The sequence below is a fragment of the Anolis sagrei genome, chromosome 2 (assembly GCF_037176765.1).
Source record: "Anolis sagrei isolate rAnoSag1 chromosome 2, rAnoSag1.mat, whole genome shotgun sequence".
In the NCBI taxonomy this organism is placed as follows: Eukaryota; Metazoa; Chordata; class Lepidosauria; order Squamata; family Dactyloidae; genus Anolis; species Anolis sagrei.
In genome coordinates this window covers 7,315,020-7,437,573 of record NC_090022.1, presented here as the reverse complement: position 1 = coordinate 7,437,573, position 122,554 = coordinate 7,315,020, and the positions used below count along the sequence as shown (strand labels likewise).

The 122,554-nt window shown below is 45.6% G+C and overlaps 5 protein-coding genes and 2 pseudogenes across 7 annotated transcripts; all 7 read right to left on the bottom strand.

The window, feature by feature from the left end:
- Positions 1-7,944: 7,944 nt before the first annotated feature.
- LOC132765799 (zinc finger protein 708-like) lies at positions 7,945-15,416 on the bottom strand. Its single transcript, XM_067465187.1, has 4 exons — positions 14,583-15,416; positions 14,126-14,208; positions 11,214-11,334; positions 7,945-10,030 (listed from the first exon to the last, which is right to left on the bottom strand). The coding sequence occupies exons 1-4, from the start codon at positions 15,127-15,129 to the stop codon at positions 8,370-8,372; spliced, it is 2,412 nt and encodes an 803-aa protein (XP_067321288.1). The 5' UTR covers positions 15,130-15,416; the 3' UTR covers positions 7,945-8,369.
- A 6,266-nt stretch (positions 15,417-21,682) lies between these two features.
- Positions 21,683-29,504, bottom strand: LOC132765800 (zinc finger protein 420-like; annotated as a pseudogene).
- Positions 29,505-31,877: 2,373 nt separating this feature from the next.
- On the bottom strand, positions 31,878-32,893 carry LOC137096322 (zinc finger protein 25-like; annotated as a pseudogene).
- Positions 32,894-33,101: 208 nt separating this feature from the next.
- Positions 33,102-117,563, bottom strand: LOC132765801 (zinc finger protein 791-like). 2 transcript variants are annotated; one of them, XM_067465190.1, is made up of 5 exons: positions 117,405-117,563; positions 38,227-38,829; positions 37,534-37,619; positions 35,691-35,811; positions 33,102-34,738 (listed from the first exon to the last, which is right to left on the bottom strand). In XM_067465190.1, exons 2-5 carry the CDS (start codon positions 38,783-38,785, stop codon positions 33,102-33,104), a joined length of 2,403 nt encoding a protein of 800 aa, XP_067321291.1. In that variant the 5' UTR covers positions 38,786-38,829; positions 117,405-117,563. The 2 variants fall into 2 exon arrangements, with proteins under 2 accessions (XP_067321291.1, XP_067321292.1); XM_067465191.1 differs by lacking the exons at positions 33,102-34,738; positions 35,691-35,811; positions 37,534-37,619; positions 38,227-38,829 and adding exons at positions 97,270-101,805; positions 107,517-107,637; positions 109,348-109,430; positions 110,322-110,906 and having other exon boundaries at positions 117,405-117,547.
- Positions 44,933-61,114, bottom strand: LOC132765307 (zinc finger protein 157-like). Its single transcript, XM_060759587.2, has 5 exons — positions 61,013-61,114; positions 50,679-51,243; positions 48,689-48,771; positions 48,408-48,528; positions 44,933-46,831 (listed from the first exon to the last, which is right to left on the bottom strand). Exons 2-5 carry the CDS (start codon positions 51,241-51,243, stop codon positions 45,699-45,701), a joined length of 1,902 nt encoding a protein of 633 aa, XP_060615570.2. The 5' UTR covers positions 61,013-61,114; the 3' UTR covers positions 44,933-45,698.
- LOC132765285 (zinc finger protein 420-like) lies at positions 66,615-79,047 on the bottom strand. Of its 2 annotated transcripts, none has more exons than XM_060759550.2 (5): positions 78,971-79,047; positions 74,854-75,441; positions 74,534-74,607; positions 71,557-71,677; positions 66,615-69,268 (listed from the first exon to the last, which is right to left on the bottom strand). In XM_060759550.2, exons 2-5 carry the CDS (start codon positions 75,416-75,418, stop codon positions 67,068-67,070), a joined length of 2,961 nt encoding a protein of 986 aa, XP_060615533.2. In that variant the 5' UTR covers positions 75,419-75,441; positions 78,971-79,047; the 3' UTR covers positions 66,615-67,067. The 2 variants fall into 2 exon arrangements, with proteins under 2 accessions (XP_060615533.2, XP_060615534.2); XM_060759551.2 differs by having other exon boundaries at positions 78,925-78,996.
- LOC137094757 (zinc finger protein 791-like) lies at positions 83,614-94,132 on the bottom strand. The gene is made up of 5 exons (XM_067465184.1): positions 94,057-94,132; positions 91,040-91,645; positions 90,296-90,378; positions 88,290-88,410; positions 83,614-85,758 (listed from the first exon to the last, which is right to left on the bottom strand). The coding sequence occupies exons 2-5, from the start codon at positions 91,620-91,622 to the stop codon at positions 84,122-84,124; spliced, it is 2,424 nt and encodes an 807-aa protein (XP_067321285.1). The 5' UTR covers positions 91,623-91,645; positions 94,057-94,132; the 3' UTR covers positions 83,614-84,121.
- Positions 117,564-122,554: the final 4,991 nt, after the last annotated feature.

Here is a 122,554-nt window from a genome sequence, read left to right as displayed (position 1 = left end):
TTTGTGAGGGCCAAGCACAGAGCCCACCTCCAGCCCTCTGCCTCTCCTCCTCATGCCCTGATCCTCTTTTGGGGAGTTGTAGTCCGTAGGCCCGCCCCATGTCCCTCCAGGGGCCTTTGTTTACCTCTCTTCCCTTTTCCCCCAGAGGCAGCCTACCCTTCTCTTCCCTCTCCCCTCCACATCTGAGGCTTCCCCAAAATACAGAAGACGGGGTGAAAAGAGGCCTCACCGCCCGGCCCTGAGAAGGAAGAGCGGGGAAAGGAGTTCAGCCTTCTCTCCAGCCTTCTGCCTCTGCCACTCTACTTCCGGGTTGCCTCCTGCTGCTGCTGCTGCTGTTGCTATGGGCGGGGCCTCTCCTCCCTGGCCACGCCCCCTTCCCTCCCGGCCAGGAGGAAGGAGAGAGAGAGAGGAGCCCCTCACAGCACAGCCCTTCCAGGAGAAGGAAGGAGGGGAAGAGAAGGGGGCCCATGTCTTTCTCTCTCCATGAGGCATCCCTCCAGGTCCAGCCTGGTTCAGAGGCCAAGCAGGGCCAGCCCTGGGTGAAGGGGGCCATTGTGCTAAGGAAAGAAGGAGCCACAAAGCCATCTCTGAGGGAACCTCCACAAGGCGCCATTTTGGATGAGGCACAAAAGGGCTGCCAGGAAGAGGAAGGAAGGAGCCACCCCCAGAACAGGCCTTGCATGGTGGGCCCGCCACCTTCAGAGGCCCATCGCAGAAGAGAAGGCATTGGCTGAAGGTGGCTGGGAGGCCATTGTGCAGAGGAAGGAAGGATGGAGCCGCAAAGCCATCTGTGAGGGAACCTCCACAATGTGCCATTTTGGATGAGGCACAAAAGGGCTGCCAGGAGGAGGAAGGAAACACTCCTGCATGAGGCACAAAAGGGCTGCCAGGAAGAGGAAGGAAGCACCCCCAGAACAGGCCTTGCATGGTGGGCCCGCCACCTTCAGAGGCCCATCGCAAAAGAGAAGGCATTGGCTGAAGGTGGCTGGGAGGCCATTGTGTAGAGGAAGGAAGGATGGAACCACAGAGCCATCTCTGAGGGAACCTCCACAATGTGCCATTTTGGATGAGGCACAAAAGGGCTGCCAGGAGGAGGAAGGAAACACTCCTGCATGTGGCACAAAAGATCTGCCAGGAAGAGGAAGGAATCACCCCCAGAACATGCCTTGCCTGGTAGGCCCGCTGCCTTCAGAAGCCCATCGCAGAAGAGAAGGCATTGGCTGAAGGTGGCTGGGAGGCCATTGTGCAGAGGAAGGAAGGATGGAGCCGAAAAGCCATATCTGAGGGAACCTCCACAATGTGCCATTTTGGATGAGGCACCAAAGGGGTGCCAGGAAGAGAAAGGAAACACTCCTGGATGAGGCACAAAAGAGCTGCCAGGAAGAGGAAGGAACCACCCCCAGAACAGGCCTTGCATGGTGGGCCCGCCACCTTCAGAGGCCCATCGCAAAAGAGAAGGCATTGGCTGAAGGTGGCTGGGAGGCCATTGTGCAGAGGAAGGAAGGATGGAACCACAAAGCCATCTCTGAGGGAACCTCCACAATGTGCCATTTTGGATGAGGCACAAAAGGGCTGCCAGGAGGAGGAAGGAAACACTCCTGCATGTGGCACAAAAGATCTGCCAGGAAGAGGAAGGAATCACCCCCAGAACATGCCTTGCCTGGTAGGCCCGCTGCCTTCAGAAGCCCATCGCAGAAGAGAAGGCATTGGCTGAAGGTGGCTGGGAGGCCATTGTGCAGAGGAAGGAAGGATGGAGCCGAAAAGCCATATCTGAGGGAACCTCCACAATGTGCCATTTTGGATGAGGCACCAAAGGGGTGCCAGGAAGAGAAAGGAAACACTCCTGGATGAGGCACAAAAGAGCTGCCAGGAAGAGGAAGGAAGCACCCCCAGAACAGGCCTTGCATGGTGGGCCCGCCACCTTCAGAGGCCCATCGCAAAAGAGAAGGCATTGGCTGAAGGTGGCTGGGAGGCCATTGTGTAGAGGAAGGAAGGATGGAACCACAGAGCCATCTCTGAGGGAACCTCCACAATGTGCCATTTTGGATGAGGCACAAAAGGGCTGCCAGGAGGAGGAAGGAAACACTCCTGCATGTGGCACAAAAGATCTGCCAGGAAGAGGAAGGAATCACCCCCAGAACATGCCTTGCCTGGTAGGCCCGCTGCCTTCAGAAGCCCATCGCAGAAGAGAAGGCATTGGCTGAAGGTGGCTGGGAGGCCATTGTGCAGAGGAAGGAAGGATGGAGCCGAAAAGCCATATCTGAGGGAACCTCCACAATGTGCCATTTTGGATGAGGCACCAAAGGGGTGCCAGGAAGAGAAAGGAAACACTCCTGGATGAGGCACAAAAGAGCTGCCAGGAAGAGGAAGGAACCACCCCCAGAACAGGCCTTGCATGGTGGGCCCGCCACCTTCAGAGGCCCATCGCAAAAGAGAAGGCATTGGCTGAAGGTGGCTGGGAGGCCATTGTGCAGAGGAAGGAAGGATGGAACCACAAAGCCATCTCTGAGGGAACCTCCACAATGTGCCATTTTGGATGAGGCACAAAAGGGCTGCCAGGAGGAGGAAGGAAACACTCCTGCATGTGGCACAAAAGATCTGCCAGGAAGAGGAAGGAATCACCCCCAGAACATGCCTTGCCTGGTAGGCCCGCTGCCTTCAGAAGCCCATCGCAGAAGAGAAGGCATTGGCTGAAGGTGGCTGGGAGGCCATTGTGCAGAGGAAGGAAGGATGGAGCCGAAAAGCCATATCTGAGGGAACCTCCACAATGTGCCATTTTGGATGAGGCACCAAAGGGGTGCCAGGAAGAGAAAGGAAACACTCCTGGATGAGGCACAAAAGAGCTGCCAGGAAGAGGAAGGAACCACCCCCAGAACAGGCCTTGCATGGTGGGCCCGCCACCTTCAGAGGCCCATCGCAAAAGAGAAGGCATTGGCTGAAGGTGGCTGGGAGGCCATTGTGCAGAGGAAGGAAGGATGGAACCACAAAGCCATCTCTGAGGGAACCTCCACAAGGCACCATTTTGGATGAGGCAAAAAAGGGCTGCCAGGAAGAGGAAGGAAGGAGCCACCCCCAGAACAGGCCTTGCATGGTGGCCCCTTCACCTTCAGAGTCCCATCGCAGAAGTGAAGGCATTGGCTGAAGGTGGCTGGGAGGCCATTGTGCAGAGGAAGGAAGGATGGAACCACAAAGCCATCTCTGAGGGAACCTCCACAAGGCGCCATTTTGGATGAGGCACCAAAGGGGTGCCAGGAAGAGAAAGGAAACACTCCTGGATGAGGCACAAAAGAGCTGCCAGGAAGAGGAAGGAACCACCCCCAGAACAGGCCTTGCATGGTGGGCCCGCCACCTTCAGAGGCCCATCGCAAAAGAGAAGGCATTGGCTGAAGGTGGCTGGGAGGCCATTGTGCAGAGGAAGGAAGGATGGAACCACAAAGCCATCTCTGAGGGAACCTCCACAATGTGCCATTTTGGATGAGGCACAAAAGGGCTGCCAGGAGGAGGAAGGAAACACTCCTGCATGTGGCACAAAAGATCTGCCAGGAAGAGGAAGGAATCACCCCCAGAACATGCCTTGCCTGGTAGGCCCGCTGCCTTCAGAAGCCCATCGCAGAAGAGAAGGCATTGGCTGAAGGTGGCTGGGAGGCCATTGTGCAGAGGAAGGAAGGATGGAGCCGAAAAGCCATATCTGAGGGAACCTCCACAATGTGCCATTTTGGATGAGGCACCAAAGGGGTGCCAGGAAGAGAAAGGAAACACTCCTGGATGAGGCACAAAAGAGCTGCCAGGAAGAGGAAGGAACCACCCCCAGAACAGGCCTTGCATGGTGGGCCCGCCACCTTCAGAGGCCCATCGCAAAAGAGAAGGCATTGGCTGAAGGTGGCTGGGAGGCCATTGTGCAGAGGAAGGAAGGATGGAACCACAAAGCCATCTCTGAGGGAACCTCCACAAGGCACCATTTTGGATGAGGCAAAAAAGGGCTGCCAGGAAGAGGAAGGAAGGAGCCACCCCCAGAACAGGCCTTGCATGGTGGCCCCTTCACCTTCAGAGTCCCATCGCAGAAGTGAAGGCATTGGCTGAAGGTGGCTGGAGGCCATTGTGCAGAGGAAGGAAGGATGGAACCACAAAGCCATCTCTGAGGGAACCTCCACAATGTGCCATTTTGGATGAGGCACAAAAGGGCTGCCAGGAAGAGGAAGGAAACACTCCCGCATGAGGCACAAAAGGGCTGCCAGGAGGACAAAGGAAACACTTTTGGATGAGGCACAAAAGAGCTGCCAGGAAGAGGAAGGAATCATCCCCAGAACAGGCCTTCCATGGTGGGCCCGCCGCCTTCAGAGGCCCATCGCAGAAGTGAAGGCATTGGCTGAAGGTGGCTGGGAGGCCATTGTGCAGAGGAAGGAAGAGGCTGCAAAGCCATCTGAGGGAACTTCTACAACTCTTTGTGACCTCATGATGACCATGTATAAGTATGTAAGGGGAAGTCACAGGGAGGAGGGAGCAAGCTTGTTTTCTGCTGCCCTGGAGACTAGGACGCAGTGGAACAATGGCTTCAAACTACAGAAAGGGAGATTCCACCCGAACATTAGGAAGAACTTCTTAACTGTGAGAGCTGTTCAGCAGAGGAACTCTCTCTCTACCCCAATATTGTGGAGCCTCCTTCTTTGGAGGCTTTTCAGCAGAGCCTGGATGGCCATCTGCCAGGGGTGCTTTGAATGCAATTTTCCTACTTCTTGGCACAATGGTGTTGGACTGGATGGCCCATGAGATCTCTTCCCTGGTCCATGAGTGATTCTATCATTCATGGACCAGAACAGAGCTCAATGTCGGCCGTTGACTCCCCCAGCTCTTTCAAGGTCAAGCCAGTCTCTTCAAGGATGACATCCATCCACTTTGCCCCTCTTCCTTTTTCCTTCCGTTTTCCCCAGCATCATTTTCTTCTCTAAGGTTTCCTGTCTTCTCATTATGTGGCCAAAGTACTTTATCTTTGCCTCTAATATCCTTCCCTCCAGTGAGCTGTCGGGCTTTATTTCCTGGAGTGTGGACTGTTTGGATCTTCTCGCAGTCCAAGTCTCTCTCAGAATTTCCTCCAACACCACAGTTCAGCTCAGCTGAACTACAGGGAATACAATTGCTTAATCTGTGCAGATCTTCGTTAACAGTGTGATGTCTCTACCCTTCACTTTTTTATTGAGATTGGCCATTGCTCTCCTCCTAAGAAGGAAATGTCTTCTGATTTCCTGGCTGCGGTCTGTGTCTGGAGTAATCTTAGCACCTAGAAGTACAAAGTCTGTCAGTGCCTCCACATTATCTCAATCTATTTGCCAGTTATCAGTCAGTCTGGTTGCCATAATCTTGGTTTTTTATGTTTAACTACAACCTAGCTTTTGCACTTTTTTCTTTCACCTCTGAGCTCCTCACTTTCAGCCATTAAAGTGGTATCATCTGCATATCTAAAGTTGTTAAAACTGAGCATTGAACCCAGCTGACCATGGATTCTGACCAAACTTGGCACACAGACCCAACACGGCCAACTTTGAATACAAGAGGGGTTTGGGTGTGGTTGACCTTGGAATCTGGAAGTTGTAGTTCACCTGCATAGAGATCACTGAAGCCAACCACGGACAGATCTGCACCAAATTTGGTATACAGACCCAACATGGCTTACTTTGAATACTCGTGGAGTTTGGGAAGGGTTGCCCCGGATTTTGGGAATTGTAGTTCACCCACATCCTTATGAATATTATAAGGAGCATTCTTAAAACACAAAAAACAGACTTGTCTTGTTCTAATATCTGATGTTAGAGTGTGTGTGTGTATGTATGTGTGTGTGTATATATATATATATATATAGAGAGAGAGATTGACTCTCTCTTCTCCAGGCTAAGCATACCTAGCTCCCTAAGCTGATCCTCATAGAATTCATGGCTTTCAGACCTTTGATCATTTTGGTCACCTTTTTCTGGACACATTCCAGTGCTGCGTTTAAACAATAGTAATAGTTCAGCAAGTGCTAGTTATTTGTGCCCATTGGCATCTAGTGTTCCTTCCCTTTTTGGAAAGTCTCCTCAGCTCAGCACTGGTCCTGAATGGCTCCTTGTGATCCATGAGAAGAAAGAAAGGTTTAGCTCAAGAGCCCAAATCCCTCCTGTTTTTAAGGAGTCCCCCCCCCCCTTCAATTGAAAGATCTTTCAATAATAGAAGATAATTTGCAGGCATTCTATTAGATAACATACTCTATTAGCGAACAAAACCTATTACTGAACATTGCCCTTTAGAGCAGAATCTCCTCTTGTGGGACACAATTAATTATAATTATGCTAGGCAGTGGTTTCAGTTGTTAGACTGAATAACCTGCAATCTCCGATCTGTCAGGAAAACAGAGATTTTGCCAGTGCATAAAAACAGCAGAGCTTTAGAAGTGTTTTTTAGGTGCCCAAACAAATACTCTCCCATAAAATAACTTGCTTCATATCTTGCTCTCAAGAGACAAAAATGAAATAGACTTTGATGGAAATAACAAATTTGGTTTAATCACAACTTTCATGTGCTCAGCCTACACAAGTACAAAAACTTATTAGTTCAGTTTCAAATATCTTTAAGATAGTTCTCTGTGCCAGCTGGCCAGGGCATTCCTCTTGTAACAAAACAGCTGTCAATGGGTCACCTAGTCAAAAAGAGAGAAAGAGAAGAAAAAGAGCCTGTGGTCTGCAGTCCTTTTTATAACTTCAGAAACCATAGAGTAAAGGATGCTGCATACAAGAACATACATACAGGAAACAGGAACAAGATCATAGACAAACAGATTGCTAGAGAAAGCTTACTGAAGGTTGTCATTTCCAACACATTCCACCTTTGGAGCCCCAAAGGGATATTTGATGTATTTAAGACGTGCCTTTGCAAAATGGCTGCCAGAAGATCGGAGAAACCCTGCACAAAATGGTTGGAATTCAACCCCATGCTCCTCAAGTCTCTAGTCCTCAATGAGAAGCAGATAGAATCAAGCTAAGAGGACGGAATTCCTTCCTCCTCATTCCTGAATGTCTGTAGTTGTTTTCTCTCACTCTCTGACCTTTTGCCTCCCATCCTAACTGATGACGTAGAATGGAATTCTTCAGGGTGCACGTTTCCTTTGTTTTAAGAGGTCATGATCAATTCTTCTCTTCTTTCACTTCCTTTTCATCCTGATCTCCCTCTACTTTGCATGAAAGGGAAAATTTAGTCTTTAGAGATTTCTCCTTTAGTTTCAATCTAGAAGTAATGGAGACTTGCAGAAAGCAATGTTGTTTTTATATTGTAATAAACCGTTTGAAACTTTAAAGACTGAGCTTTTCATCACACTTCCTTGAACTCGATAATTCTTTACAGCCACACTATTGCTGCCTGCTGTGGGCTGAGAATGCTCTGTGAAGTCTCCCGTTTGGTAATTTGAAACACTCTTTGTTATTTTGGAGAATTTCCTACCCAAAACAAACCTTTCAAGGCATGTGAAACTGGTGGAGTGAAAGACAAGCACATAGTATTTTGGTCCTGAGGAACTTCACCTTTGTCTTCTTTCACTGAGGCTGAGAGAATGTCACTTGCTCCAGACACACCAGTGGGTTTCCAAGGCTGAGTGCAAGCTCTGTCTTACAGAGGGACAATCAAAGGCTCAAAACATGACACCATAAGGTCATAAGCTGCCTTTATTTATCTCTGAGCATTTGCAAAAGAATACAAGAAGAGCACGTTTCAGTGAACTTTCTAAAACAAGCACAAAAGAGCTGAAAAGGAGGAAAGCAGTGTGGAAACCGCATCCTATCAACCAGTGAAGCAGCAACAGAGCCACAAGGCCAGGATTGAGCTGAACCTGCCAGGTTCTCCCTTAAAGTGTGCCAAAAAAAGGGCCAAGATGACTTGAATCAACTATCAATCTAGACACGAGAGAATCAATACAAAGCCTAGAGCAATTTCGGGCATGTGTGTTTCTGTCATTGTGTGAGTATTCTGTTGCCCACTGAGGATTGAATCCTTTTCACCCTCTTGGCATGTGTATGCTTTCTCTCCTGGAGTTTGAGACCTGATTTGAGGACACAACTCTTCCCACCCTGTGAGCATTTAGAGGCTTATCTCCTCTCAAGATTCATTTAATGCTCAAGGGGATTTTTCTTTTGAGTGAAGGCTTGACATACTCCAGGCATTTCCATGGCTTCTTTCCGGTTTCGATTTTTAGGACACCGCAAAGTTTGTTGTGCAACTCAACTCTTTCCAAAATGCAGGGATATGTAGAATTTCTCTTTGTATGAACATTCCAGTAATCTTCAAGGATTGATTTGCAGTTCACTCGGATCAAATTCCAGGCTTTTTGACTTCTCTCCTGTGCGGGTTTTTTAATGGGCCTTGAGACTACTCTCCAGTGGAAGCTCTTCCCTCACTTCAGACATGTCTTTGGTTTTGTTTTCTATAGGACTCTCCTGGAAATTTTTGAGCTCTGATTTGTAGCTAACATTCTTCCCACTCTCTCCTGTATGACTCTTCTGGTGAGCTGTAAGAACACATTTCAGGCTGTAACTTTTCCCGCACTCCAGACATTTGTAGGGTTTCTCTCCTCTATGTTTCATTTCATGTCCAATGAGAGCCCTCTTTTCACAATAACCTTTTCCACACTCCAGGCATTTATATGGCTTCTCTCCTGTGTGGATTATTTCATGTCTCTTGAAGTTACCTTTCTGTAAGAAACCTTTTCCACACTCCAGACATTTATATGGCTTCTCTCCCACGTGGGTTTTTTTATGTGCCTTGAGGACTCCTTTTAGAGGGAAACATTTTCCACACTCCAGGCATTTATGTGGCTTTTCACCTGAGTGAATGTTTTGGTGATACTTAAGGCTATCTCTCAAAGAGAAACCCTTCCCGCATTCCAGGCATTTATAGGGTTTCTCCCCTCTGTGACTCATTTCATGTCCAATAAGAATTCTCTTTTGAGAAAAACCTTTTCCACACTCCAGGCATTTATAGGGCTTCTCTCCTGTGTGGGTTTTTTGGTGCGTCCTTAGGTTACCTTCTTGGGTAAAGCATTTTCCACACTCCAGACATTTATGTGGCTTTTCTCCTGAGTGAGTGTTTTGGTGCTGTTTTAGGCTATCTCTCAAAGAGAAACTCTTCCCGCACTCCAGGCATTTATAGGGTTTCTCCCCTCTGTGACTCATTTCATGTCCAATAAGAATTCTCTTATGAGAAAAACCTTTTCCACATTCCAGGCATTTATAGGGCTTCTCTCCTGTGTGAGTTCTTCTGTGGCTTTTAAGGTGAGCATTTTGAATGAAACATTTTCCACACTCTAGGCATTTATATGGCTTCTCTCCTCTGTGAGCGTTTTGGTGCAGCTTTAGGCTACCTTTTGAAGAGAAACTCTTCTCGCACTCCAGGCATTTATAGGGTTTCTCTCCTCTGTGACTCATTTCATGTCCAATAAGACTTCTCTTAACACAAAAACCTTTTCCACATTCCAGGCATTTATAGGGTTTCTCTCCTCTGTGACTCCTTTCATGTCCAATAAGACTTCTCTTATCACAAAAACCTTTTCCACACTCCAGGCATTTATAGGGTTTCTTTCCTGTGTGGGTTTTTTGGTGTCTCCTTAGGTAACTTTCTTGGGTATAACATTTTCCACACTCCAGGCATTTATATGGCTTCTCTCCTGTGTGGATTATGCGGTGTACACTGAGGTTTCCTTTTTGATGAAAGCATTTTCCACATTCCAGGCATTTATATGACTTGCCTACAATATGGCATTCCTCATTGTGTGCAGAGTGTATACTAGATGCTTCCTGGAAGAACCCGTTCTCATAGACAGGGCTGTTTCCAATCTCCTTGCTTTTGTGTACTGTCTCTTGGATTGTGATTTCTCTGGTGTTGACAAGGCATTGCTTCCTGTTATATCCTCCTGCTTTCATTCTTAGGCTTCTTTCTTCTTCCTTTTTACTTCTCGCTCCTTTCAGCCACATTTTATTTGGAGCTCCCCCATTTTCACTCCGTTGTCCATCACCACCTTGAAAGAAGAAAGACAAAATGTAGGAAATCATGGGAAAATGCAAGATTGAAACCAATCAACTACAGAAATGTTCTGAGTGAGAGAAAGAGGACTCTTCTTATGGAGGAGAGAACTTTGCCTCATCAAAGGAGCACCCCTTTCTGGAAGTTGTGTTGGATGATCACTCCCACCATAATATCGTCTTCAGCGGGAGGGCATGCAACATGCAACTCAGGGTGGCTCACAACCAGCAATCATTAGATGCCAAACAAACAATTATAACAATAGCAATTACAATTAAAACAGTTTAAAACATCAATTATAAACATTGATTTAAAAGCACATTCAAAGTCACAATCTGAAGACTGTCCATTGTCATTCACATAATTATCACTATCTGCTGGAATGCTTGGTTCCACAACCATGATTTAAGTTTTGTCCAAAAGGATAGTGGGGAGGGGGCCAACTTGATTTCATTAGGAAGTTCCACAGATGGGGCCCACCACTGAGAAGGCCCTGTCTCTCATCCCCACCAATCACACTTGAGAGGATGGTGAAATCGGGATCAGGGCCACCCCCAATGATCTTAACCTCTGAGGTGGGTCATAAAGGGAGATACGTTTGGATAGGTAAGCTGGGCTGGAATCGTTTAGGGCTGTATAAGCTAAAGCCAGCACTTTGACTTGTGCTCGGTAGCAGACCGACAACCAGTCAAGTTTACGTAACAGCGAGCTTGCATGCTCCATGTACGACACTCTGATGAGTAATCTAGCTGCCGCCCATTAGCCTAATTGAAGCTTCTGAAAAGTCTTTAGAGGCAACCTCATGTAGAGCGCATTGCAGTACTTATTGACAAATCGGCTTTGTAGGTCTTCTGTTTACAGGGATTGCAAGTGTTTCTACAACTCTAAAAACTTCCAGATGTTATAAATAAATGGTTTAAATAATATGGGTCATTTACAACTGACCTCCAAATCTCTTACCATGAGCCACCCTACTAAACCATGTTCAAGTAAGCATTGAGTAAATGCCCCACTGAAGAGCCACTCCTCAGAAGTAGTGCCCAGAGGAGAATTGTTTCTTACAACCTGGTCAGGAACCAAAGGTGCTGCATGTTCCTGAACTATGCAACAACAATATAGAACAAAAGGACAACTCCCAAAACTGATTTTTGTTATCCAAGAGGCTGAGGGATTCTTACCCAGAGAAGTAACCATCCTATAATTTTCTTCCATGACCTCCCCATGCAGGGCCCGTTGATCCAGATCCAGGAAGGCCCACTCCTCCACACTGAAATGTACAGCCACATCCTCAAATGTCACCTGAAAGAAGAAAATTGGACACACAAATTCTTAGTGCTTCTTCTACTGCTAAGAAGAATCCCGATCCTTTGAAGTGTGAGTACAGATGACTGGGCTGCTGTGAGTTTTCCAAGCTGTAGGGCCATGTTCCAGAAGCATTGTCTCCTCACATTTCAAACACATCTATGGCAGGCATCCTTGGGAGGTGTTAGCTGTCCTGATTACTTCATGTCTGGAATTCCCCATTTTTCTGACTGTTCCTCTTTATTTACTGTCCTAATTTTAGAGTTTTTTAAAATACTGTTAGCCAGGTTTTGTTAATTTTCATGGTTTCCTTCTTTCTGTTGAAACTGTCCCATGCTTGTGGATTTCAATGGCTTCTCTTGTAGTGGTTGTTAGAGAGGTCCAGCATTTCTGCATTCTCAAATAATATGCTGTGTTCAGTCTGGTACATCAGGTGCTCTGCTATGGCTGACTTCTCTGTTTGGATTAGTCTGCAGTGCCTTTCATGTTCCTTCGTGACTGGGCAATGCTGTGTTTGGTAGTCCTTTGACTGTCTACAGATGTCACATGCAACTCCTGGAACAATTCCATCAGCGCTGCTTCCGGAAAATCCTGCAAATCTCTTGGGAAGACAAGCAGACAAACGTCAGCGTGCTGGAAGCAAAGACCACCAGCATTGAAGCGATGGTCCTCCGCCATCAACTCCGCTGGACCGGCTACGTTGTCCGGATGCCTGACCACCATCTTCCAAAGCAGTTGCTCTACTCCGAACTCAAGAATGGAAAACGGAATGTAGGTGGCCAGGAAAAGAGGTTGAAAGATGGGCTCAAAGCCAACCTTAAAAACTCTGGCATAGACACTGAGAACTGGGGAGTTCAAGCTGGAGATCAGCTGTGACCAGCAGTGCTGCAGAATTTGAAGAGGGTGAAAGAGAGAAACGTGCCAAGAGGACGGCGTGTCAAGCCAACCGAGACCGAGACTGCCTTCCACCTGGAATCCAATGTCCTCACTGCGGGAGAAGATGAAGATCAAGTATAGGGCTTCATAGTAACCTATGGACCCACCCTGGAAGATTATCCTACTCGGACAACGAGGGATCGTCTAAGTAAGTAAGTAAGGTAGTCTCTGAGTAGTCCACAGCTGCATAGTATGTGGTAGACTCCTGCAGAGGTGAGAGGATCCCTCTTGTCCTTTGCTGAATGTACCATTTGTTAGATTTTCTTGGTGGGTCTGTAGATAGTTTGTGGGTTTGTTTCTTCGTCCATGAACTGGCTGAACACAAGAGCTCTTAGTAATAGCTCCTCTCCATCCTAGAGAGAAGTGACCAGTTGGTAAGCGAGGTTTCTGTCCTTCTACATCTTTAGCAGTGACTTCCACAATGGAAAAGAAGGCAGGTTGGGAGGGATAGCTAATACCCCAGAGGACAGGATCAGCATCAAAAATAACCTTAGCAGATTACAGATGGGCCAAAACTAAGCAAATGTATTTCAACAGGGAGAAGTGTACAGTATTTCACTTAGGCAGGAAATGCACAGATGTCAGATGGGTGACTCCTGGCTTAAAACAAGTCAGTGTGAGAGGGATCTAGGAGCCTTGGTAGATCACAAGATGTACATGAGTCCACATGGGATGTGGCAGCTTAAAAAGCCAATGTAGTTCTAGGCTGAATCAATCTAGTGTGGAGATAGATGGAAGCCATAGTCACTCTCTGTTCTGCTTTGGTCAGACCTCACCTGGAAAATCCTGTGCTGTGTGTAAGTCACCCCAAGCCTCTGCGGGGAGATACGGCGGGATATAAAACCTTATGGTTATTATCATTGTTATTACTGCTACTAGTAGTAGTAGTAGCCATTATATGAAGCGGTTGGGAACATTGCCACAATTATCTCCAGTTCATTTCTACTTCCGTCTCTTTACCTTATCGTGCTGAATGGATGGTTGTTGTTGTTACTTCTACTACTAGTAGTAGTCATTATATGAAGCGGTTGGGGACATTGCCACAATTATCTCCAGTTCATTTCTACTGCCATCTCTTATCGTGCTGAATGGATGGTTATTATTGTTGTTGTTACTACTACTAGTAGTAGTAGTCATTATATAAAGCGGTTAGGGACTTTGCCACAATTATCTCCAGTTCATTTCTACTGCCATCTCTTTACCTTTTTGTGCTGAATGGATGGTTATTATTGTTGTTGTTGTTTTTGTTATTACTATTACTACTACTATTAGTCATTATATTAAACGGTTGGGGATATTTCCACAATTATCTCCAGTTCATTTCTACTGCCATCTCTTTACCTTATTGTGCTGAATGGATGGTTATTATTGTTGTTATTACTACTACTAGTAGTAGTAGTAGTCATTATATGAAGCGGTTGGGGACATTTCCACAATTATCTCCAGTTCTTTTCTACTGCCATCTCTTTACCTTATTGTGCTGAATGGATGGTTATTATTATTGTTGTTACTACTACTACTACTAGTCATTATAGGAAGCGGTTGGGGACATTGCCACAATTATCTCCAGTTCATTTGTAGTGCCATCTCTTATTGTGCTGAATGGATGGTTATTGTTGTTGTTGTTACTACTACTACTAGTAGTAGTCATTATATGAAGCGATTAGGGACATTGCCATAATTATCTCCAGTTCATTTCTACTGCCATCTCTTTACCTTTTTGTGCTGAATGGATGGTTATTATTATTGTTGTTATTATTATTACTACTACTAGTAGTAGTAGTCATTATATGAAGCGGTTGGGGACATTTCCACAATTATCTCCAGTTCATTTCTACTGCCATCTCTTTACCTTATCGTGCTGAATGGATGCCACTTCTCCGGGATCAGAAAGAATGGATCTGCCAGGTCTTTTCAGCATGCTTGGTTCATCTCCTGTGAAATGGCAAACATGGGAAGATGGATTTCTTTAAGGCCAGAAGGAACTGCAAAGGGTTTTATATGGCACACACATTCATGACATGCAGCCCATTCCATACAGTACCAGCTTGGATGTAAATATTCCTAAAACCGCTCTTAAAACATTCCAACTAAACATCTATTCAAGACAAGCATTTTGGGGGACATAATGGAAGATCATACGTTTGGGAGGTCTTTGACCTAGAGAAAGAAGGGATCTTACCCTGTGAAGCAGCCCCTCTGTCCACCTCTAAGAAAACAGCAACGGAAACATATATTTTGGGGACATAACAGAAGACCTGACATTTGGATGAACCTTGAGAGCAAGGACCAAGCAAAAGACCTCTTACCTGGAGGAGCAGCCCCTGTGTCCTCCTCCTCCAGCTTGATCCACCTGGAAGAGAAGCCCTGGTTGGTATCCAATGGGGCCTCCTGGGCCTCTTTCTCCTGCCGCTCTTCCTGCAGCGCCTTCTCCTCTTGGGCCCGACTCAGGAGGAAACCTTCAGCCAAGGCCACGGCCTGGGAGCTGGTCTCTGCCCCACATTCCCTGACCCAGCGCTCCATCTCGGCAGGAAGGACGGCCAGGAACTGCTCCAGGATCACCAGGTCCAGCATCTCCGCCTTGGAGTGTTGCTCGGTCTTCAGCCACAGGCGGCAGAGAGAGTGGAGGCGGCTGCACACCTCTCGGGGCCCCAAGGCCTCCTCCTCGTGGAAGCGTTGAAAGCTCTGGCCCTGAAGGTCTGGGGTGAAGGCCTTCTCCTCCAGGGCATCCTCCCCAGTTCTCTCCCAGAATCCAACTCTTCTCTTGCCCCACATTTTTTTGGGCTCTCTTCCCCCTTCAGAGCTGGGTGGACTTGGCTCCTCCACCTTTACTCTGTGCTCCAAAACACTTTCCATCTTGGTTGAAGAAACTCTTCCCTTTTCATGCCATGAAACAAAGACTGAGAAGGGCGGGGTACAAATATGGTAAGTAAATAAATAAACACACACACATTCAACAATGCATATCTAAAAGAATAATAAAGTATCACATAATTCATTCTCAGCAGAGGTTTGAAATCCTGCTTGAACAGCATTTCTCTAAAGGAGGAAACGAGGAAGTCTTATTTGTGTAAAGGAAGGATGGAAGGAAAGGAAAGAAGGGAGGACGAGAAAGAAATAATAAAAGGAAGGATGGAAGGAAAGAAAAAAGTAAGGGAGGAAGAGAAGGAAATAAGAAAAGGAAGAATGGAAGGAAGGAAAGAAAAGGGAGGGAGGAAGAGAAGGATATAAGAAAAGGAAGGATGGAAGGAAAGAAAAAAGGGAGGGAGGAAGAGAAGGATATAAGAAAAGGAAGGATGGAAAGAAAGAAAAGAAGGGAGGGAGGGAGGAAGAGAAGGAAATAAGAAAAGGAAGGGTGGAAGGAAAGAAGGGAGGAAAAGAAGGAAATAAGAAAAGGAAAGATGGAAGGAAAGAAAAAGGAGGGAGGAAGAGAAGGAAATAAGAGAAGGAAGGATGGAAGGAAAGAAAAAAGGGAGGGAGGAAGAGAAGGAAATAAGAAAAGGAAGGGTGGAAGAGAAGGAAATAAGAAAAGGAAGGATGGAAGGAAAGAAAAAAGGGAGGGAGGAAGAGAAGGAAATAAGAAAAAGAAGGATGGAAGGAAAGAAAAGAAGGGAGGGAGGAAGCGAAGGAAATAAGAAAAGGAAGGGTGGAAGGAAAGAAAAAATGGAGGGAGGAAGAGAAGGAAATAAGGAAAGGAAGGGTGGAAGAAAAGAAAAGAAGGAAGGAAAGAAGAGAGGAAATAAGAAAAAGGATGGAAGGAAAGAAAAAAGGGAGGGGGAAGAGAAGGAAATAAGGAAAGGAAGGATGGAAGGAAAGAAAAGAAGGGAGGGAGGAAGAGAGGGAAATAAGAAAAGGAATGAGGGAAGGAAGGAAAGAAAAGAAGGGAGGGAGGAAGAGAGGGAAATAAGAAAAGGAAGGATGGAAAGAAAGAAAAGAAGGGAGGAATAGAAGGAAATAAGAAAAGGAAGGGTGGAAGGAAAGAAAAAAGAGAGGGAGGAAGAGAAGGAAATAAGGAAGGTTGGAAGGAAAGAAAGGAAGAGAAGGAAATAAGAAAAGGAAGGATGGAAGGAAAGAAAAGATGGGAGGGAAGAAGAGAAGGAAATAAGGAAAGGAAGAATGGAAGGAAAGAAAAAAGAGAGGGAGGAAGAGAAGGAAATAAGGAAGGTTGGAAGGAAAGAAAGGAAGAGAAGGAAATAAGGAAAGGAAGGATGAAAGGAAAGAAGGAAGAGAAGGAAATAAGAAAAGGATGGAAGGAAAGAAAAGATGGGAGGGAAGAAGAGAAGGAAATAAGGAAAGGAAGAATGGAAGGAAAGAAAGGAAATAAGAGAAGGAAATAAGGAAAGGAAGGATGGAAGGAAAGAAAAGATGGGAGGAAGAGAAGGAAATAAGGAAAGGAAGGATGGAAGGAAAGAAAAGAAGGGAGGGAGGAAGAGAGGGAAATAAGAAAAGGAATGAGGGAAGGAAGGAAAGAAAAGAAGGGAGGGAGGAAGAGAGGGAAATAAGAAAAGGAAGGATGGAAAGAAAGAAAAGAAGGGAGGAATAGAAGGAAATAAGAAAAGGAAGGGTGGAAGGAAAGAAAAAAGAGAGGGAGGAAGAGAAGGAAATAAGGAAGGTTGGAAGGAAAGAAAGGAAGAGAAGGAAATAAGGAAAGGAAGGATGAAAGGAAAGAAGGAAGAGAAGGAAATAAGAAAAGGAAGGATGGAAGGAAAGAAAAGATGGGAGGGAAGAAGAGAAGGAAATAAGGAAAGGAAGAATGGAAGGAAAGAAAGGAAATAAGAGAAGGAAATAAGGAAAGGAAGGATGGAAGGAAAGAAAAGATGGGAGGAAGAGAAGGAAATAAGGAAAGGAAGGATGGAAGGAAAGAAAGGAAATAAGAGAAGGAAATAAGGAAAGGAAGGATGGAAGGAAAGAAAAGAAGGTAGGGAGGAAGAGAGGGAAATAAGGAAAGGAAGGATGGAAGGAAGAATAGAAGGGAGGGAGGAAGAGAGGGAAATAATAAAAGGGAGGATGGAAGGAAGGAAAGAAGGGAGGAAGAGTAGGAAATAAGAAAAGGATGGAAAGAAAGAAAAGAAGTAATGGAGTTGGAAGGACCAGGTTGGGTCTTCCACAGAGGGGTCTCCTTCCTCCCCTCCAAATCTGGATCCCCCAAAACCCACATAAGTGGAAAGAAGACTCACCACGTGGCTTGGAGAGGGAAGAAACGAAAGAAGCCAGAGCAGTGCTTGCTTCCTCGCCCTGCGTGGGTCCTGCTTCTGGGGGCGGAGCCTCTCCCTCTGGCCACGCCCCATTCCCATCTCTGGCCACGCCCCCTCCTCCTTGGCCCTTCCAAAAAAAGGGAAGCTAAAGCTGTGGTTCTCAACCTGTGGGTCCCCAGGAGTTTTGGCCTTCAACTCCCAGAAATCCAAACATCTATTTCTATTTTCTTGGCTATTTTAAAGCCTTTGTGTGGATCATAATAAGTTGTGGCAAGTTCTTGGTGGTCTGGGGATCCCAAGTCACATTGTCTGCCTCTTGAGTTAGACCACACCTGGAATATTGTGTCCAATTCTGGGCACCACAATTCAAGAGAGATATTGACAAGCTGGAATGTGTCCCGAGGAGGGCGGCTCAAATGATCAAGGGTCTGGAGAACAAGCCCTATGAAGAGCGGCTTAAGGAGCTGGGCATGTTTAGCCTGAAGAAGAGAAGGCTGAGAGGAGATATGATAGCCATGTATAAATATGTGAGAGGAAGCCACAGGGAGGAGGGAGCAAGCTTGTTTTCTACTTCCCTGGAGACTAGGACGCAGAACAATGGCTTCAAACTACAAGAAAGGAGATTCCATCTGAACATGAGGAAGAACTTCCTGACGGTGAGAGCCGTTCAGCAGTGGAACTCTCTGCCCCGGAGTGTGGTGGAGGCTCCTCCTTTGGAGGCTTTTAAACAGAGGCTGGATGGCCATCTGTCGGGGGTGCTTTGAATGTAATTTTCCTGCTTCTTGACAGAATGGGGTTGGCCCACCAGGTCTCTTCCAACTCTATGATTCTGTGAATCTGTATGACGACCAAGTAGCAACAGTCAGAACAGACCATGGAACCACAGACTATTTCAGGATTGGGAAAGGCTATGTACTCTCATCCAACCTATTCAACCCGTATGCAGAACACATCATGGGATGTGCGGTGTTTGATGAGTCCAAGGCTGGAGTTAAAATGGCTGCAAGAAACATTGACAACCTGAGATATGCAGATGATACCACTTTGATGGCTGAAAGCGAGGAGGAACTGAGGAGCCTTTTCACCAAGGTGAAAGAAGAAAGGGCAAAAGCTGGGTTGCAACAAAACATTTTAAAAAACCAAGATTCTGGCAACCGGACTGATTGACAACTGTCAAATAGAGGGAGAAAACGTGGAGGCCGTGACAGACTTTGTATTTCTAGGTGCAAAGATTACTGCAGATGCAGAGTGCGGCCAGGAAATCAGAAGAGGTTTCCTTCTTGGGAGGAGAGCAAGGACCAATCTCGATAAAAGAGTGTAGAGTTCTGGTTTCTTGGCAGGGAGTTGGACTGGATGGCCCATGAGGTCTCTTCCAACTCTAGGATTCCATAATTCTATGACATTACACTGGCAACGAAGATCCGCATAGTTAAAGCAACGGTATTCCCCGTAGTAACCTATGGATGCAAGAGCCGAACCATAAGGAAGTCTGAGCGAAGGAAGAGAGATGCTTTTGAACTGTGGTGTTGGAGGAAAGTTCTGAGAGTGCCTTGGACCATGAGAAGATCCAACCAATCCATACTTTAGGAAATAAAGCCCGGCTGCTCATTGGAGGGAAGGACAGGAGACGGAAAGATGAAGTCCTTTGGCCACATCATGAGAAGAAGGGAAAGCTTAGAGAAGAGAATGATGCTGGGGGAAATGGAGGGGAAAAGGAAGAGGGGCTGACCAAGGGCAAGATAGGTGGATAGATGGGATCCTTGAAGTGACTGGCTTGACCTTGAAGGAGCTGGGGCTGACCACGGCCAACAGGGAGCTCTGGTGTGGGCTGGTTCATGAAGTCACAAACGAATTTATGTATTTATCGTGTCAGGAGCAAACCAAACAGTTGTACTGCATTTTTTAACAAACAAAGCACAAAGTTTGCAAGCCTTTGATAGATGGCTTCTAACCATGACCTGAACTCAGTTCTTATATTTGTTGACTATATTTTAAGCTAAGCTATAATGATCCTGTTATAATTGCTCTATTCCTATTCTACTATTCGTTCTATCCACCTATTTTGTCCAACCTGTCCTTTAACTCATTTTGCATATTGATCCCCTCCCCCCAAAAAATCAGATTAGAGGTACCTATGTTGTTGCTTATGATGTTTGTTATTATTGTTGATTATGTTGAGTTGTTGTAGGTTTTTCCGGGCTATATGGCCATGTTCTGGAGGCAATTTTTTTCCTGACGTTTCGCCTGCATCTATGGCAAGCATCCTCAGAGGTAGTGAGGTCTGTTGGAAGTAGGAAAAATGGGTTTATATATCCGTGGAATGACCACAGTGAGACAAAGGACTTTCTGCTGATCACCTTGATTAGCATTCAATGGCTTGGAAGTGCCTGGGGGGAATCTTTTGTTGAGAGTGATTTTATGTGCCTGTTTGCTTCCCCTCTGTTGTTTTGCTGTTGTAATCTTTGAGTTTTTTAATACTGGTAGCCAGACTTTGTTCATTCTCACGGTTTCTTCCTTTCTGTTGAAATTGTCCACATGCTTGTGGATTTCAGTGGCTTCTCTGTGTAGTCTGACATGGTGGTTGTGAGAGTGGTCCAGCACTTCTGTGATCTCAAATAATATGCTGTGTCCAGAACATGGCCATATAGCCCGGAAAAACCTACAACAACCCAGTGATTCCGGCCATGAAAGCCTTTGACAATATGTTGATGATGTTATTTTTATGCTTTTTATATTTTGCTGCTTTATTTTTAACTGTATGTTGTCTGGGCTTACCCCATGTAAGCCGCCCCGATGCTAGAAAGCTGTAGTCGTTCATCTCTTCTTCTGGATGGAGTGGAAATGACTCCTGGGCACCTGAGCCAGGTAAGAAAGCACCTGTCGAGAAGGATGCAGTGCACTGTGGTCTTTGCTTGTTCCCAAAGTATTGTCGCACCTCAAAGTAGAACCACCTTGCTTAGGAGGACATCAAAGAACACACCAGCAGTTGTCTTTGTAGTTTTATTTAAAACTAGCCGTTCCCTGCCACGCGTTGCTGTGGCCCACATGGGGGTTCTGTGTGGGAGGTTTGGCCCAATTCTGTCATTGGTGGGGTTCAGAATGCTCTGTGATTGTAGGTGAACTATAAATCTCAGCAACTACAACTCCCAAATGTCAAGAACCGATTTCCCCCAAACTCCACCATTGTTCACATTTGGGCATATTGAGTATTTGATGGTCCAAATCCATCATTGTTTGAGTTCACAGTGATCTCTGGATGTAGGTGAACTACAACTCCAAAACCAAAGGACACTTCCCACCAAACCCTTCCAGTATTTTCTGTTGGTTGTAAGAGAACTGTGTGTCAAGTTTGGTTCAATTCCATTGTTGGTGGGGTTCAGAATGCTCTTTGATTGTAGGCGAAATATAAATCCCAGTAATTACAACTTCCAAATGACAAAATCAATTTTTTTGAGTGAAGGACATACATTGGGTTGTTAGGTGTCTTGTGTCCAAATTTGGTGTCAATTCGTCCAGTGGTTTTTGAGTTCTATTAATCCCACAAACGAACAGAACATTTTTATTTATATAGATTAGAGGCCAAGGGCTTGCTTGTAAGACAATGTGTTTGTTTAGGATGCTGATGCCTCTGCTTGAGGCCCTGTGCTTGAGGCCAGTTTAAGTAAGTGAATGCATGTATGTGTGTGTGTATGACAATACGCCTTAAGGCACCAGATTCTATCTCATTTTGGAAGCTCAGCCTGGGTTAGTATTTGGGTCCTGGGGGACCCAAATACCTCCGCCTTTCTCTGAGGCTGAGAGAGTGTCTCTAGCTCCCGGCACATCAGTGGGTTTCCAAGGCCAAGTGGGGCTGCAAGCTCCGCCTTATAGATGGACATTACAAGGCCCAAAACATTACACCACGAAGTCATGAGATGCCTTTATTTGTCTCTGAGCATTTGCAAAATACAAGAAACGGAGCACATTTCAGTGAACTTTCTAAAACAAGCACAAAAGAGCTGAAAAGGAGGAAAGCAGTATGGAAACCACATCATCTCAACAGGTGAAGCAGCAACAGGACCACAAGGCCAGGACTGGGCTGAATCTGCCAGGTTCTCTCCCATGCTCTTGGCGTGTGTATGCTTTCTCTCCTGGAGAGTTTTGAGACCTGATTGGAGGACACAACTCTTCCCACCCTTAAAGCATTTAGAGGTTTTTCTCTTCTTGAGATTCATTTCATGCTCAAGTGGATTTTTCTTTTGAGTGAAGGCATTTCCATGGTTTCTTTCCCATTTTGATTTTTTTGTACACCGTGAAGCTTGTTGTGCAACTCAACTCTTTCCAAAATGCAGGGATATGTAGAATTTCTCTTTCTATGAACATTCCGATAATCTTCGAGGCTTGATTTGTAGTTCACTCAGATAAGATTCCAGGCTTTTTGACCTCTCCTGTGTGGGTTTTTTAAATGGACCTTGAGGCTACTCTCCAATGGAAGCTCTTCCCTCATTCTGGACACGTCTTTGGTTTTGTTTTCTATATGACTTTCCTGGACATTTTTGAGGTCTGATTTGTAGCTAAAACTCTTCTCACTCTCTCCTGTATGACTCTTCTGGTGAGCTGCAAGAACAACTTTAAGGCTGTAACTCTTCCCACACTCCAGACATTTGTAGGGTTTCTCTCCTCTGTGATTCATTTCATGTCCAACAAGAGCCCTCTTTTCAGAATAACCTTTTCCACACTCCAGGCATTTATAGGGCTTCTCTTGCAAGTGGATTCTTTCGTGTCGCTTGAGGTTTCCTTTCTGAAGGAAACCTTTTCCACACTCCAGGCATTTATTTGGCTTCTCTCCCGTGTGGGTTTTTTTATGTGTGTTGAGGAATCCTTTTAGGGGGAAGCATTTTCCACATTCCATGCATTTAAATGGCTTCTCTCCTGTGTGGGTGTTTTGGTGCACCTTTAGGCTATTTTTCCAACAGAAGCTCTTCTCGCACTCCAGGCATTTATAGGGTTTCTCTCCTTTGTGGTTCATTTCATGTCTAATAAGACTGCTCTCTTCATAAAAGCCTTTTCCACACTCCAAGCATTTATATAGCTTCTCATGTGTGTGAGTTCTTTTGTGGGTTTTGAGGTGTGCTCTTTGAATGAAACATTTTCCACACTCCAGGCATTTATATGGCTTCTCTCCTATGTGGGTGTTTTTGTGCAGTTTTAGGCCAGTTTTCGAACGGAAATTCTTCCCACACTCCAGGCAATTATAGGGTTTCTCTCCTCTGTGTTTCATTTCATGTCCCATAAGACTTTCCTTATCAGAAAAACCTTTTCCACGTTCCAGGCATTGATATTGCTCCTCTCCTGTGTGGGTTCTTTCGTGTGTCTTGAGGTTTCCTTTCTGAAAGAAACATTTTCCACACTCCATACATTTATATGGCTTCTCTCCTGTGTGGGTTTTTTGATGTGTACTGAGGCTTTCTTTTTGAGAGAAACATTTCCCACACTCCAGGCATTTATATGGCTTCTCTCCTGTGTGGGTTCTTTTGTGTCTCTTGAGGTGTCCTTTCCAAGAGAAACATTTTCCACACTCCAGGCATTTATATTGCGTCTCTCCTGTGTGGGTTCTTTTGTGTCGGTTGAGGTGTTCTTTCCAAGAGAAACATTTTCCACACTTCAGGCATTTATATGGCTTCTCTCCTGTGTGGGTTCTTTTGTGTCTGTTGAGGTGCTCTTTCCAAGAGAAACATTTTCCACAGTCCAGGCATTTATGTGGCTTTTCTCCTGAGTGAGTGTTTTGGTGCTGCTTTAGGCTATCTCTCAAAGAGAAACTCTTCCCGCACTCCAGGCATTTATAGGGTTTCTCCCCTCTGTGACTCATTTCATGTCCAATAAGAATTCTCTTATGAGAAAAACCTTTTCCACACTCCAGGCATTTATAGGGCTTCTCTCCTGTGTGGGTTCTTTTGTGGCTTTTAAGGTGAGCATTTCGAATGAAACATTTCCCACACTCTAGGCATTTATATGGCTTCTCTCCTCTGTGAGTGTTTTGGTGCAGCTTTAGGCCAACTGTCGAAGAGAAACTCTTCTCGCACTCCAGGCATTTATAGGGTTTCTCTCCTCTGTGACTCCTTTCATGTCCAATAAGACTTCTCTTAACACAAAAACCTTTTCCACACTCCAGGCATTTATAGGGTTTCTTTCCTGTGTGGGTTTTTTGGTGTCTCCTTAGGTAACTTTCTTGGGTATAGCATTTTCCACACTCCAGGCATTTATATGGCTTCTCTCCTGTGTGGATTATGCGGTGTACACTGAGGCTTCCTTTTTGATGAAAGCATTTTCCACATTCCAGGCATTTATATGACTTGCCTACAATATGGTATTCCTCATTGTGTGCAGAGTGTATACTAGATGCCTCCTGGAAGAAGCCATTTTCATAGACAGGGCTGTTTCCAATCTCCCTGCTTTCGTCTATTGTCTCTTTGATTGTGATTTCCCTGATGTCGACAGGGCATTGCTTCCTGCTATATTCTTCTGCTTCTGTTTTTAGCCTTTTTTCTTCCTCCTTTTTCCTTTTCGCTCCTTTCAACCACATTTTATTTGGAGCTCCCCCATTTTCACTCCTGTTTCCATCACCACCTTGAAAGAAGGAAAACAAAAAGGAGGAAGGCATGAGAAAAGGGGAGATTGAAATTAATCAACTACAGAATTGTTGTAAGAGGGAGAACGAAGAGGTGAGAATCTTCTTATGGAGGAGAGAAATGTGCCTCATCAAAGGATTGCCCTTTTCTGGAAGTTGTTGGATGATCACTCCCACCATAACATCATCTACAGCAGGAGGAGCAACATCCAACCTGAAAATACCATGAGCCACCCTATTAAACCATGTTTAAGTAAGCACTGAGTAAATGTCCCACTGAAGAGCAGCTCCTCAGAAGTAGTGCCGAGAGGGGAATAGTTTCTTCCAGCCTGGTCAGAAACCAGAACTGCTGGCCAAAAGTCACCCCTGTTCCTGAATTATGCAGCAAAACTATAGAAAAAATGCAGCTGCTCGGCTTCTTGTGGGAATTCCGATAAGATGCCACATAACCCCAATCTTACTACAGCTGCATTGGTTACCAATTGAGCACTGGATCACTTTCAAAGTGATGGTACTCACCTTTAAGGCCTTGCATGGCCTGGGGCCGATGTACCTGAGGGATCGCCTCACCCCCTACCAACCCCAGAGATCCCTCTGTTCTGAGGACCAAGATCTATTGGAAATTCCCAGTGTCAAGACCTTGCGCCTAACAGCAACCAGACACAGAGCCTTTACAGCAGTGGCACCATCACTCTGGAATACTCTGCACCTGGAGTCCATGCCTTGCGGGACCTATCCCAGGGGATTGGCGGCATATAAGTTTGAATAAAATAAATAAATAAATAAATAAATAAATAAAAAATTGGAACTCCCAAAACTGATTTTTCTTAACCAAGAGGCTGAGGGATTCTTACCCAGAGAAGCCACCATCCTATAATTTTCTTCCATGACCTCCCAGTGCAAGGCCCGTTGATCCATATCCAGGAAGGCCCACTCCTCCACACTGAAATGTACAGCCACATCCTCAAATATCACCTGAAAGAATAAAGTTGGATGCACAAATAATTAGTGCTTTTTCTTTTGCTAAGAACAATCCTGATCCATTGAAGTCTGAGTAAAAAATTCAAGGAAATTCAAGCCAACTTTTCTGAGCTGGGTCTTCTACAAAGGTGAGAGGCATCATGATGGTAAGGGAGATCATGCATTCACCTGAAACAGTTCTGATATGTTTGGGTTCTTGCACGAAAACGTGGATATCTATACTTGTAGCAAGTGCTCTTAGAAGGCCACATATCCACATATTAGGGAAGAAGAGCTTGCCTTGGTCCCAGGAGAATCACCCAGGGAATCACTCTGAGGAGGAGGACACTCTGCACACACACGAGGTAGACTGTTGGAGGAATGTTACAAGGGGAAACACCACGATTCATTCTGTAAATTGGTGTGATGCAATGCTCCAGTGGGATTTCTTCCGAGGTGATCATCAGAGCTCAGGATGCTTGTCTATTCTTAAATTGGAATGTACATGCCTGTGTTTTGGATAAATTAGGAATCAGCTGGGGGATGCATGGTTCGAGAGCAGTACGTGTGAAAAAGATCTTGGGATCCTCGTGGACAACAAGTTAAACATGAGCCAACAATGTCATGTGGCGGCACAAAAAGTCAATGGGATTTTGGCCGGCATCAATAGAAGCAGAATGGGGTTGGACTGGATGGCCCATGAGGTCTCTTCCAACTCTATGATTCTATGGTTTTCCCTGTAATACACAGTAAGACCACCTAAAGCTTCAGAGAGCTTCTGTTCAACCATTTCAAAGCTACCTGCTTGGGCGGTGATGGCACAGCCAATCCCTACGAGGAATGGCTGAGGGAGCTGGGGATGTTTAGCTTGAAGAAGAGAAGCTGGAGAGGGGACATGCAAGGTATGTTTTAGTGTTTAAAAGGATGCCACACTGAGGAGGGGGCAGCCTTGTTTTCTGCTGTTCTGAAAACTAGGACACAATGGAGCAATTGATTCAAATTGCAAAAAAGTGACTTAAATCAAGAAATAGTTTTCTAAGATTTACAGAGACACTCTCAGCAAGCGAGAGTCCAAAAGTGGCAGGCTCAAACCCAGAACCTCAATCAATGATTTGATACCAAATGAGAGACTCCTCACTGGGCACACAGAAGACTGGGCGACTTGGAAAGCGCTGAACAGACTGCGCTCTGGCACCACGAGGTGCAGAGCCAACCTTAGGAAATGGGGCTACAAAGTGGAATCCACGACATGCGAGTGTGGCGAAGAGCAAACCACTGACCACCTGCTGCGACGCAACCTGAGCCCACATGCACAATGGAGGACCTTCTTGCAGCAACACCAGAGGCACTCCAAGTGGCCAGATACTGGTCAAAGGACATCTAATAGAATGCCAAGTTTGCCAACTTTGTTTGTTTGTTTGTTTTTAATGCATTACAACTGCTTTGGTTCATGCCTGACATGATAAATAAATAAATAAGTCCATATAAAACAGTTGTGGACATTTCCACTATTGTCTACTATCATCTCCTTACCTTATCTTGCTGAATGGATGCCACATCAGAAAGAGTGGAGCTGCCGTGTCTTCCCAGCCCCCTTGGCTCATCTCCTGTGAAATAGCAAACATAGGAAGAGAAGCGAAGCTGGATTGCTCTATTTGTTTTTCAAAGCTCATTTTGAAGACGCAAAGCTGTTTACAATTTAAACAACACAAAAGGGGAACAATAAGACATCCTCAAAAAAGGCCTGAAGGAACTGGAAAGGGTTCTATAATGGTGCAAGCATTCCTGAGGTGCAGCCCATTCCATACAATAACAGCTTGGATTTAAATATTCTTAAAACCATTCTTGAAACATTCTAACAAAACAGCTGCTCTAGACACACAATTTGAGGGACAGAATAGAAGGCCAGACATTTGGGAGATCTTTGGAACAGCCCCTCTGTCCTCCTCTAACAAAACAGCAATGGAAACACAACAGCAGACCCAACACTTGGGAGTTCCTTGAGAGCAAGAACCAAGCAAATGAAGACATCTTACCTGGTAGAGGCTCTCCTTTGCCTTCCTCCAGCTTGATCCACCCAGAAGGGAAGCCCTGGCTGGTGTTGCCTGGTGGGGCCTCCTGGGTCTCTCTCTCCTGCCGCTCTTCCTGAAGCGCCTTCTCCTCTTGGGCCCAACTCAGGAGGAATCCTTCAGCCAAGGCCACGGCCTGGGAGCTGGTCTCTGCCCCACATTCCCTCACCCAGCGCTCCATCTCTGCAGGAAGGATGGCCAGGAACTGCTTCAGGACCACCAGGTCCAACATCTCCACCTTTGTATGTTCCTCAGGCTTCAGCCACAGGCGGCAGAGAGAGTGGAGGTGGCTGCAGACCTCTCGCGGTCCTAAAGTCTCCTGGAAACAGAAGCGCTGGAAGTATTGGCACTGAAGGACTGCGCTGGACTCCTTCTTCTGGGCATCCTGACCCATTCTGCCTGGGAATCCCACACTTCTCCTGGCCCACATTTCATGGGGCTCTCTTCCTTCAGGGATGGTCTGGTTTGGCTCCTCCGCCTTCACTCTGGGCTCCATCAGGGCTGAAGAAACTCTTCCCTTCTCCATCGGAAATTATCACAAAGCAAAGGCTACGCAAGACAAAGGGAAGATGAAGTCCAGGTTAAGGGTCTACCTCCCTCAAGAGATAAGGGGTCTTAACCACCCATTTTTGTGTTGCCACTGTAAGAAAAACAGAGCCCTGGGAGTTTAGTGCAAACTGCATGAAGAAACACTCTGGGAATCCCCTCACATTGCTTTTCCCTTCCTCTTCTTCCCACCTTCAGCCCCACTTCCCTTGTTTCCCTGTATATTCAGTTCTGAAACTGAGAGGAATCCTGGGAGTTGTGGGGTGATGAAGTCCTTTGCCTTCCCTGCCCAAGAGTGCTGGTGCCTCACCCAACTCCCCCTCCCAGGAGGGCAGACCATTCAGATAATGCAGTCCAAGTGGCCCCAAAGTGCATTCATTCTGTGATGCAGATGCTTCACAGGAGAACATAGCAAGCTCTCATGGCTAACTTCAAATGGGCCCCACGTTTCCCATGTGAGCTTGCCTCCAAATGGTTCTAACTTCAGCCCCTTTCCTCCTTCCCCTCCTGTCTCTCCAGCCCTCCTTGTCCAGTCTCCCAGGTAGACTTGGGAGGTCTGGATGGTCTTCCTGCCTTGGCTCTGCGTGCCTCCCCTCCTCCCTCCCAAGCCAGGCTGAGAGGAAGGAAGGAAGGAAGGAAGGAGAGAGGGAGGAGAGAAGGAAGGAAGGAGGAAGAAAGGAAAGAAAGAGAGAAGAAAAGGAAGGAAGGAGAGAAGGAAGGAAAGAGGAAGAAGTAAAGAGAAGAAAGGAAGGAAAGAGAGAAGGAGAGAGGGAGGAGACAAGGAAGGAAGGAGGAAGGAAGGAAAGAAAGAGAGAAGAAAAGGAAGGAAGGAGAGAAGGAAGGAAAGAGGAAGAAGTAAAGAGAAGAAAGGAAGGAAAGAGAAAAGGAGAGAGGGAGGAGAGAAGGAAGGAAGGAGGAAGAAAGGAAAGAGAGAGAAGAAAAGGAAGGAAGGAGAGAAGGAAGGAAAGAGGAAGGAGTAAAGAGAAGAAAGGAAGGAAAGAGAGAAGGAAAGGCGTAAAGAGAAGGAAGGAAAGAAAAAGAAGGAAAGAGAGAAGGAAGGAAAGAAGGAGAGAAGGAAGAGAGGAAAAGAGAGGAAGAAGGAAGGAAAGGAAGAAGGAAGAAAAGGAAAGAAAAAGAAGCAAGTAAAAAAGAAAGAAAAGGAAGGAAGGAAGGAAAGAGAGAAGGCAGGAAAGAAAGAGAGAAGGAAGGAAGGAAGGAAGGAAGGAGAGAAGGAAGAAAGAGAAGGAAAGAAGGAGAGAAGGAAGGAGGGAAGGAAGGAAAGAAAGAAAAGAAAGAAAGAGAGAAGGAAGAAAAGAATGAAAGAAGAAAAGAAAAGAAGGAAGGAAAGAAGTAAAGAGAATGGAAGGAAAGAAAGAGAAAGAATAAAAGGAAGGAAGGAAGGAAAGAGAGAAGGAATGAAGGGAGGGAGAAAAAAAAAGAAAGAATGAAGAAAAGAGAGAAGAAAGGAGCGGTGGGGCGGGGGGGGGGGGGAAGACGACATAACTTGCCTAGACGGGGGATTAGCTGTGCACGTGCCCTTAGGTTCCCTCTTTCTCCCAGCCAGGGATGCTAGGAATTGTAGTCCCCATGTTTCCCGGTAGAGCTTTGTTTCCTCCCCAGAGGCAGCCTTCCCTCCACGCTGAGTAACGAGGGGAGGGGGGTCTTCTCCCCTCCTCGGTCTGTGGTGCCCCCCCCCCCAACCCAAAGAAGGGGGCAATGAGGACTCACCGCATGTTCCCGGGAGGAAAGAGGCAGGGAAGGAGCCAGATCAACTCCTGCCTCTGAAACTCCCGGGAGAAGTGCTGCTGTGGGCGGGGCCTCTCTTCTCCGGCCACGCCCCTTTCCCTCCCTCCTCTTAGGACTCCGCCCTTTCTGCCCTTCTGGGTGGGTGGGAAGGAAGGAGGGGGTCACTAGGCCATGTTTTGGGGCAGCCCCTCCCTCCCTCCCTCCTCTTGGGACCCTGACCCTGAGTATGAACCCCCTCCCTGCAGAAAGGAAGAAAGACAGAGAGAAAGAGGCGCCTCTTAAGGGATTTCAAATCCTGTAGCACTGCTGGTCACAGCTGACCTCCAGCTGAAGCGCTCAAGGGCCAGGGCTTCCCAGTTCTCAGTGTCTATGCCACAGTTTTTAATGTTGGCTTTGAGCCCATCTTTCAATCTCTTTTCCTGTCCTCCAACATTCAGTTTTCCATTCTTGAGTTTGGAATAGAGCAACTGCTTTGGGAGATGGTGGTCGGGCATCCAGACAATGTGGCCGGTCCAGCAGAGTTGATAGCGGAGGAGTCAAAACAGACAAGCCGAACAGTGCCTTCGGCAGTCTGCAAGAATCCGATAGAAAAAGATAAGGGAATCTCAATTAAACCAAAACCAATTTCTGCGTGCTGGGGATAGCTTAACGAGGGGATAAAAGTCCCAGGTATGGGAAATATAGTCAGCTGAAGGATCGTTTGGGATCAAGTTAAGTTCTCGTCCTTGTTGATTGGAAGGTTCATGCTTAAGTATTTCTTGTTTCATGGTTTTGATTCTTGGGTTTTATGACTACATACTCATGCCTTGGATTAATGTTTTCTGGATTATATTAGAGAAGTGTGGACTTCATTTTCATGGACTTTGTTGAACTTTACCCTGGACGGTTTTGTTCCTGCTTATCTTCTTACCTAATTGGATTTACCTATTTCTTTAAAGTGCTTTTTACTTGCCGTTTTTAAATTATCTTCAATAAAAGGATTGTTTTCCTATTCAACATATGGTGTTTAAAGTCAGAGGGCTTTTCCTGTCCTAGAGTGCAACATTGATCATGAATTCTGAGAGTTATTCACCTGCATCCAGATTGCAGTGAACCCAGCTGACAATAGATCTGGACCAAACTTGGCACAAAAACCCAAAATGGCCATTTTTGAATACTGGTAGGGGTTTGGAGGGAATTGATCATAGCTCTGAACCCAGCCAATGACAGATCTGGACCAAACTTGGCACACAGACCCAAGATGGTCAACTTGGGGAGGACTGAGCCACAATTTTGGAAACTATAGTTCACCCTCATCATTATGCATTTTCTAATGGGAGCATTCATTAAAAAACAAAATCAGAGACTGACTTTTTCTGAGAAATACCATTACAAATTGCCAAACTGATATTACCTGACATCCAAAAAACAAACAATTCCTCTTTCAAATAACCTGGGCATGGCTGGGTACCCAAGCTAGTGTATGGATGTGTGCAGGTACAGCTGTACCAGAAGCTCCAATTTTGTTTGCTTTGCACTGAATGTTTGTTGTAGTCCTACGTTTCAGGGACTCTGCAGATAGGTTGCAATCATAGGGCAAGCCACCTGTCAATTATAGTTAGGCTCCCTGGTCCCGCCCCCTTTTGGGTTTTTGGAGGGAAAAGGAGCCAGTTTGGGTTCAGTCCACACAGAGCAGCTTTCCATGCAGGACATAATACCAAGAGCTCCTGTAGAAAGCTTTGTCTTCTACGGCTTGGCCGGGGAGACATACAGCCTACGGCTTGGCTGGGAGACATACAGCCTTACAGCTCCTCTGCTGAGGGAATCTGGTCTCACAGCACTTCAGCCAGCCATCACTGAAACCTGAACTCCTTTTTTCCTTGGAGGTCTACAAAGCTCTGCTTGGTAAGGGTCACTCACGGAAGCCAGAAGCAGTTGGTACCAGGTGTAGGGGCTCCACGCCAACAGAGGCAAAGACAGACTGCCCAGATTAGAAGTTAAGGATTTCCCCATTAAATAAAGTTTATGAAGATAGTGCCTGTTCCCAGTGAACAAGATTGCAAGAGCCAATAGACTATTAAGAAAGCCTTGAAGTACCTGTTTGTTTTCAATAATAGAGAACTTTGTTGAACCTTTAAGCAATCTAAAGACTTTGTTTTAAGGAAATCCAAAGGCCTTTAATCCTGAGGCAGCCCCGCCGTCCCGTTGGGCACACAGAATTTATGTCCTGTCTACAGTCTTATGTATAGGCCCAGCGTGCGACAGCATAGTATGTATGTGTGTGTGTGTGTGTATAATGATAATATGCCAACGGCATCAGATTCTGATTTTGAAAGCTAAAAAGGGTCAGGCCAGGATAGTATTTGGGTCCTCAGGGACTTCACCTCTGCCTTTCTCTGAGGCTGAGGGAACGTCACTTGCTCCAGGCACACCAGTGGGTTTCCAAGGCCAAGTGGGGCTGCAAGCTCTGCCTTACAGAGGGACAGCACAAGGTTCAAACCATTACACCACGAAGCCATAAGCTGCCTTTATTTATCTCTGAGCATTTGCAAAAGAATACAAGAAACGGAATACATTTCAGTGAAGTTTCTGAAACAAGCACAAAAGAGCTGAAAAGGAGAAAACCATTTATATGGCTTCTCTCTGATGTGGGTATTTTGGTGCTGCTTTAGCTTATTTTTCCAACAGAAACTCTTCCCGCACTCCAGGCATTTATAGGGTTTCTCTCCTCTGTGTTTAATTTCATGTCCAATTAAGACCTCTCTTTTCTGAAAACCCTTTTTCACACTCCGGGCTTTTATATGGCTTCTGTCCTGTGTGGGTTTTTTTAAATGTGCATTGAGGACTTCTTTTTTGAGGGAAGCATTTTCCACACTGCAGGCTTTGCCACACTCCAACCATTTCCATGGCGTTTCCTGTATGGTTTTTTTTTTTTTACTACATCTTTGTATGAACATTCTGGTAATCTTTAAGGATTGATGTACAGTTCAAACTCAGATTCCAGGCTTTTTGACTTCTCTCCCACGTAGGTTTTCTGGTGGGCCTTGAGATTTGCTCTCCAATGGAAGCTCTTCCCGTACTCCAGACATGTCTTTGGTCTTGTCTTCTACATGACTATTCTAGACATTTGTGAGGTCTGATTTGTAGCTAAAACTCTTCCCATATTTTCCTGTATGACTCTACTGGTGAACTCTAAGAACGAATTTAAGGCTATAACTCTTCCCACACTCCAGACATTGATAGGGTTTCTCTCCTCTGTGATTCATTTCATGTCCAATAAGGTTTCTCTTATCAGAACAACTTTTTCCACACTCCTGGCATTGATATAGCTTTTCTCCTGTGTGGGTTCTTTCGTGTGTCTTGAGGTGTCCTTTCTGAAAGAAACATTTCCCACACTTCATGCATTTATATGGCTTCTCTTCTGCGTGGGTTTCTTGGTGTGCATTGAGGGCTCCTTTTAGAGGAAAGCATTTTCCACACTCCAAACACTGATAGGGTTTCTCTCCTCTGTGATTCATTTCATGTCCAATAAGATTTATATTATCAGAATTTTCCCCCACACTCCAGGCATTTATAGGGTTTCTCTTCCCTGTGGGTGTTTTGGTGTCTACTTAGGCTATCTTTTTGGATATGGCATTTTCCACCCTCCAGGCATGTATATGGCTTCTCTCCTTTGTGGGTTCTTTCATGTGTCTTGGGGTTTTCTTTCTGAAAGAAACATTTTCCTTACTTCATGCATTTATTTGGCTCTTGTCCCATGTGGATTTTTTGGTGTGCTTTGAGAGCTCCTTTTAGAGGGAAGAATTTTTCACACTCCAGGCATTTATATGGTTTCTCTCCTCTGTGCTTCATTTCATGTCCAATAAGACTTCTCTTCTCTGAAAAACCTTTTCCACACTCCAGGCATTTATATGGCTTCTCTCCTCTGTGCTTCATTTCATGTATAATAAGACTTCTCTTCTCTGAAAAACCTTTTCCGCACTCCAGGCATTTATATGGCTTCTCTCCTTTGTGATTCATTTCATGTACAATAAGACTTCTCTTCTCCAAAAAATCCTTTCCACACTCCAGGCATTTATATGGCTTCTCTCCTGTGTGAGTTCTTTCATGTCTCTTGAGGTTTCCTTTCTGAAAGAAACATTTTCCACACTTCATGCATTTATATGGCTTCTCTCCTGTGTGAGTTTTTTGGTGGGTGTTGAGGGCTCCTTTCAGAGGGAAGCATTTTCCACACTCCAGGCATTTATATGGCTTCTCTCCCGTGTGGGATTTTCGATGTGTAGTGAGGGCTCCTTTCAGAGGGAAGCATTTTCCACACTCCAGGCATTTATATGGCTTCTCTCCTTTGTGGGAGCATTGGTGCAGCTTTAGGACACTTTCCCAACAGAAACTCTTTCCACATTCCAGACATTTATAGGGTTTCGGTCCTCTGTGATTTGTTTCATGTCTAACAAGATTGCTCTTATCAGAAAAACGTTTTCCACACTCCAGGCACTGATATGGCTTCTCTCCTGTGTGGGTTCTTTTGTGTTTGTTGAGCTGTCCATTGTCAAAGAAACATTTTCCACATTTCAGACATTCATACGGCTTCTCTCCTGTGTGGTTTTTTTGGTGCACCTTTAGGCTAGATTTCAAAGAGAAACTCTTCCCACACTCCAGACATTTATAGGGTTTCTCTCCTCTGTGATTCATTCCATGTGCAACAAGATTGCTCTTACCAGAAAAACTTTTTCCACACTTCAGACATTCATATGGCTTCTCTCCCGTGTGGGTTCTTTTGTGTCTGTTGAGCTGTCCATTGTCAAAGAAACCTTTTCCACACTTCAGACATTCATACGGCTTCTCTCCCGTGTGGTTTTTTTGGTGCACCTTTAGGCTAGATTTCAAAGAGAAACTCTTCCCGCACTCCAGACATTGATAGGGTTTCTCTCCTCTGTGTTTCATTTCATGTCCAATAAAACTTCTCTTATCAGCAAAACATTGTCCACACTCCAGACATTGATATGGCTTCTCTCCTGTGTGGGTTCTTTCGTGTCTCTTGAGGTATGCTTTGTAAAAGAAACATTTTCCACATTCCAGGCATTTATATGACTTGGCTGCAATTTTGTAGTTTTTATTGTGTGCAGAGTGTATACGAGATGTTTCCTGGAAGAAGCCATTTTCATAGACAGGGCCATTTCCCATCTCCCTGCATTTGTCTATTGTCTCTTGGATTGTGATTTTCCTTGTGTCGACAGGGCACTGGTTCCTTTTATATCCTGCTTCAATTCTTAGGCTTCTTTCTTCCTCCTTTTTACTTCTCGCTCCTTTCAGCCACATTTTATTTGGAGCTCCCCCATTTTCACTCCGTTGTCCATCACCACCTTGAAAGAAGAAAGACAAAATGTAGGAAATCATGGGGAAATGAAAGACTGAAATCAATCAACTACAGAAATGTTGTGAGTAAGAGAAAGAAAACGCGAGAATCTTCTTATCAGGGAGAGAACTTTGTCTCATCAAAGAAGAACCTCTTTCTGGGACTTGTTGGATGATCACTCCCACCATTGTATCGTCCACAAAGGGAGGGGATGCATCCTGAAAATACCATGAGCCACCTTACTAAACCATGTTCAAGTAAGCATTGAGTAAATGCCCTGCTGAAGAGCAGCTCTTCAGAAGTTGTGCCCAGAGGGAAATTGTTTCTTCCAGCCTGATCAGGAACCAGAAGTGCTGGCTGGAGGTCACTTGTGTTCTTGAATTATGCAGCAAGACTATAGACTATAGGGCCAGAGGTTTAGCACAGCTGGTAAATCATCAACAACTATAAGATCTATCAACCAAAAGGCTGCAAGTTCAAAGCCCCGGGTTGGCATGAGCAGCCGACCGTCAACCCTGCTCACTATTTACCTAAGCAGTTCAAAAACAGTTTTAGCTGTAATTAGAGAAATTAGGTACTGCTAAAAGCAGGGGAAGTGTTTTACAACAACATAAAGAAAAAGATTAGAGAATACTGGAATGAGGAAGTCCTGACAGCTCTTTGTCATAGAGGATCAAGTGACAGCACCCCCTGTGGACTTGAGCCCAACCGTCCATGGAATTGAAATAAAACCTCCTTCTGTGCTGTCTGTGTACTGTCTATACAAACGGCATTGAATGTTTGCTGTGTATGTGTACTTGTGATCCACTTTGAGTCCCCTTCAGGGTGAAATGGGTGGAATATAAATAAAGTATTATTGTTTATTATTATTATTATTATTATTATTATTATTATTATTATGAAGAAATGACAATTCCCTCAACTGATTTTTATTAACCAAGAGGCTGAGGGATTCTTACCCAGAGAAGCCACCATCCTATAATTTTCTTCCATGACCTCCCCGTGCAGGGCCCGTTGATCCGGATCCAGTAAGGCCCACTCCTCCACACTGAAATGTACAGCCACGTCCTCAAATATCACCTGAAAGAACAACGTTGGACACACAATTCATTCGTACTTCTTCTACTCCCCCTCTTCATTTATTTATTTATTTATTTACAGCTTTTATATTCCGCCCTTCTCACCCCGCAGGGGACTCAGGGCGGATTACAGTGTACACATATATGGCAAACATTCAATGCCAATTTGACATACAACGTATACAGACATACACAGAGGCTATTTAACTTTTTCTGGCTGCCAGGGGAGCTGTGGCTTTCATCGTCCATCTGCGACACTGAAGTACTTCCACATTCCCCGCATGCTTTTGCAGGAGTGCTTTTGATGGAGTCTTTTTTATGGCCTCATAAATTAGTTAATTTAGCCTCCCCACACATAGGTGGATAATGGAGAAAGGCAGGGAATTTCAGAAAAACATCTATTTCTGCTTCATTGACTCTTCTAAAGCCTTTGACTGTGTGGATCATCATAAATTGTGGCAAGTTCTTGGTGGGATGGGCATCCCAAGCCCCCTTCCCTCTCTCCTGAGGAATCTGTACAAGGACCAAGTAGCAACAGTCAGGACTGACCACGGAACAACAGACTGGTTCAAGATTGGGAAAGGCGTACGGCAAGGCTGCATCCTCTCACCCAACCTTTTTAACTTGTATGCAGAACACAACATGCGAGGATGTGCGGGGCTTGAGGAATGCAAAGCTGGGGTGAAAATTGCTGGAAGAAACAACCTCAGATATGCAGATGACACCACTCTGATGGCCGAAAGCGAGGAGGAGCTGAGGAGCCTTCTAATCAAGGTGAAAGAAGAAAGCGCAAAAGCTGGGTTGCAGCTAAACATCAAGACAACCAAGATTATGGCAACAAGAATGATTGACAACTGGAAAATAGAGGGAGAAAATGTGGAGGCCGTGACAGACTTTGTATTTCTAGGTGCAAAGATGACTGCAGATGCAGACTGTGGCCAGGAAATCAGAAGACGCTTCCTTCTTGGGAGGAGAGCAATGTCCAGTCTCGATAAAATAGTAAAGAGTAGAGACATCAGACTGGCAACCAAGATCCATTGCCTAGTCAAAGCCATGGTATTCCCTGTAGTCACCTACGGATGAGAGAGCTGGACCTTAGGGAAGGCTGAGCGAAGGAAGAGAGATGCTTTTGAACTGTGGTGCTGGAGGAAAGTGCTGAGAGTGCCTTGGACTGCGAGAAGATCCAACCAGTCCATCCTCCAGGAAATAAAGCCCGGCTGCTCACTGGAGGGAAGGATACTAGAGATAAAGTTGAAGTACTTTGGCCACATCATGAGGAGACAGCAAAGCCTAGAGAAGACAATTATGCTGGGGAAAGTGGAAGGCAAAAGGAAGAGGGGCCGACCAAGGGCAAGATGGATGGATGGCATCCTTGAAGTGACTGGACTGACCTTGAAGGAGCTGGGGGTGGTGACGGCCGACAGGGAGCTCTGGTGTGGGATGGTCCATGAGGTCAGTCGGAGACAACTGAACGAATGAACAACAACGCACATAGGTGGTACCTAATTTTCCTGCTTGACAGATGCAACTGTCTTTTGGGTTGCAAAGGTAGACCACAGGCTACACAATTGTTTGGAAGCCCACTCCAATCCAGGCTGGCTTCGAACTCATGACCTTTTGGTCAGAGTGATCTTAATGCAGCTGACACTCAGCAGCTGCGCCACAATCCCGGTCGGGGACATTTCCACCATTATCTCATTCATTTCAACTGTCATCTCTTTACCTGGTCTTGCTGAATGGATGCCACTTCTTCTCCTGCATCAGAAAGAGTGGAGCTGCCACGTCTTCCCAGCACCCTTGCCTCATCTCCTGTGAAATGGTAAACATAGGAAGAGAAGGGAAGCTGGATTTCTCTAAGCTCATTTTGAAGACGCAAAGCTATTTACAATTTAAACAACACAAAAGGGGAACAATAGGACGTCCTCCAAAGAAAGGTCAGAAGGGTCTGGAAAGGATTTTATATGGCACACGTATTCCTGAGGTGCAGCCCATTCCATACAATACCAGCTTGGATGCAAATATTCTTTAAACTGTTCTAAGGACATTCTAACAAAACAGTTGTTCAAGATACGCATTCTGGGGGACAGAATAGAAGATCACACGATTGGGAGATCTTTGACCAAGAGAAAGAAGGGATCTCACCAGTGGAGCAGCCCCTTTGTCCTCCTCTAACGAAACAGCCATGGAAACATGTATTTGAGGACACAACAGTAGACCTGACATTTGGGGGAATCCTTGAGAGTGAGGGACCAACCAAATGAAGACATCTTACCTAATGGAGAATCTCTTGTGTTGCCCACTATTTCAATCCAGCCAAAAGAGACTCTCTTGCTGGTATTTAAAGAGATCTCCCAAGTAACAATCCAGTCTTACTGGGGATCTAACTAAAGGCCATATATTTAGGGGAACCTCTCACCTGGTGGAGCAGCTCTTGTGTCCTCCTCCTCCAGTTTGATCCACCTGGAAGGGAAGCCCTGGTTGGTACCTGGTGGGGTCTCCGGGGACTGAAGGACCTTTCTCTCCTGCCACTCTTCCTGCAGCGCCTTCTCCTCTCTGGCCCGACTCAGGAGGAATCCTTCAGCCAAGGCCACGGCCTGGGAGCTGGTCTCTGCCCCACATTCCCTCACCCAGCGCTCCATCTCCGCAGGAAGGACGGCCAGGAACTGCTCCAGGATCACCAGGTCCAGCATCTCCGTCTTGGAGTGTTGCTCAGGCTTCAGCCACAGGCGGCAGAGAGAGTGGAGGCGGCTGCAGGCCTCCCGGGGCCCCAAGGCCTCCTCATAGTGGAAGCTCCAGAAGCGTTGGCTCTGAAGGTATGCACTGAAGGACTTCTCATCTAGAGCATCCAACTGTGTTCTCTCCTCCCAGAATCCAACTCTTCTCCTGCCCCATGTTTTATTGGGCTCTCTTCCTCCTTCAGGGCTAGGTAGACTTGGCTCCTCCATCTTTGCTCTGGGCTCCAAAACAGCTTCCATCTTGGTTGAAGGACCTCTTCCCTTTTTATGCCATGAAGCAAAGGCTACGCATATACACAGACTGGGCCACAGCAATGCATGTCAGGGGACAGCTAGTGGAGAGATAAAATCCAAGTGAACTAACCATACCTGTAAACCAGGCATCCTCAAGCTGCAGCCCTCCAGCTTGTTGGACCTCCCAACTCCCAGAAGCCCTAATGAGCTTGTTCAATTGTCAGGAATTCCAAATGACAAAATCAATCGCCCCGCCCCAACCCCACCAGTATTCAAATTTGGGAATATCGGGCATTTGTACCAAATTTGGCCCAGTGACTGAAAATACACCCTGCATATCAGATATTTATCTTACGATTCATAACAGTAACAAAATTACAGTTATGAAGTATCAACAAAAATAAAGAAAAGAGAAAGAGAAGGAAAGAAAGATGAATGGAAGAGAAGATGAAAGGAAGGAAGGAAGGAAGGAAGGAAGGAAGGAAGGGAGGGAGGGAGGGAGGGAGGGAGGGAGGGAGGGAGGGAGGGAGGGAGGGAGGGAGGGAAGGGAGGAAGGAAGGAAGCTGGAAGGGAGACCTGCAGAGCCCACCTCAGTTCCAGTTCCAGCACCTGGCTCATGTGTTCCTTTCCCATTGGAGACTGACAAGCCCTTCTCCTGGCCAGGCTCAAAGGGGAAGAGGAAGGGGAAGTGAACGGAGGGTCTAGGAGAAGAACAAGGAGGAAGGATGGAAGGAAGAAAGGATGGATGGATGGAAAGAAGAAAAGGAAGGGTAGAAGGAAAGCAAGTAGAAGGAAGGGAGAGAAGGAAGGAAAGAGAAGGAAGGGTGGGATGGAGGGAAGGAAAGGAAGAGAAGGAAAGGTGGATGGAAGGAAGAGAAGGAAAGAAGAATTGGCAGGTAGAACGGAGGGAGGGAAAGATGGAAGGGAAAGGAAGGATGGAAGAAAAGATGAAAGGAAGGAAGGGGGAGAAGGAAGGAAGGAAAGAGAAAAAGAAGGCAAGATGGAAGGAAGAGAAGATGAAATGAAGGAAGGGAAGAGAAGGAGGGGAGGAAAGGGAGAGAGGGAAGAAAGGAAAAGAGGAAAGGAAGAAAGGAAGGAAGCTGGAATGGAGACCTGCAGAGCCCACCTCTGTTCTATTTACAGCATTTGGCCCATGTTTTCCTTTCCCATTCGAGACTTAAAAGGCCTTCTCCTTCTCAGTCTCAAAGGGGAGGAGGAAGAGGAAAGGAATGGAGGGTCTAGGAGAAGAACAAGGAGGAAGGGTGGATGAAAGGAAGGAAGGAAGGAAGGAAGGGATGGATGGAAAGAAGGAAGGGTGGAAGGAAGAGAAGGAAAGACAAATGGCAGATAGAAGGAAGGGAGGGAAGGGAAAAGAAGAAAGGATGGAAGAGAAGGTGAAATGAACTGGAGGGAAGGAAGGAAAAAAATGAAGAGTGGAAGGGATGGAAGGAAGGAAAAGAAAGAGAAGGAAGGAAGAGAAGATGAAAGAATGGGAGGGAATGAGGGGAAGAGAAGAAAGAATGAGAAGGAAGGATGGATGGGAAGAAGAGAAGGCAGGGTGGAAAGGAAGAGAGGGAAGAAAAAAGGGAGGGAGGTGGGAGACCTGCAGAGCCCACCTCTGTTCCAGTTCCAGCACCTGGCCCATGTTGTCCTTTCCCATTGGAGACTGACAAGGCCTTCCCCTGCCCAGGCTCAAAGGGGAAGAGGAAGGGAAAGGGAATGGAGGCTCAAGGAGAAGAACAAGGAGGAAGGATGGAAGGAAGGAAGAGAAGGAAAGGAAGGATGGAAAGAAGAGAAGGAAGGGTGGAAGGAAGGGAAGGGAAGGAAAGAAGAATGGCAGGTAGAAGGGAGGGAAGTATGGAAGGAAGGAAGGAAGGAAAGGAGGGAGGGACTGAAGGAAGGAAGGGAAGAAAGGGAAGGATGGAAGAGAAGAAGGAAGGATGGAAAGAAGGGAGGGAAGGATGGAAGGAAGGAAAGGAGGGAGGGAGGGAAGAGAAGGGAAGAGAGGGAAGAAAGGGAAGGATGGAAAAGAAGATGAGAGGAAGGAAGGATGGAAAGAAGAGAAGGAAGGGTGGAAGAGAAGGAAAGAAGAATGGCACATAGAAGGAAGGGAGGGAAGGGAAGGAAAGGATGGAAGAGAAGATGGAAGGAAGGAAAGAAAGAAAAGAAGGATGGGAGGGATGGAAGGAAAGAGAGGGAAGAAAGGGAAGGATGGAAGAGAAGATGAAAGGAAGGAAAGATGGGAAAAAAGAGAAGGAAGGGTGGAAGGAAGAGAAAGAAAGAAGAATGGCAGGTAGAAGGAAGGGAGGGAAGGAAGGAAGGGAAAGGAGTAAAGGATGGAAGAGAAGATGGAAGGGAAGGGAAGGGAAGGGAAGGGAAGGGAAGGGAAGGGAAGGGAAGGGAAGAAAAGAAGGATAGGAGGGACGGAAGGAGGGGAAGGAAAGAGAGGGAAGAAAGGGAAGGATGGAAGAGAAGATGAAAGGAAGGAAGGATGGAAAGAAGAGAAGGAAGGGTGGAAAGAAGAGAAGGAAAGAAGAATGGCAGGTAGAAGGAAGGGAGGGAAGGAAGGGAAAGGAGTAAAGGATGGAAGAGAAGATGGAAGGGAAGGGAAGAAAAGAAGGATGGGAGGGACGGAAGGAGGGGAAGGAAAGAGAGGGAAGAAAGGGAAGGATGGAAGAGAAGATGAAAGGAAGGAAGGATGGAAAGAAGAGAAGGAAGGGTGGAAGGAAGAGAAGGAAAGAAGAATGGCAGGTAGAAGGAAGGGAAGGGAAAGGATGGAAGAGAAGATGGAAGGGAAGGAAGGAAGGAAGGAAGGAAGGAAGGAAGGAAGGAAGGAAAAGAAGGATGGGAGGGACGGAAGGAAAGAGAGGGAAGAAAACATGGATGGCAGGAAAAGAAGATGAAAGGAAGAAGGGAAGAGAAGGGAGGGAGGAAACAAAGGAATAAAGGGAGGGAGCTGGAAGGGACCCCTGCAGAGCCCACCTCTGTTCCAGTTGCAGCACATGGACCATGTTTTCCTTTCCCACTGGAGGCTTACCAGCCCTTCTCCTGGCCAGGCTCAAAGGGGAGGGGGAGAAGGAAGGAAGGAAGGAAGGAAGGAAGGAAGGAAGGAAGGAAGGAAGGAAAGGAAGCCCACCTCCCTCCTTCCCACGTTGGGTCTTCCAACAGAGGGGTCTCCTCCCCTCGGGAAAACTCACAGAAGGGGGAAGGCGGCCTCACCGCGTGGCTTCGGGGGGGGGGGGGGGGAAGACTCCAGGTGAGCCAGAGCACCCCCTGCTTCTTCTCCCTGCGACTCTGCTACTGCTGCCGGGGGCGGGGCCTCTCCCTCTGGCCACGCCCCTTTCTGGGAGGGAGAGAGGCCCTGGCACGCCTCCTTTGGGCCCTGAAGGGACTGGGCCCCCCATTTCTGCCACTGTCTCCCATGTGAATCCCCCCTCCCTTCCCTTTTTCCTTCCTTCTTCAATCCCTCCAAGGCTATTATTCAGGCTTCTAAGCCTCCTCCTGAGAAAAATGTATAATATCACAAAGGACTCCCACCTCACCCGCCTCATAGGAAACCTGCTACAAAACAGGAGCTTTTTTGTTGAGTTCCAGGGCCAGAGAAGCAGATGGCGGAAACAAGGACGGCCTGCCTCAATGTTCAACATTTACACAAATGGAGGCAAAACAAGCCAATGGGATTTTGGCCTGCATCAATAGGAGCATAGTGTCTAGATCTAGGGAAGTCATGCTCCCCATGCTCTATTCCGCCTTGGTTAGACCACACCTGGAATATTGTGTCCAATTCTGGGCATCACAATTAAAGAGAGATATTGACAAGCTGGAATGTGTCCAGAGAAAGAGGGCGACTAAAAGGATCAAGGGTCTGGAGAACAAGCCCTATGAGGAGTGGCTTAAGGAGCTGGGCATGTTTAACCTGAAGAAGAGAAGGCTGGGAGGAGATATGATAGCCATGTATAAATATGTGAGAGGAAGCCACAGGGAGGAGGGAGCAAGCTTGTTTTCTGCTTCCTTGGAGACTAGGACGCAATGGAACAATGGCTTCAAACTACAAGGAAGGAGATTCCATCTGAACATGAGGAAGAACTCCCTGACTGTGAGAGCCGTTCAGCAGTGGAACTCTCTGCACTGGAGTGTGGTGGAGGCTCCTTCTTTAGAAGCTTTTAAACAGAGGCTGGATAGCCATCTGTCAGGGGCTGATTTGAATGCAATATGGCTGCTCCTTGGCAGGGGGTTGGACTGGATGGCCCATGAGGTCTCTTCCAACTCTATGATTCTATGAAATGACCAGCCACTGCCAGAAGGGACAGAGAGTTTCATCTATGCTGATGATCGTGCCATTACTGCTCAAGCACGGAGCTTTGAGATGGTAGAACAGAAGATCTCCAAAGCTTTAGGTGCTCTTACTGCCTATTACAGGGAAAACCAGCTGATCCCTAATCCATCTGAAATACAGACATGTGCTTTTCACCTTAAGAACAGACAAGCATCCCGAGCTCTGAGGATGACTTGGGAAGGAATCCCACTGGAGCATTGCAACACACCCAAATACCTGGGAGTCACTTTGGACCGTGCTCTGACCTACAAGAGGCACTGCCTGAATATCAAGCAAAAAGTGGGAGCTAGAAACAATATAATACGAAAGCTAACTGTCACAACCTGGGGATTACAACCAGACACAGTGAAGACATCTGCCCTTGCGCTATGCTACTCTGCTGCTGAGTATGCATGCCCAGTGTGGAACACATCTCACCACGCTAAAACCGTGGATGTGGCTCTTAATGAGACATGCCGTATTATCACGGGGTGTCTGCACCCTACACCACTGGAGAAATTACACTGTCTAGCCAGTATTGCACCACCTGACATCTGCCGGGAAGTAGCAGCCAATAGTGAAAGGAAGAAGGCAGAGACATCTCCAGCTCATCCCTTGTTTGGGTATCAGCCAGCATGTCAATGACTTAACTCAAGAAGTAGTTTTCTAAGATCTACAGAGACACTTGCTAGAACACCCCAGCAAGCAAGAGTCCAAAAGTAGCAGGCTCAAACCCAGAACCTCAATCCATGGCTGATATCAAATGAGAGACTCCCCCCTGCGCTGAACAGACTGCACTCTGGCACCACGAGGTGCAGAGCCAACCTTAAAAAATGGGGCCACAAAGTGGAATCCTCAACATGCGAGTGTGGAGAAGAGCAAACCACTGACCACCTGCTGCAATGCAACCTGAGCCCCGCCACATGCATAATGGAGGACCTTCTTGCAGCAACACTTGTCAAAGGACATTTAATCAACTACCAAGCTTGCAAACTTTGTGTTTTGTTTGTTTGTTTGTTAAAAAATGCAATACACCTGTTTGTTTTCTCCTGACACTATAAATAAATAAATATTCCTGCTTTTTGGCAGAATGGGGTTGGACTGGATGGCCCATGAGGTCTCTTCCAACTCTTTGATTCTATGATTCTATGCAGAAAGGTACTTTTTCATGTTTGGTGGACCTGCAAGACAGTACAAAATTTTGGGGAAACAAAATTATCTCTAAACGTTTAAGAAAAAAGCCAGAAATGTGTGTTTAGGATTATTTAGAGAGAGAATCACATAAAGAAGATGAAGAAATCTCCCAATACAGTCTTGCTGCGGCAAGAATAACAATAACAGAACCTTGGAGGTGGAAAAAGCCAAGCTTCTGTACAGAAGTTGATTATAAATTGTATGATTTTAACTGTATTTGTGTTTAGATTGGCTGCACTAATGCTGGAGCGGCCTAACTGAGAGGAGTGCGTTGCCATGGAGACGATGTAGCCTAGAGAGAGAAGTGGGAGGAGCTTAGAGGGGAGAGTTTGAAAAACGACAGTTAATGTTCAGTTAGGGTTTTGGAGTCGGAGTTAGCAGTACAGAGAGAGAGAGAGTGGGAAGTAGAGAAGCAGTGTTTGTGAATAGTCAGAGGTTTCTTCAGTTTAGGAAGGCTGAAGGGGAAACCTAATTAGTTTCATTAGTTAGAGAGGACTAAGAGAAGCTTGTTTAGATCACTAGTTAGAAATGAACTAGAGATCTGGGGTTTGATCACGGAAGGATCAAACAGGAAGGCTATTCACCTCAGGAAACATTGTTTAAGAAAGTGCTTCACCACAGTAAAAGTCAATTACAAGTTGTAACATCCAGAAGTGTGAACTGTATTGCAACCAAGTTACATGTAAAGTTCTCAAAGTATTTCCAAGTTTATCAACAGCCTGCAACCATACGCTTTGTTCAAAATAAACTTATTAACTTTTGTTTGAAGACAGTGTAATCTCTATATATCTGCGTCTGGGAACCAGTTCTCATCGGCATTACCTCCCGTTGGTGGCAGTTACCTGAATTACAGCTATAATTATCTACACCTTTTATAAATTAGCAAACCTTTGGAGATTTAAACAGTATTAGGTGGAATACCTTCGCAGATTGGCCAGTGTTGCTAACCACAGTAAAAGAAATCCAGTGCAGGCAGGAGAGAGTGGGATACTTTTACAAATTGGTGTCAGTGGTGTGGCAATCTATCACAAATTGGTGATATTCGGTAACATTGGAACGTTTCCCTCTTTACAAAATGTGTGTTTAGGATTATTTAGAGAGAGAATCACATAAAGAAGATGAAGAAATCTCCCAATACAGTTTTGCTGCGGCAAGAATAACAATAACAGAACCTTGGAGGTGGAAAAAGCCAAGCTTCATTTCACGTCCAGTAAGATTTCCCTTATCAGAAAATCCTTCTCCACACTCCAGGCATTTATAGGGCTGTTCTCCTGTGTGGGTTCTTCTGTGGTTTTTGAGCTGTCCTTTCTGAAAGAAACGTTTTTCACACTCCAGGCATTCATTTGGGTGTTTTGATGGCTGTTGAGGGCCTCTTTTTTGAGCGAAGCATTTTCCACATTCCAGGCATTTCTATGGCTTCCGTCCCATGTGGGTTTTTTTGTGTTTGTTGAGGGTTCCTTTTAGAGAGAAGCATTTTCCACACTCCAGGCACTGATACGGCTTCTCTCCTGTGTGGATGATTTGGTGCTGCTTTAGTTTATTTTTCCAACAGAAACTCTTCCCACACTCTAGACATTGATAGGGTTTCTCTCCTCTGTGATTCCTTTCATGTCCAATAAGACTTCTCTTCTCAGAAAAATCTTTTCCGCACTCCAGGCATTTATAAGGTTTCTCTCCTTTGTCATTCATTTCATGTCCATGAGTTCTTTCATGGATTTTAAGTTGTCGTCCCCAAAAGAAACCTTTCCCACACTCCAGGCATTTATATGACTTCCCCCTGATGTGAGTTTTCTGGTGTTCATTTCTGACTTCTTTTTGAGGGAAGCATTTTCCACACTCCAGGCATTGATAGGGTTTCTCTCCTCTGTGATTCATTTCATGTCCAATAAGATTTCTTTTATCAGAAAAACCTTTCCCACACTCCAGGCATTTAAAGGGTTTCTCTCCTCTGTGCTTCATTTCATGCACAATAAGACTTCTCTTTTCAGAGAAACCTTTTCCACACTCCAGGCATTGATAGGGTTTCTCTCCTCTGTGATTCATTTCATGCACAATAAAACTTCTCTTTTCAGAAAAATCTTTTCCACACTCCAGGCATTTATATGGCTTTTCTTCCAAGTGGGATTTTTGGTGTCTGCTTAGGCTTGCTTTAAGATGGTAACATTTCCCACACTCCAGGCATTTATATGGCTTATCCACAATTTGTGGATTTTCATAGTTTGTAAGGTGTATACTAGATCCAAAGCTCTCTTCCCATTGATGGCACTGAGGCTGTCCTTTCTCCATTAGGATGGAGATATCACCATTCAGGCATGGTTCCTCATGCAAGAAGCTACTCTCAAAGACAAGACAGTTCCTGATCTCCCTGCTTTCATCTACTGTTTCTTGGATTGTGATTTCCCTTGTATCAGCACAACACTCCTTCCTTCTATAATCTTCTCTTTCCATTTCCAGGATTCCCTCTTCCCCCTCTTTATATCCTGCTGTTTTCCACCACACTTTACACGATGCTGTTCCATTTTCACTCTCTTCTCCAGCACCACCTTGAAGAAAAAAGAAACATTAAGAAGACATGAGAAAATAGAAGCGGAATATAAGTCTATTAATTAGCAGTCCAGACCATCCTCTTATTAGTCCTCCCTTGAAAATTTCACTTTGATTCTTCATTGTTACTCTTTTTCAACATTAAATAATAATTTTAATTTTCCAATTAAACGTTCCTGTTCTAATAAACAACACCCCAGCAACAGGATTATGATCCAACATTATTCTGGGTAAAATTGTCATGCTTTTTTTTCGGAGTTATAAATTGAGAGCTCAAAAACGTATCAGTCTGGAATTACTTATTTATCATGTCAGGGGCAACCAAACAGTTGTATTACATTTTTAACAGAACAAAACAAACAGACAAAACATAAAGTTTGCAAGCTTGGTAGTTGATTAAATGTCCTTTGACCAGTATCTGGCCACTTGGAGTGCTTCTGGTGTTTCTGCAAGAAGGTCCTCCATTGTGCATGTAGCAGGGCTCAGGGTGCATTGCAGCAGGTGGTCAGTGGTTTGCTCTTCTCCACACTCGCATGTTGTGGATTCCACTTTGTGGCTCCATTTCTTAAGGTTGGCTCTGCATCTCATGGTGCCAGAGTGCAGTCTGTTCAGCGCCTTCCAAGTCGCCCAGTTTTCTGTGTGCCCAGGAGGGAGTCTCTCATTTGGTATCAACCATTGATTGAGGTTCTGGGTTTGAGCCTGCCACTTTTGGACTCTCGCTTGCTGAGGTGTTCCTATGAGTGTCCTGTAAATCTTAGAAAACTATTTCTTGATTTAAGTCATTGACGTGCTGGCTGATACCCAAAAAAGGGATGAGCCATAAGTCAGTCTGGATGAATGACTTATGTTTTCTCAAGAAGAGAGTGTTTTAGTTGTATTTCTATGTGCAGGTACATTGAAATGTGATATAATCCAGTCATTTAAAAATAGATTTGGGGATTTTCTTCCTGTTGAAATTAATTTAATTGGTTTTACCCCAGTTTTCTAATATAGTAAGATCATGTGATGTATAATGTATAATTGATTGTTTTAATTGTTTATAATTGTTTTAATTGCTGTTTATGTATGTTTTATTTTTATTGTTTGTGTAGGCATCGAATTGTGCCTTTTGTAAGCCGCCCTGTGTCCCCCCTCGGGGGTTGAGAAGGGTGGGGTAGAAATACGCGAAATAAATAAATAAATTTTGGATCCTGAACCTGTCCTATGGGATATTAGCCCTCTCTCCCAAATTGGTGTCATGGCAAAATTGATGACCACACACCCCACACTCCTCGATTCCTCCCCACCTCAACTGGAGTCCCTGTGTGGAGTTGTAGCATTTAAATCCGAGTTGGAAATTTAGTTGTATTCAGGGAATGATTGATTTCAAAAAATTCTCAACTATTGTTATGATATGACATGGAGGAAGAAGAAGAGAAAGATAGTGTGGCTAAATGGGCTTAAAATATAATTACACAAATTCAGCTAGAACAATGGAAAAATGTTTGGATGAAGAATCATGATCCTAAACTATGCAGAAGCAAGTGACATTTCCAAAACTGATTTCTACACAACAAGACTCAGAGGGATCTTTACCGAAAGAGGCGAACGTCTTAAAATTATCTCCCATGACTTCCCAGTGCAGGGTCCGTTGATCCGGATCCAGCAGGACCCACTCTTCCTCACTGAAATGTACAGACACATCCTCAAAAGTCACCTGAAAGAGGAGGATTAAGACAAAGAGATCGGCAATGCTTCTTGTACTACTAGGCATATTGCTCCCCGGTTGAGGAACTGAAAGAACCGTTCCAGCCACATGCTGTGGCCCTAGGCAATTCCAGAAGTATCTCCAGTCCATTTCTACTTCCATCTTTTACCTGATCCTGTTCCATGGAGGCCATTTCTCCTGCTTCACAAAGAGATGAGCTATGATGACTTCCCAGCATCCTTGGCTCCTCTGCTGTGAAATACCAAAGGAAGAAGAAAATTAAAAACTGACAATGAGGGAACCCAAACAATTACTCTCCAGCCAGCCTGACATCAATACCAGGAAAGATTCTGGAGAAGATCATTAAGGAGGCAGTCTGCAATCACTTAGAAAGGAATGCTGTGATCACTATTAGTCAACATGGATTTATCAAAATTAAGTTATGCCAGACTAATCTTATCTCTTTTTTCAGTAGAGTTACAAGCTTGGTAGATGCAGGGAACACCGTGGATGTAGCATATCTTGATTTCAGTAAGGCCTTCGACTTGCAAGGAGGTCTCCAATGACCTTCTTGCAAGTAAACTAGGCAATGCTACTGTTAGGTGGATCTGTAATTAGTTAAGTGATTCAGCTGGCTGAGTGTCAGCTGCATTAAAGTCACTTCGGACCAAAAGGTCATGAGTTCGAAGCCAGCCCGGGTCAGAGTGAGCTTCTGACCAATTTGTGTAGCTTGTTGTCGACCTTTGCAACCCGAAAGACAGTTGCATCTGTCAAGTAGGAAAATTAGGTGCCACCTATGTGTGGGGAGGCTAATTTAACTAATTTATGAGGCCATAAAAGACTCCAGCAAAGCATGCGGGGAATGCGGAAGTACTCCATCAGTGTCGCAGATGGATGATAAAAGTGACAGCTCCCCTGGCGGCCAGAAAAGTTACATAGCCTCAACTGTCTGTCTATATCTGTTGTGTGTCTTGGCATTGAATGTTTGCCATATATGTGTACATTGTAATCCGCCCTGAGTCCCCTGCGGGGTGAGAAGGGCAAAATATAAATACTGTAAATAAATAAATAAATAAATAAATAAATAAGTGATTGAACCCAAAGGATGCTCAACAATGGTTCCACTTCACCCTGGAAAGAAGTGATGACTGGAGTGCCATCAAGAGGGTTCGAACTTCTAACTGTGAGAGCAGTGGAACTCTCTGCCTTGGAGTGTGGTGGAAGCTCCTTCCTTGGAACCTTTTAAACAGAAGCTGGATTGCCATCTGTCAGGGATACTTTGATTGTGCTTTTCTGCATGGCAGGGGGTTGGACTAGATGGCCCATGTGGTCTTCCAATGCTATGGTTCTATGATTCTATTATGTGATGTGGCGGCAAAAAAAGCCAATGGGATTTTGGCCTGCATCAATAGGAGCATAGTGTCTAAATCTAGGGAAGTAATGCTACCCCTCTATTCTGCTTTGGTTAGACCACATCTGGAATATTGTGTCCAATTCTGGGCACCACAATTCAAGAGAGATATTGACAAGCTGGAATGTGTCCAGAGGAGAGCGACTAAAATGATAAAAGGTCTGGAGAACAAGCCCTATGAGGAGCGGCTTAAGGAGCTGGGCATGTTTAGCCTGACGAAGAGAAGGCTGAGAGGAGATATGATAGCCATGTATAAATATGTGAGAGGAGGCCACAGGGAGGAGGAGGGAGCAAGCTTGTTTTCTGCTTCCATGGAGACTAGGACGCGAAACAATGGCTTCAAACTACAAGAAAGGAGATTCCATCTGAACATGAGGAAGAACTTCCTGACTGTGAGAGCCGTTCAGCAGTGGAACTCTCTGCCCCGGAGTGTGGTGGAGGCTCCATCTTTGGAAGCTTTTAAACAGAGGCTGGATGGCCATCTGTCAGGGGTGATTTGAATGCAATATTCCTGCTTCTTGGCAGAATGGGGTTGGACTGGATGGCCCATGAGGTCTCTTCCAAGTCTTTGATTCTATGATTCTATTATAAGCATTCATTCAATGCAGCCAGTTTCAAACAATATGCATCTAGATATTCTAATGTTCTAACACTCCAGCTATTGAAAACAAGTCTTACTGGAGATGTAACCAAACACCATATATGTGGAGGAACCTTGAGAATGAGGACGGAGCACAAGGCCTCTTACCTGGTAGAGTAGCTCTTTTGTCCTCCAGCTTCATCCACCTGGAAGGGAAGCCTTGGCTGGTATCCAATGGGACCACCTGGGCCTGAAGGGCCTCTCTCCCCTGCTGCTCTTCCTGTAGGGCTTTCTCCTCTTCTTCCCGACTCAGAAGAAAGCCTTCAGCCAAGGCCACGGCCTGGGAGCTAGTCTCTGCCCCACATTCCCTCACCCAGCGCTCCATCTCCGCAGGAATGACGGCCAAGAACTTCTCCAGGATCACCAGGTCCAGCATCTCCGCTTTGGAGTGTTCCTCAGGCTTCAGCCACAGGCGGCAGAGAGAGTGGAGCCGGCTGCAAACCTCTCGGGGCCCCAAGGCCTCCCGGAAGCAGAAGCGCCGGAAGCATTGGCACTGAAGGTCTGCGCTGAAGGCCTTCTCCTCCAGGACATCCTGACCCATTCTGCCTGGGAACCCAAAACTTCTCCTGCCCCACATTTTACAGGGCTTTCTTCCTCCTTCAGTGCAGGTCTGGTTTAGCTCCATCTTCACTCTGGGCTCTATCTGGGCTGAAGAACCTCTTCCCTTCTCCATCTGAAATGTCACAAAGCAAAGGGTACGCAAGACAAAAAGGAGATGAAGTCCAGGTTAATGATCTACTACCATCAAGAGAAAATAGGTACCAAGAGAAAATACCACCAAGAAAATCCAACAAATGCTACGTTCAGCAAGGACAAGAGGGATCCTCTCACTTCTGCAGGAGTCTACCGTATACCATGCAGCTGTGGACAAGTCTACATAGGGACCACCAAACGCAGCCCGGAAAAACCTACAACAACCCAGAAAATAGGTCACCAATGCCTTAAATCAAGAAACAACTTCCGAAGATCTACAGAGATACTCACAGGAACATCTCAGCAAATGGGAGTCCAAAAGTGGCAGGTTAAAACCCGGAACCTCAAACCATGGCTGATACCAGATGAGAAACTTCCTCCTGGGCACACAGAAGACTGGGCAACTTGGAAGGTGCTTAACAGGCACTAAGAGATGCAGAGCCAACCTTAAGAAATGGGGCTACAATGTGGAGTCTGTGACATGCGAGTGCACAGAAGAGCAAACCACAGACCACTGACTACAATGCAGTCTGAGCCCATCTCACAGCAACACCAGAAGCACTCCAAATGGCCAGCTTCTGGTCAAAGGACATTTAGCATAACGCCAAGTTTTTAACTTTGTGGGTTTTTAAAATACACTAGCCGTCCCCTGCCACATGTTGCTGTGGCCTACTCTGGTGGTCATAGGGGTTCTGTGTGGGAGGTTTGGCCCAATTCTACTGTTGGTGGGGTTCAGAATGCTCTATGATTGTAGGTGAACTATAAAATCCCAGCAACTACAATTCCCAAATGTCAAGATTCTATTTTCCCTAAAATCCACCAGTGTTCACATTTGGGTATATTGGGTATTCATGTAGAGTTTGGTCCAAATCCATCACTGTTTGAGTCCATAGTGCTGCCTGGATGTAGGTGAACTACAACTCCGAAACCAAAGGACACTGCCCACCAAAGCCTTGCAGTATTTTCTGTTGGTCGTGGAAGAACTGTGCGCTAAGTTTGGTTCAATTCCATCGTTGGGGTTCATAATGCTCTTTGATTGTAGGTGAACTATAACTCCCAGCAACTACAACTCCCAAATGACAAAATCATTCTTTTTGAGTGAAGGACATACATTGGGTTGTTAGGTGTCTTGTGTCCAAATTTGTGTCAAATCATCCAGTGGTTTTTGAGTTCTGTTCATCCCACAAACAAACATTACATTTTTATTTATATAGATTATAACTGTATTCTCAATTTCCTTTTTTTTTTAAATAAATTTTTATTTGAGAAAAAATACAATTTTATATATACATTTCCCCCTCATAGAATCATAGAATCAAAGAGTTGGAAGAGACCTCATGGGCCATCCAGTCCAACCCCCTGCCAAGAAGCAGGAATATTGCATTCAAACCACCCCTGACAAATGGCCATCCAGCCTCTGCTTAAAAGCTTCCAAAGAAGGAGCCTCCACCACACTCCGGGGCAGAGAGTTCCACTGCTGAACGGCTCTCACAGTCAGGAAGTTCTTCCTAATGTTCAGATGGAATCTCCTCTCTTGTAGTTTGAAGCCATTGTTCCGCATCCTAGTCTCCAAGGAAGCAGAAAACAAGCTTGCTCCCTCCTCCCTGTGGCTTCCTCTCACATATTTATACATGGCTATCATATCCCCTCTCAGCCTTCTCTTCTTCAGGCTAAACATGCCCAGCTCCTTTAGCCGATCCTCATAGGGCTTGCTCTCCAGACCCTTGATCATTCTAGTTGCTCTCCTCTGAACACATTCCAGCTTGTCAATATCTCTCTTGAATTGGGGTGCCCAGAATTGGACACAATATTCCAGGTGTGGTCTAACCAAAGCAGAATAGAGCATGGGGAGCATTACTTCCTTAGATCTAGACACTATGCTCCTATTGATGCAGGCCAAAATCCCATTGGCTTTTTTTGCCGCCACATCACATTGTTGGCTCATGTTTAACTTGTTGTCCACGAGGACTCCAAGATCTTTTTCACACGTACTGCTCTCGAGCCAGGCATCGTCCCCCATTCTGTATCTTTGCATTTCATTTTTTCTGCCCTCTTTTGTTTACATCCACCCCTGTGCTCCCCTTCTCCAGAGCCATCTCTTCTTCTAAAGTCCCACCAAAAGTTCAATTCTTCATTTGGAGGTAAATCCCCATCTTCTTTTTCCAATACATTTTCTAGAAATGTTCTCCAAATACTTTCAAAGTCATTTTTTTTTTACATAATCTCTTCTTTACTTTTAAATTTGATGTTAGCTTTTCGTTCAGTGCCATTTTCCAGGCTTCTTTAAACTATTCATTAATTAAGCAACACAATTTAAAGCATGTCAATTAGAATAAAAGCAAATTATGATAAATACATTTGGAAATGGTATTTAACACCAAGAAGGTTAAACATAAGACAAATGGAAAATGTTGGCGAGGGTGCCAAGAAATTGGAACCTACATGCATATGTGGTGGGATTGCAAATATGGAAAAGATTTTGGGGAATTGGTTATAAGGGAAATAGGAAATATTATGGATATAAAGATTAGAAGGAATCCAGTAGAAATATTACTTTTAATTAAAAAAAAAGAGGATGGGAAAGATAAGATGGAAAAAAATAATAGACACGCTATTAACAGCAGCTAGATTGTTGTTCATTCGTTCAGTTGCTTCCGACTCTTCGTGACCTCATGGACCAGCCCACTCCAGAGCTCCCTGTCGGCCGTCACCACCCCCAGCTCCTTCAAGGTGCAGCCAGTCACTTCAATGATACCATCCATCCATCTTGCCCTTGGTTGGCCCCTCTTCCTTTTTCCTTCCAGCTAGATTATTAATTGCAAAAGGGGAAATGTATTCTCAATTTCCTTCTGATACTATATATTTATTTATTTTGTATCAAAAGCATTGCATACATTAGTATAAAACTGATAAAAATAGAAGGAGTGCAGATGGTTAAATATCTTTTGACCAAAAACAGGCAACAGCAACGGCACTGTCTGTAGCCTCCAACAATTCGGGCGACTGTTTAGTCGCCCGAATTGTTGGAGGCTACATACAATGCCGTTGCTGTTGCCTGTTTTTTGGTCAAAAGATATTGTCTGTAGCCTCCCATGATTCAGGCGACTAAAAGAAACACGTCCTAAGATCTACAGAGATACTCAGAGGAACATCTCAGCAAACTGGAGTCCAAAAGTGGCAGGTTAAAACCTGGAACCTCAATCCATGGGTTCTGGAGAACAAGCCCTATGAGGAACGGCTTAAAGAGCTGGGCATGTTTAGCCTGAAGAAGAGAAGGCTGAGAGAAGATATGATGGCCATGTATAAATATGTGAGAGGAAGTCCAAGGGAGGAGGGAGCAAGCTTGTTTTCTGCTTCCCTGGAGACTAGGACGCAATGGAGCAATGGCTTCAAACTACAAGAGAGGAGATTCCATCTGAATATTAGGAAGAACTTCCTGATTGAGAGAGCTGTTCAGCAGTGGAACTCTCTGTCCTGCCGTGTGGTGGAGGCTCCTTCTTTGGAGGCTTTTAAGCAGAGACTGTTGGGGCTGCTTTGAAGGCAATTTTCCTGCTTCTTGGCAGAATGGGGTTGGACTGGATGGCCCACCAGGTCTCTTCCAACTCTAGGATTCTATGATTCCTCCTCTGTACATGAGGCAGGGCATAGTGGACAAGCATACAGATGCAGAGTTGTCTGTTCTGCTCCACAGTCACACAAGGTGTGGGATTCTTTTAGGTCAGTGTTCCTAATGCTTCCTAATGCTGCGACCCCTTAATACAGTTCCTCATGTTGTGGTGACCCCCAACCATAACATTATTTTTGTTGCTACTTCAAAACTGTAATTTTGCTACTGTTATGAATTGTCATGTAAATATCTGATTTGTAGGATGTATGTTCATTCACTGGACCAAATTTGGCAGACATGCAAGATACACCCAAATTTGAATACTGGTGCAGTGGGGAGGGGGATTGAGTTTGTCATTTGGGAGTTGTAGTTGCTGGGATTTATAGTTCACCTACAATCAAAGAGCATTATGAACTCCACCAATGATGGAATTGAACCAAACTTGGCAAACAGAACACCCATAAACAACAAAAAATACTGGAAGGGTTTGGTTGGTAGTGGCCTTGAGTTTTGGAGTTGTAGTTCACCTATATCCAGAGAGCACTGTGGACTCAAATGATGATGGATCTGGACCAAAGTTGGCATGAATAGTCAATATTTTCAAATGTGAACACTGGTGGAGTTTGGGGAAAATAGACCTTGACATTTGGGAATTATAGTTGCTGGGATTTATAGTTCACCTACAATCAAAGAGTATTCTGAATCCCACCAATGATAGAATTTGGCCAAACTTCCCACAGAGAACCCCCACGACTAACAGAAAATACTGTGTTTTCTGATGGTCTTTGGTGACCCCTCTGACACCCCCTCGTGACCCCCTTAGGGGTCCCGACCCCCAGGTTGAGAAACGCTGTTTTAAGTAGGGTCATTTTGCCAGGTTGTCTTTCGATCTGTCCACTCCACTTCTGAGTCTTACTGCCTATTACAGGGAAAACCAGCTGATCCCTAATCCATCTAAAACACAGACATGCGCCTTTCACCTTAAGAACAGACAAGCATCCCGAGCTCTGAGGATTACCTGGGAAGGAATCCCATTGGAGCATTGCAGCGCACCCAAATACCTGGGAGTCACTCTGGACCGTGCTCTGACCTACAAGAAGCACTGCCTGAACATCAAACAAAAAGTGGGCGCTAGAAACAACATCATACGAAAGCTGACTGGCACAACCTGGGGATCACAACCAGACACAGTGAAGACATCTGCCCTTGCGCTATGCTACTCTGCTGCTGAGTATGCATGCCCAGTGTGGAACACATCTCATCACACTAAAACAGTGGATGTGGCTCTTAATGAGACATGCCGCATTATCACGGGGTGTCTGCGCCCCACACCACTGGAGAAATTACACTGCTTAGCCAGTATTGCACCACCTGACATCCGCCGGGAAGTAGCAGCCAATAGTGAAAGGACCAAGGCAGAGACATCTCCAGCTCATCCCCTGTTTGGGTATCAGCCAGCACGTCAACGACTTAAATCAAGACATAGTTTTCTTAGATGTACAGAGACACTCGCTGGAACACCTCAGCAAGCGAGAGTCCAAAAGTGGCAGGCTCAAACCCAGAACCTCAATCCATGGCTGATACCAAATGAGAGACTCCCCCCTGGGCACTCAGAAGACTGGGCAACTTGGAAGGCGCTGAACAGATTGCGCTCTGGCACCACGAGATGCAGAGCCAATCTTAAGAAATGGGGCTACAGGGTGGAATCCTCGGCATGCGAGTGCGGAGAAGAACAAACCACTGACCACCTGCTGCAATGCAACCTGAGCCCAGCCACATGCACAATGGAGGATCTTCTTGCGGCAACCCCAGAGGCACTCCAAGTGGCCAGATACTGGTCAAAGGACATTTAACCAAATACCAAATTTACAAAATCTGTGTGGTTTTTTCTTTCTTTTTCTTTCTTTTTCTTTTTAATCTCTGTGTTTGTTTTGCTCTGTTAGAATTGTAATACAATGGTTGCTGATGACACGATAAATAAAATAAATAAATACTTCTGAGTCTGTTCAGCTACAGACAATGCCGTTGCTGTTGCCTGTTTTTGGTCAAAAGATATTGTCTGTGGCCTCCAACGATTCAGGCGACTAAAATGACCAAGGGTCTGGAGAACAAGCCCTATGAGGAGCGGCTTAAAGAGCTGGGCAAGCTGCCCATTCTTGGTTTGCCCCTGATACAAGAAACCCATTTTTGTGTTGCCGCTGTATGGCTTCCCTGTAAGAAAAGCAGAGCCCTGGCAGCTTAGAGTAAATATAAAGCAACACTATGGGAATCCAGTTGCAATGCTGCTGGTGCCCCACCAGTTCCCCCTCCCAAGATGGCAGGTGTAATGGATCTATCTCACCTTAGAAAGTTGGTACGTGGCCTACCTTAAAAAGGTTGGCGTGTGAGCAGCCATTTTGTTGCTCTCAAGGAGCAGCAGCACCAGTAGAGAAGCTATTTGCATGAGAGCGACCTTGGCACCTGCTCATTTGCATCCGGCCAATCAGGTCGCTCTCATGCAAATAGCTTCTCTACTGATTGGTCAGTTAAAGTTAGTTGGTCAGGTAAAGTTACCTAGGGAAATAGCTAAGGCAGTTGACTGAAAGCAAGAAGGTAGTGACAGTTTGTTGTTCATTCCTTCAGCTGCTTCCAACTCTTCGTGACCTCATGGGCCAGTCCACACCAGAGCTCCCTGTTGGCCGTCACCACCCCCAGCTCCTTCAAGGTCAGTCCATGGATGCCATCCATCCATCTTGCCCTTGGTCGGCCCCTCTTCCTTTTGCCTTCCACTTTCCCCAGCATCATTGTCTTCTGCAAGCTTTCCTGTCTCCTCATGATGTGGCCAAAGGACTTTAACTTTGTCTCTAGTATCTTTCCCTCCAGTGAGCAGTCGGGCTTTATTTCCTGGAGGATGGACTGGTTGGATCGTCTCGCAGTCCAAGGCACTCTCAGCACTTTCCTCCAACACCACAGCTCAAAAGAGACCTTGAACCGGTGTTTAGCCACTGTATCGGACTGGATGAGAGCTAACAAATTGAAATTGAATCCAGACAAGACAGAGGTCCTACTGGTCAGTCGTAAGGCCGAACAGGGTATAGGGTTACAGCCTGTGTTAGACGGGGTGACACTCCCCTTGAAGACGCAGGTTCGCAGCTTGGGAGTGATCCTGGACTCATCGCTGAGCCTGGAACCCCAGGTCTCAGCGGTGGCCAGGAGAGCTTTCGCACAATTAAAACTTGTGCGCCAGCTGCGCCCGTACCTTGAGAAGCCAGATCTGGCCACGATGGTCCACGCTCTTGTCACATCCCGGCTGGATTACTGCAACGCACTCTACGTGGGGTTGCCTTTGAAGACTGCTCGGAAACTACAATTAGTCCAGCGAGAAGCAGCCAGATTGCTCACCGGAGCAACGTACAGGGAGCACACCACCCCCCTGTTATGTCAACTCCACTGGCTGCCGATCCAATTCCAAGCACAATTCAAAGTGCTGGTTTTGACCTACATAACCCTATACGGTTCCGGCCCAGTGTATTTGTCTTAACGGATCTCCCTCTACGTCCTACCTCGAAGCTTAAGATCTTCTGGGGAGGCCCTGCTCTCGACCCCGCCACTGTCACAAGTGAGGCTGGCGGGGACGAGGAGCAGGGCCTTCTCAGTGGTGGCCCCCCCACCTGTGGAACTCACTCCCCAGGGAGATTAGATCGTCATCTTCCCTTTTGGCATTTAGGAAAAAACTGAAACCTGGATCTGGGATCAAGCCTTTGGTCAGCTAACTGAAGGATCTGATGATAGACAAGGACAAATGGAATGGAATGGATATATGGACTCTGAACCCTGAGCATGAGACTGTTTTTATTATTTTATTATGTACTGATGTTTTTATTTAATTGTTGAATTGTTTGTATTTGTATTGCTTGTGAATTGTTTTGGGCATCTAATTGTGCCCCCACTGTAAGCCGCCCTGAGTCCCCCCCCCCCCCCGGGGTGAGAAGGGCGGGGTATAAATGAAATAAATAAATAATAAATAAATAAAAGCATCGATCTTCCTTCGCTCAGCCTTCCCTAAGGTCCAGCTCTCACATCGTAGGTGACTTTGGGGAAGACCATTGCTTTACCTATTTGGATCTTGGTTGCCAGTGTGATGTCTCTACTCTTCACTATCTTATTGAGATTGGACATGGCTCTCCTCCCAAGAAGGAAGCGTCTCCTGATTTCCTGGGTGCAGTCTGCATAGCATGCTCTCATTGCCAACTCTTTAAAAAGGGCATCAAGAAGTACCATACTTCCTATATAAGCTTGCCCCCAAATTGTTCCAAGTTCAACCCCCCTTATCTCCATGGTCTCTTGTCTCTCCAGTCCTCGTCTGGTCTCCCAGTTAGACTTTGGAGGTCTGGATGTCCTTTCTGCCTCAACTCTGCTTTGCCTGCCTCCTCTCTTCCCTGCCTGCTGTGTGTCCCTGCAGCACTTGCCTCTCTTTCCTTCTCTTTGGAGCAATGTTTCTCACCCTGGGGGTTGGGACCACTGGGGGGTTGTGAGGGGTTCCTCAGACCATATTTCTGATGGTTTGAGGAACCCCTTTGGCATAGAAGGCTGACAATCCCTCTGCCTGTCCTTCTCTTCCTTTCTGGAAACAGATGGCAAATCCTCACACCAAAACCCCTCCTCTGCTGTGATTGGCTGGCCTCTCAGCCAGGGGAGACTCCAATTGGTGATGGGGGAGCAGGCATGCTCAGCACACAGCAGCGTGGTGCGCATGTGTGGGTGAGGGAGAGTGTGCTCCCAAATGTCAAGGTCTATTTCCCTGAAACTCCACCAGTGTTCACATTTGGGCATATTGAGTATTCATGGCAAGTTTGGTCCAGATCCATCATTGTTTGAGTCCAATAGTGAAAGGACCAAGGCAGAGACATCTCCAGCTCATCCCTTGTTTGGGTATCAGCCAGCACGTCAATGACTTAAATCAAGACATAGTTTTCTAAGATCTACAGAGACAATCGCTGGAACACCCCAGCAAGCAAGAGTCCAAAAGTGGCAGGCTCAAACCCAGAACCTCAACCAATGGCTGATACCAAAGGAGAGACTCCCCTCTGGGCACACAGAAGACTGGGTGACTTGGAAAGTGCTGAACAGACGAGATGTAGAGCCAACCTTAAGAAATGGGGCTACAAAGGGGAATCCACGGCATGCGAGTGGGGAGAAGAGCAGACCACAGACCACCTGCTGCAATGTACCCTGAGCCCTGCCACATGCACAGTGGAGGACCTCCTTGCGGCAACACCAGAGGCACTCCAAGTGGCCAGATACTGGTCAGAGGACATTTAATCAACTACCAAACTCACACATTTTGTATTTTCCCTGTTTGTTTGCTTTGTTCTGTTAGAAATGTAATATAATTGACTGGTTGCCCTGACACGACAAATAAATAAATAATTGTTTGAGTCCACAGTGCTCTCTGGATGTAGGTGAACTACAACTCCCAAACTCAAGGTCAATGCCCACCAAACCCTTCCAGTGTGTTCTGTTGTTCATGGCAGTTCTGTGTGCCAAGTTTGGTTCAATCTCATCCTTGGTGGAGTTCAGAATTCTCTTTAATTGTAAGTTAACTATAAATCCAAACAATACAACTCCCAAATTACAAAATTATCCCCCCCCCCCCCCCAAGCTCAATAGTATTGAAATTGGGGTGCATCGGGTATTTGTGCCAAATTCGGTCCAGTGAATTTAAACACATCCTGCATATTGGATAGTTTACATGACGATTCATAACAGTAGCAAAATGATAGTTATGAAGTAGCAACAAAAATAATGTGATGGTTGGGGGCCACCATCACATGAGGAACTGCATTAAGGGGTCGCAGCATGAGGAAGGTGGAGAACCACTGCTTCTCCTGAGAGGGAGGAGGGAGGGGAAAGGGAGGGGGTCTCAAGGAGGAGAGCAGGGAGGGAAGGGCCAACTGCAGAGCCCACCCCATGCCTCTGGCCTTCCAGATGTCCTGAGATTCCTGGGAGTTGCAGTCCGCAGCCCTGGCCCATGTTCCCCGGTGGCGGGGCTTTGTTTCTCTCCCTCCTTCTTCTCCCCAAAGGCACCCTCCCCTCCCCTTCACCTCCAGGTCTGAGGCTTCCTAAGAAAAGCAGAGGATGATGGGGGGAAAGGAGGACTCACCGCTTGGCCCTGAGAGGGGAGAGATGGGCAAGGACCAGCTCCTGCCTCTTTGTCTCTGGCTGCCACTCTTCTCCCGAGCTTCCTTCAGCTGCTGTGGGCGGGGCCTCCCCTCCCTCCCTCCCTCCCTCTCTCTCTCTTGTTGGACCTCAGGAGAGGATCCAGCCAGGAAGTGTGTGTAATGTATGTGTGTGTGGGGTGCACGATTGCGGGGATCAGTGGGGAACAGGCTTCCTTTAAGACTGCAGGCACTCTCAACCCTCCAACATGTTTTCTTTTGGTTTGATTTAATGAGAGGCATAATAATAATGATGATGATGATGACATGATCACATCGTTTGCACCAATCCCTGAGAAATACGAGCACTTTATTGAAATCGTGAAAACCTGCTCATGGGCCTCTATACCGAGAGGCTGCAGAACCCACTACCTTCAGGGCATTACTCCTGAAACAGCTGCCTTGTTGGAAAACTATTACAGGCTCCACAACGAAGACCCATTTAGTGAGCAGACCCTTCAGGCAGCGCAGAGCATTGTGTCCTCCATCTCTGAAGCCAAGAAAGAACAGTGGATCATAGAATCAAAGAGTTGGAAGAGACCTCATGGGCCATCCAGTCCAACCCCATTCTGCCAAGAAGCAGGAATATTGCATTCAAATCACCCCTGACAGATGGCCATCCAGCCTCTGCTTAAAAGCTTCCAAAGAAGGAGCCTCCACCACACTCCGAGGCAGAGAGTTCCACTGCTGAACGGCTCCCACAGTCAGGAAGTTCTTCCTCATGTTCAGGTGGAATTTCCTCTCTTGTAGTTTGAAGCCATTGCTCCATTGCATCCTAGTCTCCAGGGAAGCAGAAAACAAGCTTGCTCCCTCCTCCTCCCTGTGGCCTCCTCTCACATATTTATACATGGCTATCATGTCTCCTCTCAGCCTTCTCTTCTTCAGGCTAAACATGCCCAGCTCCTTAAGCCACTCCTCATAAGGCTTGTTCTCCAGACCCTTGATCATTTTAGTCGCCCTCCTCTGGACACATTCCAGCTTGTCAATATCTCTCTTCAATTGTGGTGCCCAGAATTGAACACAATATTCCAGATGTGGTCTAACCAAGGCAGAATAGAGGGGTAGCATTACTTCCTTAGATCTAGACACTAGGCTCCTATTGATGCAGGCCAAAATCCCATTGGCTTTTTTTGCCGCCACATCACATTGTTGGCTCATGTTTAACTTGTTGTCCACGAGGACTCCAAGATCTTTTTCACACGCACTGCTCTCGAGCCAGGCATCGTCCCCCATTCTGTATCTTTGCATTTCATTTTTTTCTGCCAAAGTGGAGTATCTTGCATTTGTCACTGTTGAACTTCATTTTGTTAGTTTTGGCCCATCTCTCTAATCTGTCAAGATCGTTTTGAATCCTGCTCCTGTCCTCTGGAGTATTGGCTCTCCCTCCCAATTTCGTGTCGTCTGCAAACTTGATGATCCTGCCTTCTAACCCTTCATCTAAGTCATTAATCAAGATCTTGATCAGGACCGGGCCCAGGACGGAACCCTGCGGCACTCCACTTGTCACTTCTTTCCAAGATGAAGAGGAAACATTGGCGAGCACCCTCTGGGTTCGTCCACTTAACCAATTCCAGATCAACCTCACTGTAGTTTTGCCTAGCCCACATTGGACTAGTTTCCTTGCCAGAAGGTCATGGGGGACCTTGTCGAAGGCCTTACTGAAATCCAGGTACGCTACATCCACGGCATTCCCTGCATCTATTCAGCTTGTAACTTTAGCTCCAACTTTATTTTCTTTCTGTTATCTGTTTGCAGTCATAGGGCAGACTTCCTGTCCATCATAATTAAGCTTTGGTTCTGCCCCTTGTTCAGGGCTCTGCCCCTGGTTGCCTTGTTCAGGGCTCTGCGAGGTAAAGGAGCCATTTTTGGGGCGGTCTCACACAAGGAAGCTAAACTATAGGACGTAGACCAGCTCGTCCCGTAGAAAAGCTTCTTTTCTCATGGGGCATCCAGGGAAAAGGAGCATCCAGGGGAACAGACCATCTAGGGAAAAAGAAACAGAAATTCCAGGGAAAAGGTCCCAAGGCTCTGGCTGAGAGCTCTCAGCCTCTCAGCCTCACAGCAAACAGAGGGAAAACAGCCCTGAAGTTTGAAAGAATTCTCTGAGGGAGGACAGCATTACAGATCCACGGAACTCCAGCTGAAATATCTTCACGCCTCGGCTGGTAGGTCTATTCGATACCCAGACGCATTTGGAATCGGTAGTAGGACCCACACCGATGAGGCATAGATAGTAAACAGCCCGGGAGAGGTTAAAAAGGGTTTTTCCTACAGAAAAAGTTCAGTTAATCAAAGTTAGGTACCAGCCCATTGAGGACTAGACTAAGAAGGCCTTGAAGTGTTGTTTGAACCATCAAAGATTTGTTGTTTGTTCCAAGATAAAGACTTTGTTGTATCATTAAAGACTCTAAAGACCATCACTTCAGAATAATCCCTGAGAACCTCTCTTTGAGGCGCCCCTGGCTTCCCGCTAGGTTTAAAGTATATGTCTTACAGAAAAGTACAGCTGTTACAGGCCCAGCGCATGACAGAATAATCTATATATATAAAAATGTAATGTTCGTTTGTGGGATTAACATAACACAAAAACCACTGGAGGAATTGACACCAAATTTGGACACAAGACACCTTTGGACACAAGACACCATCATTTGGGAGTTGTAGTTGCTGGGATTTATAGTTCACTCACAATCAAAGAGCATTCTGAACTCCACCAAGGATGAGATTGAACCAAACGTGGCACACAGGACTCCCATGACCAGTAGAAAACACTAGAAGGATTTGGTGGGCATTGACCTTGAGTTTGGGAGTTGTAGTTCACCTACAACCAGAGAGCACTGTGGACTCAAACAATGATGGATCTGGACCAAACTTGGCACGGATATTCAATATGCCCAAACGACTTAGTTTGCCTCTGGTCAAACAGCCGAGCCCTTCCACGCTCTAAGCATCTACATAATAAAAACTCAATCAAGAGAAAGCTTAGATCCAATCTTTTCTATCAAGAAATGTAGATCTTATGTTTTAATAAACCTTTTGAGATCTTTTAAGGTTGAACCCTGTATCTCCCTTCCTTAAGCTCAAGAATTCTTTGCAGCTACACTATCTCTATCTGGAGGTTTAGCACAGCTGGTAAATCACCAGCAACTTTAAGATCTATCAACTGAAAGGTTGCAAGTTCAAAGCCCTGGGGTCAGCGTGAGCTGCCGACTGTCAGCCATGCGCACTGTTTACCTAAGCAGTTCGAAAACAGCTTTAGCTGTAATTAGAGAAATAGGGTACTGCTAAAAGCAGGGGAGATGTCATAAGGAAAAAAGATCAGAAAATGCTGGGTGACCAAAAGGAAGGAGGAAGTCCTGACGGCTCATAGAGGATGGAGCGACAGCACCTCGTGGCTGGACTCGAGCCCAACTTTCCATGGATTGAAACAACACACCTCCTTTCTGTTCTGTCTGTCTGTGCACTGTCTATAAAAAGCAGCATTAAATGTTTGCCATGTGATCCGCCTTGAGTCCTCTTCGGGGTGAGAGGGATGGAATATATTTAACTAATGTTAATTTTTTTAAATTGTTATATATTCATGGTTTTATATTGTTGTTTATTGATATTGTGGCATTGAATTGTTGCCTATGTTAGCTGCCGTGAGTCCCCCTCCCCCCTGGGGGTTGAAAAGGGCGGGGTAGAAATGCTTTAAATAATAATAATAACAACACTTTATTTATTTATTTATTATTATCTGCTGCTTGCTGCTACCTGAGAATGCTCTATTATGTATCATGTCTTGTATTTTTAAATACAGTTTTCTCTCACTACTTTGCAGTTCGCTTTTAGCAGACTCGCTGTTTCGCAGGTTTTTGAAAATATTAATAAAAAATATTAAATATTTACATCCAGGGGAGGCCAAGCTCGGAAGTGCAGTGGCCTGATGCACAGCGCGGAAGTCCTGCCTGGCCTCCATAGACCCCGGAAGTGCGGTGGCCTGAAGTGCGACGGGGAAGTCCTGCCTCCCTGACCTGTTGCTGTCTGCATGGCTCCAGAGGCTCCGCAAAGGCCAGGGAGGCAGGCCGGTGCCCTTGGGATGGGCCAGGAGGTGGGTACGGAAGCGCGGGTAAGAAAATAATATATGAAATATATTAAATAATGTATAAATATTTAAATTAATATGGCGTCCCTACTTCATGGATTTTCACTTATCACGGGTGGTCCTAGAATGGAACCCCCACGATAAGTGAGGGAACACTGCACTCTGCTACTTTGGGGAATTTCCATAACCAATAAAAAAAACCCTGTCAAGGGATGGAAAACTAGTGATGTGAAAGATAAGTAAGTGGAACCCATTCCTCTCTCCATCTCCCTCTCTCTCTGTGTAAGACATTATTAATTAATTTATTTATCTGACTTGTATACCGCTACTCCCAATTTGGCTTGGAACAATTTACAGTACTAGATTAAAACAATACAATTAACTTAAAAATACAATAAAAACAAGAACAGACATAGTCCCGAGTTATTCACCCATCGAAAGCTTGTCAGAAGAGAAATGTTTTACAGGCTTTCCGAAAAGCAAGTAGGTCTCTGATAGATTGGGTTTCAACGGGCAAGGCCTTCCATAAATAAGGGGCCACAATCAAGAAGGCTCTCTGCCTAGTAGAGGACAGATGATAAGTCTGGATTTTGGGGACTTCAAGCAAATTTTGATCTTCAGACCGAAGTAATCTCTGGGGTTGGTAGGGGGATAAGCGGGCCCTCAGGTACGCCGACCCCAGACCATATAAGGCCTTAAAGGTTAGTACCAGCACCTTGAAAGTGATCTGGTACTCAATCGGTAGCCAGTGCAGCTGTTGTAGAATTGGGGTGATACGACACCTCGCCAGCACCCCGGTGAGAAGACAAGCCGCTGCATTTTGCACCAGCTTCAGTTTCCGGATCACTGACAAAGGAAGGCCAATGTAGAGGGCATTACAGTAGTCAAGCCTCAAGATGACTGTCGCCTGGATCACTGTAGCCAGGTCATTCCTAGATAGGAAGGGAGCCAGTCGCCTAGCCTGACGTAGGTGGAAAAACGCCAAAGGCAGCAGGTTCTGCCTGATTTTGGAAGCTGAACAGGGTCAGCCCAGGTTAGTATTTGGGTCCTGAGGGCTGACCCTGTTGAGAGGATGTCACTTGCTCCGGGCACACACTGGGTTTCCAAGGCCAAGTTGGGCTGCAAGCTCTGTCTTACAGAGGGACAGTACAAGGCTCAAAACATTACACAACGAGGCCATAAGATGAATTTATTTCTCTCTGAGCATTTGCAAAAGAATACAAGAAATACATTTCAGTGAACTTACTAAAGCAAGTAGAAAACAGCTGAAAAGGAGGAAACCAGTGTGGAAACCGCATCATCTCAACCAGTGAAGCGGCGACAGTGCCACAAGGCCAGGACTGGGCTGAACCTGCCAAGTTCTCCCTTAAAGTGTGCCAAGAAAACATCCAAGATGATTTGAATCAACTGTCAGTTTAGATAAGAAAGAATCAATATAAAGGCTACAGCAGTTTTCTGTCCACATGTGTTTCCTTCATTGTGTGACTATTCTGGTGCCTACTGAGGATTGAATTCTTCCCACCCTCTTGGCGGTGTATGCTTTCTCTCATGGAGTTTTGAGACCTGATTTGAGGACACAACTCTTCCCACCCTCTGAGCATTTAGAAGCTTCTCTCCTCTGAGATTCATTTCATGCTCAAGGGGATGTTTCCCCTGAGTGAAGCCTTTACCACACTCCAGCCATTTCCATGGCTCCTTTCCCGTGTGGGTTTTTTTAGTACACCAAGAAGCTTGTGCAACTCAATTATTTGCAAAATGCAGGGATATGTATCATTTCTCTTTGCATGAACATTCCAGTAATCTCTGAGGATTGATGTGCAGTTCAAACTCTTATCAGATTCCAGCCTTTTTGACTCCCACCCCATGTGAGTTTTTCAGTGGGCCTTGAGACTTGCTCTCCAATGGAAGCTCTTCCCTCATTCTGGACATGTCTTTGATGTCTCTTCTATATGACTGTCCTGGACATTTGTGAGGTCTGATTTGTAGCTAAAACTCTTCCCAAACTCTCCTGTATGAGTGAACTGGTGAGCTGTAAGAACAGATTTAAGGCCATAACTCTTCCCACACTCCAGACATTTGTAGGGTTTCTCTCCTCTGTGATTCATTTCATGTCCAATAAGATTTCTCTTATCACAGAAACTTTTCCCACACTCCAGGCATTTATACGGTTTCTCTCCTGTGTGGGTTCTTTCATGTTTCTTGAGGTTTCCTTTCTGAAAGAAACATTTTCCACACTCCAAACATTTATATGGCTTCTCTCGTGTGTGGGTTTTTTGATGTGTATTGAGGACTTCTTTTTGAGAGAAACATTTTCCACACTCCAGGCATTGATACGGCTTCTTTCCTCTGTGGGTGTATTGGTGCAACTTTAGGCTATTTTTCCAACAGAAACTCTTCCCGCACTCCAGGCATTTGTAGGGTTTCTCTCCTCTGTGATTCATTTCATGTCCAAGAAGACTTTTCTTACCAGAAAAACCTTTTCCACACTCCAGGCATTTATATATCTTCTCTTGTGTATGGGTGCTTTCATGTCTGTCGAGGTGTGCTCTCCGAGAGAAACATTTCCCACACTTTGGGCATTTATAGGGTTTCTCTCCTCTGTGGGTGTTTTGGTGCAGCCTTAGGCTACGTCGCAAAGAGAAACTCTTCCCGCACTCCAGACATTTATAGGGTTTCTCTCCTCTGTGATGCATTTCATGTCCAGTAAGGTATCTCTTATCAGAAAAACCTTTTCCACACTCCAGACATTTATATGGCTTCTCTTCCATGTGGGTTTTTTGATGTGTGTACAGGACTCCTTTGTAATTAAAGCATTTTCCACACTCGGTGCATTGATAAGGTTTCTCTCCTCTATGATTCATTTCATGTCCAATAAGATATCTCTTATCAGTAAAACTTTTTCCACACTCCAGGCATGTATATAGTTTTTCTTGTGTGTGGGTTCCTTCATGCCTTTTGAGGTGTCCTTTCGAAAAGAAAGCTTTTCCACACTCTAGACATTTATATGGCTTCTCTCCCAGGTGGATTTTTTGGTGTGTGTTTAGGACTCCTTTGTGATGAAAGCATTTTCCGCACTCAGTGCATTTGTAGGGTTTCTCTCCTTTATGATTCATTTCATGTCCAATAAGACTTCTCTTTTTAGAAAAACCTTTTCCGCACTCCAGACATTTATAGGGCTTCTCTCCTCTGTGCTTCATTTCATGTGCAATGAGAATTCTCTTCTCAGCAAAGCCTTCTCCACACGTCAAGCATGTGTATGGCTTCTCATCCCTGTGGATGTATTGGTGCAGCTTTAGGGATTTTTTCCAACAGAAACTCTTTCCACACTCCAGGCAATTATAGGGTTTTTCACCTCTGTGATTCCTTTCATGTCCAATAAGACTTCTCTTATCAGAAAAACCTTTCCCACACTCCAGGCATTTAAATGGTTTCTCTCCCATGTGGGTTTTTTGGTGTGTGTTTAGGACTGCTTCGTGGTGAAAGCATTTCCCACATTCAATGCATTTATAGGGTTTCTCTCCTTTGTGATTCATTTCATGTCCAACAAGACTTCTCTTATCACAAAACCCTTTTCCACACTCCAGGCATTTATACAACTTCTCTCCTGTGTGGGTTCTTTTGTGTCTCTCGAGGTTTCCTTTCTGAAAGAAACATTTTCCGCATTCCAGGCATTTATACGGCTTCTCTCCTGTGTGGGTTTTTTGGTGCGTGGTTAGGCTTCCTTTATAATGGAAACATTTCCCACACTCCAGGCATTTATACGGCGTATACACAATTTGTGGGTTTTCATAGTTTGTAAGGTGCATACTAGATCCAAAGCTCTCTTCCAATTGATGGCATTGAGGTTGTCCTTTCTCCATTAGGATGGTGATATCATCATTCAGATATGATTCCTCATGCAATAAGCTATTCTCAAAGACAAGACAGTTCTCGATCTCCCTGCTTTCGTCTAGCGTTTCTTGGATTGTTATTTCCCTTATATCAGCAGAACACTCCTTCCTTCTATAAGCTTCTCTTTCCATTTCCAGGTTTCCCTCTTCCCCCTCTTTATATCCGGTTGTTTTCCTCCACGCTTTACATGATGCTGTCCCATTTTCACTCTCTTTTCCAGCACCACCTTGAAGAAAAAAACAAACATTAAGAAGACATGAGAAAATAGAAGCAGGAAATCAGTCAACTAGCTAGCAACTCAAACCATCCTCTTATTCACACTCCCTTGAAAAATTCTTGATTGTCAAAGATTGTTTGTCATCATGAGAAAATAACTTTAATTTTCCAATTAAATGTTCCTGTTCTGTTAAGCAACAGGATTATGATCCAACATTATTCTGGGTAAAATTGTCATGCTTTTTAAAAGAAGTCATAAATTGATGTCTCAAAAGCATATCAGTTCTGGATGAATGACTTACGCTTTCCTAAGAAGGAAGCATTTTTAGTTGTTGTATTTGTAAACATGATATAATCTATTAAATTAAATATTTATGTATGTATTTATTTATTTACGATATTTCTGCCCCACTCTACCTCACCCCAAAGGAGACTCAGGGCGGATTACAGTTTTGGCAAAATTCAATGCCATATTGCAAATATAAATAAACAAATACAACACATTAAGCCAGGGGTCCTCAAACTAAGGCCCGTGGGCCGGATACAGCCCTCCAAGGTCATTTATCTGGCCCTCGCTCAGGGTCAACCGAAGTCTGAAACGACTTGAAAGCACACAACAACAACAACAATCCTATCTCATTAGCCAAAAGCAGGCCCACACTTCCCATTGAAATACTAATAAGCTAATATTTGTTAAAACTGTTCTTCGTTTTAATTATTATATTGTTTTTAAGTGGTTTTTTGAACTACAAATAAGATATGTGCAGTGTGCATAGGAAATCATTCAATTTTTTTTTCAAATTATAATCCAGCCCTCCAACAGTTTGAGGGATTGTGACTTGGCCCTATGTTTAAAAAAGTTTGAAGATCCCTGTATTAAGCAATAAAAACAGATAAAACATATAAATACAATTAAAACAGTTAAAACATAGTGCCTAGTCCTGTAGTAAACACTCATGCTGCTACATTTTGTCAGTATAATGCTTTAACTGGGGTGAAATATAGTTTATAGGTTTTAAAACTCTGTGTGTTACCAGTGCAGAATACCATGCTATGCAAGGGTTAAAGGCACAGATGTGATTCGTGGCCTAGAGCAGTGGTTCTCAACCTGGGGTCCACAGATGTTTTTGGCCTACAACTCCCTGAAATCCCAGGCAGTTTAGCAGCTGTTAGGATTTCTGGGAGTTGAAGGCCAAAAACATCTGGGGACCCCAGGTTGAGAACCACTGGCCTAGAGTGTGAACTGTTAACTGTTCTGGTATACGTCACACATTCCAATGACATGGACTTGAGATAACGCACTGCTGAACATCCTCTTCCAGCCATGGCAGGGAACAAGTAAGACATGTGTGTGATTTCACTTGTACATAGGTATGTTTTGTTGTTTTTGACGCTGTTAGAAAGCAACTGAATAAACGTGCCGCTTCAAGGCTTTGAAGCTGATGGACGACTGTGCACTCTGTTTTATTGCGAGCCTCCTAGCAGTTGCTCTGAGGCTGAATTTTACTGACACATTTATGGCCAGGTCTTGACTTCTTTCCTGAAAGCCAGGCAGGAGCGGGGTAATGTAATGTCACTGAGGAGGGAGTTCCATAGTCAAGGGGCCACCACTGAGAAGGCCCTTTCTCCCATCCCCACCAGTAATACTTGCGAGGGGGGTGGGACTGAGAACAGGGCTTCCCCATCAGATCTCAACACTCTAGCTGGTTCATAGAGGGAGATACGTTCAGACAGGTAATTTGGGCCAGAATTGTTCAGGGCTTTACAGGCTAAAGCCAACACCTTGAATTGTGCCCATTAGCAAATTGGCAGTCAGTGGAGCCGACGTAACAGGAGGTTTTGATTTCAAAAATATCTAAATTGTTGTTGTGATATGACATGTGTTTGGCTGTATGGCCAAATGGGCTCAAAACATAGTTATACAAAGGGTTGTTATAGGTTTTTCGGGCTATATGGCCATGTTCTAGAAGCACTCCCTCCTGACGTTTCGCCAGAATCTATGGAAAGCATCCTCAGAGGTTGTGAGGTCCTCACAACCTCAGAGATCTCACAACCTCTGGGGATGCCTGCCATAGATGCAGGCAAATTCTCAGGGGAGAATGCTTCTAGATCATGGCCATATAGCCTGAAAAATCTACAACAACCAAGTGATTCCAGCCATGAAAGCCTTTGACAATACATAGTTACACAAATTCAGCTGGAACAATGTTTGGATGAAGAATCATGATTCTAAGTGATGCAACAAGGGAGCATTTTCAAAACTGATTTCTACAGACCAAGACACAGAGAGATCCTTACCAAAAGAGGCCAACGTCTCATAATTCTCTCCCATGACCTCCCAGTGCAGGGCCTGTTGATTCGGGTCCAGCAGGACCCACTCTTCCTCACTGAAATGTACAGTCACATCCTCAAAAGTCACCTGAAAGAGGAGGATTAGGGCACACAGATCAATAACAACAACAACAACAACAATACATCACACAGTTCTAGACACCTGAGAAGTGTTCAACTTGTGGTTTTTGGGATACAAAATCCAGCATATAGATCTCATTTGCTGTGACATACTGTGTTTTTGTGTCAGAATAATAATAATAATAATAATAATAATAATAATAATAATAGAATAATAATAATAATAATAATAATAATAGAAGATAAAGAATTGGTGGGATCACAAGTCTGAAAAAGTTACAGAGAATGAACACGTCAAGCTACTCTGGGACTTCCGGATTCGGACAGACAGAGTTTTGGAGCACAACACCCCTGACCTCATGGAAAAAAACCAAGTATAGATTGTCGATGTTACAATCTCAGGTGACAGCAGGATTGAAGCGAAACAACTGGAAAAACTGACATGATATGAGGATTTAAAGATCGAACAGCAAAAATTCTGGCACAAGCCATTCAAGGTGGTCCCAGGGGTGATCGGCACACTGGGTGCAGTGCCTAAAGACCTTGGCCTGCACTTAAAAACAATTGGTGCAGGCAAAATTACCATCTGTCAGCTGCAAAGGGCCACCTTACTGGAATCTGCATGCATTATTTGTCGATACATCACACAGTCCTACACTTGGCAATTGTCCAACGTGTGATCCAATACAGCAGCCAGCAGAGTGATCTTGTTTGCTGTGTACTAATCTTTTTTGTGTTTCTAATAATAATAATAATTTTTAAAAAACTTTATTTGTATACTGTCGTATCTCCCCGAAGGGACTCAGGGAGGTTTCCAACATATAAGGCAAACATTCAACTGCCAAAGAGAAAACCAGACAGACAAATTACATCAAGACAAGCACATTTGACAATATAAAACAACCTAATTTAACTCAATAAACATAATATACAATAAAGCCCTATACACTTTGGGTCGAACCTATCTTTGAGACTGTATCTCCTTCTATAAACCGGTGTTGGCATTAAGATCTGCTGGGGAGGCCCTTCTTTTGGCCCCACCGCTGTCTCAAACACGATTTGGTGGGGACGAGAGAGAGGGCTTTCTCAGTGGTGGCTCCCCAGTTCTAGAACACCCTCCCTAAGGAAATTAGATTAGCCCCCTCTCTTCAGGTCTTCCCTTTGAGTCTAAAAACATGGCTCTTCAGACAGGCCTTTGGTCCTGAGTAATCCATGCCCAATGTGATGAATCATTGATAGTACTAGCCCACACTTTGATTGATTGTTTTACGTTGTAGGAATTTTATAATTTTCAAATTTTTATAATATAATCAATAAGATTTTAGGCGCTGTTGATTATACTTAAGTCATTGTATTTATACTTATGCATTGTTGTCTGCACGTGGCACTTGGGAGTGCTTCTGTGAGTTGCCCCGAGTCCCTTTGGGGAGATGGTGGTGGGATACAAATAAAGATGATGATGATGATGATTATTATTATTATTATTATTATAACAAAAAATAAAAGCATCATAAAATGCAAAATGGGCTGGTCCATGAGGTCACGGAGAGTCGGAGACGACTGAACGAATGAACAACAAAAAATGCAAAAATCCTGCTAAAACATACTAAAAATGAAAAAAAATGCATTGTAGATCCATCAGGCAAGGTTCAACAAACTAATGGGCAGAATTACAAAATGGATGTGGCCAACTATAAAAGGGCTGGGCAAGGGATAGTATTTTATTTTATTTATTTATTGGCAGTATTTATATTCCGCCCTTCTCACCCCACAGGGGACTCAGGGTGGATCCCAATGCACATATACATGGCAAACATTCAATGCCATAGACACACAACATATGTAGACAGGCACACAGAGGCTATTTAACTTTCCAGCTTCATGAGGGTATGCTTTTTGAATTCTGGCCACCAGGGGAGCTGTTGCTTCACCATCCACTTGTGACACTGATGGAGTACTTCCTCATTCTTTTGCACACTGCTGGAGATTTTTATGGCATCGTAAATTAGTTAAATTAGCTTCCCCACATAAGGGGTACCTAAATTTCCTACTTGACAGTTTTTTTTTTTGTCGTGTCAGGAGAGACCTGAGAAACTGCAAGTCGCTTCTGTTGTGAAAGAATTGGCCGTCTGCAATGACGTTGCCCAGGGGACGCCCGGATGATTTTGATGTTTTATCATCCTTGTGGGAGGCTTCTCTCATGTCCCCGCATTAGGAGCTGAAGCTAATAAAGAGAGCTCATCCGCCTCTCCCCGGATTCAAACCTGCGACCTGTCGGTCTTCAGTCCTGCCGGCACAGGGGTTTAACCCACTGCGCCACCGGGGGCAGATGCAACTGTCTTTTGAGCTGCAAAGATCAACAGCAAGCTAGACAAATAATTGGGAGCTTACTCCGACCTGGGTTGGCTTCGAATTCATGACCTTTCAGTCAGTAGTGATTTTAATGCAACTGTCTCCCAACCAGCTGTGTTGCAAGCCAGTCCAATGCTTTCAACCAAACTATCTGGAGAAATAAACCCAGGAGGCAGGTGGATGGATGCACAGCAGTCTCCTCTCTCTGGGAAGGGAGCTCTGCAACCTCTCCCAGAAGTCACCTCCCAGATTGTTGTTCCATAACATACAACTAAGTTGATCTAATGAAGGTTTGAACAGGGGATTCAGTCCAAAGTGGAAAGCACTGTGTGGGCCTTGTGGAAGAAGAAGGCTTCCGAGAACAGCATGCTGAGATCACTTGAAAGGAAACTTGGGCGGAAGCAGAAAACAAACCAATGAAAGAACCTTTCCTGACACATGACGTGGCCATGGACAATTCCAGAATTATCTCCACTTCATTTCTACTTCATTTCTACTTCCATCTTTTTACCTGATCCTGTTTCATGGAGGCCATTTCTCCTGCTTCACAAAGAGATGAGCTTTCCATCATCCTTGGCTCCTCCCCTGTGAAATTCCAAAGAAAGGAAGGAAAGAGAACATTAACAACTGACAATGTTTCATCTGGCATAAGCATTCATTCAATGCAGCCAGTTTCATGCAAGACCATCATGCACTTAGATGTCCTAATAACTATTCTTAGAAACATTCTAACAATCCAGCTGAAGACAAGTCTTACTAGGGATGTAACCAAAGACCATATATCTGGAAGAACCTTGAGGGTGAGGACCAAGCAAAAGAGGGGCCTCTCACCTGGTGGATCACCGCTTCTGTCCTTGTCCTCCATCTTGATCCACCTGGAAGGGAAGCCCTGGCTGGTGCCTGGTGGGGCCTCCTGGGCTTGAAGGACCTCTCTCTCCTGCCGCTCTTCCAGTAGCTCCTTCTCCTCTTGGGCCCAACTCAGGAGGAAGCCTTCAGCCAAGGCCACAGCCTGAGAAGTGGTCTCTGCCCCACATTCTCTCACCCAGCGCTCCATCTCCACAGGAAGGACAGCCAGGAACTGTTCCAGGATCACCAGGTCCAGAATCTCCGCCTTGGAGTGTCGCTCAGGCTTCAGCCACAGGCGGCACAGAGAGTGGAGGCGGCTGCAAACCTTTCGGGGGCCCAAGGTCTCCTCACAGAGGAAGCGTTGACCCTGAAGGTCTGCGCTGAAGCCCTTCTCCTCCAGGGCATCCTGACCCATTCTGCCTGGGAATCCCACACTTCTCCTGCCCCACATTTCATTGGGCTCTCTCCCCACTTCAGGGCTGGCCTGGTTTGGCTCCTCCGTCTTCACTCTGGACTCCATCTGGGCTGAAGAACCTCTTCCCTTCTTCATCTGAAGATGTCAGAAAGCAAAGGCTACACAAGACAAAGAGGAGGTGGAGGTTAGGTTAAGGTTTAAGGGGTCTTTACAACCATTTTTGTGTTACTGCTATCTGACTTCCCTGTAAGAAAAGCTGAGCCCTGCCATATGCACAAAGGAGGACCTTCTCACAGCGACACCAGAAGCACTCCAAGTAGCCAGCTTCTGATCAAAGGACAGAAAAATGCCAAGTTTTTAATTTTTTAAAAAATACATTATAACTGTATTCTCAATTTCCTTCTGACACAATAAACCCATTTTTGTGTTGCCATTGTATGGCTTCCCTGTAAGAAAAGCAGAACCCTGTCAGCTTAGAGCCAATTCCATGAAGAAATACACTGGGAATCCCCTTGCATTGCTTTCCCCTTCTTCCCACCTTCAGCCCCACTTCCCTTCTTTCCCTGTATATACAGTTCTGAAACTGAGAGGAACCCTGGGAGTTGTAGTGTGGCAAAATCCTCAGCCTTCCCTGCCAAAGAGTACTGGTGCCTCACAAACTCCCCCTTCCAGGAGGGCAGACCATTCAGACAATGCAGCTCAAGTAGCAGCCAATAGTGAAAGGACCAAGGCAGTGACACCTCCAGCCCATCCCTTGTGTGGGTATCAGCCAGCACGTCAACGACTTAAATCAAGAAATAGTTTTCTAAGATCTACAGAGACACTCACTGGAACACCTCAGCAAGCGAGAGTCCAAAAGTGGCAGGCTCAAACCCAGAACCTCAACCAATGGCTGATACCCAATGAGAGACTCCCCCCTGGGCACACAGAAGACTGGGCGACTTGGAAGGCACAGAACAGACTGCGCTCTGGCACCACGAGATGCAGAGCCAACCTTAGGAAATGGGGCCACAAAGTGGAATCCATGACATGCGAGTGTGGAGAGGAGCAAACCACTGACCACCTGCTGCAATGCAACCTGAGCCCTGCCACATGCATAATGGAGGACCTTCTTGCGGCAACACCAGAGGCACTCCAAGTGGCCAAACTCTGGTCAAAGGACATTTAACCAACTACCCAGCTTGCAAACTTTGTGGTTTGTTTGTTTGTTAAAAATGCAATACAAATGTTTGGTTTGCTCCTGACATGATAAATAAATAGCTCAAGTGGGCCTGAAGTGCATTCATTCTGTGATGCTGATGCTTCATGGGGGAATGTAGCATGCTCTCACGACCAACTCTAAAATGGTCTCAAAACAGCATCACATCTTCCATATAATGTTATGATGTGTAACATATAGTGCTATAACCATATGAGTTCTAACCAGTCCATTCCTCATCTCCTGTATTGTATGGCACTGAATTGTGCCTTGATGTGTGGCGCTCTGATTCCCTTGGGGTGAGAAGAGCAGTTTATAAATATGGCAAATAAATAAATAAATATCCCCATCTTGCCCCAAAACTGCTTCCGACTTGGACTTGCTTCTGCCTTTGATATTGACAAGCTGGAATGTGTCCAGAGGAGGGCAACTAAAATGATTAAGGGTCTGGAGAACAAGCCCTATGAGGAGCGGCTTAAGGAGCAGGGCATGTTTAGCCTGAAGAAGGCAAAGCTGAGAGGAGATATGATAGCCATGTATAAATATGTGAGAGGAAGTCACAGGGAGGAGAGAGCAAGCTTGTTTTCTGCTGCCCTGGAGACTAGAGCAATGGCTTCCAACTACAAGAGAGGAGATTCCATCTGAACATGAGGAAGAACTTCCTGACTGTGAGAGCCGTTCAGCAGTGGAACTCTCTGCCCCGGAGTGTGGTGGAGGCTCCTTCTTTGGAAGCTTTTAAACAGAGGTTGGATGGCCATCTGTCAGGGGTGATTTGAATGCAATATTCCTGCTTCCTGGCAGGGGGTTGGACTGGATGGCCCATGAGGTCTCTTCCAACTCTTTGATTCTATGATTCTATGAGTGTTGGGATTGAGATGTTCAAACCCCTGGATTTCCAACATGGAGTGGTCATGGAAACCACTCTATGACCTTGGGCAAGTCAAGACAATAGAAATCTCATATGAAAAAATTTGGCCAAGAAAAATTATGCTTGGTGGCCACAGTTCGGAATTGATATACTGCATGCATGCATATATATATATATATGTATGTATGTATGTATGTATGTATATATGTATATGTATATGTATATGTATATGTATATATATATCCATGCATGCCTGTGAGTGGACTGTCTACAGACGTCACATGCAACTCCTAGAATGATTCAATCAGTGCTGCCTCTGGGAAATCCTGCAAATCTCTTTGGCAGACAAGCGAACACATGTCAGTGTGCTGTAAGAAGCAAAGACCACCAGCACTGAAGTGATGCTCCTCCGCCATCAACTCCGCTGGACCAGCCACATTGTCTGACCACCGTCTCCCAAAGCAGTTGCTCTACTCCGAACTCAAGAACAGAAAATGGAATGTTAGAGGACTCCAAAAATCCCATTGGCACCTGCCCCTCTTTCCTTCCCTTTGGAGCCTCCGAGCCCTTCTTCTCCTGGGAGGGAGGCCAGGATGAATCATAGAATGAAAGAGTTGGAAGAGGCCTCCTGGGCCATCCAGTCCAACCCCATTCTGCCAAGAAGCAGGAAAATCCCATTCAGAGCACCCCTGGCAGATGGCCATCCAGCCTCTGTTTAAAAGCCTCCAAAGAAGGAGCCTCCACCACACTCCGGGGCAGAGAGTTCCACTGCTGAACAGCTCTCACAGTCAGGAAGTTCGTCCTAATGTTCAGATGGAATCTCCTCTCTTGTAGTTTGAAGCCATTGTTCCGCATCCTAGTCTCCAGGGAAGCAGAAAACAAGCTTGCTCCCTCCTCCCTGTGGCTTCCTCTCGCATATTTATACATGGCTAGCATATCTCCTCTCAGCCTTCTCTTCTTCAGGCTAAACATGCCCAGTTCCCTAAGCCGCTCCTCATAGGGCTTGTTCTCCAGACCCTTGATCATTTTAGTCGCCCTCCTCTGGACACATTCCAGCTTGTCAATATCTCTTTTGAATTGTGGTGCCCAGAATTGGACACAATATTCCAGATGTGGTCTAACCAAAGCAGAATAGAGGGGTAGCATTACTTCCAGGAGTAGCATGACTCCTCTTGATGCAGGCCAAAATCCCATTGGCACCTGCCCCTCTTTCCTTCCCTTTGGACCCTCCAAGCCCTTCTTCTCCTGGGAGGGTGGCCAGGATGAGAGGGGGAAAGGGAGGAAGGAAGAGAGGGAAGGCTTGAGAGACTGAGGTTAAGGAGGAGGGAGGAATTAAGAAAGAAGAGGGGAGGAGCCCTGGCTGGGAGGCTGAGCCCACCTCTTTCCTTGCCAGATTTCGGGGGTGGGGGGTAGGGGCTTTGGCTCTCCATTCATCCTTAGCATGGGAGGGAAACTTGGAGGGCCAACTGCAGAGCCCATCCCCAGCCCTCTGGCCTAAGCTTCCTGGGAGTGGTGGTCCCCGGGGGGCCTTTGTTTCCCTCCCCGGAGGCAGCCTTCCCTCCCTCCCTCCTTCACCTCCAGAACTGAGGCTTCCCTTGAAGATGGGTAACAGAGGCCTCACCGCGTTGCCTTGAGAAGGAAGAGGAGGAACCGGAGGCAGACCAGCTGCTGACTCTTTGTCGCGGACACTCTGCTGCTCATATGGGCGGGGTCTCTCCTCCCTGGACACGCCCCTTCCCCCTCCCTCCTGGTGGGATTTAACCCTTCCTGGCCTTCTGGGTGGGAGGGAGAGGAGGAGGGGTCATAGAATCATAGAATCAAAGAGTTGGAAGAGACCTCATGGGCCATCCAGTCCAACCCCATTCTGCCAAGAAGCAGGAATATTGCATTCAAAGCACCCCTGACAGATGGCCATCCAGCCTCTGTTTCAAAGCTTCCAAAGAAGGAGCCTCCACCACACTCCAGGGCAGAGAGTTCCACTGCTGAACGGCTCTCACAGTCAGGAAGTTCTTCCTCATGTTCAGATGGAATCTCCTCTCATGTAGTTTGAAGCCATTGTTCCATTGCGTCCTAGTCTCCAAGGATGCCCTTTCTGGGGCCCTGAAGGGACACACAACCCCTCCACTCCTGCCCTGCAGAAAGAAGGCGTGAATCTTCTTCTTCTGTCTTCTATATCAATAAAAATGTCATGTTCGTTTGTGGGATTAACATAACTCACAAACCACTGGAGGAATTGACACCACATTTGGACACAAGACACCTCTCAGGCAAACAAATGACCATCTCTATATATAAACATGTCCAGTCTCGATAAAATAGTGAAGAGTAGAGACATCAGCCTGGCAACCAAGATCCATTGCCTAGTCAAAGCCATGGTCTTCCCTGTAGTCACCTACGGATGTGAGAGCTGGACCTTAGGGAAGGCTGAGCGAAGGAAGAGAGGTGCTTTTGAGCTGTGGTGTTGGAGGAAAGTGCTGAGAGTGCCTTGGACTGCGAGAAGATCCAACCAGTCCATCCTCCAGGAAAGAAAGCCCGGCTGCTCATTGGAGGGAAGGAGACTAGAGGAAAAGCTGAAGTCCTTTGGCCACATCATGAGGAGACAGCAAAGCCTAGAGAAGGGAATGATGCTGGGGAAAGTGGAAGGCAAAAGGAAGAGGGGCCGACCAAGGGCAAGGTGGATGGATGGCATCCTTGAAGTGACTGGACTGGCCTTGAAGGAGCTGGGGGTGGTGACGGCCGACAGGGAGCTCTGGCGTGGGCTGGTCCATGAGGTCACGAAGAGTCGGAGACGACTGAACGAATGAACAACACCATATATAAAAATGCTCTGTGCGTAATGAGTTCCTTAAAAACGAAAAAACCAATGAATGAAATCACACCAAATTTGGCAACAAAACGTCTCACAACACAAGGAGTGTCCATCACTCAAAAAGTTATGATTTTGTCATTTGGGAGTTGTAGTTGCTGGGATTTATACTTCACCTATAATCAAAGAGCATTCTGAGCTCCACCAACGATGGAGTTGAACCAAACTTGGCACACAGAACTCCCCTGACCAACAGAACACACTAGAAAGGTTTGGTGGGCATTGACCTTGAGTTTTGGAGTTGTCGTTCACCTACATCTAGAAAGAACTGTGGACTCAAACAATTATAGATTGGGACCAAACTTGGCACGAATACTCCATATCATAGAATCATAGAATCAAAGAGTTGGAAGAGACCTCCTGGGCCATCCAGTCCAACCCCATTCTGCCAAGAAGCAGGAAAATTGCATTCAAATCACCCCTGACAGATGGCCATCCGGCATCTGTTTAAAAGCTTCCAAAGAAGGAAGAACTTCCACAAAACCTAAATGATGATACAGTGCATGCGTGGAAACAACTCCCCTGACCTCGCCCTCTCCTGCACAAGCTGTCCATACCAGCTTTGAGAGGAAAGAAAGAGAAAGAGAAGGAAGAAAGGAGAGAAAAGAAGGGAAAGAAAAAGTGGGGAAGGAAGGAAAAAAGGGGGGGGGGAAAGAAGGAAGGAGAAAAGGAAAGAAAAAAGAGGGAAGGCATGAAAGCGGGAGAGAAGGAAGGAAGGAAAGAGACATAGGAAAGGATGGAGAGAAGGTGGGAGGGAAAGAGGGAAGGAAGGAGAGAAGAAAAGAAGGAAGGAAAGAAAGAGGTAGAGAAGGAAGCAACCAGACTGAGGCCAAAGCAAAGCGTGGCTGGGGACAGCTAGTATATAGAATCATAAGAGTTGGAAGAGACCTCATGGGCCATCCAGTCCAACCCCATTCTGCCAAGAAGCAGGAATATTGCATTCAAATCACCCCTGACAGATGGCCATCCAGCCTCTGTTTAAAAGCCTATATATCTATATATTTATTATTCTATATATGTATTATTCTCTCTCTCTCTCTATATATATATATATATATATAATTTATTTAAATCTTTTATATCCCAATCTTCTCACCTCTGTAGAGGGACTCACACCGGCTTCCAGCAAGGATTCAATGCTACTAATACAAGTTAAAACATTATACAACTATACAAGATTAAAATACACATAAATAAAATACATATATGCCAAATCACCAAGGTAAAATCATGTTCAACTCAGTCTGCATATGTGGTCACTCACTTTGGTCTGTAACCAGTCTCAGCCATTATTCTGGGAATGCTTCGTTCCATAACCAGGATTTCACTAGCCTCCTGAAGGACAAGAGGGAGGGGGCAGATCTAATCTCATTTGGGAGAGAGTTCTATAGTCGAGGGGCCACCACAGAGAAGGCCCTGTCTCTCGTTCCCACCAAACGCGCAATATAGGACAATACACCTTAAGGTACCCAATACGTCAAAGCACCAGATTCTGTCTGATATTGGATGATAAACAGGATCAGCCTGGGTTAGTATTTGGGTCCTGAGGGACTTCACCTCTGCCTTTCTCTGAGGCTGAGAGAATGTCACTCCAAGTGGGTTTCCAAGCCCAAGTGGTGCTGCAAGCTCTGTCTTACAAAGGGATAGCACAAGACACAAAACATCCACAAGGCCATAAGATGCCTTTATTTCTCTCTGAGTGTTTGCAAAAAGAAGACAAGAAACAGAGCACATTTCAGTGAACTTTCTAAAACAAACACAAAAGAGCTGAAAAGGAGGAAACTAGTGTGGATCCCACATCCTCTCAACCATTGAAGCGGCAACAGGACCACAAGGCCAGGACTGGGCTGAGCCTGCCAGGTTCTTCCTTAAGATGTGCCAACGAAAGGTCCAAGATGACTTGAGTCAGTCTAAACAAGAGAGAATCAATACAAAGGCTAGGCCAGTTTTCTGTCCACTTGTGTTTCCTTCATTGCGTGACTATTCTGGTGCCTACTGAGGATTGAACTCTTCCCACGCTCTTGGCATGTGTATGCTTTCCCTCCTGGAGCATTTGGAGACCTGATTCGAGGACACAACTCTTTCCACCCTCTACACATTTTGAAACCTCTCTCCTCTGAGATTCATTTCGTGCTCAATGGGATGTTTCACCTGAGTGAAGGCTTTACCACACTCCAGGTTTTTCCACAGCTTGTTTCCCACTTGGGTGTTTTTACTGCATTGTGAAAGCTTGTTGTGCAACTCAACTCTTTCCAAAATGCAGGGATATGTAGAATTTCTCTTTGTATGACCATTCCAGTAATCTTCGAGGATTGGTTTGCAGTTCACTCGGATCAGATTCCAGGCTTTCTGACTTCTCTCCTGGGTGGGTTTTTTAGTGGCGTTGAGAGTCTTGTCTTCTATAGGACTATCCTGAACATTTGTGAGGTCTTTTTCGGGCTATACGGCCATGTTCTAAAGGCATTTTCTCCTGACATTTCGCCTGCATCTATGGCAAGCATCCTCAGAGGTAGTGAGGTCTGTTGGAACTAGGAAAAAGGGTTTATATATATGTGGAATGACCAGGGTGGGACAAAGGACTCTCGTCTGCTGGAGCTAGGTGCGAATGTTTCAACTGACCACCTTGATTATCATTTGATTGCCTGGAAGTGCCTAGAGCAATCTTCCACATGCTCCTTTCTGTTGAAATTTTCCACAGCAGAGCACCTGATGAACCAACCTGGACACAGCATATTATTTGAGAACACAGAAATGCTGGACCACTCTCACAACCACCATGTCAGGCTACACAGGGAAGCCATTGAAATCCACAAGAAGCATGTGGACAATTTCAACAGAAAGGAGGAGACCATGAAAATGAACAAAATCTGGCTACCAGTATTAAAAAATATATAAAATTAGAACAGCACAACAACAGAGAGGAAACAAACAAGGACATCTAATTACCACTCAACAAAAGATTGCTCCAGGCACTGCCAGGCAATCAAATGCTAATCAAGGTGATCAGTTGAAACATGCACTCCTAGCTCCAGAAGATAAGAGTCCTTTGTCCCACCCTGGTCATTCCACAGATATATAAACCCTTTTTCCTAGTTCCAACAGACCTCACTACCTCTGAGGATGCTTGCCATAGATGCAGGCAAAACATCAGGAGAAAATGCCTTTAGAACATGGCCATATAGCTCGAAAAAACCTACAAACCAATGATTCCAGCCATGAAAGCCTTCGACAATACTTTGTGAGGTCTGATTTGTAGCTAAAACTCTTCCCAAACTCGCCTGTATGACTCTTCTGGTAAGCTGTGAAAATGGGATTTAAGGCTGTAACTCTTCCCACACTCCAGACATTTATATGGCTTCTCCCCTCTGTGGGTTTTTTGGTGTGTATTGTCAAAGGCTTTCATGGTCGGAATCACTAGGTTGTTGTAGGTTTTTTGGGCTGTTTGCCTGCATCTATTGGAGTCATTCTCAGAGGTTGTGAGGATCTCACAACCTCTGAGGATGCCTGCTATAGATGCAGGTGAAACGTCAGGAGGGAATGCTTCTGGAACATGGCCATACAGTCTGGAAATCCTACAACAACCCTTTTTGGTGTGTGTTTGGGACTCCTTTGTAATGAATGCATTTATAGGGCTTCTCTCTTCTGTGATTCATTTGATTCCTAATGAGATTTCTGTTTTCAATTAGATTTCTGTTCTCATCCCTGTGGGTGTATTGGTGCAATTTAGAGAATTTTTCCAACAGCACTTCAGGCATTTATAGGGTTTCTCACCTCTGTGATTCATTTCATGTCCAATAAGACTTCTCTTAACAGAAAACCCTTTCCCACACTCCAGGCATTAATATGGCTTCTCTCGTGTGTGGGTTTTTTGGTGTGTGTTTAGGTCTCCTACGTTACGAAAGCATTTTACACACTCAATGCATTTATGGGGTTCTCTCCTCTATGTTTCATTTCATGTCCAATAAGACTTCTCTTATCAGAATAACTTTTTCCGCACTCCAGGCATTGATATAGCTTCTCTCCTGTGTGGGTTCTTTCGTGTCTCTTGAGGTGTCCTTTCTGAATGAAACTTTTTCCACACTCCAGGCATCTATAGGGCATCTCTCCTGTGTGGGTTTTTTTGTGGTCTTCGAATTGTCCTTTCTGAAAGAATCCCTTTCCACACTCCAAGCATTTATATGGCTTCTCTCGTGTGTGGTTATTTTGGTGTACAATGAGGACTTTGTTTTGAGAGAAACATTTTCCACATTCCAGGCATTTATATGGCTTCTCTCCTATGTGGGTGTATTGGTGCTGCTTTAGGGCATTTTTCCAACAGAAACCCTTTCCACACTTGAGACATTTATAGGGTTTCTCTCCTCTGTGACTCATTTCATGTCCAATAAGACTTATCTTAACGGAAAACATTTTTCCACATTCTAGGCATTTATATGGCTTCTCCCTTATGTGGGTTTTTGGGTGTGTGTTTAGGACTCCTTCATTATGAAAGCATTTTCCATACTCAGTGCATTTATTGGGTTTCTCTCCTTTGTGATACATTTCATGTCCAATAAGACTTTTCTTATCAGAAAATCCCTTTCCACACTCCAGGCATTTATAGGGTTTCTCTCCTGTGTGGGTTCTTTCATGGTTTTTGAGGTTTCCTTTCTGAAAGAAACCCTTTCCACACTCTAGGCATTTATATGGCTTCTCTCCTGTATGGGTTTTTTGGTGTGTGGTTAGGCTTCCTTTATAAAGGAAACATTTTCCGCACTCCAGGCATTTATACGGCTTCTCTTGTGTGTGGTTTTTTTGGTGTATGTTGAGGACTTCTTTTCGAAAGAAACATTTTCCACAGTCCATGCATTTATAGGGTTTCTCTCCTTTGTGATTCATTTCATGCCCAACAAGACTTCTCTTATCAGAATAACCTTTTCCACACTCCAAGCATTTATGCAGCTTCTCTCCTGTGTGGATTATTTCATGTCGCTTGACGTGTCCTTTCTGAATGAAACCTTTTCCACACTCCAGGCATTTATATGGCTTCTCTCCTGTGTGGGTTCTTTTGTGGATTTTGAGGTATCCTTTCTGAAAGAAACATTTTCCACACTCCAGGCATTTATATGGCTTCTCTCCTGTGTGGGTTTTTTGGTGTGTGTTTAGGCTTCCTTTATAAAGGAAACATTTCCCACACTCCAGGCATTTATATGGCTTATCCACAATTTGTGGTTTTTCATAGTTTGTAAAGTGTATACTAGATCCCAAGCTCTCTTCCAATTGATGGCATTGAGGTGGTCCCTTCTCTATTTGGATGGTGATATCGCCATTCAGGCATGAGTCCTCATGCAAGAAGCTATTCTCAAAGACAAGATATTTCCTGATCGCCCTGCTTTCGTCTACTGTTTCTTGGATTCTGATTTCCCTTGTATCCGCAGAACACTCCTTCTTTCTATAATCTTCTCTTTCCATTTCCAGGATTCCCTCTTCCCCCTCTTTATATCCTGTTGTTTTCCTCCACGCTGTACACGATGCCTTCCCATTTTCACTCTTTTTTCCAGCACCACCTTGTAGAGAAAAGAAACATTAAGAAGACATGAGAAAATAGAAGCAGGAAATCAGTCAGCTATCTAGCAGCCCAGACCATCCTCTTGTTCACACTCCCTTTCACTTTGATTCTTCATTGTTACTCTTTTTCACCATTAAATAATATTTTTAATTTTCCAATTAAATCTTCCTGTTCTGTTAAACAACACCCGAGCAACAGGATTATGATCCAACATTATTCTGGGTAAAATTGTCATGCTTTTTAAAAAGAGTTATAGATCGAGATCTCAAAAACATGTCAGTTCTGGATGAATGACTTATGTTTTCCCAAGAAGGAAGCCTTTTTAGTTGTTGTATTCATATATGCACCGGGATTGTGGCGCAGCTGGCTGAGTGTCAGCTGCATTAAGATCACTCTGACCAAAAGGTCATGAGTTCGAAGCCAGCCCGGGTTGGAGTGGGTTTCCAACCAATTGTGTGCAGCCTGTTGTCGACCTTTGTAACCCGAAAGACAGTTGCATCTGTCAAGTAGGAAAATTAGGTACCACCTTAAAAAGCATGGGGAGGCTAAATTAACTTATTTATGAGGCCATAAAGAAGACTCCAGCAAAGCATTCCAGCAGGGAAGCATGCGGGGAATGCGGAAGTGCTTCATCAGCATTGCAGATGGACGAGGAAAGCGACAGCTCCCCTGGCAGCCAGAAAAAAAGTTAAATAGCCTCTGTGTATGTTTGTATATGTTTGTATGTCAAAATTGGCATTGAATGTTTGCCTTATATGTGTACACTGTAATCCACCCTGAGAAGGGCGGAATATAAAAGCTGTAAATAAATACATACATACATACATACCTTGTAATGGGATATAATCCATTAAATTAAATATTTATTTATTTATTTATTTATTATTGGCTATATTTCTACCCCACCCTATCTCACCCTGAAGGGGACTCAGACGGCTTACAGTAAGACTCAGACGGCTTACAGTTTTGGCAAAATTCAATGCCACATTGCAAATACAAACATATAAACATATAAACACAATCAAAACAGTAAAAAAAAATAGTGCCTAGTCCCGTAGTTCTCATTTGCCGCCCTACATGAGAGCCATGCGTGACTTAGGGCCTTTTACTCTCGCACTTAAGACCTGGCTTTTTACTAGAGCATTCGATCTCTGTTGATTTTTAATTTTTGTATGTATGTATTTTATCTTTTGTAATTTAGCTGTAAATCGCCTGGAGCATACTCAGATGGAGGGCGATTAATAAGTTATTAAATGATGATGATGATGATGATTTGTGCTGCTACATTTATGTCGATATTGTATTGCACTACTCCCCAAATGCCTGGTTCCATAGCCAGGTCTTGAGTTTTTTTCCTGTAAACCAGGAGTCAGTTTAGTGTCACTGGGGAGGGAGTTTCGTAATTGAGGGGCCACCACTGAGAAGGCCCTGTCTTTCGTTTCCACTAATCGCACCTGCAAAGGGTGAGGGACCGAGAGCAGGGCCTCCCCGGCAGATTTTAATGTTCCAGCTTTTCATAGAGGGAAATACGTTCTGACAGGTAAATTGGGCCAGAACTGTTTAGGGCTTTATAGACTAAAGCCAGAACTTTGAATTTTGCTCGGTAGCAGACTGGCAGCCTGTCGAGGTGACATAGCAGGAGGGGTTGTGTGCTCCCTGTACGTTGCTCCAGCGAGCTACCTGGTTGCTGCCCGTTGGACTACTTGGAGCTTTCGAACATTCTTCAAAGGCAGCCCCACGTAGAGTGCATTGCAGTATTCTATTTGGTGACAAGAACGTGGATCACCGTGGCCAAGTCTGGTGTCATTGCAAATTTGGTGAGCACACACCTCACACTCAATTCCTCCACACCTCAACCAAAATCTCTGTGTGGATTGTAGCAGTTAAATCATAGTTGGAAGTTCAGTTGTATTCAGGAAATGATTATTTGATTTCAAAAATGTCTAAAGTGTTGTTATGATATGACATGGAGGAAGAACAAGAGAAAGACAGTGTGCTTAATGGGCTCAAAACATAGTCAGCTGGTGTCAGAGTTTGGCACAGCGGAAGGATTGCTAGATCAGCAGACACTGTGTTGCAAAATAAGGACTCTACAGGCTTTGAGTTACAAAAGAAACTAAGTTTACTAAGCACATTCAATAAACACGTCTTACTACAGCGAGCTACAATTCAGAAAACTAGTCAAAACGAAATTCTCTTCACATCTGCTAATCTCTTCTTGCTGAGACCGGTTACTCCCTTCTGTTCCCAGCAAGAGCAAATCTTATCTTACTTCGCTCAAGGTCACATAATCACAGCCTCATGGAATAAACATTCTGCACAGCATTTCTAATACACAGTGGGATCCATCTTGGAAATACATAGAAGCACATTTAAAACACATACATAACTAAATTAATCCTGACAGCTGGAACAATGGGAAAATGTTTGGATGACGAATCATGATCCTAAGCTATGCAACAACACTTCAGAAACAGGTGGCATTTCCAAAACTGATTTCTACAGACCAATACTCAGAAGGATCCTTACCGAAAGAGGCCAACGTCTCATAATTCTCTCCCATGACCTCAAAGTGCAGGGCCTGTTGATCTGGATCTAGCAGGACCCACTCTTCCTCACTGAAATGTACAGACACGTCCTGAAAAGTCACCTGAAAGAGGAGGATTAGGACACACAGATCAGCAATGCTTCTTGCATTACAAAGCATATTTTCCTCAGTTGGAGAATGAAGACAGTTTACAGCAGATTAAAACAGCTTTAGTTAAACATGCACAAAATCCAGAAGTCTTTTGAGCTATCAAAAATTAAAACCAGAACAAAAGATAAAACCACAATACAGCAAAAAATAGAGGACCCTATATGTTATATGAGCCCTGTTCCAATCAAACTATTGGATCTCCAAGGCATGTAGCAACAGAAAGTCCTTCTTCCATTTGGAGAAAGATGCCCAAGGGGCAGGTGGACACATAGAAGTCTCCTCTCCTTGGGAAGGGAGTTATGGATCCTGAGAGAACCCAGAGAAGTCACCTCCCAGGAGGTTCTTCCATAACATACAACTTATGTTGAACTAATGTGAGTTTGAACAAGAGGATCAAGTCCAAATTGGGAAGCACTGAGTGGGCCTAGTGGAAGATGAAGGCCTTATAGGAAGATGAAGGCCAACTCTAGGAATCATAGAATCCTAGAGTTGGAAGAGACCTGGTGGGCCATCCAGTCCAAACCCATTCTGCCAAGAAGCAGGAAAATCACATACAAAGCACCCCTGACAGATGGCCATCCAGCCTCTGCTTAAAAGCCTCCAAAGAAGGAGCCTCCACCACACTCCGGGGCAGCATCCTAAGATCATTTAAAAGGAAACTTGAGCAGAAACAGAAAACAAACCATAGAATCATAGAATAATAAAGTTGGAAGAGACCTCGTGGGCCATCCAGTCCAACCTCATTCTGCCAAGAAACAGGACAATCGTGTTCAAAGCACCAATCAATCAAACCAATTAAATAACTGGGTTGTTATAGGTTTTTTCAGACTATATGGCCATGTTCTAGAGGCATTCTCTCCTGCCGTTTCGCCTGCATCTATGGCAAGCATCCTCAGAGGTAGTGAGGTCTGTTGGAACTAGGAAAAAAGGGGTTTATATATCTGTGGAATGACCAGGGTGGGACAAAGGACTCTTGTCTGTTGGAGCTAGGTGTGAATGTTTCAACTGACCACCTTGATTAACATTGGATGGCCTGGCAGTTTTTTGGTGTGGCTTGTTAGTGCCTGGGGGAATCTTTTGTTGAGAGGTGATTAGCTGTCCCTGATTGTTTCCTTTCTGTTGTTTTGCTGTTGTAATTTTAGAGGGTTTTTTTTTTAATACTGGTAGCCAGATTTTGTTCATTTTCATGAGGTCAGCCATAGCAGAGCACCTGATGAACCAACCTGGACGCGGCATATTATTTGAGAACACAGAAATGCTGGACCACTCTCACAACCACGATGTCAGTCTATATAGAGAAGCCATTGAAATCCACAAGCATGTGGACAATTTCCACAGAAAGGAGAAAACCATAAAATGAACAAAATTTGGCGACCAGTTTAAAAAAACTCTAAAATTACAACAGCAAAACAACAGAGAGGAAACAATCAGGGACAGCTAACCACCTCTCAACAAAAGATTCCCCCAGGCACTAACAAGCCACACCAAACAACTACCAGGCCAACAAATGTTAATCAAGGTGGTCAGTTGAAACATTCACACCTAGCTCCAACAGACAAGAGTTCTTTGTCCCACCCTGGTCATTCCACAGATATATACACCCCTTTTTTTCCTAGTTCCAACAGACCTCACTACCTCTGAGGATGCTTGCCATAGATGCAGGCGAAACGTCAGGAGAGAATGCCTCTAGAACATGGCCATATAGCCTGAAAAAACCTACAACAACCCAGTCATGGAAGCCTTCGACAATACAATTAAATAACCTTTCCAGGCACATGACGTGGCCCTGGGCAATTCCAGAATTATTTCCAGTTCATTTCTACTTCCATCCTTATACCTGATCCTGTTCCATGGAGGCCATTTCTCCTGCTTCACAAAGAGATGAGCCATTATGGCTTCCCAACAGACTTGGTTCCTCCCCTGTGAAAGTCCAAAGAAAGGAAGAAAAGAGAACATGAATTCCTATATTTTTAAGTCTCATTTTTAGGCTTACAATTTTTAAAAAGACTAAAAAGGGAAGTGAAAGGACTTAAAGTATTTTATCTGGCATATGCATTCATTCAATGCAATGCCATCTAGATATCCTAATAACTGTGGTGTTGGAGGAAAGTGCTGAGAGTGCCTTGGACTGCGAGAAGATCCAACCAGTCCATCCTCCAGGAAATAAAGCCCGGCTGCTCACTGGAGGGAAGGAGACTAGAGACAAAGTTGAAGTCCTTTGGCCACATCATGAGGAGACAGCAAAGCCTAGAGAAGACAATTATGCTGGGGAAAGTGGAAGGGAAAAGGAAGAGGGGCCGACCAAGGGCAAGAGGGATGGATGGCATCCTTGAAGTGACTGGACTGACTTTGAAGGAGCTGGGGGTGGTGACGGCCGACAGGGAGCTCTGGCGTGGGCTGGTCCATGAGGTCATGAAGAGTCGGAGACGACTGAACGAATGAACAACAACATCCTAATAACTATTCTTAGAAATGGTCTAACAATCCAGCTATTGAAGACAAAGTTGTGCTGGGGACATAAACAAAGAGTTTATATTTAGTGGACACATGAGAGTGAGGGAACAAGAAAAAAGCCTCTCACCTGGTGGTGCGGCTCTTGTGTCCTCCTCCTGCCCCTCCAGCTTGATCCACCTGGAAGGGAAGCCCTGGTTGATGATGCCTGGTGGCGCCTCCAGGGCTTGAATGACCTCTCCCTCCAGCTGCTCTTCCTGCAGGGCCTTCTCCTCTTGGGCTCGACTCAGGAGGAAGCCTTCAGCCAAGGCCACGGCCTGGGAGCTGGTCTCTGCCCCACATTCCCTCACCCAGCGCTCCATCTCGGCAGGAAGGACAGCCAGGAACTGCTCCAGGATCACCAGGTCCAGCATCTCCGCCTTTGTATGTTCCTCAGGCTTCAGCCACAGGCGGCAGAGAGAGTGGAGGTGGCTGCAAACCTCTCGGGGCCCCAAGGCCTCCTCATAGCAGAAGCGTCGGAAGTGTTGGGCCTGAAGGTCTGCACTGAAGGCCTTCTCCTCCAAGGCATCCTGACCCATTCTGCCTGGGAACAGAACACTTCTCCTGCCCCACATTTCATTGGGCTCTCTTCCCTCTTCAGGGCTGCTCTGGTTGGGCTCCTCCATCTTTACTATGAGCTTCATCAGGACTGAAGAACCTCTTCCCTTCTCCATCTGGTTATGTCATGAAGCATAGGCTACACAAGACAAAGGGGAGTTGAAAGCCAGGTTAATGATCTACTACCTTCCAGAGAAGAAGAGGTCTTTACAAAGCCACTTTTGGTTTCCCTGAAAGAAAAGCAGAGCCCTGGCAGTTTAGAGCAAACTTCATGAAGTAACACTCTGGGAATCCCCTTGCATTGCTCTTCCTTTCCCCTTCTTCCCACCTTCAACCCCACTTTCCATGTCTCCCTGTATACACAGTTCTGAAGCCTGGGAACCCTGGGAGTTGTGTGGCAAAGTCCTCCACCTTTTCTGCCAAAACGTGCTGATGTCTCACCCATCTCTCCTCCCAGGATGTCAGACAATGCAGTCTAAGTGGCCCCAAAGTGCATTAAATCTGTGATGCAGATGCCTCATAGAATCATAGAGTTGGAAGAGACTGGGTTGTTGTAGGTTTTGTAGGTCGACAATACAGTTGGAAGAGACCTTGTGGCCCATTCAGTCTAACCTTATGCCAAGAAGCAGGACAGCCTCATTCAAAGCCTCATACGAGAACATATCCTCTCATGACCAACTCTAAAATGGCCTCAAAATAGCATCACATTTTCCATGTAGTGTTATGATGTGTACCATACAGTGTTATAAACCATGAGTTCTAATTCTAAAGCTTGAACCAATTCATTCCTCCTATCCCGTATTGTATGGCATCGAATTGTGTCTTGATGTGTACTGCTCAGAGTCCCCGCTCTGAGCAGGATATAAATATGGCAAATAAATATCTGCAGTTTGCCCCCAGACTGCTTCTGACTTGGACTTGCTTCTGCCTTTGCCCCTCTTTTCTCCATCTCTGACTCCTGCCTCACTTCTCTCTGCAGCCCTTGTCCTGTCTCCAAGGTGGGCTGGGGAGAGATTCATTGACCTCCTTGTGTGCATCTCTGTCTTCCTCCCTTGTGTTCCTGTAGCACTTGCCTCTCTTTCCTTCCCTTTGGAGCCTCCATAGCTTTCTTCCCCTGGGAGGAAGGTCAGGCTGAAAGAGAAGGAAGCTGATCTTCAGGAGGAAGGAAGGGACCAGGGCTCAAAGAGGGAGGGAAGGGAAGATGGGAGGAAGGAAGCACTGCCGAGCCCACCTCGCTCCTGGCCAGATTTAGGTGGGAAGTGAGGGCTTTGGCTCTCCATCCTTAGGTGAATCCTGAGCAAGCAAGGGAAACTTGGAGGACCTATTGCAGAGCCTATTCAATTGTGGGAGTTGAAGTCCAAAACACCCGGAGAGTCGAAGTTTGCCTATGGATGGACTAGAGGCTCAAGAAGGGCGCAAGGATGGAAGAGATGGAGGGGAGGGAAGGAAGGGAGGGAGGAGTGAGAGCCAATTGCAGAGCCTATCACCAGCCCTTTGACCCTCCTTGTGTCCTGAGTTTCCTGGGAGTTCTAGTCCACAGGCTTGCCCCATGTTTCCTAGGTGTGCCTGTGTTTCCTCTCCCTCTTCCCTTCTCCCCATAGGCAGACTTCCATTCCCTTCCCTCCTAGTGGCTGTTAAGAATTGTGGGAGTTGAAGTCCAAAACACCCGAAGGGTCAAAGTTTGCCTATGGGTGGACTAGAGGCTCAAGAAGCGTGCAAGGATGGAAGAGATGGAGGGAAGGAAGAGATGGAGGGAAAGAAGGGAGGGAGGGAAGGAAGGGAGGGAGGGAGGAGTGAGAGCTAATTGCAGAGCCTATCACCAGCTCTTTGACCCTCCTTGTGTCCTGAACTTCCTGGGAGTTCTAGTCCGCAGCCTTGCCCCATGTTTCCCAGGTGGGCCTGTGTTTCCTCTTCCTCTTCCCTTCTCCTCAGAGGCAGACCTCCATTCCCTTTCCTCCTAGTGTCTGTTAGGAATTGTGGGAATTGAAGTCCAAAACGCCTGGAGGGTCAAAGTTTGCCTACAGATGGACTAGAGGCTCAAGAAGGGTGCAAGGATGGAAGAGAGGGAGGGAGGGCCAACTGCAGAGCCTATCACCAGCCCTTTGACCCTCCTTGTGTCCTGAGCTTCCTGGGAGTTCTAGTCCACAGACTTGCCCCATGTTTCCCAGGTGGGCCTGTGTTTCCTCTCCCTCTTCCCTTCTCCCCATAGGCAGACTTCCATTCCCTTCCCTCCTAGTGGCTGTTAAGAATTGTGGGAGTTGAAGTCCAAAACACCTGGAGGGTCAAAGTTTGCCTATGGATGGACTAGAGGCTCAAGAAGGGTGCAAGGATGGAAGGGAGGGAGGGAGGAAAGAAGGAAGGGAGAGAGGAAGGAAGGGTCACCTGCAGAGCCTCCTTCCCTCCCTCCTTCCTGGCCAGGTTGGGTCTTCCACAGAGGGGTCTCCTCCCTCCCCTCCCCTCCCCTCCCCTCCCCTCCCCTCCCCTCCCTCCCCTCCCCTCCCCTCCAGATCTGGATCCCTCAAAACCCACAGAAAGGGAGGGAGGCCTCACCACATTGCTTGAAGAAGGAAGAGGCAGAAGGAGCCAGAGCAGCTGCTGCTTCCTCGCCCTTGGACTCTGCTACTGCTTGAGGTGGAGCCTCTCCTCCCACGACCACGCCCCCTCCCACTCCCACGCCCCTTTATCTTCCTCAGCCACGCCCCTCCCCCAGGAATGGGGCCCCCACTTCCCCTTGCGAAATGGGTTGCTCCCCCATCCATCCCTTTGAGCCTTCCAGTGGGCAACAAAAAGCAATGCTCTGTTTAAAGAAGTTGTTCTCAACTTTTGGCTCCCCAGCTGTTTTGGCCTTCCACTCCAAGGAATCCTAACAGCTGGTAAACTGGCTGGGATTTCTGGGAGTTGTAGGTCAAAATACCTGGGGACCCACAAGTTAAGAACCACTGCTTTAAAGAATCTGCAATGTCACAGAGACTGGTCCTTTTATTTGTACCCATCAGCTTCCATTTTCCAATCCCTTCCTCAAAAGCCCAGGGTTCAAGCCCTAGTTTCCAGAGGGGCTGCCCAGTGCTCAAACCATCACACACACCAAGGCCATAAGAACACCGTCTCCCAAAGCAGTTGCTCTACTCTGAACTCAAGAACGGAAAATTGAATGTCGGTGGGCAGGAAAAGAGATTAAAAGATGGGCTCAAAGCCAACCTTAAAAACTCTGGCATAGACACTGAGAACTGGGAAGCCCTTGAGCGCTCCAGCTGGAGGTCAGCTGTGACCAGCAGTGCTGCAGAATTTGAAGAGGCACAAATGGAGAAGCGTGTCAAGAGGAAGGCACATCAAGCCAACCCCAACTGAGACAACCTCGATTTTTGGGAAAATTGAGAAAACCAAAGTGCTCTTCCAGCAGTCACCAACCAACACATCTGCAATGCCAGAAATACAGCTTAATGGTGTAACATTAGAAAATGTTGAGCATTTCTGCTACCTTGGCAGCCACCTCTCCACAAAACTCAACATTGACACTGAAATACAACACTGCCTGAGCTCTGCGAGTGCAGCTTTTTAACAAATGAAGCAGAGAATGTTTGAGGACCAGGATATCCATTGGAAGACCAAGGGGCTTGATTATAAAGCTATTGTCCTCCCAACTCTGCTATACGCCTGCGAGACGTGGACTGTCTACAGACATCACATGCAACTCCTGGAATGATTCCATCAGCGCTGCCTCCGAAAAACCTTGCAACACTCTTGAGAAGACAGGCAGACAAATGTCAGGGTACTGGAAGAAGCAAAGACCACCAGCATTGAAGCAATGGTCCTCCATCATCAACTCCGCTGGACTGGTCACGTTGTCCAGATGCCCGACCACCATCTCCCAAAGCAGTTGCTCTATTCCGAACTTAAGACCGGGAAATGGAATGTTGGAGGACAGGCAAAGAGATTCAAATATGAGCTCAAATCCAACCTTTAAAACTCTGGCATAGACACTGAGAACTGGGAAGCCCTGGCCCTTGAGCGCTCCAGCTGGAGGTCAGCTGTGACCAGCAGTGCTGTAGAATTTGAAGAGGCACGAATGGAGGGTGAAAGAGAGAAACATGCCAAGAGGAAGGCGTGTCAAACCAACCCTGACCAGGACCGCCTTCCACCTGGAAACTGATGCCCTCACTGCAGGAGAAGATGCGGATCAAGAATAGGGCTCCACTGTCACCTATGGGCCCACCACCAGGACACTGATCTAGGAAGACAACGAGGGATTGCCTAAGTAAGTAAGCAAGAATACTGTGTCCAATTTTGGACACTGCCATGGAAGGGAGATGTTGACTCTAAGCTGAAATGTGTCCAGAGAAAGAAGGTGACTCAAATGATCAAGGATCTGGAGAACAAGCGCTATGAGGAGTGGCTTAAAGAGCTGGGCATGTTTAGCCTGAAGAAGAGAAGACTGAGAAGAAACATGATAGCCATGTATAAATATGTGAGGGGAAATCATAGGGAGTAGGGAGCAGGCTTGTTTTCTGCTGCCCTAGAGACTAGAATGAAGTGGAACAATGGCTTCACCTGAACACTAGAACTTCCTAACAGTAAGAAGAGCTGTTCTGGGATGAAGGAGAAGGGGAGGGCCAGCAGAAGAAGGGTATGTGTTGGGGGTGAGTAGTATACCCATGGGGCCATTGCACCGACTCAGGTTTTCTGTGTAACACCCCACGCACTACTTTCCTGTTTCTTGAAGACCAAGACCACCTGTGGTCCACAGACCACTGCTTGGGAACCACTGGTCAAGAGGAAGAAACAAATATGGAACCACATCGTATCAGCCAATGAAGCATCAACAGTGGCACTGTCCTAAGCTGAATCTGGATGGCCGAATGCCAGATTGTCCTTCGAGTGTGACAAAAGAAGATCCAAGGTGCATTGAATTAACTCTAAGACTAGACCAGAGCGAATCAAGGAGGACATTTGGACATCCTATGGCAGTTAGGGAGTCAGCTGGAATGAGAGTTAGTTAGTGAGTTAGGGTCAGGGAGGACTTAGCTGAAAAGCAGCTGGAAACCTGGTCAAAGGAATAGGTTACAATACTGTACATTCTGGTGGAGTTGGTTCGTGAGCTAAGGTTGAGACCAATAAATGCGCAGGCCCCTGCTTTCAGGCTGATCTGAACCGCAGCAGGGAGTTCCACAGTTCTACAACATCTGGTTGGGCCAGCATCAAAGGGACTGTGGTCACAGCAGCAGCTTCAACTGAAAGTATTTTTTCCTGCTTCCTCTCCCTTCTTTACCCTAACATTGTAACAAATCCCCCAATAAAAGTATCCCTTGGTTGCAACTTTTTCCTCTCCATAGTGATACATTGTATCTCTTTACTGCCTCTAATACTCTCTAACACGAACCTAACCTTTCCCGAGCCGCAGATCACTGTTGACTTGCCTATGATGCTCTTACAGCGTCCCTGGGAGGCTGAAACTGCGTTCCTCTGAACCGCGGATACGGAAACCCATTGGGCCCCCGTATCCACGGGTCAACGGATCGACTCCAAACCGGTGCCATTTTCTACCTAGATTAATTCTAAGACTAATCGCTATCTCACTTTTTGCATTATGGACCCCTGCACCCCGAGAATAATCATGTTACCTCAAAACTTACCTCTTTGGTGTGGGAGGAGTTATAGACATGTGATTGTAGTGAGCATGTTCATACTCAGGACTCCAGCGTGCTGGAAGAAGCAAAGACCACCAGCATTGAAGCGATGGTCCTCTACCATCAGTTTTGCTGGACCGGCCACGTTGTCGGGATGCCGACCACTGTCTCCCAAAGCAGTTGCTCTACTCCGAACTCAAGAACAGAAAACGGAATGTTGGTGGACAGGAAAAGAGATTTAAAGATGGGCTCAAAGCCCTTTTTTATTGTATTAATTGATTTTTTAAAACTATTTGTGATTACTGTTGCAATGTATTTTATTTGTTGAATTGTTGGCATCGAATTGTGCCGGTTGTGAGTTGCCCTGAGTCCCCCCTAGGGGGTTGAGAAGGGCGGGGTAGAAGTACTCGAAATAAATAAATAATAAATAAACCTTTAAAACTCTGGCATATACACTGAGAACTGGGAAGCCCTGGCCCTTGAGCGCTCTAGCTGGAGGTCAGCTGTGACCAGCAGTGCTGCAGAATTTGAAGAGGCACGAATGGAGGGCGAAAGAGAGAAATGTGCCAAGAAGAAGGCACGTCAAGCCAACCCCAACCGAGACCACCTTCCACCTGGAAACCAATGCCCTCACTGCGGATCAAGAATAGGGCTCCACAGTCACCTACAGATCCACCAGAAAACTGATCCTGGAAAACTATCCTTCTCAGCCAACGAGGGATCACCTAAGTAAGTAAGTACTCAGGACTCCATTTTATATTCGGTCTGCTTACCACCTCAGTGGAGGTGGATGAATGTTGCTGTTTGGACACAGTATGGACTTCTGGACTTCAGTGAGTACAACTATACTTAAAGACTATGGACTATTGATAGAATGATACCCTGTGTACTCAACACAGAGAAACCTACATCCTATCTAACTGAACTTCAGTAAGAAATGTGCCTGTATGGTGAATTAATACAAATTGTTTATGAATAAACAAGATATTTTATTTTTCAAAGAAGACTTTGTTGTTTATCTCTGGGTGTATATTTTGACTAAGAGATTTCAAGGGAGTGTATATCTTTTGGGCAATTACAACTGCAAATTCAACTTCAAAGAAACAACCATCCCCTGCTAATGTATTTTTGTAGTGGCATGTCTTTATCCTTGACAATTTAAAGACATGGTTCTTCAGTTTAACAGCTGAGTTACCTGTGTGCCATTACATTAATGCTTATGGATATCACTTGTTCAAAGATTTGACTTCTAACAAGGTCATGCTTTTTCTGACTAGTGGTTTTCAAAAGGTGGTCTCCACATGTTCATGGAGATTCACATTTGCCAAATGGATGTGACATCATTTTTACCTTTCCAACAAGGTGCAGTTATTTCCAATAGTTTATGGAATTACCAATATCTTCACTCTGATCTACAGCCTGCATTTATGTCTGTGGTTCAGACTGATCACACACAGACTCAGTGAAAATAAATCATTCCCCTCATCCTCTGAGGCATCCATCTTCCTGCTGAGCCCCAACAGATGTGGTGTCGATGTCACAAAAATGTAATGTGCAGATTTGAGAAATGTGAATTTAATGTGATGTGTGGGAACGAATGGAAGAATGGAAGTTGTATGAGTGGAGTTAACTTTGGAGACACCATTATAATATTAAGGCCTGCAATGACTATCTGCTTGCTGGATTGTAATTAATAGTTGCTAATGACAACTGAAAAGGTAAACTCTGATAAAAACTGTGACAATGGAATAAAAACATCAGGAGAGAATGCCTCTAGACCATGGCCATATAGCCCGAAAAAATCTACAATAACCCTGTGACAATGATTCTTTAAAGTGAAGGAAATGTTTGCAACATTCCTTATGTTGAGAAGGAAGTCAACATAAGCCTTGTGTTTGTCACCACCAATCAAGAAGAGTCAACATCTGGCCAGAAAACTGAGATGGATCCAGGATGGAAGAATGAATCTGTCATTCATTTACAACTTTGGGACGACATCAGCAGAATATTCCTATAAAAGACTCAGTCTAATAATGTTCAAAGTGTGGCAGACCTGAGGAGTCTGGTTCACCCGCCATGCTCTGCTCCATGGGAAGGAGAATGATGGTGTATTTGGGGAGTGTCGATATGCTATGGGAAAGCATGATTCTGGATACTTTGAAGCTTCTTTCTCAAGGGAAGAGGAAGAAGTGCACTTTTGGAGTCTTAGATTTTGTGCAGGGAGTCAGGTTCTGCTCTATGGAATACAGAGATCTGGTCCTTGGCATTGTTCTTAGGGAAAGAAGTTTTGGCATTTCAGCGTTTTGAAGTTTTGGCGTTATGGAACTATGCGTTGACAGGCTGCAGGAAAGAAGAGTCTGGTCTAACAGGTGTTTCTCCAAGGAGGGAGAATATTTGGGTGCATAATATTTGGGTGCATGAGGATGAATGCATGTACATGTGTGTGAATGTTGAGTGAAAATGTAATTCTCCTTTGTATTTTTTGTTAGCCAATGTAACTGTGAATCCAATGTAGTTGCATAGAATCTGTATGTCTGTATGTCCAATGTCATTCTCTGTCTAAATGCTTTTCTCTAATCTGACATACCCTCTCACACTGGAAATTGCAATAAAAAGAACCTATGCTTCAAAGTCATTGAAAAGTCATTCATGACATTGACAAAACACAGACTAAGGGTTCTTTTCCACACCCTGAACAGTCCACAGATATATACACATGCCACTTGCCTCCAACAGACCTCTGAGGATGCTTGCCACAGATGCAGGCAAAACATCATAGAATCATAGAGTTGGAAGAGACCTCGTGGGCCATCCAATCCAACTCCCTGCCAAGAAGCAGGAACATTGCATTCAAAGCACCCCTGACAGATGGCCATCCAGCCTCTGTTTAAAAGCTTCCAAAGAAGGAGCCTCCACCACACTCCAGGGCAGAGAGTTCCACTGCTGAACGGCTCTCACAGTCAGAAAGTTCTTCCTAGTGTTCAGATGGAATCTCCTCTCTTGTAGTTTGAAGCCATTGTTCCATTGCGTCCTAGTCTCCAGGGCAGCAGAAAACAAGCTTGCTCCCTCCTCCCTGTGGCTTCCCCTTACATATTTATACATGGCTATCATATCTCCTCTCAGCCTTCTCTTCTTCAGGCTAAACATGCCCAGCTCCTTAAGCCGCTCCTCATAGGGCTTGTTCTCCAGACCCCTGATCATTTTAGTCGCCCTCCTCTGGATGCTACTGGAACGTGGCCATACAGCCTGCAAAACTCACAGCAACCCTATTTTGGTGATTTTGGAGGACTGATTCATAGCTTCTCTCCTGTGTGAGTCTTTTGGTGCACCTTGAAGCTTGCTCTCCAACGAAAACTCTTCCCACATTCCAGGCATGTGTGTGATTTTTCTTCTATGTGGCTATTCTGGTGCTTTTTGAGAACCGATTTACAGTTAAAGCTCTTCCCACACTTTGGGCATCTATAGGGTTTATCTCCTCTATGATTCATTTCATGCAGGAGGAGACTTCTCTTTTGCATAAACCCTTTACCACACTCCGAACATTTATAGGGCTTCTCTCCTGTGTGGACTGTTTGGTGCTTATAGAGATCTCCTTTTTGATGGAAGCTTTTCTCGCACTCCGGGCATGTATACGGCTTCTCTCGCGTGTGGGTTTTCTGGTGTATCTTGAGGCTTGATCTGCAACGGAAGTTCTTCCCGCACTCCAGACACGTCTGTGATTTCTCTTGGCTATTCTGGTGGTTTCTGAAGACTGTTTTGCAGCTGAAACTCTTCCCACACTCCCCTGTATGGCACTTTTGGTGAGTTTTGAGACCGGCTTTGAAGATATAACTCTTCCCACACTCCGAACATTGGTAGGGTTTCTCTCCTCTGTGATTCCTTTCGTGCCCAGTGAGATTTCTCTTGTCAGCAAAGCCTTTCCCACACTCCAGGCATTTATACGGCTTCTCTCCCGTGTGGGTGTTTTGGTGCCTGTTGAGCTCTCCTTTTTGACAGAAGCTCTTCCCACACTCCAGGCATTTATACGGTTTCTCTCCTGTGTGGGTTCTTTGGTGGACATTGAGGGCTCCTTTGAGATGGAAGCATTTCCCACAATCTGGGCATTGATATGGCCTCTCTCCCTTGTGGGTTTTTTTGTGCCTATTGAGGTATTTTATGGTATGGAAACTCTTCCCACACTGCAGGCATCTGTATGATTTCTCTTCTGGGTGACCATTGCGGTGTTTTTTGAGCTGATATTCACAGCTAAAGCTCTTCCCACACTCTCCTTTATTATTCATTTCATGTGCCGTCAGATTTCTCTTTTCACTAAAGTCTATACCACAATCCAGGCATTTATATGGCTTCTTCACAATTTGGGGTTCTTCAGATGCAAAGCTTTCTTCCAATTGATGACCCTCAGGTTGTCCTTTCTCTATATGATTTGCAATATCAACATTCAGGTAGGATGCCTTGTGCACAAAGCCATTCTCATACGCAAGGTTGTTCCCAATCTCCTTGCTTTCATCTATTGTTTCGTGGATTGTAATTTCCCAGGTGTCAGCATGACACTGGTTTCCTTGATATCCTCCTCCTTCATTTCTCAAGTTTTCAACTTCTTTATCTACACAGTTCTCTGTTTTCAGCCAGGCTTTGCATTGAGACCCTGCATATACACTCACGTGCCCAGCACCACCTTGAAAATAAGAGAAACAAACCATAAGAATAATATTACAATATAATGGTATAGTGCAATATGGTAATATATAATACTGATATTGTACTATGCTAATATAATATATTGTATGAAAAAATATATTTTAAGCCGCTCTGAGTTCCCTTCGGGGCGAGAAGGGCGGCATATAAATGCTGTAAATAAATACATAAATAAATAAATAATAAGAAGGCATGAGAAAGGAGAAGCTTGAAATCAGTCAACTAGCTATTGTCGTAAAGGTAAAGATAAAGGTTTCCCTGACATTAAGTCTAGTCATGTCCAACTCTGGAGTGTCCATCTCCATTTCTAAGCCAAAGAGCCAGTGTGATCTGCAGACACAAGTCATGACTGCATGGAGTACCATTACCTTCTCACCTATTGATCTACTAACATTTGCATGTTTTCAGACTGCTAGGTTGGCAGAAGCTGGAGCTAACAGCGGGAGCTCACACCATTCCCCAGAATCGAACCCCCAACCTTTCAGTCAGCAGCTCAGCAGTCGAAGCCTGTTAGAGTCAGTGGGCCAAAGCTAATGGAGAGCAAATAGGCTGAAACCTTAAAGTTAGCGGGTCAAAGCTAGTGTCGTCTTGAGGAAAGTGAGTAAGCAGATGCTTAGAGTTAGCGGGCCAAAGCTAGTGTTGCCCTGAGGACAGTGAGTAGGCTGAAGCCTGTTAGAGTTAGTGTGCCAAAGCTAGCGTTGCCCTGAGGAGAGTGAGTAGACCAAAGTCTGTTAAAGTTAGTGGGTCAAAGCTAGTGTTGTCTTGAGGAAAGTGAGTAAGCTGAAGCCTTAGAGTAGTGGGCCAAAGCTAGTGTTGCCCTGAGGAGAGTGAGTAGGTCGAAGCCTGTTAGAGTTAGTGGGCCAAAGCTAGTGTTGTCTTGAGGAAGGTGAGTAAGTTGAAGCCTGTTAGAATTATTGGGCCAAAGCTAATGGAGAGCAAATAGGCCGAAACCTTAGAGTCAGTGGGCCAAAGCTAGTGTCGCCCTGAAGAGAGTGTGTAGGTCGAAGCCTGTTAGAGTTAGTGGGCCAAAGCTAATGGAGAGCAAATAGGCCGAAACCTTAGAGTTAGTGGGCCAAAGCTAGTGTCGCCCTGAGGAAAGTGAGTAGGCCAAAGCCTGTTAAAGTTAGTGAATTAAAGCTAGTGCCTTCTCGAGGACAGTGAGTAGGCCGAAGCCTGTTAGAGTTAGTGGGCCAAAGCTAGTGTTGCCTTGAGGAAAGTGTGTAGGCAAAAGCCTTAGAGTTAGTGGGCCAAAGCTAGTGTCGTCCTGAGGAGAGTGAGTAGGCCAAAGTCTGTTAGAGTCAGTGGGTCAAAGCTAGTGTCGTTCTGAGGAGAGAGTGTAGGTCGAAGCCTGTTAGAGTTAGTGGGCCAAAGCTAATAGAGAGCAAGTAGGCCAAAGCCTTTGAGTCAGCGGGCCAAAGCTAATGTTGCCCTGAGGAGAGTGAATAGGCCGAAGCCTGTTAAAGTTAGTGGGCCAAAGCCAGTGTTGTCTTGAGGAAAGTGAGTAAGCTGATGCCTTAGAGTTAGTGAGCCAAAGCTAGTGTCATCTTGAGGACAGTGAGTAGGCTGAAGTCTGTTAGAGTCAGTGGGCCAAAGCTAGTGTCGCCTTGAGGAAAGTTAGTAGGCTGTAGCCTGTTAGAGTCAGTGGGCCAAAGCTAGTGTCGCCTTGAGGAAGGTTAGTAGGCTGAAGCCTGTTAGAGTTAGTGGGCCAAAGTTAATGGAGAGCAAGTAGGCCAAAGCCTTAGAGTTAGCAGGACAAAGCTAGTGTCGCTCTGAGGAGAGTGTGTAGGCTGAAATCTGTTAGAGTTAGTGGGCCAAAGCTAGTGGAGAGCAACTAGGCTGAAACCTAGTAAGTGGGCCAAAGCTAGTGTTGCCCCGAGGAGTGTGAGGTAAACCTCTGCATGAGAGAAGCCTTGTGCAAGAAAGCTCCAGTGTGAAGGCTGCTGTGTATAAATCTACTATATATTTGTTTATTTGTGTTATGGAAACCTTGTTATTCTAAATAGTGCAACTATATTATTTTACTACAAAGAAAAGCTTCCTATGGAAGATACAACATTGGTCTATGTGTTTTTGTTCTTTTTATCACTTTGGGCTACTAGGGCTGGGTCACGCTGCTGCTAATAAGTTACTCTGCTGTACATTGATGAGGAGGGTCTTTTGTAATTAAGCCCACTCGCTCAACATGGTGTACTCTGTAATCCAAAAATACTTCTAAATAATTATTTTGGTGGTGAAAAAGACATTAATAAGATGCATACCAAAGCTGAAAAATGCCCGCCACCAACTTTACTCCCCATCTCTTTGCCAGTCTTTGTTTTCACGTGTTTTTCTACAACTTACTGAAGTTTTCAAGATGTTATAAATAAATGGTTTCAATAATAGGGATCATTTATGGCTGACATCAAAAGCCCTTCCCATATTGAGTAAATGTTGAGTAAGTGTATATGTGCTGGTATGGCGGTACCAGGAGCTCCTACTTCCTTTTCTTTCTTTGAGTGTTTGTATGTATTCCAAAGTTCCATGCATTTTGCAATAAGGTGGCTTCCCTTGGTTTGCAATCATAGGGCCAATGACCCATCAATTATCATTATGTTTTTTAGTTCCACCCCTTTTTCTGGGTTAAGGAGGGAAAAAGGGGACCTCTAGTTCAGTTCACACGGAGAAGCCTTTCCAACAGGACATGAATCAGTTCCACCTGTAGAAAGCTTCGTCTTTTACAGCTTTGATGGGGGGAATCCAGTCCCACAGCTCTACAGAGAACTACAGTATAGCCTTTGTTGGGGAATTTAATTCCACAACTCTACAGCCAGCTCTTTGCTGGAGAAATACAGCTCCACGGTTTTGCAGCCAGCCTTCGCTGGGAATTAAAAGCGTTCTTTTGTCTTGGAAATCTACTCTGTTTGGTAAGGACCACTCACGGCAGCCATAAAGCAATTTGGACCAGGTGTAGGGGCCCACGCCAGCAGAGCTTAAGCCAGATTGCCAGGGAGGGGTCAAGGATTTCCCTTGTAGAAGGAAGAAACAGTTTATGAAGAAAGTTGCCTGTCCCTTGTGGACAAGATTTAAGCAAGCCACCAGTTGATTCAAAGCCTTGAAGTATTTGTTTAATTTATTGAAGATTTAAGCAACAATAAAAACTTTGTTGAACTTTCTTAGTCTTTAAAAGAACTTTGTGTGGGGAAATCCGAAAGGCCTCTCAGCCGAGGCACCCCCGGCATCCCGTTGGGCATTCAGAAAACACGTCCTGCCTACAGACTCTTTCACAGGCCCAGCGCATGACAGCACAGTATAAATATCTGTATATATAATAAAAGAGAGTGTTTGTAGTGGAAGGGCAGAAGTGTGGAGGGCGGACGTGTTTGTGGCAGCTTTCCGATTGGCTAGCCTGAAAGTTCCAAGATTCTGATTGGCTGCCGCTGTGGAGCTATTTGCATATGGTCTCTGATTGGCCAGCTTCAATAGGAGCCCCTGGTGGAGAAGAGGGCTCATGGCAGAAACGGGGCATGACAGAAGGAAATTTGCATATGGTCTCTGATTGGCCAGCCTCAAATCCAAGATTCCGAGATGAGAAAGAGAGGAAAGGAAAGGCCGGGGGCTGGGTCAGAACACTCCCAATACAGACCGAAATAGGCACACAGAGCCCCCATGACCCACTCCACATCCTACTGCAGTTTGGAGGACTATGAACCATGGATGATGGGACTTGCAGTACCATCACTCACATTCTGAGACCGCTGCTAACCTCATCCAATGACTGATCAGGACCAAACTTGGCACATAGACCTCTCATGACCCACTTTACGTCCTGGTGTGGTTTGGTCGGGGATGGACCATGGATTATGGGACTTGCAGTACCATTGCTCAATTCTTGAGACCACTGCAACCCTCATCCAATTACCGATAAAGACCAAACTTGGCACACTGAGTCTCCATGACCCACTCTACATCCTGGTGCGGCTTGGAGGAGGATGCACCATGGACGATGGGACTTGCAATACCTGCACTCCCTTCCTAAAACCATTATAACTACCAACAATGATGGATCAGGACCACAATTTATACAGAGAGCCCGCATAATCCACTCTACATCCTACTGCAGTTTGGAGGACTATGAACCATGGATGATGGGACTTGCAGTACCATCACTCACATTCTGAGACCGCTGCTAACCTCATCCAATGACGGATCAAGACCAAACTTGGCACATAGACCTCTCATGACCCACTTTATGACCTGGTGTTGTTTGGAAAAATTTGGAGATGGACGATGGGACTTGCAATACCTGCACTCCCTTCCTAAAACCATTATAACTACCAACAATGATGGATCAGGACCACAATTTATACAGAGAGCCCGCATAATCCACTCTACATCCTGGTGCGGTTTGGAAGAATTTGAAAATGGATGATGGGACTTGCAGTCACTTCACTCCCTGAGACCACTGAGATCCTTGCCAATGACTGATCAAGACCAAACTTGGCACACAGAGTCCCCATGACCCACTCTACATCCTGGTGCACTTTTGAGGAGGACAGACCATGGATGATGGGACTTGAAGTACCACCACTCCCTTCCCAAGACAGCTGCAACCCTCATCTAATGTCTGATCAAGATCAAACTTGGCACACAGAGCCCCCATGACCCACTCTGCATCCTGCTGCAGTTTGAAGGAGGATCGACTTTGGATGATGGGACTTACAGTACCATCACTCACATTCTGAGACCGCTGTTAACCTCATCCAATGTCTGATCAGGACCAAACTTGCCACATAGACCTCTCATGACCCACTTTACCTCCTGGTGTGTGTTTGGCTGGGGATAGACCATGGATTATGGGACTTGCACTACTTTTGCGCAATTCCTGAAACCACTGCAACGCTCATCCAATTACCGATAAAGACCAAACTTGGCACACTGAGTCTCCATGACGCACTCTACATCCAGGTGAAGTTTGAAGGAGGGTGCACCATGGACGATGGGACTTGCAATACCTGCACTCCCTTCCTAAGACCATTACAACTGCCAACAATGATAGATCAGGACCACAATTTACACAGAGACCCAGCATGACCCACTCTACATCCTGGTGCGGTTTGGAAGAATTTGACAATGGATGATGGGACTTGCAGTACCTTCACTCACTTACTGACACCACTGCCACCCTCATCTAATGACTGATAAACACAAAACTTGGCACACAGAGTCGCCATGACCCACTCTATATCCTGCTGCTGTTTGGAGGAGGATGGGCCATGGATGATGGGATTTCAAGTACCTTCACTCACTTCCTGAAAATAATGCAGCCATTATCCAAAGACCAATAAAGACCAAACTTGGCATACAGAACCGCCATTACCCACTTTCTCTAATAACCCGGGCAATGCCGGGTCCCCAAGCTAGTAGGAAATAAAAATAAATAAGTGTTCCTGTAAAGACAAGCTCTGAAGAAGGAGTGCTTAGAGGGGAATCATTTCTTCCCACCCCAATCAAAAAACAAACTCTTAACTCTGAACTAAGACTGGAAAACAAGTAGAAATTCCTAAACTCGCAACCTCTGAGGACGGCTGCTATAGATGTGGCAAAACATCAGGAGAGAATGCTTCTTGAACATGGCCATACAGTCCGGAAAAACTCACAGCAACCCAATTCCTAAACTGATTTCGATTGATGAAGAGGTGGAGCTCTCCTTACCAAAAGAAGCCAACGTGTTATAATTCTCCTTCATGACTTCCCAGTGCAGGGTCTGTTGATCCGGATGCAGCAGTCCCCACTCCTCCTCACTGAAATGCACAGCCACATCCTCAAAAGACATCTGAAAGGAAAGAATTTGGACGTGCACGTAAGTAATGTTTCTTTTACCACTACTGTAAATCCAATTCAAAGGGAAGTTGGAACTCATTGCTCAAAGAGAGGACTTGAGACTTTTCGAGTAGCACTCCCAGCCTGTGAACCTTAGTCAAGCCAAATTATTGTTATTATATCAATAGTGGTAGCATTTTTTTCTTGATGTCATTGCTGTTTTTCCCAGTTGGGGAATCAAGGCAGTTTTACAGGAGACTAATAAAGTTCTAGTTAAAACATTAGTAAAGGTAAAGGTTTTGCCCTGACATTAAATCCAGTCATGTCCGACTCTGGGGGTTGGCGCTCATCTCAATTTCTAAGCCGAAGAGCCGGCGTTGTCTGTAGACACCTCCAAGGTCATGTGGCCGGCATGACTGTATGGAGTGCCGTTACCTTCCCGCCGGAGTGGTTTTTTTTTTTGTCGTGTCAGGAGCATCCTGTTGTGAGAGAATTGGTCATCTGCAAGGACGTTGCCCAGGGGATGGCTGGATGATTTTGATGTTTTATCATCCTTGTGGGAGGCTTCTCTCATGTCCCCGCATGAGGAGCTGGAGCTGATAGAGGGAGCTCATCCGCCTCTCCCCGGACCTGTCGGTCTTCAGTCCTGCCGGCACAGGGCTTTAACCCACTGCACCACCAGGGGCTCCTGCCGGAGTGGTACCTATTGATCTACTCACATTTGCATGTTTTCGAACTGCTAAGTTGGCAGAAGCTGGGGCTGACAGCGGAAGCTCATGCTGTTCCCCGGATTTGAACCTGCGACCTTTTGGTCAATAAGATCAGCAGCTCAGCGGTTTAATCCACTGCGCCACCAGGTCCCCATTACACAATCATTAAATTAAATTAAACACATTACACATTACACAACCATTAAATTAAATTAAACATTGAACAATCCATAAACTAAAGGAATTGAGCTATCAAAATATTAAAACTATGTAAAACTATAACAAAAACCAAACAAACCAAATTTTTTTTACCCAGATAAAAAACCCTGCACATTTTATCCCAACTAAACAATTTGTATTGTCGAAGGCTTTCATGGCCGGAATCACTGGGTTGTTGTAGATTTTTTTGGGCTATATGGCCATGTTCTAGAGGCATTCTCTCCTGATGTTTCGCCTGCATCTATGACAAGCATCCTCAGAGGTAGTGAGATCCTCAGAGGTAGTTGGGATAGTACTTATAGACCTCACAACCTCTGAGGATGCTTGCCATAGATGTAGGCGAAACGTCAGGAGAGAATGCCTCTATAACATGGCCATATAGCCCCAAAAAACCAACAACAACCCAGTAAACAATCTGTTCTTGAACACCTGCCGGAACAAAAAGACCTTTATGAATGACGGTTGCTTATTGGTCTGTTAGGGGTATAGCGTCCAAATTTCATGTCAATTTGTCCAGTGGTTTTTGAGTTATGTTAATCCCACAAACAAACACTGCATTTTTATTTATATAGATGTTGATACAAGGAAAGTTTAAAAACATGATTCAGCCCAAAGTGGAAAGCACTGTATGGGTCTTAATGGGAGACAAAGGCCTTGAAGGACAGCAGTCTGAGATGTCCTAAAAATAAATTTTGTTTATAAGCAGGAAACAAACCAACAAAAGAAGCTTTCGGGAAGAGGTCATGGTCAATTCCACGATTCTCTCCAGTTCATTTCTAGAGCCATCTCTTTACCTGCTCCCGTTGTATGGATGTCGACACTGCTGGATTGGAAAGAGATGAGCAATGATATCTTCCCAACATGCTTGGTTCATCTCCTGTGAAATGCAAATGAAAGGAAGGATATGGGAGCTGAGTTTCTTTATCTGTTTTTCATAGAATCATAGAATCAAAGAGTTGGAAGAGACCTCATGGGCCATCCAGTCCAACCCTCTGCCAAGAATCAGGAATATTGCATTCAAATCACCCCTGACAGATGGCCATCCAGCCTCTGTTTAAAAGCTTCTAAAGAAGGAGCCTCCACCACACTCCGGGGCAGAGAGTTCCACTGCTGAATGGCTCTCACAGTCAGGAAGTTCTTCCTCATGTTCAGATGGAATCTCCTCTCTTGAAGTTTGAAGCCATTCCATTGCGTCCTCGTCTCCAAGGAAGCAGAAAACAAGCTTGCTCCCTCCTCCCTGTGGCTTCCCCTCACATGCTCCACATGCTCTATTCTGCCTTGGTCAGACCACATCTGGAATATTGTGTCCAATTCTGGGCACCACAATTCAAGAGAGATGTTGACAAGCTGGAATGTGTCCAGAGGAGGGCGACTAAAATGATCAAGGGTCTGTAGAACAAGCCCTATGAGGAGCGGCTTAAGGAGCTGGGCATGTTTAGCCTGAAGAAGAGAAGGCTGAGAGGAGATATGATAGCCATGTATATATGTGCAGGGTCTTCTATCTGGGTAAATTTTTTTGGTTTGTTTGGTTTTTGTTATAGTTTTACATAGTTTTGATATTTTGATAGCTCAATTGCTTTAATTTATAGATTGTGTAATGTTTAATTTAATTTAATGGTTGTGTAATGTGTTTAATAGATCTAGACACTATGCTCCTCTTGATGCAGGCCAAAATCCCATTGGCTTTTTTTGCCGCCACATCACATGGCCGCCACACATATATGAGGAACCTTTAGGGTGAGGACCAAGCAAAAGGGAGCCCTCTCACCTGGTGGAGCAGTGCTTGTCTCCTCCTTCGCCTCCTCCAGCTTGATCCACCTGAAAGGAAAGACCTGGCTGGTGCCTGGTGGGGCCTCCTGGGTCTGAAGGACGTCTATCTCCTGTCGCTCTTCCTGCAGCGCCTTCTCCTCTTGGGCCCGACTCAGGAGGAAGCCTTCAGCCAAGGCCACAGCCTGGGAACTGGTCTCTGCCCCACATTCCCTGACCCAGCGCTCCATCTCCGCAGGAAGGACGGCCAGGAACTGCTCCAGGATCACCAGGTCCAGCATCTCCGCCTTGGAGTGTCTCTCGGGCTTCAGCCACAAGCGGCAGAGAGAGTGGAGGCGGCTGCAAACCTCTCGGGGCCCCAAGGCCTCCTCATAGTGGAAGTGTTGGCCCTCTCTGAAGGTCTTCTCACCCAGGGCATCCTGACCCATTCTGCCTGGGAACACAACATTTCTCCTGCCCCACATGTCATTGGGCTCTCTTCCCGCTTCAGGACCACTCTGGCTTGGCTCTTCCACCTTCACTCTGGGCTCCATCTGGATGGAAGAACCTCTTTCCTTCTCTATCTGAAAATGTCATGAAGCCAAGGCTATGCAAGACAAAGGGGAGATCAAGTCCAGGTTAATGATCTACCACCCCCAAGAGAAAGGTCTTTACAACCTATTTTGGGTTGCAGCTATATGGCTCGCTGTAAAAAAAGCAGCTCCTTGGAAGTGTTTCCTAACCGAGGGAGGTCGTGAGGGGGGTTTCAGAGGGGTCTCCAAAGACCACCAAGAAACATATATTTCTGATGGTCTTAGGAACCCCTTTGGCAGAGAAGGCTGAAGATCTCTCTGCCTATCCTTCTCCTCCTTTCTGGAAACAGATAGTGAATCCTTCCACCAAAAGCCCCCCCACCCCTGTGATTGGCTGGCCTATCAACTGGCCTCTCAGCCAAGGGGAAGCCTATTTCTGAGACTCCAAGAGAGGAGGGGAGAGCAGGTGTGTTCCGCACATGGTGCGGGCAAGGAAGAGCACGCGAGGTGTGCATGTGTAGGCGAGGAAGAGCATGCGAGGCTGAAAGAGGTGGGTGATTCCACCCATGACTGATGCTCTCTCCTTTCCCCAGGTCGCAGGTTCAAATCTGGGGAGAGGCAGATGAGCTCCCTCTATCAGCTCCAGCTCCTCATGCGGGGACATGAGAGAAGCCTCCCACAAGGATGATAAAACATCAAATCATCTGGGCATCCCCTGGGCAACGTCCCTGCAGACAGCCAATTCTCTCACACCAGAAGCGACTTGCAGTTTCTCAAGTCTCTCCTGACACGACAAAAAAAAATCACTCAGCATCCTTATTCCTCCAGCAAAGGGTCACCGCCTTGTTGTGGCGCTGGAGCTTGAGCACCTCAATGATGTCATGAGCGAAACCGTGAAGGGCCACCCAAGACGGGACGGTCGTGGCAGAGAGGTCAGACCAAGCGTGATCCCTGGGGAAGGCAACGGCAAACCACCCCAGTATCCTTGCCAAGAAAACTAAATGGACCAGTACAACCAGAGATATGTCGGTATGCCATTGGAAGATGGGACTCCCAGGTCGGAAGATGGCCAAAATGCTACTGGGGAGGAGCAGAGGATAAGTTCAACTAGCCCCAGATGTGATGACGCAGCTAGCTCAAAGCCGAAAGGAAGGCTAGCGGCCGACGGTACTGGAGGTGAACGACGAATCCGATGCTCTAAAGATCAACACACCATAGGAACCTGGAATGTAAGATCTATGAGCCAGGGCAAGTTGGATGTTGTTATTGGTGAGATGTCAAGACTAAAGATAGACATTCTGGGGGTCAGCGAACTGAAATGGACTGGAATGGGCCACTTCACATCAGATGACCACCAGATCTACTACTGTGGACAAGAGGAACATAGAAGAAATGGAGTAGCCTTCATAATTAATAAGAAATTCGCTAAAGCAGTGCTTGGATACAACCCAAAAAATGACAGAATGATCTCAATTCGAGTGCAAGGAAAGCCTTTCAACATTACAGTGATCCAAATATACGCCCCAACCACAGCTGCTGAAGAAGCAGAAGTAGATCAGTTCTATGAGGATCTGCAGGACCTACTGGACAATACACCAAAAAGAGACATTATTTTCATTACAGGAGACTGGAATGCCAAGGTGGGAAGTCAAATGACAACTGGGATCACAGGCAAGCATGGTCTGGGAGAACAAAATGAAGCGGGACGCAGGCTGATAGAATTTTGCCAGGAAAACTCGCTGTGTATAACAAACACTCTCTTCCAACAACCTAAAAGACGGCTTTACACATGGACCTCGCCAGACGGTCAACACCGAAATCAGATTGACTACATCCTTTGCAGCCAAAGGTGGCGGACATCCATCCAGTCGGTGAAAACAAGACCTGGGGCTGACTGTAGCTCAGATCACGAACTTCTTATTGCTCAATTTAGAATAAAACTAAAGAGATCAGGGAAAATACACAGACCAGTTAGATATGATCTCACTAACATTCCTAGCGAATATACAGTGGAAGTGAAGAACAGATTTGAAGGGCTAGATTTAGTAAACAGAGTCCCAGAAGAACTATGGACAGAAGTCCGCGACATTGTTCAGGAGGCGGCAACAAAGTATGTCCCAAAGAAAAAGAAAACCAAGAAGGCAAAATGGTTGTCTGCTGAGACACTGGAAGTAGCCCAAGAAAGGAGGAAAGCAAAAGGAAACAGGGATAAGGGGAGATATGCCCAGTTAAATGCGCAATTCCAGAGGTTAGCCAGAAGAGACAAGGAACTATTTTTAAACAAGCAATGCATGGAAGTGGAAGAAGACAACAGAATAGGAAGGACAAGAGACCTCTTCCAGAAAATTAGAAACATTGGAGGTAAATTTCAGGCAAAAATTGGTATGATAAGAAACAAAGATGGCAGGGACCTAACAGAAGCTGAAGAGATCAAGAGAAGGTGGCGAGATTATACAGAAGATCTGTATAGGAAGGATAACAATATCGAGGATAGCTTTGACGGTGTGGAGAATGAATTAGAACCAGACATCCTGAGGAGTGAGGTTGAATGGGCCTTAAGAAGCATTGCTAACAACAAGGCAGCAGGAGACGACGGGATCCCAGCTGAACTGTTTAAAATCTTAAAAGATGATGCTGTCAAGGTGATGCATGCCATATGCCAGCAAATATGGAAAACACAAGAATGGCCATCAGACTGGAAAAAATCAACTTACATCCCCATACCAAAAAAGGGAAATGCGAAAGACTGCTCCAACTTCCGTACAGTGGCCCTTATTTCTCATGCCAGTAAGGTAATGCTCAAGATCCTGCAAGGAAGACTCCAGCAATACATGGAGCGAGAGTTGCCAGATGTTCAAGCTGGGTTTAGAAAAGGCAGAGGAACGAGAGACCAGATTGCCAATATCCGCTGGATAATGGAGAAAGGCAGGGAGTTTCAGAAAAACATCTACTTCTGCTTCATTGACTATTCTAAAGCCTTTGACTGTGTGGATCATAATAAATTGTGGCAAGTTCTTGGTGGGATGGGCATACCAAGCCACCTTGTCTCTCTCCTGAGGAATCTGTACAAGGACCAAGTCGCAACAGTAAGGACTGACCACGGAACAACAGACTGGTTCAAGATTGGGAAAGGCGTACGGCAAGGCTGCATACTCTCACCCAACCTTTTTAACTTGTATGCAGAACACATCATGCGATGTGCGGGGCTTGATGAATGCAAAGCTGGGGTGAAAATTGCTGGAAGAAACATTAACAACCTCAGATATGCAGATGACACCACTCTGATGGCTGAAAGCGAGGAGGAGCTGAGGAGCCTTCTAATCAAGGTGAAAGAAGAAAGCGCAAAAGCCGGGTTGCAGCTGAACGTCAAAAAAACCAAGATTATGGCAACAAGAATGATTGACAACTGGAAAATAGAGGGAGAAAATGTGGAGGCCGTGACAGACTTTGTATTTCTAGGTGCAAAGATTACTGCAGATGCAGACTGTGGCCAGGAAATCAGAAGACGCTTACTTCTTGGGAGGAGAGCAATGTCCAGTCTCGATAAAATAGTAAAGAGTAGAGACATCAGACTGGCAACAAAGATCCGCCTAGTCCAAGCCATGGTATTCCCTGTAGTAACCTACGGATGTGAGAGCTGGACCTTAGGGAAGGCTGAGCGAAGGAAGATCGATGCTTTTGAGCTGTGGTGCTGGAGGAAAGTGCTGAGAGTGCCTTGGACTGCGAGAAGATCCAACCAGTCCATCCTCCAGGAAATAAAGCCCGGCTGCTCACTGGAAGGAAGGATACTAGAGACAAAGTTGAAGTACTTTGGCCACATCATGAGGAGACAGCAAAGCCTAGAGAAGACAATTATGCTGGGGAAAGTGGAAGGCAAAAGGAAGAGGGGCCGACCTAGGGCAAGATGGATGGATGGCATCCTTGAAGTGACTGGACTGACCTTGAAGGAGCTGGGGGTGGTGACGGCCGACAGGGAGCTCTGGCGTGGGCTGGTCCACGAGGTCACGAAGAGTCGGAGACGACTGAACGAATGAACAACAACAACAACATCCTTATTCCTTTGCTTGGCAAGTTTGCGATGATGGGAGTTGCATCCCATCTGAACCAGTTAGGAGGAGAGTCCTGAGGGGCCTTCCACACAGATCTAGATCCCAGAATATCAAAGTGGGAAATTTATTTATTTATTTATTTAGAGTACTTCTACCCCGCCCTTCTCAACCCCCGAGGGGGGACTCAGGGCAGCTTACAAAAAGGCACAATTCGATGCCTACCCAAAATACACATACGTACAAAACAGCAGTTAAAACAATTATCACAGTTAAAAACAATCGATACATAGCACAATCAATAAAACTAATCTCAGGCTCAGCGTTCATCTTTCAGAGTTCCATTCCACTTAGTCAATTCCTGTCCATCATCAAAGTCCTTTCTTTATCTGCCAGATTGTCCGAATGCCTGGTCCCGAATCCATGTTTTCAATTTTTTCCTAAAGGAAAAGAGAGATGTCGCTGATCTAATTTCCCCGGGGAGTGAATTCCACAGGTGAGGGGCCACCACCGAGAAGGCCCTGCTCCTCGTCCCCACCAGCCTCACTTGTGATAGAGGCGGGGTCGAGAGCAGGGCCTCCCCAGAAGATCTTAAACGTAGAGGGAGATCCGTTCGGACAGATACACTGGGCCAGAACCGTATAGGGTTTTGTAGGTCAAAACCAGCACTTTGAATTGTGCTCGGAATTGGATCGGCAGCCAGTGGAGCTGACACAATAGGGGGGTGGAATGCTCCCTATATGACGCTCCTATAAGTACTCTGGCTGCCTCCCGCTGGACTAGTTGGAGTTTCCAAACAGTCTTCAAAGGCAACCCCACGTAGAGTGCATTGCAGTAGTCTAATCTAATCCTACAATATCTGCTTTGGACTGGGTTATCTGAGTCCACACTGACATATATTCCAGTTCAAAGCAGATCATGTGGGATTTTCTGCCTTGAAGTCCCTTCAAAGCAGGGGAGGGCAAAGAAGCATTCATGCAACATGGGACTGAGAGTGGCCCAGCAGCATCAGGAGGAGAAGCAGCAGCAGAAGCAGCTTAGGTAATTTGTAACGCTATTATTTGAAAAAATCAGTCTTTCCTTTCGTTTTTTTTATTAAAGCTCCCATTAGAAAATGCATAAGGATGTGGGTGAACTACAACTCCCAAAATTGTGGGTCAATCCTCCCCAAACCCTTCCAATATTCAAAGTTCGCCACATTGGGTCTATGTGCCAAGTTTGATCCAGATGCGAAGTTGTTTGGGTTCACAGTGCTCGCTGGATGTAGGTGAACTACAACTCCAAAACTCAAGGTCAACGCCCACCAGGGGCGGCTCAACCATTACGCAAAGTAAGCATTCGCAGTATAGTTGATTTTGCCCAGGGGAGCTCTTGAGGAGCTCTTGGGGGGAAATAGACCTTGACATATGCGAGTTGTAGTTACTGGGATGTATAGTTCACCTACAATCAAAGAGCATTCTGAACTCCACCAATGATGGAATTGAACCAAATATGGCACACAGAACTCCCACGACGAACAGAAAATATATATCAGTGATTGGTTGGGGGGACGGGGGACGGACGGACACCAAAATACTGTTTGCTTACCGTTGAAAATTATCTAGGGCCACCTCGGACTACAACTCCCAAAATTGTGTGTCAATCCTCCTCAAACCCTGCCAGTATTCAAAGTTCGCCACATTGAGTCTATGTGCCAAGTTTGATCCAGATGCGAAGTTGTTTGGGTTCAGAGTGCTCTCTGGATGTAGGTGAACTTGTTGTTCATTCGTTCAGTCGTCTCCGACTCTTCGTGACCTCATGGACCAGCCCACGCCAGAGCTCCCTGTCGGCCGTCACCACCCCCAGCTCCTTCAAGTTGTAGGTGAACTACAACTCCCAAACTCAAGGTCAATGCCCACCAAACCCTTCCAGCATTTTCTGTTGGTCATGGGAGTTCTGTGTGCCAAGTTGGGTCCGATTCCATCGTTGGTGGAGTTCAGAATGCTCTTTGATTGTAGGTGAACTATAAATCCAAGCAACTACAACTCCCAAATTACAAAATCAATCCTCCCCACGACCTCACCTTTGGCATATTGGGTATTTGTGCCAAACTTGGTCCAGTGAGTGAAAATACATCCTGCATATCAGATATTTACATTACGATTCGTAACAGTAGCAAAAATATAGTTATGAAGTAGCAATGGAAATAATGTTATGGTTGGGGGTCACAACAGGAGGAACTGTATTAAGGGGCTGCTGGTTGAGAAACACTGCTCTAGGTGTTTTGGACTTCAACTCCCACAATTCCTAACAGCCAGTTGTGGGAGTTGAAGTCCAAAACACCTAGAGGGAGGGCTGAAGTTGGCCCATGCCCCATTGCACAGCCCACCTCACTTCTGGACAGAGAAGACCCTAGGAGATGCAGCCTCCACCCCTGCCCTGTTTTCCTTGTCTTTGTTTCCTCTCCCCCTTCTTCCTAAGGCTGCCCCCTCTCCTTGGGCAGATCTGGGTCTCCCAAAGCCTGGGGAGGTAGGGAGGAGGACTCACCCCATGGCTTGGAGGGAGGCAAAGGGGAGAGAAGAGCAGCCTGCCCTTCCTTCCTTCCTTCCCTGGCCTGCCCTTCCTCTCTTGGTAGGCTCTGCTTCTCTTCCGGAGGGAAGGAGGAGCCTCTCTCTCTGCCAGCCCTGGCTCTTAGCACAATTAACCCTTTCTTTGGGTCCTTCCTGGTCTTCCCATCATCTCCTTTCATCCTCCCAAGACCTGGTCAGTCTGGAGCTCCCATCAGTCCCAGATCTTTGCTGCAACTCAGGTCTCTCCTCCTAACTGGGTCGGATGGGTTAGCTTTCTTGCTGGGATGCAACTCTTGCCTAGCAAAGGAGTAAAGGTGTTGGGAGATTTATTTTATTTGAGAACACAGAAATGCTGGACCACTCTCACAACCACCATGTCCGACTACACAGAGAAGCCATTGAAATACACAGGCATGTGGACAATTTCAACAGAAAGGAGGAAACCATGAAAATGAACAAAATCTGGCTACCAGTATTAAAAAAAACTCTAAAATTGCAACAGCACAACAACAGAGAGGATGCAGGCAGGGACATCTAATCACCTCTCAACAAAAGTTTGCCCCAGGCACAGTCAGCCCATTGTATGCTAATCAAGGTGGTCAGTTGAAACATTCACTCCTAGCTCCAGCAGAGAAGAGTCCTTTGTCCCACCCTGGTCATTCCACAGATATATAAACCCACTTTCCTAACTCCAACAGACCTCACTACCTCTGAGGATGCTTGCCATAGATGCAGGCAAAACGTCAGGAGAAAATGCCTCTAGAACATGGCCATATAGCCCGAAAAAACCTACAACAACCCAGAGAGTTATTTATTTATCATGTCAAGAGCAAACCAAACAGTTCTATTGCATTTTTAACAAACAAACAAACAAACAAAACGCAAAGTTTGCAAACTTTGTAATTGATTAAATGTCCTTTGACCAGTATCTGGCCACTTGGAGTGCCTCTGGTGTTACTATAAGAAGGTCCTCCATGGTGCATGTGGCAGGGCTCAGGGTACATTGCAGCAGGTGGTCAGTGGTTTGCTCTTCTCCACACCCGCATGTCGTGGATTCCACTTTGTGGCCCCATTCCTTAAGGTTGGCTCTGCATCTCGTGGTGCCAGAGCGCAGTCTGTTCAGCGCCTCCCTGTGTGCCCAGGGGGGAGTCTCTCATTTGGTATCAGCCATTGATTGAGGTTCTGGGTTTGAGCCTGCCACTTCTGGACTCTCGCTTGCTGGGGTGTTCCGGCGAGTGTCTCTGTAGATCTTAGAAAACTATTTCTTGATTTAAGTCGTTGACGTGCTGGCTGATACCCAAACAAGGGAAGACCTGGAGACAGGCCCATAGCCAGGATTTTGATTCGGGGGGGGGGGGGGGCTGAGTCTGAGTGAAGGAGGGTCTACCCTAGCAAACCTTTTGTATCATTACCCCAATACCCCCATGCATATGGGATATATTGAGTATGGTGATCAGATCATGATATGAATAAACATAACAGTTTAAATAATGCACCAGTAAGGCCTTCTCACGGACCACCATGAGAATTTCGGGGGGGGGGGCTGAGGCCCCTCAACCCCCAACCCCCACCCCCACCCCCCACTACATGCCTGCCTGGAGATGTCTCTGCCTTGGTCCTTTCACTATTGGTTGCTACTTCCCGGCGGATGTCAAGTGGCGCAATACCGGCTAAGCAGTGCAATTTCTCCAGTGGTGTAGGGTGCAGACACCCCGTGATAATGCGGCATGTCTCATTAAGAGCCACATCTGCTGTTTTAGCATGGTAAGATGTGTTCCACACTGGGTATGCATACTCAGCAGCAGAGTAGCATAGCGCAAAGGCAGATATCTTCACTGTGTCTGGTTGTGATCCCCAGGTTGTGCCAGTCAGCTTTCGTATGATATTGTTTCTAGCACCCACTTTGTGCTTGATGTTCAGGCAGTGTTTCTTGTAGGTCAGGGCACGGTTCGGAGTGACTCCCAGGTATTTGGGTGTGCTGAAATGCTCCAGTGGGATTCCTTCCCAGGTCATCCTCAGAGCTCAGGATGCTTGTCTGTTTTTAAGGTGAAAAGCACATGTCTGTGTTTTAGATGTATTAGGGATCAGCTGGTCTTCCCTGTAATAGGCTGTAAGATCACCTAGAGCTTCGGAGAGCTTCTGTTCAACCATCTCAAAGCTCCCTGCTTGAGCAGAGATGGCACGATCGTCAGCATAGATGAAACTCTCTGTCCCTTCTGGCAGTGGCTGGTCATTTGTGTAGATGTTGAACATGGATGGAGCAAGCACGCTCCCCGAAGGCAGGCCGTTCTTCTGTTGGGAGATGCAGCCTGGGGAATAGGCTGAGCCATCTGGGAAAGGAGAGACCATCCCTCATGGGTGGGAATCACCCAGCTCTCCAAATGTGGCTGGACTCCTGCTCTCTTTGCCTTCTATCACTCCTCAAACCTCAGCAGTGTTTTGAGCTGGATCATGAAAGGTGTGTGTACCCAATTTAGAATAAATCCTAGAGCTGGAAGAGACCTGGTTGGCCATCCTGTCCAACCTCACAAGAATGGGTTGTTATAGGTTTTTTGTAGTTATATGGCCATGGCCTAGAGGCATTCTCTCCTGACGTTTCGCCTGCATCTATGGCAAGCATCCTCAGAGGTAGTGAGGTCTGTTGGAACTAGGAAAATGGGTTTATATATCAAACATGAATCAAGGAACATGAAAGGCACTGCAGACTACTTCAACAGAGAAATCAGCCATAGCAGAGCACCTGATGAACCAACCTGGACACAGCATATTATTTGAGAACACAGAAATGCTGGACCACTCTCACAACCACCATGTCAGACTACACAGAGAAGCCATTGAAATCCACAAGCATGTGGACAATTTCAACAGAAAGGAGGAAACCATGAAAATGAACAAAATCTGGCTACCAGTATTTAAAAAACTCTACAATTACAACAGCAAAACAACAGAGAGGAAACAAACAAGGACATCTAATCACCTCTCAACAAAAGATTGCCCCAGGCACTAACAAGCCACACCAAACAACTGCCAGAGCATCAAATGCTAATCAAGGTGGTCAATTGAAACACTCACACCTAGCTCCAACAGACAAGAGTCCTTTGTCCCACCCTGGTCATTCCACAGATATATAAACCCATTTTCCTAGTACCAAGAGACCTCACTATTTCTGAGGATGCTTGCCATAGATGCAGGCGAAACATCAGGAGAGAATGCCTCTAGAACAGGGGTCCTCAAACTTTTTAAACAGAGGGCCAGGTCACAGCCCCTCAAGCTTTTGGAGGGCTGGATTATAATTTGGAAAAAAAACATGAATGAATTCCTATGCACACTGCACATATCTTATTTGTAGTGCAAATAATACTTAAAAACAATACAATAATTAAAATGAAGAACAATTTTAACAAATACAAATTTATTAGTATTTCAATGGGTAGTGTAGGCCTGCTTTTGGCTGATGAAATAGGTTTGTAGTTGTTGTTGTGTGCTTTTCAAGTCATTTCAGACTTAGGTTGACCCTGAGTGAAGGCAAGATAAATGACCTTGGAGGGCCGCATCCAGCCCTCGGGCCTTAGTTTGAGGACCGCTGCTCTAGAACATGGCCATATAGCCCGAAAAAACCTACAACAACCCAGTGACTCCAGCCATGAAAGCCTTCGACAATACATTCTCACCAAGAACGTTTGCCTATCTGGGTATGTTGTAATCCACTCTGTGTCCCCTTGGGGAGATAGAACGGAATATAAATAAAGGGTTGTTGTTGTTGTTGTTGTTGTTGTTTGATGAACAAGATTAGTACACAGCAAACAAGATCACTACGCTGGCTGTTGTATTGGATCATACTTCGGACACTTCCCAAGTGTCTAGGACTGTGTGATGTATCGGCGAATAATGCATGCAGATCCAAGTGGGGTTGCCTTTTGCAGATGACAGGTGGTGATTTTGTCAGCACCAATTGTTTTTATGTGCAGGCCAAGGTCTTTAGGTACTGCACCCAGTGTGCCGATCACCCTGGGACCACCTTGACTGGCTTGTGCCAGAGTCTTTCCTGTTCAATCTTTATTATTATTATTATTATTATTATTATTATTATTATTATTATTAGAAACACAAGATAAATACACAGCAAAAAAGATCACTATGCTGGCTTTTGTATTTGATCACACACTTCCCAAGTGTCTAGGACTGTGTAAGGTATCCGTGAATAATGCATGCAGATTCGAGTAGGCTGGCCTTTTCTAGCAGGCAGATGGTAATTTTGTCAGCACCTATTGTTTTTAAGTGCAGGCCAAGGTCTTTAGGCACTCTACCCAGTGTGCCAATTATTATTATTATTATTATTATTATTATTATTATTATTATTATTATTCCAGTGGGTTTCCAATGCCAAGGGGGGCTTTGAGCTCTGTTTCCAGAGCAGCAATTCAATCAATGCTTTATTTCCTGGTTTTGTGTGAAGCCAGGAAATTAGGTCATGCCTTAGACCTGTTCTGTGTATACTTAAATCTGGGAGAGGGTTGCCATGGAAATGGGAGCAATGCAAAGGAGGGGCCAGGGTGAGACATGAGGGACATAAACTGTCCGTTGGAATTTTGTTGTGTTCCCTAATGCATACTTTTGAATTAAAGCCTTCCAACTTTGTTTGTGAGGTAATTTCTACTTCAAAAAGCTACAGATCCGGACAAGTTCAAGGCTCAAAATGCAGGGGAGGGGCCAGGGTGAGACGTGAGGGACATAAACTGTCAGTTGGAATTTTGTTGTGTTCCCTAATGCATGCTTTTGAATTAAAGCCTTCCAACTTTGTTTGTGAGGCAATTTCTACTTCAAAAAGCTACAGATCCAGACAAGTTCATAGAATCATAGAATCATAGAATCATAGAGTTGGAAGAGACCTCAAGGGCCATCCAGTCCAACCCCCTGCCAAGAAGCAGGAATATTGCATTCAAATCACCCCTGACAAATGGCCATCCAGCCTCTGCTTAAAAGCTTCCAAAGAAGGAGCCTCCACCACACTCCGGGGCAGAGAGTTCCACTGCTGAACGGCTCTCACAGTCAGGAAGTTCTTCCTAATGTTCAGATGGAATCTCCTCTCTTGTAGTTTGAAGCCATTGTTCCGCGTCCTAGTCTCCA

Coding starts and splice junctions, on each gene's coding strand:
- LOC132765285 (XM_060759550.2), bottom strand. CDS start 75,418: ATGAAGAAGGGAAGAGGTTCTTCAGCCCAGATGGAGTCCAGAGTGAAG. Junction 71,678..74,533: donor CCTCCATGAAACAGGATCAG/GTAAAAAGATGG, acceptor CTCCTCTTTCAG/GTGACTTTTGAGGATGTGAC. Junction 69,269..71,556: donor TGAGACGTTGGCCTCTTTTG/GTAAGGATCTCT, acceptor TTTTTCTTCAAG/GTGGTGCTGGAAAAGAGAGT.
- LOC137094757 (XM_067465184.1), bottom strand. CDS start 91,622: ATGGAGAAGGGAAGAGGTTCTTCAGTCCTGATGAAGCTCATAGTAAAG. Junction 90,379..91,039: donor CACAAGAGCCGCACCACCAG/GTGAGAGGCTTT, acceptor GGACTTTCACAG/GGGAGGAACCAAGTCTGTTG. Junction 85,759..88,289: donor TGAGACGTTGGCCTCTTTCG/GTAAGGATCCTT, acceptor TTTCTCTACAAG/GTGGTGCTGGAAAAAAGAGT.
- LOC132765799 (XM_067465187.1), bottom strand. CDS start 15,129: ATGGAAAGTGTTTTGGAGCACAGAGTAAAGGTGGAGGAGCCAAGTCCA. Junction 11,335..14,125: donor CATCCATTCAGCACGATAAG/GTAAAGAGATGG, acceptor TTCTTCTTTCAG/GTGACATTTGAGGATGTGGC. Junction 10,031..11,213: donor TAGGATGGTTACTTCTCTGG/GTAAGAATCCCT, acceptor TCTTCTTTCAAG/GTGGTGATGGACAACGGAGT.
- LOC132765307 (XM_060759587.2), bottom strand. CDS start 51,243: ATGGAGAAGGGAAGAGGTTCTTCAGCCCAGATAGAGCCCAGAGTGAAG. Junction 48,772..50,678: donor CAAAAGAGCTACTCTACCAG/GTAAGAGGCCTT, acceptor GGTATTTCACAG/CAGAGGAGCCAAGGATGCTG. Junction 46,832..48,407: donor TAAGACGTTCGCCTCTTTCG/GTAAAGATCCCT, acceptor TTTTTCTTCAAG/GTGGTGCTGGAGAAGAGAGT.
- LOC132765801 (XM_067465190.1), bottom strand. CDS start 38,785: ATGGAAGCTGTTTTGGAGCCCAGAGCAAAGATGGAGGAGCCAAGTCTA. Junction 37,620..38,226: donor CACAAGAGCTGCTCCACCAG/GTGAGAGGTTCC, acceptor ACCATTTCACAG/GAGATGAGGCAAGGGTGCTG. Junction 34,739..35,690: donor TAGGATGGTGGCTTCTCTGG/GTAAGAATCCCT, acceptor TCTTCTTTCAAG/GTGGTGATGGACAACGGAGT.